The sequence below is a fragment of the Plecotus auritus genome (assembly GCF_963455305.1).
Source record: "Plecotus auritus genome assembly, chromosome: X".
Lineage (NCBI taxonomy): Eukaryota > Metazoa > Chordata > Mammalia > Chiroptera > Vespertilionidae > Plecotus > Plecotus auritus.
In genome coordinates, this window is record NC_137784.1 from 98476656 (window position 1) to 98620834 (window position 144179).

Sequence of the window (144179 nt, forward strand, 5' to 3'; positions counted from 1 at the left end):
CCGAGGCGGGCCGGGGGCCAGGGGGGAGCCCTGAAGTAACCGGCAGCATCGCGGCTGCCCGGTAACGGGGCCCCTGTCGGTTTCTCTAAAGGTTACAGGAGGATCCTCCTGCCGGAGTCAGTGGGGCTCCGTCCGAGAACAACATAATGGTTTGGAACGCGGTCATTTTCGGGTGAGTCTGCTTTCCGGGCGTTGGTGAGAGATGGGGGATGCTAGGCGGCTGTTCCGGCCCTCAGGGACCGGCCCCTGGTGCAGGCAGAGTGGGAAAGGGACAGTGTTGGGGTCTGGCGGGGCCTAGGCGCCTCCCCGGAGCCTGTGCCTCGATTAGCTCGATTAGCTCGGTTCCCGCTGCCAGGGGAACCGTTTGGGGTTCTCAGGGGGGCGGGGCGGGGAGTGGTGGCGGTTATGCGCGGCGGCCTGTACTCGGTTTCTGAGCCTGAAACAGCTATTCGTAGTGGCTTTCGACCCAGGAACCGGGGTTTTACCAGAGGGGGAGTTAGCAATGCTTGGCAGAGCCTGGAATAGCATCTCCTAAAATGAACCAGGGAGTAGGAGACCCCTTAAACAGGAACTGACATGTTTTTCTCTGTATTTCAGGCCCGAAGGGACCCCATTTGAGGATGGTAAGAGTTTCTTTACACACACCTTTCAGGAGCCTGATCATCTGGGGAAAGGGTTCCTAGTCATCCTGGAAGTGCCTCCTACTTAGGAACCTGTTTCTCTCTAGCCTCTGCCTACTAAAGGCTTGAGTGGAATCTAATATGTGGCAGGTTGTTCTGTTGCCTGCTTGACTAGAATTGCACCTTTTTTCTTGCTTGCTTCTTTAAAAAAAAATCTGGGTAAGGCAATCACTTTTTTAAAGGAGCATCGTAGCACTGAGGTTAAAGACTTCTGAGGTCTGGGCTGTGATCTGCAAAATTCAGGCCCCCATCAAGATACTGAGTTAGTATCAACCCAAACACTTGCTGATAGACTCAGAGACCATCTGGTTAGCATTCTACCACAGGGCAGGAACTGTGTACAGCAGGTGCTTAATAATATGGTTCTCAGATGTTGAATGGATGCAAGCATCCCTTGCATACAACTATCTAGTTTCTACAATCTGGCATTGAATGCCTGTCAGCTTCGCTGCTTGCTCTAAAATGGTTTTTAGTGGCCAGTTTGAATATAACATTGTTTGTTATTTTAAATGAGTTTTCAGAGATTTATATTTGACTTTAAAAAAATACATGTATTCATTGTTTTTTAAAGATTTTTTAAACTTCCTATTTTGAGGTAAATATAGATTCATGTGCAGTTGTAATAAATAATAATACAGGCTATGTGTATCCTTTACACACTTCCCCACCCCATTCTTCGGTAACATCTTGAATGACTATATTACAATATCACAAATAGGAAATTGACAATGATATGGTTTTATGTGCACTCAATTGTGTGTGTGTAGTTATTTTTTTGAGAGTTTAATTCATTTAAAAGATGATTAAAAGTATTTGAACTACTGTTTGACATCTTTAATATTTGAGGTATTTTTAAAGAAAAGGATCTGTTATTCTTTCTCAATAACTTACCTTCCTTTAGTCATGTAGCATTATATATATATGCACATAATTCAGTTTGAAGGTAGGAACAAAAACGTTGTTGCAAGCTACTGAGTACATACTTATATTGTCAAGTTGGACCACTCTTTGATGCTACCAGTCCACAAGGTAGGTCAATATCAACCAATTCTATAATTTGTCTCAAATACTCAGATTTCCCTAGGAGGCTGCAGTCATCTAAGTACTTTTAGCTTCCTGTCTACTTTCATTCCATGGGTAAATATCACTGCTCTTCAGTCCTGCAATAAAAAGAAATGACAGCAGAAGAGAGGGGTCCTAAAGGCACACTACTTTGGTGCAATAAATCATTTGAACTGATCCATAACAAGACTTAATTTTGCTGTACAGCATTGGTACTAGTTCTTCCTTACTTAAGCTTTATGTGCAGGTTAACTGTGTATTTGTTTTAGCTTTAGCAGGCTTTGTTTTCATTGGCTTCTTTTTGTTCCCTCCCTATTTTACTGACTTCTTTATCCTGGGCACAGGTTTATTAATAGTACATCACTTTGCCAAGGGGTGACTACTTAAATATTTCAAGGGTGCTTCTCTTGTTTTAAGTGCTAACAATTGAAAAGGTACTTATGGAATCCATTATCTATCTGGACTTTCCCTCTTGACATTAATGACTCTGTTTTTGATGATGTGTATCTCCATGCTGGCATTACTGAAAGGAATTACTCAGGCTAAATGACAGTACTCTTTTCTGATTCATTCTGTTAAGCAGTCTGCTATCCAAGAATGCTTCCTCAGGTGTCTAGAACACTGACTGTGGCTGCAAATATACTTGACCGTCTGTTAATACCCCTCATTTATGGTTAGGGAATTTACTGGAAAAGACTGATTAGGGACAAGTAGCATAGTTGATTTTGCCCTGTTTCTAATGTATTAATATAAATTAACAGCCCCAAAACTATTTTTGCTGCTTCCTTGTAAACAGTTTGTAATGGAAGTTTCTGGAATAGCCAGGCCCTAGTTAAAGAGATGAAATCTTAAGAAAAACAACTCTGATTTAATTTCACACATTTGAAGTAAGAGGACAATGTTTCCAAGAGCTTACATTACCAAACAAAGCACTGGGGGCAGGGGGGCAGTGCATCCTCATCAAAATATTTCGTTATGTATGCTGAATACAAAGGCTATGGAACAAAGCATTCTCTGTCACATATAAAATTTGTTAATAGACACAGTAAGATACTAGTATTTGTTTTTCATAATAGGTGTATGCTTAAGAATTTGGGTGTTAGATTTAAAAAAAAAATGAATCACTTAAAACCCACTGAGGATGTTTTTAAGCTAAATGAGTGTTATCTTAAAAATTAGAATTTTCAATCATCAAAAAATGTTTTAAGTACATGTACTTTGCTTTATTTTTCTCTTTGTTTTATTTTATTTTATCCATCACCATTTATCTCCCCTATACCCTCTTCCATCTCTATCCACTCACCCCCACCCCTCAACATAGACACTGTTGTCTATGTCCATCAGTTTTTACTTTGCTTTCCTTTCAGGGGTCACAATCTAATGGCCAAATGGCAGGAAATGTCTGCGGAGGTGTTTGGCCAACACAATGTTTTTAAAAATTTGAATTTGTGAATATCTGTAGAACATACACTCTTTAACCATATCACTCCCTTATTGCCATACACTCAGTCATTTAACACATTTATATAATTTTCCTGGTTCCTATGTATAAATGGATTAATTGATACTTTCCTTAAAATGTTTTGGCCTCCTCAGGTTCTTGAGCAAAATCAGTACAGATCGTGTGCTATTTTGAGGCTTAAGTTTTCAGTGATTTTAAAGCCTAGCCTCCTAAATATTCAGAGATAAGCTCTAGCCTCAGTTGCATAATATTAATTCTAAGATTTTAAATTTCTTTAATATTTGTTTTGGACTTCAGAAATTGCATTAAGGGTTATACTAAAGAGGTGTTGATTTTTTAATCTGGCTAGCAATATGAAATATACCTTCTTAAATATGTGTTTTGAATAAGATTTGGGTAAGTTCTAATTTATATTCAAGTAGACAAAGCAGATTGTTTCACCTCTCAAGATATTAAATGAGCTGCTTTAAAAGACTTGACTCTTCTTTGGTAGCTAGGTAAGCACCTTGGTGAACTTCTAGGCAAATATTAGGCTGAAAGCTCAAGGGTTTTGAGAACCACCAACATAGGTACTCAACTTGCATTTAACTGAGTGTGTGATATAGATCAGAAATAAAGTACTATTTAATATTTGAATCCATTAATTGTATATTTCTTACTAAAACTAAAGCTTGGATTTTGAGGTTTTGCCTCCTTTAGCTGGGTATCAAGATGTGAAGCTTTAGAGTTATTAATATTTATAGAGCACTTATTTTGTGTCACTGTGCATATTTCCCTCATTTAAACTTCACAACAGTGTTATGTGTTGGGTACTATTATTAACTCCATTTTACAGATGAGGAACTTGAGGTTTAGTCAAGTTAAGTGGCTTCCCCAAGGTTTCACAACTAGTCAGTAGCAAAGCTAGGATTTGAGCCTAGGTCTGTGTGACTTCAAAGTTCCACTTATGCCAGCCTTATGTGTTGTTTTACTACCTTTAGGTATTATATTTAATGGTGGTTTTAATTTAAAGTACCTGAGAGCTCCATCTGCTATGAAATCTGCCCAATTGTAGAGCAATTCCTTAATGATAAATCTCTTCCTATAATTTTATCAGATTTCAGCATTGAGCCAAATGTTACACTCTAGATACATACAGAAGCTCAAAGTTTTGAACTCTCTTAAACACTGATTCCCACTTTTTCTTACATATTATAATATCAATAGTACTGAAAAGGAAGAATATGCTTTCTTCCTCAAAAAAGGAAAGATTTATGACCAGGTGGTGATTAAGGTGAAGTATGTTCTGAAGGATTATAGCATGTTTGTCCATTCTAAAATACTTTACCTTTTGTCCTTAGGGAGATTTAACGATCATTTGGGTACTATTAATGGAAGCAAGAAGGAAATAAATTGCCTACTCTGAAAGAAACAGTACCAAATTATAGTCTTATCTAAAGTGTGATCTATTATATTAGAATAAATGATTTATTTGATATACCAGAGTAATATAGTAGAATATGCATCACCTTATACCAGATAGTAACTGATTTCACAAGTTTACTTGAAGATATTTCAGTCCCAAAAAAATAGTTGCCCAATTGTTTTCTTGAATTTATTAAACCAAATTAAAAATAATATTTTTAAAGGAAATAATCTCCCCAAATCACATCATCCTACAATTCTTGAATGAGATCTAGTTTATCCTTTACTTACAAGTCTATAATCTACTGTGCTTTAGGGCCTTCTGGTACACATATTCAAGAAAAATAAACTCATCATTAGATAAATTTTCTGGAGATATGAATATAATCAAATGCAATTTTTAAATTACTTCTGCCATTAATTCCCTCCATTAGTGTGAATGATTAAGTTGATATTATAGTGAAGTACTTTGTGAGTCATACTTAAGGGTTTTGTGAGGGACTATAAGTTTTTTTTGGTTCACATTCAATTATATTTTCATTATAGAGTTGCTATTATATATGGAAAGGAACTAGTGAACACTTTTATGCCTATTCCCTTCTATTTTAAAAATAATTTGATAATTGATTTGTGTTTCCAGCATTGATTTTTGAACCTTTGTAATCCCATTCTCTCTAGTCCATTTAAAAATCTCTGGAGAGCTTAGGATGGCAGCTGATTCAAATGGGTTTTTAAGATCTTCCAATTTTCTAAAGGAAGGCCACATTTTGGCTTTAGTTTCTTGTCATTTTAAGGCTGTCTTCAATATGCACAGTGGTTAAAGTTATCCTACAGGTAGTAATTTTTAGTTTAAAGTGGCTGTGTTTAAGTTTGGAGGAGAATAATGTCAAAACAAAAAACAAATCACCTTTGGGTGGTGGTTCTTAAAATATCTGTCCATTTTTAGAGCCAATTCCTGGAGATGTATCTCTTAGCCAGTCTCTATCTTGGCATTATTTCATTTAACAATTGGGAAAAAGTCACATAGCATTAAAAATAAAATACTTCTGAACAAAGTGATAACTATGTTTTCTTAAACCTGTCTTTTCTAACTACAGGAACATTTAAGCTTATAATAGAATTCACTGAGGAATATCCAAATAAACCACCTACGGTTAGATTTGTCTCTAAGATGTTTCATCCAAATGGCAAGTATCACTTTTAATACAGTATTTTAAACGACTGCACTGTTTATTAGGGAGGTGTTCCACATTCCTATGGATTTGTCTGTGGTACCTGAGTATTTAGGCATCCTGCTGTTTCCTGAAAACTGAACTTGTTCATGGTGTGCTATTGCGGTCTTTAGCTATAGTCCTAGAACTAAAGCAAGGAAGCTACTTGGCCTTTGCTTGGAGTCTGAGAGCCTCCTGATTTTGATGATCTTTGTGTCATTTACTTATTAAACGAAAGTAAGGATGCTCTTGAGGTTTCCTTTTAATGTTAGGCCAGATTGGGGTAGTCTTATGTTGTAATTTTTAAAAAATATATTTTATTGATATTTTACAGAGAGGAAGGGAGAGGGATAGAGAGCTAGAAACATCGATGAGAGAGAAACATCGATCAGCTGCCTCCTGCACACCTCCCACTGGGGATGTGCCCACAACCAAGGTACATGCCCTTGACCGGAATCGAACCCGGGACCCTTCAGTCCGCAGGCCGATGCTCTATCCACTGAGCCAAACCGGTTTCGGCTTATGTTGTAATTTTTCACTAGTGTTTTTATTTTTAATATTGGGAGGGAGGAAGGGAGAGGGAGAGAGAGATAAAAACATGAGGCCTGGCTGGCATGGCTCAGTGGTTGAACGTCGACCTATAAACCAGGAGGTCACGGTTTGATTTCCGGTCAGGGCACATGCCGGGTTGCAGGCTCGATTCCCAGTGTGGGGTGTACAGGAGGCAGCCAATCAATGATTCTCTCTCATCAGTGTTTCTATCTTTCCCTTTCCCTTCCTTTCTGAAATCAATAAAAATGTGTGTTTTTTTAAAAAGAAACTTTAATAATGAGAGAGAATCATCACTCGGCTGCCTCCTACATGCCCCACACTAGGGATGGAGCTCGCAACCTGGGCATATGCCCTGACAGGGAATTGTACCGTGACCTCCTGGTTCTTAGGTCAACTCTCAGCCACCGAGCCACACCAGCTGGGCTACTAGTATTTAAGATAATAGTTTCCAACTTTGGTTACAGATCAGAATTACCATGGAACATTTAAAAAATACAGATGCTCTAGCCCCAATCCAGACCTACTGAATATTAGATTCTGTGGTTGAGGGCCAAGTATACAGTATTATATTGGAAAAGCACCATTTTCTTTTCCTAGCAGTAAGCCTAGAACAGCTTGCCTTTTATTCAGGTTAATAAAAAGTATTTTCCAGGTTATCAAATATTCATGCCAATATGAAATCTTGTGAGCTATCTTTTGTTATTTCCTATAGGAGATATAGGTTACTAATTTGATGGGATGAATTTCTCACACGTCTCTGGATGGTTGGGGACCCTGTTAGAAAATGTTTATGATTTCCTGGATAATGGGGCACTCTTTTCAGAAGGAACACTAAGTATCTTCCAGTTTTATACTGATTACATTTGACATTCTCCGATCCTGAATATTTCATTAGTCATGATTCTGACTATTTTTAGGAAAATAACTGAGGAGTAGCTGAGAAAATCTTGTTAAACCTCAAAAGCAAAATATTCTTGACAGTGTTTGTCTTGACTAAGCTGTTAAAACCGTAATGGTTTTGTTATGTTTAACATACATATTTCTCTGCTCTTAGTCTATGCAGATGGTAGTATATGTCTGGACATACTTCAGAACCGCTGGAGTCCAACTTATGATGTGTCTTCCATTTTAACATCAATACAGGTGAATTTTTCCTTCATGTGACTAACTGGCCTTTTATGTGTTTATATTAGCAACTGAATTGTTTTGAAAGTCATAACTTAAGGTAAAAGGTTGGTCTTAAGACCTCAGCCACCAGAATGTGTATATTTGCCTAGATACTAGCAAATATATATACTGCATCTAGGAATTGACCTTTTACAAATTGTCTTTGTAGTCTCTATTGGATGAGCCCAATCCCAATAGTCCAGCAAACAGCCAGGCCGCTCAGCTGTATCAGGAGAACAAGCGGGAATATGAGAAACGTGTTTCTGCGATAGTAGAACAGAGCTGGCGTGATTGTTGACTTGGGTGCAGCAAGTGAAAAGGCTGGGCAAATGAAAACTATATATTGATGTGTTTGTCACCTTCTTATTCCTCAGTGTCATCACATTTACTTCCATTAAAAGCAAAATAGTTATTCTGCTGTTTCCATCTTCCCTCGCCAAACTTTTCCTACCCCTTCTATCTTCTCATTGAACATCAAAAACACCCCCTATGAGATCAAATGTACTGTACCTGGGTTACGTGCAAAAATTATTAATGCTTAATTCCTTTTCTGTTGTATCTCATCTCCAGCTGTGGGGCAGTATTTTGTTACCGTACTTTACACTAAGCTCTTTAAACGAATTGTTATACAAGTGGTGCTTCTGCATAGCTTGATAACCGGGATGTTATTTTTAACAAAATGATTTAAGTGTTTCATCCTGGCTGAGACACTTGTGTTGGACTTAGAAGTGAACATTTGGAATATGGCCTATAGAAAACAGGGAAACAAATCCATATAAACATCCATTTTGAAAGAGATGAAAGTTAAAAATGCGTTATTTCTAAGATCTAACCAATATGCATTACAAGGTGGTTTTTATTGGTAGGAAGGAGAGTGTTAAAGGACTCAGCCAAAGGAGTACAGTCACTGTAGTAACTGACACATCCTCTCCTTGCAAGATATTCACTGGACATACCCATGCTAAGTTTCAGACTACAATCGGCCTATCTGCAGGTACCACATCTTTGAATTCAACCAACCCAGATCGAAAATATTCGGGGAGAGGGGGAGTTTTGTTGTCGCTGATGTGTACTAGGTGGTTAAGCCTCTGATGGTTGTGTCTGTTCTGATGAATACTTAGGGACGACTGTACTGGAAATCTTCTGGGTTTTACTTTTTAAAGAGGTGTGGGAGCAGAGGAATGGAAACATATTTTTAAGGTGGGGAAGGTTGGTGATACCTTAATCTTTTTAAAGTAGTGCTACCTTAGATGAACAAATTTATAATCTCCCCTCATTGTTTAGAGTTTTAACCCAATGAAAAGAGCGTATCTGTGGCAAACTATTTTCCACGCAAATCCTGAGTTAATGCTGCATGCTTTCGTTTCTTCTTTCCTTTCAGTATTTTAAGAACCTTAAAGTCAATGTTTGCAATCTTTCTTTGGATATTTATACTTTTAAATAGTACCTTTTAAGTAGCAGTGTGGGACAAGGCTTGTAAATGTTTTGTCTAAATGTTCCATTGTCACCTTGTGTGCATTTATCACTCTTCTAAATCTAACTTTGCACAAGTAACCCATGTAAAAAATGTACATTTTTCAAAACTTGTAAATAAAAATAAACTTAAAATTTTGTAGTCAAGGTATAATTATATTTTAGCTCAGTATGAACTTTTGGTATTATTGAAATCGCATATCTACTCTTTCCCCCCTTTGAAATAAACATGGTAAAAGCAAAAGTACAGATTCTGGGAAAAGAATAGATACTGTTAGAACCTTTTTTCTTTTCAGTCATGAGTAATGCTTTTCAAAAAAAACATTTTAAAAGTATGTAAAACTTAAATAAAACAAAGCTACTTTAGCATTAATATTATGATCAATCAAAGGAATGAAATTGGGATAAAGGGAGAGAATAAAACCCAGATCTTTACCAGCACCCTCAGAGACCAATACCTAACTTCTTGTCCTGACATCCACCTCTTTTGAAAAGCCCTAGCTTAAAAACAAACAGTACCAAACTATTATAAAATGGTATTTTTAGTTCTGTGTGAAGTTTGGGAGTACAAGTATCCTCAAGTTATCTTGCTTAAACAAAACTCTTCTGAGAAACAGCCTATTTCTTTTTAAATAGACAAGAACAGTGACTGTGGAAACTCACCTCTTTACTTGTTTGGGGGAGGGAACTAAATAAAATTAAATCCTTAAGGTATTGTACCCATTCATCCTTTAAGACAATGGCACTTTAAGGAGGCTCAATGTGGGGTGAGTTCATTCGACACTGACCACAAAGTAGAAACACATTAAATTGGGTCTCCACTTGATACATTAGTTTCACATTTACTTTTTTATCCAATTGTGGCTGGGTATCTTATTGACACTGTTAACCACACTTTAAAAAATTAAGGTGAGATCAGGAATGTGAAGATCTATTTTTTCTTTTGTACACCTGAGAAACATATTCCATCTCTCATGGGATAACCCTTTCAAAACCTTACAAGTCAACAAGCTGACCTCCTAAAGCATCATACCCATGGTAAAAGGTACCAGAAACCATTCATTTGACATTTAATGCTAATTTACCTTTTTTCTTTACCATTTTTTTACAAATGCCTCAGGCTGCCTGCATATAACAATTATTTATAAAGTTAAAACAGGTTATGTGAGGTCCCCTTTAAAATGACAGATCTGAACTTGAGTCTTCATTCTGCACCTGCTGATGTGGGGAAAGGGGCATGATAAGGAAGAAAAGTTGTATAATTAGAGTCCTTTATTGAGAACACACCTCTAGCTTCAGGGGCTATTAACAGTCAAGTGATGCATTGTAATAAAAAAGAATCCCAACAGAATGCATAAAATTCCATTCATTTTGCAGTCAAAAGGGAGTGGGGAAATTGTAATATCTGTGAAACTGTGTGTGTGTGTGTGTGTGTGTGTGTAACAAAACAGTTTCTTAGTTTAACATTTAAGTAACTCAAAACTTGAAACTGCTCATATACTGTGCAAGGTTACTGGGTTAAAAATGACTATTTCAAAGGAAGGAAAAATTCAGGAACCAATAGGGGACAAAACAGAATAGCAAGGTTGTCAGCAGCTCATTATTGCCAAACCCATTTCTCAGCATACGTTGTTTTCAGAGTTAAGTGACTTCACTCTATTTCCACATCAATACCAAAGCTGATCTAAGAAGTTGGGAAATCTTGGACCCTCAAATCCAGAACCAAATACATACTTAGCCCAATTACTTGGGAGTCTTAACTTTAAATACATTAATATTCTGCTCTGTTGAACTTATCTAAATAAGCCAGATTTAGATGTAACATTACCTTACTCCTTCCACCAAAAAAACTAATTTGGGGAAGAGGAAAGAAATGTAGAGAGAAATGAATTTTTACATTTCTTAATCCCCAAAGCCACGCTTACTCAAGGGAACTCAAGGATGATTTTTCTAACTCACTAATTGAACCAAAGCTTCTCAAGGTTGGTATGAGCCTTGTAGGGAAAAAAAAACACACAACAAAAACTATAAACATTTTAGCTTAGTTCCCTTTGCCATTAAAACATTAAGTGTCAAATAAAATGCACACCTCACTTCTCTTCCTACCAACATTAGGAAAGGACCACACACTAGGCAGAGACTTGGTGAAAAGCAAGTATCATATACTGTCAATCATTGTAGGTGACTAAAGGTTAAGAGATCCAGGTATAAAACTTAATCCCTTTATATTTTTAAAATATTGATTTAACTACAATGGACAGCATTTTAATGTCAAATATAAAAAAGAGGGAAAAAGAAATTTCTGTTTATTGTGGGGCAGTTAATGTCAAGCACGGTGCTAAATGTTTTAAGATACTGCAAACAACCTAATTGTTCTAAATATAATTTAATTGGAGGTGTTTAACATTAATATTCACTTCTGAACATTAATAGTGTGAATATTAATACTTGATTTATCTGAGATACAAAAACATAGAATTAGCCGAAACCGGTTTGGCTCAGTGAATAGAGCGTCGGCCTGCGGACTGAAGGGTCCCGGGTTCGATTCCGGTCAAGGGCATGTACCTTGGTTGCGGGCACATCCCCAGTGGGAGGTGTGCAGGAGGCAGCTGATCGATGTTTCTAGCTCTCTATCCCTCTTCCTTCCTCTCTATAAAATATATTAAAAAAAAAACAAACATAGAATTAAACAGCCTGAGATTTGGTTGCAGCCAGCATATTGGTCCATAGGAAAAACCTGAGTGACTGATGAGCCATTCCTATCTGTTAAGTCAGTGGTTGGCAAACTCATTAGTCAACAGAGCCAAATATCAACAGTACGATTGAAATTTCTTTTGAGAGCCGAAAACCGACTTCTGCGCATGGGCCACGAAGTTTCAATTGCACTGTAAGTGCACGCCCACATGTGGTATTTTGTGGAAGAGCCACACTCAAGGGGCCAAAGAGCGGCATGTGGCTTGCGAGCCGCAGTTTGCCGACCACTGTCTAAGTCATTAAATTCATCCACATGTGCTCTGGTGTTGAAATACTTTGTGCAAACACCACTTCCCCTCTCCAGATCCCCAAAGTGTCACTATGAGGCTACTGCCCAGAAATAAACACACCACCATTTTGATCAACTTTGGCTCCTTTTTATTCAGGAAGCACACACATTCTTTTTTATATACTTTCTTTTTACATTCCAGAAATAAGCGAAAAATAGCTGTTTTAAATATGTTACAAAGTTGGCTTTTGAGCTTAATAAGCTTTTTGAGAGAGTGACCAGCCAACAGACCTTTTCATCAAAGCACCAATGTATCTTCAGTCTTTTACCAAGTTCTACCACAGCTCTGGCCGCCCTGGATGCGCTGTACATCCAAACCGCATGAAAGCTACAACGGAGAGTTGCTGAGTCTCTGCAAGGCACCAAGAACAAACAGTTCCAGCTTCCTTTCTTCAGGTTAAACCAAAGTCTCTGAAAGTTTTCAAGTGCTCTCTCAAGTAGTGCTCGTTCAGCATGAAGACTAGAATTTGTTAAAATTGATATATCACAAGGTACAATACATACTTCCAATATGCTGAAAACCACATAGTAGAAGTTATAAATAAGCGAACACTAAATTCACTTTAAGAAAGTTTTACATCATTTAGTGGATAAGGACATTTACACATACAGCACAAGTTACTGTTAAACGTTCTGTAACTGGCTTCACACAAAGATGAAAATAGATAATACAAAATGATCTGACATTTTAAGTGTGGAATTAAGTTTTATTGTTGTTAATATCAACTTCACATATTGTTGCGGGTTGCTGTGCTATGCCCTTCAAGATGGGAATTTCTTTCTCAGGGTGAAATTCCATTTGGATATGCGCTCTTGCTTTGTACAAACTACTAAAATCTGAGGGACACAGCAATATCAAAGACACAAACGGTAACTGCACAATATCATCTGCTGGATTAAGCTAATACAAGTAGACATAATTTTTCAGTCCAATATCTAATAAAGCTCTATATGAAATGAACAAGGTGAAACATCTTAAGAATGAATATACTCTGCAACTGGAACATGTAGCATTTCTTTAATTCACAGATATGCCTCATTAGGCATTTATCAAAATAAATTAGTAAGATCTCAATTTGCTTGAGGCATCACAAGCTCATAATGCCCCACTTGGCCTTCCTGTTTGAGCTGATCTAGTAGGTCTTCCTTCCGTCTTTTTCTACCTACCACCAGGTACCTGTCATGGCCTACCCCATGAGACTTACTCTTAAGACCATACTTCTGGGCGATTTGATGTATTTGCTTCCGCTCATCGTTAGTCAGCTCTGTAGAGAAAGTCAAATCGCTGTGGCTCTCGGAGCGGGCGTAGTTTCTGATGATCTGTTCAATATCTCTCTTGGCAATTTTATTTACCCTTTCTACATCAAGACCAAGCCCTTCCCGCTTATGCTGCTCTTTGACAGAGATTGGCTCCCGAATGCCCTCACCAGATTTACCTAAACCACCACCCGTCCAACCCATCTTTCTCAGCAGCTGATTCCCTATGTTATCTTCTTTGATTTGTTGTTTGTAAGCCTCCTCTGCTGAGCGGCCCTGAATTTCATTTCTTGAAATCACATCTTCAATAGCTCCTTTCTTCAAGTTGTTAATGACAGTGGGCTGGGTCTTTTTGAGGATTTTCACAGCTTCCCCAGCAGCTTCATATTTGACAGTTTTCTTCACCCCAACTGCTTCTGCAATGACTTCACTCTCCAGAATCACCTTGCATTTCCATCGGAGGCCTGTCATTCTTTCATAGACGTATTCAACTGTCATTCGGTTAAACTGAGCTGTGTCGTTCAGCGTGCACACAGGATTTGAAGAATTCTCGTAAACTACAAGATCCTTTATATCTTTCTTCTTGCCAGATCCCCTGGGTGAAGAACCTGTTTGGCATTGTGAACTTTTGACAGATGGGTAAGTGGGTTGTGTTTTTTGAAGGATTTTCAAAGCCTCATCAGCAGCTGCATGTTTACTTGTTTTTTTGGTTCCATAACCTTCAGCTAAGCAATGATCTTGCAAAAACACTCGACAACGCCATGTGCGATTTGGCATCATCTCATATTTGTATTCAACTGACATTTTGTTGAATGAGGCGGAATTGTTAAGGATACCAATAGCATCATTTGCATTTTCTGTAAGGACAAAATTGGTCCAGTGTTTGGCAGAAGCATTATAAATTGGCTGCCCAGAGGCATCCTTAGCCAGCACCACCAGCTCTTCTGGCGGCTTCAGAGCTGGAGGAAAGTCATATGAAGGCATGCCAATCTGACACACCACAAGGTCCTCTCCAAATGTGTGTTTGAATTTCCGCCGGATAACCCTAACTTCAATACGCTTCTGCAAGAGTTTTACAGCTAGCTCAGTAGCTCGATCCCTGGACCCATTCTTGCTGCCAGCATACCCTGTAGTTAAGTAGATATTTTGGCATCTAACTTCACAAGCATAACCATCTGTCAGAAGTTTTTTATTTTTGGGGATGTCAGCAGGGGGGATTTCTTTTAAAGGAACATATATATACTCAGGATTTGTCTTACATGCCTGAATACAACGAGTTAACATGTATGTGTAATTAATTTTATCAGATCCGGAAGTCATCTCTGGATTAGAAAGGTTGCTCCAGATGGTCGCTGTTAATTTTTCAATAAAATACTGCTTCTCGGCTACCACTGACTCAGGAAATGTCTGTGATAGTGAAGGCTCAGGAGCTGACTGCATGTTTGCCTGCTGTGATGTGCTGCTTGGGGCAGGGTTCCCACGGTCAAAATACATGTTGGATGTTACAGGCTGGTCTTTTGTGAAAAGAAATCCTGCTGAATCACAATATTGAGAATTCCCATCTTGTACACTGAAAGAGTCTTGAGTATAATCTTGGTAGCTGTTTCTCGGCATTCTGGCAAAATGTGTTTGTTCATTTACCTCTTTTGTTTGAGAGCCATAAGGATCTTCCTGTCTTTCAAAATCTTTTGAACTACTAGCTACAAAATGTACAGGCTCAAAACGAGGTCTCACATGGAATTTGGAACCGGCTTGCTTTTTAGGAGGATTTTGACCTATAGAATGAGTGAAATTTACAATTCATTAAAGAGGGAATATTTCAAAAGAACCAAGCAGGAAAATAGTACCAACTGTATTATTTGCAAGCTGCATTGTTGGTACAAGATACTTCCTATCACAGAAACTTCAGATCATTGAGGTGATGGGATTCAAATATCAATGTAAGGTTCCAGCATAAGGGGGGATGATTCCTGTCCTTTTGTGTGTAAGAAGGGAAGGGACTTGATAGAAAATATGCCATTGAATCAAGTATGCAGGTCACCACCATGCACAATGGCAGTTGCTTTTGTGTCTAATGAGTTAAAGCACAGGAGATGTGTACAGACTAAGAAGTTGTTCCAGTATTAATCTCATACCACCTGTGCTGAAAAGCTCCCTTAAGGACTGCAAATGGAACAGATGGCTCTACTGCAACACAGATGATGACCAGAGGCATTTACAAAGCTTCTCTTTTTTTGTGTCAGTGGTGAGTGACTCTGTGATGGTGCTTTACATAGTTGTGACTAAAACTCAAAAATAATTCTCAAAAGATCCCAAAGGTTTTCAACTTCAAAATCTTAGTTCTGACCTGTTATGCACCAAAGAGTGTTCGCTACATTTTATTTCTAGAACAAGCAACAGATGGAAACTAATGTTTTATGAGGTGTATCAAATTTAAAGCTATGGAAGAACTCTGTTGAGGCTATACCAGACACTAGAGCTTCTTCCCTACAACAGTATTCAGTAGAAAGCTGGTCAATCTTGGACCCATCCAAGAGGATTTAGTTACTTAGATGCTCAAATGATCAGAGTATAAGGTTTTTCTATTTAGAGGGAGGTTCATGGCGTGGAATTTAAGGATAGCATTATAGTGTGACTTCAGTATTCTGAGTCTTCAGTTCTATTTAGCATCCTCAAAAAATACCCAACTGTGCATAAAAGTTAATTTTTTTACATTTGTGTAAGATCCAATGTTATGAAAGTTATACCACTCTCATATTGTTAAAAAAAAAAAAAAAAGGCCATGTCGTTTCTTCAAATCCCATCTTCCAGAAACAAGTATACTCACCATCATATGTTGAGAGGTGACGTTTATGACCCTTAGAAGGTTTGGACAGCATCAGATCATATGAAGGCATCTCCCCAATATCAATACCTTCAGCCATTTGGAGAATTTTTTCCATCAAGCGTGGGCTATACCTATTTAAATTAATATAATCTACCATTAAAACAGATAAGAATGTAGTTTTTTAAAAAGCTTCTAAATGAGCCAATTTTATAATTGTTCCCACAGGACATTTTTAACAGAGTATCTTAGCTATAAAACTGAAGAATCGGCCCTAAAATACTTACCTATCAAATGAGTAATTATGGTACTGTCATTTCAAGCCACATAAACATAAAATCAAGAAATTTAAGCCAATATCATCAATGAATCCACAAACAAGTGCCGGCAAGGATGTGGAGAAAAGGGAACCCTCTTGCACTGTTGGTGGGGATGCAAATTGGTGCAGCCACTATGGGAAACAGTATGGAGGGTCCTCAAAAAACTAAAATGTGCCTGGCCGGTGTGGCTTAGTGTTTGAGCATCAACCTATGAACTGGAGGTCACGATTCAATTCCTGGTCAGGGCACATGCGGGGGGTTGATCCCCAGTGGGGGGCGTGCAGGAGGCATCCGAAAGATGATTCTCTCTCATCATTTATGTTTCTATCTCTCTCTCCCTCACCCTCTCTGAAATTAATAAAAATATATTAAAAACAAACAAAAACCTAAATATGTAAGTGCCTTATGACCCAGCAATTCCACTTCTGAGAATATATCCAAAGAAATCTAAAACACTAATTCAAAAGAATATATGCACCCTTATGTTCATTGTAGCGTTATTTACAATAGCCAAGATATGGAAGCAACCTAAGTGCCCATCAATAGAAAAATGGATAAAAAAGTGGTGGTACATATATATAGGATGTCCTCAAAAATGTATATGCACACTTTGAATAATTATAAAGGCAGTGCTTATTAAAATGCATTTCATTTTCAACATTGAGCTATCAGCTGTTAAAGTATGTATACATTTTTTGGGACACCCTGTATATACAATGAATATCACTCATCCATAAAAAGAATTAAAAACTTACCATTTGTGATAGGATGGATGGACCTAGAGGGTATTATGCTAAGTGAAGTCAGTCAGACAGAGAAAGACAAATACCATAAGATTTCACTTATATATGGAATATAAAAAACAAAATAAATGAACAAACAAAATTGAAACAGACTCACAGACACATTGAGTGGACTGTTGGTTGCCAGAAGGGAGGGGCGTTTGGAAACTGGATGAAAGAGGATGAAGGGATTGAGAAGTACAAATTGTAGTTACAAAATAGTCATGGGAATGTAAAGTACAGCATAGAAAATGTGAAAACTATGTATGGTGCCAGGTGAGTACTAGAAATATTTGGAGGAACACTTTATAAAGTACATGACTGTTTAACCACTATGCTGTACACCTAAAACTAATACAAAATAATGCTGAATGTGCCCAGCCGGCATGGCTCAGTGTTTGAGCGTTGACCTATGAACCAGGAGGTCAAGGTTCAATTCCGAGTCAGGGCACATGACCGGGTTGTAGGCTCCGTCCCCAGGGTGGGGTGTGCAGGAGGCAGCCAATCAATGATTCTCTCTCATCATTGATGTTTCTCTCTCTCTCTCTCTCTCTCTCCTGTCCTCTCTGAAATCAATAAAAAATAATACTGAATATAAACTAGAATTAAAAAATAAAAATTTAAGTTCTTTAAAAAAAAAAGAAATGTAAGCCCAGCTGATGTGGCTCAGTGGTTGAGCGTTGACCTATGAACCAGGAGGTCACGGTTCGATTCCCAGTCAGGACACATGCCCGGGTTGCAGGCTCAATCCCCGGTGTGGGGCGTGCAGGAAGCAACTGGTCAGTGATTCTCTCTCATCACTGATGTTTCTATCGCTCCCTCCCTCTCTGAAATCAATAAAAGAAAAAAGAAATGTAAGCCAAGACCTTATCTTTAAGTTTGAATTGAAAGTATCCATATAAATTCATGATTTATTTTTCCTCTATCATATGTGTATATTATATGCAAATAATTACATTGATATATTTATTAAAGTACTAAGAGTGTTAAGAGCTGCTGGGTTGTTAACATCCAGATTGTGATCTCTATCATTTCCATGAAAAAGAATCAGAGTCCTTAGAGAAATGGCTGATTCTAAGTCTGGGGCAAGAAATGTATAAGATGAACCTGGCAGATATTCTTATGCCTGAAAACAGGGAAGCTGTCAAAGACTTCAGGAATTGGATCAAATGGACTCAGAAGCCAACTTGAATAGCCTCCCACTGGCAAAATAAGCCAACTTGAGTATCAGTAAGAACAATAACAGCCGTGGATTGAGACACATCAAATATGTTAAAAATCCATTACCTCAAAAAGGTACTTACAAACTCATTATTGGTCACCTTTGGAGGATGGTAGGAAATCAAGTCATTATTCCAAAAATCGGTAATATTAAGGTAGAAAGCAAGTATTTATTTGGCAATTTCCATATAAATTATACCTCAGAGCAACTAAAGAGTTGATGAAGAAAATCTGTTTTACAGAAGCAACCCAGCTAATAAGTGTAGGGATGAAAAACTACTACCATTTTGCAACCCATGATGCAATAATAAATGATCATCAATAGCTGCTAAGCCTATTAGGTGAAAAGTTGATGGGGAAAAACCCAGAAGTAGACCTGTACAAACATGTTCAAATGATTGTTAACAACACTGCAAAAGCAATTCAACAGAGGAAGGATAGCCTTTTCAACATATGGTACTGGAGCAAGTGGGCATCTACAGACAACAAACAAAACCTCAACCTACACCTCAAACTTTATGCAAAGATTAATTCAAAGTGCATCACAGACATAATGTAAAATGTAAACCTATAAAATTTGTACAAAAAAAAAAAAAAAACACACACACAGGAGAAAATCTTCAGGATCTGGGCCAGGCAAACAGTTCTTATACTTGACACCAAAAGCATGATCCATAAAAGGAATGCCTGATAAAATGCACTTCCTCAAAATTAAAAACTTTTGCTCTCAAAAAACCTTAAGAGGATGAAAAGCTACAAACTGGGAGAAATATTTGCAAACCACACACTTGACAAAAAAACTAGTATCTAATAGAAATGCCTCTCAAAACACAACAGTAAAAAAATCATATTTAAAAACAAACAAAAGTCATGAACAGAACATTTTACCAAAAAGGAAATACAGATTGCATATAAGCACATTGAAAATATCATTAACCACCAGAGAAATGCAATTTAAAACCACAACAAGATATGACTACACACTTATCACAATGGCTAAAATAAAAAATTGTGGCCCTAGCCGGCTTGGCTCAATGGATAGAGCATCGGCCTGCGGACTGAAGGGTCCCAGGTTCGATTCTGGCCAAGGGCACATGCCTGGGTTGCAGGCTCGGTCCCCAGTAGGGGGCGTGCAGGAGGCAACTAATCAATGATTCTCTCTCATCATTGATGTTTCTATCTCTCTCTCCTTCTCCCTTCCTCTCTGAAATCAATAAAGACATTTAAAAAAAAATTGTGGCAACACCCAATTCTGGCAAGGATGCAGAGAACCTGGATCACTTACACATCGCTGGTGGGAATGTAAAACAGTCTGGTCACTTTGGAAAAGAACTTGCAAGTTTCTTATAAAATTAAGCATGCAATTACATGATCTATCAATTACACTCTTGGGCATTTATCTCAGAGAAATGAAAACATATGTTCATGCAAAAACCTGTACATGAATGTTCACAGCAGCAGTATTTGTAACAGTAAAAAATCGCAAGCCTTAACTGGTTTGGCTCAGTGGATAGAGCGTTGGCCTGCGGACTCAAGGGTCCCAGGTTCGATTCCGGTCAAGGGCATGTACCTTGGCTATGGGCACATCCCCAGTAGGGGGTGTGCAGGAGGCAGCTGATTGATGTTTCTCTCTCATCAATGTTTCTAACTCTTTCTCCCTCTCCCACTTCCTCTCTGTAAAAAAATCAATAAAATGTATTTTAAAAAAAATTGCAATCAGCACAGATCTTATTCAACAGGTAAATGGTTAAACTCTGGTATACACTGAGTGGCGAGATTATTATGATCTCTGAACGCGTAATAATCTGGCCACTCAGTATATATCCTATATAATAAAAGGCTAATATGCAAATTGTCCCCTCAACCACACCCTCCTGCACACCCCACACTGGGGATTGGGCCCTCAACCTGGGCATGTGCCCTGACCGGGAATGGAACCTTGACCTCCTGGTTCAAGATTGATGTTCAACCACTGAGCCATGCAGACTGGGCCCAACTTTTTAATATCACTAAAAATGAAACAAGCAGACTTGTTCCCCTGATGTCCATATCACATAACAAGACAAAGAACTATCTATAAAGGGTACTCACCCACCAAGTAATTAAACCTGAACCTAATCAAGCCCCTAACTCCCAGAAACATGTTAAAAACCATAAGAACCTAGCCAGCCAACCAGCCCTGGCCAAGTGGCTCAGTTGGTTGGAGCGTCATCTCACACACTAAAAGGTTGTGGGTTCGATTTCCGGTCAGGGCACATACCTAGGTTGTAGGTTTGATCCCCCATCGGGGAGCATATGAGAGGCAACTTCAATAGCTGTTTCTCTCTCACACCTCTTTTCTCTCTCTCTAAAAACAACAAAGACATATCCTTGGGTGAGACTTAAAAAACAAGAATCCAGCCAGCCAAATCCAGAATGAAGGAAACACTATGTGACACCCAATTTCTTCATCAAATAAGTAAAATGAAAATACAAGGAAAGGGGAACTGTTTCTAAGTTAAAGGAGACAGATCAACCAAATACTATGTGTGGACTTTGTTTGGATCATGAATCAAACAAGCCAACTGTAAATATAGAGTTTGAAACAAATGGAAAAAACTGAACCTGGACTAGACATTGGATGATTTTAAGAAATTATTGTTAATTTTGTTAAGTGTGAATAAAGGTATTGTGACTCTATTTTTAAAAATTCTTACTCACGGGAAATGCTGTCAAGATTTTCTTTAATATGCTCCAGACTATCTCACACAAAAAACTGGGAGCAAAATAGATGAAATAAGAAGTACAGCATGACAGACTGTTATAATTGCTGAAGCCGAGTGATGGGCACATGGGTGTTCATTAAACTCTTCTACTTTTGAATGTGTTTGATTTTTCCATAATAAATCGCTTTAAAGCACACAATTTTAAAAAGGATTTCTTAAGCAGTGGGTTGGCTACTTGAAAGAATATCATTTCACTGCAGAGAAACAAAAATATGGGCTCAAGTGAAATTTTTGTTATTATGGGAATCTACTCACCCTTCCTACCTTCAGACTTTCCCAGCCTAAGACCAAAAAAGAGACTCCTGGTGGCATTTGGGAAGAAAGTTCTGAAAATAAATAACTATTACACCTTTATATGAATAGATTCTGAACTTGAAGGAGGATAACATTTTCCATTTTTAGCACAATAGTTTCCATACCCATCAGATGTCTTTCCTTGAAAAGCAGAGAAGTCAAGACAGATTACTAGAAGTAGGCCCAGTTGTAACCTACACTTCAAATTGTTAATTGCTACTGCTGCTGCTAACACCAGTATTTAAATGCCAAGAATAATTTTATTTTCATTTACTCTTACCCAAACATAGCCTAAAATGTTCTATATATCACTTCCATTCAGATTTGGGAGTACAATTTCCAAGGTATGAGATGAAAACAAGAGATTATGAAAATGAGATTAACAGTCTACAAATCCTAAACTGGAACGCCAACTTTACTACCAAAATTGGTACTACAACCAAGCCACTCACCTTGAATTGCAGCAAAAATTCTCCAGGCCTTCAATTATAGCCTGATTCCAAATAGGGTATAAAACTGTAAATGGCAAGCATGTCATAATCCAGTGTGCATGAATGATGCATTTGCGGCTCACTCCATTCACACTCAACTTTTCCCTCGGTTTCTTCTAGCATTAGTAATGATTATACCTACTTACTGTTTCCTATTCAGTACACTTGCCACAAAATTCAACATCATCCATAGGCTACAAAAATAAACCTTAATTCTCCAGAGAGTAGCTATCCAGGGATAAAGAAGTGGTTTCACAAATTTGAAATGAACCAAGACAATAAAGCTTTCAGTACTCAGTTTTCTATAGTGTATTTTTTTGTAGTGGATTTAAAAGTAATACCTTTACTACAGAAGTTTTAGAGCATCCACCTAGAAAAACACCTATAAACCCAGCCACTGATAATTTCACCAACATTTTGGGGGTTTATGTTTTATTCCTGTTTCTATATTTTCCATACTCCTCTCTCCGCCCGCCACCTAATCACTATCAGATCATCTATGTTGATTTGCACCCTGGTGAGGGTTTTTTGTTTGTTTGTTCTTTTTTTTCCCCCATTCATTTTTAGGGAGAGTGGAAGAGAGAGAAAGATAGAAACATCGATGTGAGAGAAACACATCGATTGGTTGCCTCCTGCATGAGCTCCGAACAGGGCTCGGGCTAGGGAGGAGCCTGCAACAAAGCAAGGTACGTGCCCTTGACCAGAATCAAACCTGGGACCCTTTGGTCCGCAGGCCAATGCTCTATCCACTGAGCCAAACCAGCTAGGGCTGTTTGTTCTTAATCTACTATATCATAAGCTTTTTCTCCATGTCATTACCATATGAGATTTAATGGCCATACAGAATTGTCTTTGGAGGGATCATGATGAAAAATATCATTAAGGCAAGTATAATACAGTAATTTTAAGATGCATGCCTATTATATATTTAAGTCTGTTAATTTACCTATTTGGTTGTAAATGTTTACAAAAGAAAACCAAAAATTTCCAGCAGGTCTTTAGGGTTTTCAAAGGTAGCTTATTATGTACCAAGCTTTTGGAAATCAGGATGCTATTCAACTGTTCCACCATGCCTACCACATAAAAGATGATTTTTAATGGACAAAACTATCTGAGTTCATGAACTTAACATTCTTGAACAAAAATAGGTACACATAGGTGCATATTTATGATATATAATGGCACCTGAAATTTAATAAATATTCAGTAATAGATGCTTTAAAAAAGTTTTTCAATATATTAAACTGGGTCTACTAAATCCAAGTAAGAAAGCTGAGGTTTGAAAACTCAGCAAAGATTAGGATTGCCAATTACAAAATTACTAGAGGCTCGGTGCATGAAATTCATGCACTGAGGGGGGCGGGTCCCTCAGCCCGGCCTGCACCCTCTCGCAGTCTGGGGAGCCCTGGGGGGATGTCCAACTGATGGCTTAGGGGGAGTGGGCCTAAGCCAGCAGTGAGACATCCTTAGCCCTGCTGCGGAGGCGGGAGAGGCTCCTGCCACTGCTGCTATGCTCGCCAGCTATGAGCCTAGCTTCTGGCTGAGCAGCACTCCCTCTGTGGGAGCACACTGACCAAGGGGCAGCTCCTGCCTTGAGCGTCTGCCCCCTGGTGTTCAGTGCGCGCCATAGTGACTGGTCATTTCATCGTTCCGTCGATTTGCATATTAGCCTTTTATTATATAGGATTTATTCAAAACCATTCATAAGACTCCTAACTTATGTGAATAACAAACAACCAGATTATTGATAAATCTTTTGAATGCTCACAGTCCCACTTCATTAGTGGTAACTGATGCCCTCTACCTACTGTGTGCAAAGTAAGTTTTACAGCATGAGCCCATTGGCATCTGCAAATGCCTCACATCAACAAGGAAAAGAGGAGACGAATAATCAAGGTGGCAAAGCTGGTTGCATTTTAAGATATATTTTCCTGATTAATTAGTACCACATCAAAGATCAATAGTCCAGGATTCTGATTCTAATCCTGTTGATGAAGAATGATTGGAAAACTGAATGCTCCAGTTAACCAAACATTCTGCTTTATTAAATATATATACATTTATCCACAATTTTAAGTACATATTATGCAGATCCCTAGGCATTCATATGAATTATTATTTAAGTGCTAAAGATATAGTTAATTAGAAGACTGTACTAACTTTTCATTAGCCACAAGATTTTTTTTTCTTTTTCTTTCTTTTGGGGGGTGGGTGTCAATCCTCACCTGAGGATATTTTTCCATTGATTTTTAGGAGGACTGGAAGAGAGGAAAGACAGAGAGAAACATCAATGTTTTTGGTTGCCTCCTGCATGTGCCCCAACCAGGACCCAAGCCAGGGAAGAGCCTGCAACCAAGGTACGTGCCCTTGACTGGAATCAAACTCAGGACCCTTTGGTCCCTAGCCACTGAGCCAAACCGGCTAGGGCACAAGATATATTTTAGAAATGGCTTGCAGAAAAAAATTCTTGACACATTGTTTTCTTTTATGAAACAAATGAAAAAAAGTGAAGAGAAATAGTTTCAGCTATTTGAGCTTCCTGGTTGCCTAGACTATGACGAAAGGCAGACTGGAAAACATTGTTTTATTTTATCCTTTATTATAAAGCAGTGGCTCTCATAGTATAATCTCTGGATGGCATCACTTGATCATCAGCATTACCTGGAACTTGTTAGAAATGCAAATTCTGAAATTCTGGGGCCTCACCTCAGACCCACTGAATCAGAAACCCTGAGGATGGGGCCCAGCAATCTGTGTTTTAAGAGGCCTGACTGGTGATTCTGATGCCTGCTTATATTTGAGAACCACCGTTAGAGTTAAAGAGATACAGTATTCAAACTTGTGCCTTGAAAATCCCCATTACCACCACAGAATGAAACATGCTTTGCCTTCCTGCACATTTGAGCCCCTCCTGGCTTTGTCTTATAATTAAGAAATTTTCAAGATATCCTTGTCCTAGGAGTTACTTCAGAACTGAAACAGAACACAAAAAGTTCTGCTAGATGGGAGGAAAAAATGCAACAAGTTCCCTTCTTGCTATTGTTTACAACCTGTTCTAAAAGTCAAGGATGGACTGTAAAGTTTAGAATTGGCGCTTTCACCATGTATTCTGCAGTTCCCTTGAGAGAAAAAAGAGTCTTCTGTCACAAAATAGACCATAAAACAAGAGCTCTGCCAACATCAACATTAACAAGTGCATAGATTTTCCCCCACCTGAAGATGACAGCTAACATAAAGCCTGCCTAAAGTGGAAGACTGCACTTGGTTCCTAGCTTCCAAAATTCTTTACTGCCTCTTCTTTTTCCTATATCTAAACTAGATATAATGCAAACATTACTTTTCTGTTATGGTATATATTTTTGGTGTGTTTTTTTTTCTTTGTTTTTTTTTTTGTTAATCTTCATCTGAGGATATTTTTCCATTGATTTTTAAAGAGAGTGGAAGGAAGGGAGACAGAAACATCAATGTGAGAGACACATTGATGTTTTTTATCTATTGGTTGCCTCCTACACACGGAGAGGCCACGGATGGAGCCTGCAACCAAGGTACATGCCCTTGACCAGAATCGAACCCAGGACCCTTCAGTCCACCTATGCTCTAACAAGCTGCTCTAACCAGCTAGGGGTGTTATGCTATTTGATAATGTTATGGCAACTTGTATTGACTGAACTGACTTAACTACAATGTCACATGGTGACTATAGTATATATACTATACACAGGTGATACGCTTTGGCAAGTGCACATACACACATAAAATGCCCTGGAAGCTTGAGCTCTTAACACTGCCTACCATTGGCCTGGCTTGTGTTTTTAATGCCCTACTTATGTATAAGGCTGCTGTTTTTGGAATGAAATCCTGATGCATAATAATGATGTGGTTTGTGTCAGTTACTTGCTTTCATTCCTGGTCCATCCTTCCCAAATATAGCAGGTGTATCTCAGTGGAAAGAGTATCAGAAGACTGTGGGACCTTGGAAAAGTCACTTAACTTCTTGGCCTCCATTGATTCAGCTGTAAAAAATGAGACACCACCTAATTCCCAAAGCTGTTGTATTAAGTGAGATACATAAATTTTAAAATATTTTGTACATTATAAACCTATATTTATCCATTTATTCCACCCATATTTATTGAGCAGCCATTATGCAGAAGGCACTCTTCTAGGCACTAAGAATAAATGTGTGAACAAGAAAGCATAAATCCTTTCCCCAAAGGAGCTTACATTCTAGTGGGAAGGTAAGATTTATTAACACAAAGGATATTATCCTACCATGTAAGATATTTTTTAGGATTCAGATTCCCCATGGCCTTCTTTAATATTAAGATCTATGATAAAGGTACCTTTTTAACTGCAAAAACAACATTATTAAATGAAGGTCAGTTAGATTTTTCTGACTTAATAACTGAGGCTTCCCCAGTTGTAACCAGCTCCTCAAGTGAAATAATCATTATCTCTGGAGGCAGAAATTACACTAACCTAGAGAAGATAAAAAAAACACATTAATTTTTGTGGTGAGTTCAAAGTATCACACTGAATACCATGTTCAACAATTAAGGGTAAGGGGGACAATCCTATTTTTCTGAATCTGTTAGTCATTTCTGGACCTGAATTGGCTGAATTTGATCTGATAATTTTCCAAAATATCTCATCCTTTCTAATAAAAAATTCACTGTGAGACAAGTGTCAAAAAAAAAGCCTCTCAGTAGATCAAAGGAATGATTAGTCTAATATAAGACAGATTTGGGGGTTCTGAAATACAGAGCTCCTAGTAGTCCTGTTTTTAAAAAAATGTGTTGGAACCATACTGCAGTCTCGTCTCCATGCGAAGAGCTTTCAAAGAGGCCTGTTCAGAATGCGCACTAGGTTTTAGAAAAAGGGGGAGGGGCAAACACACACACATAAACGCACACCTAAAATCTCACCCAATGCTAAATGTTAATCCTTCTGATCGTAATTAAGGTGAAAGGAGGGCAACCCATTTTTATGGTAGATATATCCATTTCTTTGTTTGCTTCCACACATATTATGCGCAAATCTACAAGCAAGGCAGACCCTGCGGCTGAGACACCTCATACAAACCGCCTTCCCAGGAGGAGACAGTAAAACCCAGCTGGGGGGCTGTTGTTTTATTTAATGGGGATGGAAAGACAGTGGTCAGAGGACTAGGATTAGAACCGCAGCGCCCCCACCCCCGCGGACCCTAGAAACCGCGACTGTAGGATGTTCTCTGCGGATACCGCATCCTTGGAAGATCCTACGCAGGTCCGAGGTTCTGCTATTTGTCATTTCCCACGCCCTCCAGAACCATCACCACAATGTTCACCTCTATAATGGTGATGATTCCTCTCCCAAGCACACCTCTATCTCCATTCCTGGTCTTGGAGGGGTTTCTCCCGCGACCCCTCACACCCTTCTAGCCGTTATGTCATCATCCCCTGCCACCTCATTCGGCCAACCCCCTCCCCAAGACAACAGTGTCCTCCAGCATTTCCAAAGCTCCAGCCTCTAAACCCTCGCCTGTATCCTGCCCCAGTCCCTGTCCCAATCCCCATCACCGATCCCCTACCCCTGTTCCTTAACCGGACCCGCGCACCTTCCTCACCTGCAGCCCAGGAAAACGTGGTTGGTCCAGGCGGCGGAGAGCGCTAGGAGCTGGTCGAGGGCAGCCCCAGGATAGCTGTGCAGGTGCCGACAGATGAAGCTGCGTCGCAGAGCCCACTGCCAGTCACTTTCGTGGCTATAGCGCCACTGCTCCAGCACTGGCTCAGGCGGGGGCGGCGGGAGGGGTGGCAGCGGCGGCGGCGGGAGGGGGAGCAGCGGCGGAGGCGACAGGAAGTCGCCCCCCAACAGCAGACGTCCTCCAGCCATCTTCTCCGCCCCCAAGCAGGGCCACCAGGGATGAAGCCAACTATGGACCTGGAGCGAGTTGGATCGGGGGGCCGGTGGGGGGGCCGGGTGAGGAGGGGCGCGCCGTGGCGCGAAGACCAACTCTCAGGGGACTAGGGTGTGTGCATGGAGGGCGAATGCTAAAGAGGAAAAGGAGCTCAGGTCCCGACGCCAGGGCGCGCGCCTGCTGCACTCCAGGAGCAGGAGGGCGCCCACTGCAGTCTACGCGTGCCGGGGACGCCGAGCCAGGCCCCGCGCTCCGCACTTCCAGCCACCCGCAGACCCACGCTCAGCGCGGGGAGGAGGGGGGGAAAGACACCAACACGCTCTGCTCCCCCTCCTCTGAGTTCCTGCCTACCTACCCGCGTGCAGCCCAGCGGTAGCGAGCCAGTGCGCATGCGCTGCGTGTGATCCCTAACTTCCAAATCCCGTGGCCAAATATCGCGCGATGTATATTTCCCCCTTCTATGACGACTATGGGCCTTTGACGCACTACGGTGACTAGCGGAGGGAGGGGACTCTGGGAAGGAAATTTTGGAAGATTCTCAGAGGTTCTGGAACATGTTTCCATTGAATTCCTGGAAGACGACCTCAGGTGATTGTTGCCTGCAATGACTCGTCTGACACTTTCCCCTGCGTATTCTGAGCAGCACGACAAATGCGGTGTTCTTTGGGACAGACTTAGGTTTGTGATGGATTTTACACTTTTTTAAAAAAAATGTCAGCTCTCTGAGGTTCCCTTTCTTTAGCAGGCGTCCTCAAACTACGGCCCGCGGGCCACATGCGGCCTGCCGAGGACATTTATCCGGCCCGCCGGGTGCCGCTGCCTGTCCTGCTTAACAGCCGACTCGTCCTGGGCCCGCAGTGCACATAGGAATTTGTTCATAGTTTTTTTTTTTAAACTATAGTCCGGCCCTCCAATGGTCTGAGGGACAGTGAACTGGCCCCCTGTTTAAAAAGTTGGAGGACCCCTGTCTTAGAGGATAGCTTGAAAAACTCTGTGTGTTATGTATCGTTAGCTTTGCATTTTATTGTGAGAACAAAGGAGAGATTAAATACTTGCAAAGAATCATCCACAATGCCACTTGTCATACATATTCCATTCCAATTGCTGACAAATAGACACCGTGCTTACACAGTTCTGATCATGATTGCAAGTAATTTTGCATTTTCTGTACCAATTTAAAATGTGCAAAATATCACAAAATACAAAAGGGCCCCCAAAAGAGGCTTAAGAGCTGCACAGCAACAAATGGCAAAATCACTGTACAGCTGAACACAACCCTGTAGCAGTGCTCCGGTCAGTTCCCTCAATCCCTGTCTGCCAACCTGTGTTATTTAAGTAGTTCATCAATAGTTTCTGTCAACAGGAATTTACACAGCACTTGTGTGCTCAATACAGGGTGGGGCAAAGTAGGCTTACAGTTGTTTGTATGGAAAAGAATACAATAATTAATAAATAAGTAATAAATAATAAACTGTGTTTCGAGTACTCACAACAGTAAGCCTACTTTTGCCCCACCCCATACAGTAATAAAAGGAAAAAGAAACTGGGTTTTCTCTGTCATCCTAGAACTGATTACAATCTTGGTGGGGAGAAATAGTCCTGTATGAAACTCAATGTTCCATTGGCAGCAGGTCCATTGGATGAGGTGGCTTTGACCCATTGCCCTGTTTCACATTTTAACGACACATTTTTCATTATATGACATATGTGTAGGGTGTATTGGATTGAGAAGAGCAGAAGATAACATCACTTTTCATACCATTTCATAATTATTTATTTCTGTGTCTGTCTTGCCTATTTCCTAGTGAGTGTTTTGTCTTTGACTCTATGGCAGGCATTCATGTTGATTGAAGTAAAGACATTCTTTGAACCACAAAATCAAAACATGAAGTAGGAAGCTTAGAGGTCATAAATTAGTCATTGTTGTATGAGTGAAAAAATTAAGGCTGGAGAGGTGAATGACTTGTTGAAGACTGTAGAGGCCATAGCAAAGCTGAGAGCATAATCTGGGTCACTTGACTCCTCATCCAGTGCTTCTCCAGCCATTTACCATTGCATTGCCCTGTTGTTGTTTTTTAAATGTTTTTCTTCACAGCATGTATCATCTTTTTAACTCTTTAAAAAAGTTTGACTGCACCCTGCCCAGTGTCAGCTCCATGAGAACAAGGAACTCACCTACCTTGCTTTTTGCACCTATGCCTGGCTACTGTGAGTACTCCATAGATATTTCTTGAGTTGAATGAATGAATGAATGAATGAGTGAGTAAAGGCTCTTTCCATTGTCCCAATCTTGTGAAATTCATTTTCTTGGAGTCTATATTTTAAGCTGATTTGTTATTTTACAGTTGTATTAATTTCAGCCTAAGCTGCCAACCTTCATCAGCAACAGCATTGTCATCAATACACATTGTTCCTAGAAAAAGATTTGAGAAAATAAAAGCTACATCCTCTTAGCTTTGATGAAAACATGTTCATCAGGTAGGAACATATAATTGCAATCTGACTTTTGAACTTGGGTTACAAAATGAAACTAATGTTAGAGGCAGGCCATTTACTTTACAACAGCCATAAGTGGACTCCATTTGAAATTCCCACTGTGGAATACAGTTTCCTCTCTAGAAAGCAAAACAAAAATTTGCATGATTATCCATGACCTTATTTCTATAGTAATCCTTCTGATCAAAAAATCCTTCAGCCAACCTATCGCAGCCCATTTCCTTTTCTCAAGTCACATATTTCTCTGTGATCAGGAATTGAAACCCTAAGCTAAAGTAGATTATCTGAAAAATGGTTGAAGATAGATATAGCAAGGAATGATGATAAAGGCATCCATTGCAATCCTAAAACAATCCAGAAATCGGTAATCATCCATCCTACACACACACACACACACACACACACACACACACACACTCTGACAGCTCTGAGCTTCTCTCCATGCCCTATCCTATGGGGGATTCAGTGAGTGATCAAAGGAGGAAAACTTGGAGACTGCTTAAGCATCCCCCATAAACTATCCCAGAAATCAGACCACCAAAAGTTCTTGACCAGTATAGTTCGCACTACAATATTCTCTTGAGGAATGTTTACTAACAGATTAAAAGCAATAGCTAGGAGCTCCCCACTGGTCGAATCTTGGTAATTTGAGTACAAAAATTATTAAGGACAGTAAGGAACCATTAAAACAATAGGAAACTATAAGTCAACAATGACACTAAGTTGACAAATAACAAGGGGAAAGGGAGGACCCTTGCTTACAATAGAATATCATAATTTTTTATAGTTGTCGAGCCCAGAGTATGGACTTTCTAAAGCTCAAGCCAAATAAGCTAAGAGGTAGTGGAGGACTTGGAGGAGGAATACTGATGGAAGGTAGGTCTAGGTGGCAAAACCTCTGTACTATTGTTCAAATGCACAACTCTTTGAAGGGTTACCCACATTTTAAAAGAATGGCCTTGCAAGAAAGCTGTCCTTTCAGTAAGAGATTAATCTCTTGAAGTAGGGGCATTTCAGACAGGAGAGGACACTGCTTAACCTCAGTGCTTAAACAGGAGCCCTAGTTGCTTGGTATTTTTGAGGGTATTAGAGGTCCAGTCCTCTATCTAGAAGTAGTTGGGGTTCTCACCTGCTCAGTACCCCAGGAGCCGGATCTCATCGACACAGCAAGCACCTGCCTCCCACCTATGCTCTAGCAAAACTGTATGCAAATTGTAGTTAATTACTCCCCACTCAACTTGCATTAAAACTTCATCCACTTGTCTTCCTTTCTGATTTATTTTGACCAGCCAGTCGTTTCTAACACCTTTAGTCTGATGATGCATCAACAAGCGCTAAAATGCGTTAGAGGTGGGGTAAGCATACTATGGCCTGCAGACCAAATCTGGTCCCACTGCCTGTATTTGTATGACCAGCATGCTAAGAATGCTTTTTACATTTTTTAATGGTTGTAAAGAATAAAAATAATTTAGGACGCGTGAAAATGAAATGCAGGTGTGAATGTTAAATTTCAGTGCCTGTAAATGAAGTTTCTTTTATATATTTTTTTATTGATTTCAGAGAAGAAGGGAGAGGGAGAGAGAGATAGAAACAGCAATGATGAGAGAGAATCATTGATTGGCTGTTTCATGCACGCCCCTTACTGGGGCTCGAGCCCACAACCTGGGCATGCGCCCTTGACTGGAATCGAACCTGCGACCCTTCAGTCCATAGGCAGACACTCTGAGCCAAACCAGCCAGGGCTGTAAGTGAAGTTTTATTGGCACACAGCCATGCTCATCCTTTTACATACATATTATCTATGACTGCTTTTGAGCCATAGTAACAGTTGAATAGTTGCAGAGACCATCTGGCCTGCAAAGCCTAAAACATTTATCAGAGGGCCTTTTCAGAAAGTTTGCTGACCCCTGGCCTAGAATAATAATTGTCAACATGGGGCTATTTTGTCCTCCAGGAGACACTTGGCATTGATAGGAGACATTTTTGGTTGTCACAATTGGGAGTGGGGTAGGGTGCTACTGACATCTAGTGGGTAGGGATGCTGTTAAACACGCTACAATGAACAGGTCCCTACAGCAAAGAATCATCTGTCCTCAAATGTCAGTAGTGCTAAGGTTTAGAAACGGTGGATTAGAGGGACCCAAGATACTTCTAGTAAAGGGGAAACTCCATCCTTAAATAAAGGGTACCGTTTATGGAACACCTGGGTCTTTAATTTACATGAGCTCATGTAGCCTTCATGATCATCCTGCAAGGGAGTTGCTGATTGTCTCCTTTTACAGGGAAGTTTTTAACACAATTTTCGCACACGCTAGCAAGGCTGTCTGGCTGCAGAGCCTGTATTTTTCCACATCTCAGTGCCTGCAGCTACTCAGTGACATCAGAGGCTAGTGTTGTCTCACTCAGCTGCCCTCTAGTGTGCAAACTATGCAGACACAAGCCAGTGTTGCTTCCTTTAGGCCTGGGCACCAAGAGAATATGGACCACTCTCCTGACCCCAGCATCTGGCCATCCGGGATATGGAGCCAAGGAAAGGAAACCCCATGCTTGCAAGCACTTATGAAAACTGACCACTCTCCCTCTTGCCCACTTTAATGCTAGGAGTGGGGACTGAGGACAGGAGCTTCCCTCCCTGGTGGACCCAAGACACAAAACACTGCTTGCTATCTTTTGAGTCACAAAGAACAGCCATATGCATGAATTTTTGGGATGCTCACATCACAGGATTTAATGAGAGGAGAATCTTGTTTTGTAGGATCTGGCACTCCACTTCCTCTGTTATCCTAGATGATAAGGAGCTCAACCAGTCAGATAAATCTTTGCTAATAAAGGAAAAATAGAGGACTTCCTGTCCACCCCATCCCACTCCACTGTGGGAATTTCAAGCTCAAATAGAGGAAGGAGGGGGCACAGCAGCCCACCTAGGAAGGTTGCATATGGGCTTATGGTGCCTCCCTGAGCCCTTCAAATCATCCACTTGGAAGGCAGCCACCCACTCCCAAGGCAAACCATGATGGGTCGAATCATCTAATGGTTTAAGATCAGATCACAGAGCCAATGAGCATTTCTTTGAATTTTATTGAAAACTGACATGGACATTAGAAAGGTATCAAGCTAAACAGTGCTGGTTTTGGGATGTTTTTCCTGGCGAATGAAAGCCCCAGAGGGGCAGAACGGTCACACTGTTGAGCAAAAAGAACAAAGGAAAAGAAAGGAAAAACAAACACTGATTCTGGAAAACATGCAAAGAGGCTCTCTCAAGAGACACTGGACAGTGGGATGGCAATGATTGTAGGGATATATGGGAAGGAGCACACTTACATGGTATTTTGATGCAAGTTAAACCAACAAATTCAAGGCAGATTTATCAACATCAAAGCTCTCCAGCCAGATCCCAGGTTGAGCAGAAACCTCTCTCAGAACCCCAACTAGCCTTGGAAGGTTGAATGGATTAATTTTGCTCTCACTAAGCTTAAACCCCCTCCCATCTTTCCTTTCTCAACCGGTCAGTTAAATCCATGCTAATAAAGGAAAAGTAGAGGACTTTTCCTCTACTTTTGAGTGTTATTGGATCCATTTACCCCTTGGTGGGGGTCTGCGAATGCTGAAGAAGATACAAATGTCACTTGACTTTCTCTTCCATATTCAGAAATGTTTACTAGTGGCTTCAGACAGTCAACCCACTGAACCAGAGAATTCGTGTTTAAAAAGAAAAACAAACACTCAAACGAAAACTTGTGAACAGCACTTCCACACCCACAGCTGAGGTCTCCTGCCCCAGTCACTTACACTTGGGTGAGTCATCCTGCAGTTGTTTCTCTGAGGTTACACTTGGTCCATTCTCCAGCTCTGACGGTTCTTTGCCTGCCTTGTTAGGCTAGAACAAGACACTTCTATTTAAAATACCATGTAAGTCAGGAGAGAGCTTCTTGCCTGGACACAGGGACACATGAACACTTGCTGAGTGTGTAGTGTGTGTTTGCACACGCGCGTGGGGAGAGAGGGAATTGGTTGGTTTCTGGTTTGAGACAATGTGGAACCCTAACTCTTCTATAATGGCAGTCTTCTCCTTTAGACTTAGTGCAGCTGCTGAAGACAAGATTAAAAAAAGCTGGAGAGGGAGAGAGAAAGAGAAAGAAAACATGAAATTAGCCAAAGAAAAAGGATATTCAAAGTAAGACAGGGCGAGGGGAGGGGGCAGTGTGAGGCAGAACAGATTATACTTGCAGAAGACAGGTTAGAAATGGGGTCACTGACGGACCATCACCATCCGGAAATCTGCTGACAAGGGTTTAAGAACAACACACACCAGTTTAAAGCTTCTTGTTTTAATTAAAAAACAAGCACATATTAACAGCCACGTGGGAATACCATATGATTAAAACGGGAAACAAAAACAAAAACAAAAGTGATCTGCACTGCAGCTAGGAAAAGCAAACTTCTTGGCTTAAGAAATGAGGTGTGTGCGTGTGTGCACACATGGGGATTTTTCAGGAGAGCCATTCCATTCCAGAATGGAAAAATAAAAGCACAGACCATTTCTAATGACTGGTTTTGTATCACCAGAAGTAAACAGAGTAGTTAGGGTATTTTTAAAAAACAGCGACAGCCTGGCCAGTGTGGCCCAGTGGTTGAGCATCAACCTATGAACCAGGTGGTCACAGTTCGATTCCCGGTCAGGGCACATGTCTGGGTTGCTGGCTCGATTCGATTGTGCAGGAGGCAGCCGATCAATGATTGTCTCTCATCATTGATGTTTCTGTCTCTCCCTCTCCCTTCCTCTCTGAAATAAAATATATATATTTTTAAAAAATCATTAAAAAATCAAAAACAGCAACACTTTTACTAATTAGAAAGCCTTTTCACTGAAGGGGAAAAAACCTTTCTGTCTTACAGTGAGAAAACTACCATTAATCAATGTCATCCCAATCAATGCCAAGAAAACTATCCAGTAAAATAACGATTTTAATTCTTTTCAAAGTGTTAACTTCCTAAAGGCTTTATGATCACTCACAGGTTAGATTTTCATTTACTAAACTTTCTTGATTATGAGCATCATCTAAGGCACCAGTTAAACATATGCATGCCTAGGCCCCATTCCAGACTTCTAGGAAAGCTGACCAGCTAACAGGTGCTGGTGACCCCTTCTGCCAGCAGAAGCACTCCCTTCAGGAGCTGCTCTGGGGTCTTCAGCTTTGCCCGCCCCTACCTATCCATCCTTGAATATTTTTCTATGGGGAAAAAAAATCTCAAAGGCCCTCTAAGAGCAACTATGCAGTTTCTCTGAGCATCAAAAGACCTTGTCTCAGCCCTAGCTGGTTTGGCTCAGTGAATAGAGTCATTGGCCCGCAGACTGAAGGGTCCTGGGTTCGATTCCAGTCAAGGGCACATGCCTCCATCCCTGGTGGGGGTGTGTGCAGGAGGCAACCAATCAATGTTTCTCTCTCATCATTGATGTTTCTGTCTCTCTCTCCCTTTACCTTCCTCTCTCAAATCAATAAAAATATCTTTAAAAAAAAAAGACCTCGTCTCCAGCAACATGAACAGATTGAAGCCCTTTGTGAAATGGATCTGGAGTCAGGAGACACTGAGTTTGGCCTGGCTCTACCAAGAAACAGCACTGGGACCTCTGGCAGGTCCATTCACTTCTATGGGTCTCAGTTTTCTTATGAAAAAGTGGGGCCCGACCGGCGTGGCTCAGTGGTTGAGCATTGACCTATGAGCCAGGAGGTCGTGGTTCCATTCCTGGTCAGGGCACATGCCTGGGTTGCAGGCTCGATCCCCAGTGGGGGACGTGCAAGAGGCAGCTGATCAATGATTCTCTTTCATCATTGATGTTTCTATCTCTCTCTCTCCTTCTCCTTCCACTCTGAAATCAATAAAAATATATCTTTAAAAAAAAGAAAAAAGTGGGTCATGTCTGTCTTGTGGACCAAAATTTCTCCCTTAATACAAAATTCCTGCCTAGGCTCTGAAGGTCTTTTAGGCTGCATGGCTCTAAAACTTTTGAAGTTTTCAGAGTTCTTCATGCCTCACATACTTAATCTGTAAACAAATGCAAATGAGGGGGCTCTATTTGTGACACAAATAATTACCCAAAGGGGATAGAAACCAGTTGGTTGTTTTAAGTTTGGGATTTGTGCAGAAACATCTGTGAAACTGGACTGGAAACATCAAAGCTTCAAATAAGAAGCCTTTCTCCAGAAGGCTTGACAGCCCTAACTTAGCATCTCTCTGAGCTACTGGCTGAGTATCCAAGTTCTTTTTTTTTTTTTCAAACTGCTAAGCATAAAGTCTCCTAAAAATGCTCCATGAGACTTGGATTTTTCAAGAAACTAGCTTAAGCTTTGGCAGCAACCCCTTCCTTTTTGCCTATGGCCACTAACAAATCAGTGACTCACCAAACAATACATATCAAAGCTGTACTCTTGCTTAACCAACAAGAAAAGTTAAAGTGTGCATATGTTTGCTTTTCATTTTTTCTACTTTTTGCTTCCTCTTATTATCTAGTATTGAAGATAAAAACCCTCTTCCCACGCTCAACTCTTCAAAATGGCCTATTTGACATAGCTTTGATAGACTGTGTTTCCAAAGAAAGTAACAAAAAAAATACCCTCAAAAATAAAAATAAAAAGAAGTTCGTGGTCAGTGCGGGTGACACTGGAAGGCAGAACTCAAAAAAAAGAGGTGGTGCTTGAAGTGGAAGTACATGGTAGGGGCAGGGGACCCAGCTTCCTGGCACCGCGAAGGAAAGCTGTCAGTTAAAATAGGAATCTTGGCTTAAAAGGCTAAATGGAGTCCAGTCCAGCTGTAGCCGGGAATACTATTCAGTACACAGCCATAGATTACTGCAAAGGAAGGGCAGAGAAAGGGCGTGTTAGCCACAGAGTATTGCCAGCTCACCTCCAGCTCTCACTGTCACACTGGCTAAACACCAAAGGCCACTGTGCCTGACAGTGGAGCACTCTCTACTTTAAAGGGTTTCCCAAAGCCATGACCAGAATTAGGACTGGAATATTTAAAAAATATCAAATCCTTAGACTGCAGATAAAATTAGGGACCTTCTGAGGATTAACACTTCTTTTCTCTTCTCCAGCTGAAAGGTCCACGTCTTCTCATTGGGGGGGTACATGCAAAATACAGATTAAAACTCATCACATTCACCAAACAGACAGGAAGACTCATCAAAGCAGAACTGAAAACATTGATTCTTTGACCACTCAGTTTGACAGTGTATGATAAGGGCTATTGTACCTGCTACTAGCCCTGCTTTTGGTGGATGGTGTGGACCCTAAAGGAGATTACAGAGGAGATGCCCAGACACCTCAGAATTCCTTAAGCCCATCATTTAAGACACTAGGCTGGCAATAATATGCAGGTTTATTTCTCCTTCTGCATCTGTGGGGTACTCGGAGTTATAGGGAGAGGAAATTTATGCTATTTTCTTCAGCAGTCATTTTCAGGGGTGGGGGGCGGGGGACTTGGTGTAAACTTATTCTGGATTTTTAACGCAGCTTGGGTACAGTTACCTTGAGTGAATCAAAACTGGAAAGGGCTGGGCTGGGAGACCAAAAGGAAAAGGCATCAAAGGATCTCCTTCTGGAGCCCTCTGAGAAGGAACTGTGGCTCTGTTGGGAGGTGGTGGGTGCTCAGGGAAGCCCAGTGACTAGGGGCCAACAGGGAAAACCTTGTTGACTGGTGCTTACCCAGCCACGGTGGATGCAAATACCTCGGGGAAGCAAGCAGCCATCAGAGTTTGATCAGGGAAACTGGCGGTGGAGTGTAGCAGATAGGACCCCTGAACAAGTTACACTCTGGCAAAGTTGGAGATGGGGAGTGGCTGGCTGGAAACACTAGGAGGGGAAGTGGGATGCACGATGCATCTCTAAGCCACAGAACTGCCGGCTTCTTAACCAGAGGCCAGACACGATCCTCAGACTCTCAGGCTTCTATAAACTGGCAGGAAGAGAGGAGAGGGCACGGGTTGTGTGCCCCCAGTCGTGGTAAGGGGTAAAGATAGGGAGGCCCAGCTCTGTTGTGCAGGAAAAGAGCATCTACAGGAAGCTCAAACTGAAAATGAAAAGAGAAGTTGGGTTAATGAATGGGTGGATTAATGTACCCCCCAAAAAAGATTAGAAGAAAACTGTTTGTCATGGTGACTAGTAGACAAATTAGAATATATAGCTATGTTAGATGGTCTTAAGGTTCTATATTGCATTGGCTCCTGGGAACATGCTTTCTCACCCGTACACCCACACACACACACCTCTGAGTGGCAGCAGTAGTGGTATTAGCTAGCAAAATAATTGCCAACAGTCTCAAGAAGACATTCTCTCCTTAATTACTAGGTCCTGACTAATGCCCCCCACCCAGACACCTTGTGCAGGAATACCTTCAGCAAATGTCCAGGTGGCCGCAGGCTCCTGCATAGAGCACCGGGCTCTCAGCTATTAATTGCCTTGTCCCATAGGGAAAGCAGAGGAGGTTGAGGTTTCACCTCAGGTAGCCTTTGGAGCAGTCCCAGTCAACTAAGTGGTACCCTGGGACAAGAGCTGTTTGAGAAGTGTCTGGTTCAGACCACAGTTATCTGAAAAACTGAACTATGGAAATCCATTATTGGTTTGTGTTCACATAGCACTTTGACCTTTTTTTTTTCATTTAAACTTCATCCTTGTGACATAAACAGGGCAAGTAGTATCCATCCCCATTTGACATATGAGGAAATTGAGACACAGGGAAATCAACTGTCTTGCCCAGATCACAAAGAAAAAGATGCAGCCAGAATCAGAGCCTGAAACCCTTGGCTGTTTAATCACACCAAGTGTCTCTGAGAATGCCTTGGCTGTGGATCTATGCCCCTGTTTTTTACCTGAAGAATACATTTATTCCATTAAACAAAGACTATTAGATATTTGGGAGGGATAGTTAAAAGCATATGCATACGTGAGTATGTACAGTCACTTTCTCAGAGTGAATACATCCAAACACCTCAACACCACACACACACACACACACACACACACACACACACACACACGAATAGCAATATACACTAAGAATTAGGAGTTCTACATTCTTAAATAGTTTTTTTCCCCATATGTCTTTAAATTGATTTCAGGGAGGAAGGGAGAGGGAGAGAGTGATAGAAACATCAATGATGAGAATCAATGATCGGCCGCCTCCTGCACGCCCCCAACTGGGGGTCGAGCCCACAACCCAGGCATGTGCCTTGACTGGGAATTGAACTATGACCTCCTGGTTCATAGGTCGATGTTCAACCACTGAGCCACACTAGCTGGGCAGGAGTTCTATATTCTTTTTTTTTTTTTAATATATTTTATTGATTTTTTACAGAGAGGAAGGGAGAGGGATAGAGAGTTAGAAACATCGATGAGAGAGAAACATCGATCAGCTGCCTCCTGCACACCCCCTACTGGGGATGTGCCCGCAACCAAGGTACATGTCCTTGACTGGAATCGAACCTGGGACCCTTCAGTCCACAGGCCGACGCTCTATCCACTGAGCCAAACCAGCTAGGGCAGGAGTTCTATATTCTTGTTCCAGTTCTGCCACTAACTCACTGTGTGATCCTTGTTCAAATCTATTAAATTCCCTGCTCCTCTATGTACTCATTTTGTCAACGGAAGATTATTCCTTCCATACCTCGCATGACTGTTGTAAGGCAAAAATGAGATATCATGTGGAAAAACACTTTGAAAAGTATTAGTATGTTATATGACTGCTCCTTTCTTATTTTATTCCTTGCCTAATTCCTAGGGGAAGGGAAACCTAAACTACACAGCAAAAGCTGACATATTTTGATACACATACACTCTTCCCTATACTGTGTACCCCCAAGAGTCAAGGGCCAGTAACCATTCAGATATAGTATCACAACTGTGCACAGGTCACAGGAGTTATTTTCCATTACAGTTTCCGACAGCTACAAGTAGTGCCTCAAGCAATTTCAAGATCAGTGAGGACGAGAAACCAAGATGGCGGCATAGGTAAACACCTAAACTGCTGCCTCGCACAATAATTTCAAAACTACAACTAAAAGACAAAATGGACATCATCCAGAACCACAGGAAGGCTGGCTGAGCAGAAATTCTACAACTTGAAGGAAAGAGAAAAGCACACTGAGACTCAGAGGAGCTGCAGGAGGCAGAGGTATGGAGACACGTGAGCAGAGAGGGCTGGCAACTGAGTGTGCGGCTGGCTTTTTCAACCCGGAGTGAGACAAAAGATCCCGACTGCGCTGAACTCCAGTTCCGGGTGAGACTCTGGGGACTCAGACTCATACGAGGTGAAACTGGACTGTCAGGAAAGAGAAAAGCACACTGAGACTCAGAGGAACTGTGGAAGGCAGAGGTACCAAGGCGCATGCGTGGAGAGGGCGGGCAACTGAGTACGCGGTTGGCTTTCTCAAGCGGGAGGGAGACAAAAGCTCCCAACTGCACTGAACTCCAGTTCCGGGTGAGACTCTCGGGACCCAGACTCATTCGGGGAGAAACTGGACTGTCTGGCAGCGGCAGGAACTCGAGGGCGGCTTTCTCTCAGAGGTGCTTGCAGTGATTACCACGGGACACTGAGACACAGGGGCCTATTAGGGCAGGGCTGACGGGAAACCAATGCTGTCTGCTCAACCCAGAGACTCTGCCCCATCCAAGCTGAGCACAGAGGCTTTTGCAAGTCTTGTCTCATAAGGCTGTCTCCAGCACAGAAGTTCTCCCATTGTAGACATAGCTGATCCTCACAGCCAATTGGCCTGGAGGTCAATTCCTCCCAGTGATACCAACAACAATCAAGGCTTAACTACAACAAGACTGTGCACACATCCCACAAAGGGGTGCACCAAGAGTGTCCACCTCAGGTAACAGGGGAGGCTGAGCCACTGGGCCCTATAGGACACCTAGCACACAAAGCCACTCTATCAACTCATGGAAGCAGCCAAAATGTGGAGACAAAGAAACAGGTCACAAATGAAAGAAATGGAGGAAAGCAAACGACTGGATATAGAGTTCAAAACCATGGTTATAAGGTTTTTCAAGAATTTTCTAGAAAAGGCTGATAAATTTAGCGAAACCCTTGAGGATATGAAAAAGAACCAACTAGAAATTAAGCATACACTGACTGAAATAAAAAATATTATACAGAGATCTAACAGCAGACTAGCTGATCGCAAGAATCAAGTCAAAGATTTGAAATACAAAGAAGCAAAAAGCACTCAGCCGAAAAAGAAAAAAAGAATCCAAAAATATGAAGATAGTGTAAGGAGCCTCTGGGACAACTTCAAGCGTACCAACATCCGAATTATGGGGATGCCAGAAGAAGAGAGAGCAAGATACTGAAAACCTATTTGAAGAAATAATGACAGAAAACTTCCCCTACCTGGTGAAAGAAATAGACTTACAAGTCCAGGAAGTGCAGAGAACCCCAAACAAAAGGAATCTAAAGAGGACCACACCAAGACACATCATAATTAAAATGCCAAGGGCAAAAGACAAAGAGAGAATCTTAAAAGCAGCAAGAGAAAAACAGTTAGTTACCTACAAGGTAGTACCCATACGACTGTCAGCTGATTTCTCAACAGAAACTATGCAGGCCAGAAGGGAGTGGCAAGAAATATTCAAAGTGATGAACAGCAAGAACCTACAACCAAGATTACTCTACCCAGCAAAGCTATCATTCAGAATTGAAAGTCAGATAAAGAGCTTCACAGATAAGAAAAAGCTAAAGGAGTTCATCACCACCAAACCAGTATTATATGAAATGCTGAAAGGTATTCTTTAAGAAGAGGAAGAAGAAGAAAAGGGTAAAGATAAAAATTATGAACAACAAAGTGACAACAAATACATATCTATCAACAAGTGAATCTAAAAATCGAGTGAATAAAAAATCTGATGAACAGAATAAACTGGTGAATATAATAGAATCAGGGGCATAGAAAGGGAGTGGACTGACAATTCTCGGGGAGAAAGGGGTGTGGGGGGTGTGGAAAGAGACTGGACAAAAATCGTACACCTATGGATGAGGACAGTGTGGGGGTAAGGGGGGGGAACCGGGTGGAGGGGAGCTATGGGGGAAAAAGAGGAACAATTGTAATAATCGGAACAATAAAGATTTATTAAAGAAGATCAGTGAGGAACAGTAAGCCTCACTCAGTTAATGAGAGGTAGATTTTGTGATCCACCCCATGAATGAGGACTCTGGGGAGGGGACAGGCTGCCTTTGCTGCTTTCGGATCCCAGGGAGTCAAGGCCTCCCTCCCCTATTTGGTTTGGAACTGCTTTTGTGGTCTTCTGGGGAGAAGCCTGCCAGAAAGAAACAACCTACTTGGGTTGAGGTTGACTGTTCCTGCTGTTTGCTAATTGCCTCTCACCTATAAAGTAAGGCTTTAATTATAGTTTTGCCAGAATTCATTTTAGTAATGGCCACTAACAATGGTTCACTCAGGGAAACCTGAACCAAACTGTGTCAAACCACATTAATTCAGTTTCATTAACTGAAAGCTAACTTACCAGAATACATATTTTCTCCTCTCCTCATTGACAATGGGGAACAAAGAGGATACACGTGAACTGCGCTTCTACAGGTGTCAGACCCTTTGCAAGGCACTGGGACCACAGCAGAGGACAGACACTCTAAGAAGTGATAGTCTTCCTTAATGGAAACCTGCTATTTAATTCCAGTCAACTACCAGGGGCTCTAAAGACTTGCCTTTAAGCCAGACAATAAATCTTTTCATTGTTCTTTTAAGGTTGTTTCCTTTGGCCCAATTTCATGGGGCTTATGTTTCAGAAGCCTCTATGGACTTCCTCTTTGGAACTTGCTTGAAAATAGGATGTTTTGCCAGCTGCCCAAAGTCCCCAGTGCAATAGCTGTAGCACTATTTGGTGATGAACAGCAGGCTCTCCATTTAAATCATAGACTATCCATGGCTGGTTTGGTTCAGTGGACAGAGCGTTGGCCTGCGGGCTGAAGGGTCCCGGGTTCGATTCTGATCAAGGGCACATGCCCCTGTTGTGTGCTCAATCCCCAGTGGGGGGCGTGCAGGAGGCTGCCAATCAATGATTCTCTCTCATTGATGTTTCTATCTCTTCCTCTCCCTTCCTCTCTGAAATCAATAAAAAAGTATTTTTTAAAAATCATAAACTACATTGGTGAGTGGGGAGAAGCCCTCTCAATATTTTATATTCCCTCCCTTATTCAAACAAACCAAATGTAAAGGCATTTATGAGACAACTGGGGTATTCTGAACATGGACTAGGAATTTTATGTTAATGATTTGTTAATTTTGTAGGTATGTTAATGGTGGCATTGTGGTTATGGTGTTTTTTAAAAAGAGTCATTATCTCTTAAAGATACATGCTAATGTATTTGCAGATGAAATAATGTGGGTTTTGCTTTATAATAACCCAGAAGGTTTGAGATAATAGATGAAACGGGATTGACCCTGTGTTGACAGTTGTTTGAGGGCTGGGTTGTGGGTATCTGAGGCTGCACTGTGCTATCTTCCCTCTTCTTTTGTTCCTGTTTGAAGGTTTCTATGGTAAAGTTTAAAAACAGTAATAAGCTTAATATGGTTAAGTTAACCATATTCCTTTTCCCTCCCTATCTACTACTTGAGTCTAATACAGATAGAAGGTGCTTAATCATTGCTATAATCAACCTATAAATTACATGACGCCAGGGACTGCTTTATCCTTTTCTGTAGATACAGCTTGCAGCCCTCAGGAACCCATCTTATCAAAGGTAGGTGTTCATGAAGCTGGTACTTGTAGAATTAAATGTAAGGAACTTTTCTATAACATCTGATAGCTCTTCAGTTTCTTCCACTTTCATTATGATTTTGGGGGGTTACATAACCAAAGGAAATTTGAGAATTTGAACCCTCTGGATAAAAAATAGACACCAGCCTGGCTGGCATTGCTCAGTGGTTAAGCATTGACCTAGGAACCAGGAGGTCACAGTTCGATTTCCAGTCAGGGCACATAACCGGTTGTGGGCTTGATCCCCATTGTAGGGCGTGCAGTAGGCAGCCGATCAATGATTCTCTCTCTCCCCCTCCCTTCCTCTCTGAAGTATATATATATTAGCCACCAGAGGGAAACAGAGAAGCAAGTTTCCGTGAGTTTGGAACATTCCCAACCTGAAGGTCAATGCCACTGTGACAATTGCAGGACAGGGCTGCTGAACCCAGCAGTTTCCCTCCTCACTACAGCCTAGTTAATTTTGAAACTAATAATTAAGGCTCTTTAAGGAAAAAATGGCCAAAACTGAACCTCAAATATTAACCCACTTATGCTACCCAGCTGTTCTGGCAGAAGTCTGAAAATACCCGGCTTTTAATCAGGCAGGCAAGCACTGCACATGTACACTTGAAACCACACCAGACTACTTCTTAATATTCTAACTCACAAGAGGAAACCAGCTATGACAATGAAGCAGCTTCTTTTATGATGAGATACGTGTATTGTGGGGTGGGATTTGGGGAGATGTGTTCTAGGAGCCACTGCCAGTTCTATTTAGAGTTAATAAAGCTTACCAGGACCCTGGGTCTCATGCAGCATGCAGCAAACAGCAGAGTTAACTGTAAAATAGTTAAGAGCTGATGAAGATGGAGTGAGCTTGAAGGAGAAATCAAATATTATGAGTTCACAACAATAATGAAGAGTTAGAGGTCAAAGGAGATTAGGATGAGTAGAAGGGGAGGGTGGGAGGGTGGGAAGGGGGACTGGTACTCTTTCTTAATCTCTTTAAGGGCAGCCAAAGGAAATTCTAAATATGTGACTCTGTTATATCCAACCACCATCTATCCAGAAGAAATGCTTATCATCTCCACTTCTACCCTCATACCCCACCACCGCCATCATCACTATGGACCAGAGGGACACAAGTATTATGATGGGTCTTCCAGAAGTTAGCTGCCTGTAAGGAATTATATGAGAAGCCCAGGCCGGGGGCCACCTACACATCTGGAAGTAAGAAAGAGGGCAGCCTATTTGGTCAGGTTTCCACCCACTCAGAATAGTAAAAGAGTACCTCCACCAACCCCAAATAGTCCTAGAGACTGTAGAGAGGGTCTTCTGCCTGGAGTTGGGGGGATATCAAGTAATTTGACGCAACTGGGGGAAACCTGATCTGGGATAAACTTCTACTAACACCGGAATAGAGAATATTTATAGCTTAGTGTTTGTCAGTGGGGTCTGAACAAATAAATCTTCTAATTCCTACAAGCAAGCTGTTCAACTACCCCAGGGATCGAGTTAACAAATACCAAAGGGCTATGAAGGCAGCAGGTTAGAGATGGAAGACAAATTTAGACCTTTCTGATCTTAAAAATAGAAATCCATGCCTGCTGGCGCAACTGACATACTGTGACTGATCAGTTAATATGCAGTGTTTCCAAAGAGGCTTCTTTTCTGGCTAGCTGAACTTTATCCATTAAGTAATACCAAAAAGAGTTCATTAGTCAGTGAATTTGACATATAGTGTTATGGTTCACTAACAAAAATCTTTAGACTAATTGGTGAAAATGTTCAAATTATATTATGAATAATGAATAATCGAATTGGAAAACTGAGTGTCTTCAAATATATATTAATACTGTACAAAAATCACAGTTTTATTCCTAAGTGATGAGCCAGGCACTGAGGAAAGGAAGATGTTTCATCCTGGCAAATATCCAATAGTTGAGCCCTGGCCAATGTGGCTCAGTTGGTTGGAGCATCGTCCTGTGTACCAAAAGGGTTACAGGTTCGATTCCCAGTCAGGGCACAAACCCAAGTTGTGGGTTCGTTTTCTGGCCCGGGCATGTACAGGAGGCAACTGATTGATGTTTCTCCCTCACATCTATGTTTCTCTCTCCCTCTCCCTCCTTCTCACTCTAAAAAAAAATCCAATAGTTGGATCAGGAACAAGTGGCTAAGAACAGAGGGCAACGACCATGGACATCTTTCAGATCCTCAGGCCTCTTTAATAAGGACATTGCCTAACACTCCATCTGACAGATTCCCTAGTCACACTGCACAAACAACTTCAGAGCCCAAGGGACCACTGGGTTTTTTCCTGCTGTTGTATAGGTCCTGTCAGAAATGCTTTTCTCTTCTCTGGTTCTGGGATGAGGAATGGGTTGGGTCAGGATAATCGGCCCACATGGTAACTAGGAGCCCATGCTATCCTGCCTTACCAAATACCAGGGGAGAGATATAGATTGCAAAATCATTCCCCAGGTTGAGGATGGGGCGCCTAGAATATACCAACATCTAAAGGCTCCCCACCAAGTTCTTAGTTGTACCCCAGGCCAGGAACAGCTAAGCAGTCAACAGAATGGACAGTAAAGGGGTGAGAAATCAGAACTGGGCTACAGCCTTCAGCAGCAGCAGTTAAATTCTGTTGGCTGCAGCTAGTGAGAACTGAGGTAGAGAGAGGGTTGGCCTGCAGGCACGAGAGTTCACCTCAGGTATGGGGAGAGCAAGGGAGTGAGCACGCCTGGGAGCCCAATTGATTCCAACCTCTCAGACTCTCCCACTACCCTCTATCTGCCTCCTTTTTGTTTATCTATTTCTTACAACTTTGTAGTGTTTATTGTTTCCACCCTTCTTCTTTCTACTCTCTCACATTCCTTTTGCTTTTCCTCTCCTTTCCCTCCCTCTCCTCCTACCTGAGTTTGCAGGACTTTCCTAAGCAGGCCAAACAGAGGGGTTTGGGCTTCTGGAACCTACTCTCAATTGCCCAAATTCAGGAAATCTGAAAATTGCGTGGGAACATGGAGACCAGTTACAGGCACCCAAACTGGTCTGACAGCCACAGCTCACCTCTCTCTGCTGCCTATCCTTCAGACCCCTCAGCCTCCAGGTCCTGCCCTGAGGAGCAGAGAGAAGCCAACACCCCAGAGTAACCTCCCACTTACTTTTTCTTCTCTTTGTCCCTTTTCAGAGTCTGTGAGCCTCCAGCCTGGGAGCCCTGGGACTGGAGCAGCTCGGCCGCTGACTTTCTCTGTTTGAAAGCGTTCACTTCATCATCCAGAGATTTCTTCTTATCCTCCAGCTTCTTCTTCTCATCCTGGTGTAGTTTCTTCAAACGGTCAAACTTCTCGTGCAGCTGGCAAGAAATCACAGGGAGTTTGGGGGGAGTCCCCTGTCAGCAGCTCCCAACTGAGTCGAGTCCGGGGCGACAGGGGACTGGCAGGGTTGCAACCCTGCAGGAGCCTGGGACCTTAGGAGACATTTCTGCTAGAGATAGCTATGATGGCACCAAAGGTCTCCATGTTCTGGATAGTCCACTTCTCCTGCCGTTTTACCTCCAAATTTCTGCTCCTGAATATGGTCAGGGAACTGTGCATTCTGCTTAATCAAACATTTTATTTAAAAGAGTCACCACACATGTTTAGTAATAATCCTATCCTATATAATAAAAGTTTAATATACTAAGTGTCCAGCTGTTTGTTCGACTGTTCGGCCAGTTGCTATGATGTGCACTGACCACCAGAGGGCAGACGCTCCGACCTGTAGGTGAGCTTGCTGCTGGGGTCCAGCTGATTGGGACTGGGTGAGACAGGCTGGACACGCCCTGGAGTCCTCCCTTGGTCCCTCCCCAGCCCATTCGTGGACAGGTGGGGTCCCTCAGCCTGGCCTGCGCCCTCTTGCAATCCAGGACACCTCAGGGAATGTTGGGGAGCCGGTTTCAGCCCGATCCCTGCAGGCCAGGCGGAGGGACCCCACTGGTGATCCATGCACCAGGCCTCTAGTATCAGTTATAATAGTATAACATTTATTGATTGCTTATTGTAGGCCAGGCACTGACTTTTTAAAGCACTTTATATGTATTAACTCATTTAATCATCACAACACTCCTATGAGATAGGTTCTGTTATTATCTGCATTTTATGTGGTGACAGAAGTTAAGGAATTTGCCCAACCAAGATCCATCCATTCTATAGAAGATTATAGAGTGAGGTCTCCCAACATGTTATGGGTCCTGCCATTTCTTATCCCCTCCAGTCAGGGAGGATCACCATGGAGCACAGAGCAAACTGAAGCAATGCCAAAGCTGTTCAAAGGAAGTGCTTGGCCCTAGCCGGTTTGGCTCAGTGGATAGAGCATTGGCCTGTGGACTGAAGGGTCCCGGGTTTGATTCCAGTCAAGGGCATGTACCTAGGTTGCAAGCTCAATCCATGGCCCTGGTCGGGGCACTGCGGGGAGGCAACCAATCGATGTGTCTCACATTGATGTTTCTCTCTCTCTGTCTCTCCCCCTCCCTTCTACACTCTCTAAAAATCAATGGAAAAATATACTCAGGTGACGATTAACAAACAAAAAAACAACAACAAAGGAAGTACTTGTTCTTGGACATGAAAGGAGATTTTAAAAAGTTTTATAACATGGCATAAGTGTGGAGACCTCAGCCTTGACCAAAGAGAGGTTTAACTATCCCTGAATAGAGCCAGAGACCAGCAAGAATATTCTGGCGTGCTGTTGTGGTCAGTGGATCAAGAGGTAGAAGTGGGGCCCAGCCAGTGTGCTCAGTGGTTGAGGTCGACCATTAAACCAGGAAGTCATGGTTTGATTCCGGGTCAGGGCACGTGCCTGCATTGCAGGCTCAATCCCTGGTAGAGGGCGTGCAGGAGGCAGCTAATCAATGACTCTCTCTCATCATTAATGTTTCTACCTCTCCCATCCTCTCTGAAATCAATAAAACTATATATTTAAAAAAATAGGTAGAAGTGGTATGTGATAAACTACCCTGAATAGTAGAGCGGACCAAGCATAATTTCACTTTCTTTTGAGGATTCAGCACACCATGAAGAAGGTATTTGGGATTGTCACTTGGTAAGAGATGGTGGATGACAGACTCGCAAGGTAAGCCAGCTTTTATTAGTCATTTGGGGTAGGGGGACGGAAGCTCTGCCAGTCAGTTGCTTTCACTTGGCTTTTGTCCATTGGCTTTTCATTCATTACTCTTTGAGGTTCCCTTACCCCTCCTCCTAAAAGTACTGGGTGATATTTTTCTTTTGAAAAATGAAATTGAAATAAGATCAACAGCCTTGTCCTGGACTTTATTGATAACCCTAGAGCAGTGGTTGGCAAACTGCGGCTTGCGAGCCACATGCGGCTCATGAGCCGCGGTTTGCCACTCTGTTGACTAATGAGTTTGCCGACCACTGCCCTAAAGAGTCACAGCAGATTACAGGGAAAGATACTTGGGCAGTAATTAAGTGCTTCCCTTCATCATGGGCTCTGAGGCCCAGAGAGTGAAGCAATTGTTAAAGTCACCAAAACTGTAGCTGAGGCCACTTTAATCAGGCAACAGTGGGTGCATTGGTAGGGGGACCTGGAATACAAGGCAATAGTTGGAGGACTAACTGCACTCTATTAAGCATGACTTCAGTAATGAAAACCCCAGGGGGACCATCAAACCTTAGTTTATAAACTCTCTAGATGCGCACAGATGTTTCTTTAATGCCACCATGAAATGGAACAGAATATCCAAATGACTCAGGAAGTGGCCAGCTGTTACTGTTTTAGGTTTCAACAAGGTACCCAGGATTGCCTGGGACCATCTTTCCCCATGGCCGTCAGAGAGCAGTTGGGTTGGGGCAGGACAACCAAGAATCAGTTTGCACCTGACCTTAAGGGGCTATGTGAGGTCTTTTGTTGTTGTTGTTAATCCTCACCCGAGGATATTTTTCCCATTGATTTTTTTAGAGAGTGGAAGGGAGGGGGAGAGACACAGAGAGAGAAACATTGATTTGGGAGAGACACATTGATTTGTTGTCTCCCGCACGTGCCTGACCGGGGCGGGGATGGAGCCTGCAACCAAGGTATGTGCCCTTGATGGGAATCGAAACCGAGACCCTTCAGTCCACAGGCCGATGCTCTAACCACTGACCCAAACAAGCTATGGCAAGGTCTTGACTCTTAAGCAGTGCTTCCCAATAGAACTTTCTGTGGCAATGGAAATGTTCTTTATCTGTGCTGTCCAATACAATAGCCACTAGTCACATGAGATTGAGCATTTGAAATGTGGCTAAGGTGACTGAGGAAATGAGTTTTAAACTTGTTTATTTTTAATTAATTTCAGTTTAAATAGCCACATGTGGCTAGTGGCTACCATATGAACAGTGCTGTTCTAGAGGACTAGGTAACACGGAATGAAAAAACATCCCAGTCTTGGAGAATGAGGGATCAAGAAGACAAAGATCCCTCGCAGCTCCCTCTGTGCCAGCCAAGGCAGGGCTACAGATGCTGTGTCCCATTTCTTTCTGGAGGCTGCAAGGCTCTGGCTGGCAGTGCCCTCAAGGCAGAAGCTCCTGCCATGCCTAAGCTCAGCTTCCTTTTCCTTCCCACCTAACACCTAGGCTCCCATTTACCTCTTTCTCTGCCTCTTTGAGTTCAGCTTCTTTCTCTTTGACTCTCTGGACGAACATCTGTCTCATCTCCTCTTCTTTTTTCTGGAGCTCCCCTAGGAACTCATTCCTTTTTGCCTCATATGTCTCCTGCAAACTGGGAACATGGTCAGGTTAATTCTCCTGCCTTTGGAATGGCTCCTATTGGATGAAAACTGACCCAAATGATCCTCCCTGGGTTCCCCCATCCTCCCCTCCCTGATTTTGGGAGGGGTGCAAACACAGAACCACAAAGCTGTGGGCAGCTGGCTTGGCGTGTGACAGCAGAATCACAGGGCAGCTTGAGGGTGATGGAGCAGTCCTGGTGAACTGGAGAGATATTTAGAACTGCGAGTGACTTAGAACATCTGCCTCTATACTCTTATTTTACAGGTGAGGAAATAGGCCCAGAGAGGTGAAGAGACTTGCTCAAGACCACACAGCTAGGTAGAGGTAGAACTGGGACTGGAAGCTGGGTCTTTTGTCTTTTACTCTGGAGCCCTCCTATTCCACTTTGCTGCCAGGTCCTGGCTCTGAAACTGACCACATTAATGAACTATAGCAATACACACTTGATGAGACTCCACTACGTGCTAGACACAGGACTGAGTGACACGAATACTAGTCACTCAACATCTAGAGCCAACAGCCACCATGCCTGCCATCAAAGAGCTTACATTCTAGTGGGAGATGCCTGGGATAAGTCTACCTGCCCCCAGCCTGGGCTTAGTTTAAAAAAAAATAGGAGTTAGCCTGGTGAAAAAGAAGGAAGTGTGCTCTAAATAGAGCAGCATGTGCAAAGGCACATGTGGAGAGAGACTGGCATACTCAGGGAGCCAGGCATAGTTCCACATGGCTGGAGAATCTAGTGTTGGCTGTGGAGTGGTGGAATATGAGGTCCCTGAGTCTGGCAAGAGAGAGCAAGCATTGGATGCCATATTAGACTGGGACATTTATCTATACTGTAAGGTTTTAAGTCAGAGGACTGACTTGAAGCAACTTGAAAATGAGAAAGAACACTCTGGCTGTTGCATAAAGGATAGACTTTCCAACAATCCAAGTAAGAAATGATAGGCTTTTAATGTTAAGAGCTGGTGAGGAATGGGGGACCTGAGGGACCTGGAGGAACAATAAGGGAAGCAGAACTCCCAGGACTTGGGAAGACTCAAAGATTATTCCAGTTTTTGGTTCGGGCAACCAGGTGAATGGTGGTACTGTGAGCTGCAACAGGGAACACTGGAGAAGAAATATGGTTAAGAGGGGAGAAGTTGACTTAAATTTTAGACAGCCCGCGTTTCAAGTATGCCACCTATGGAACGTCTGAGTGAAAATATCCAGTATGCACTTAGCTCAATGTGTTTGGAGCTCAAACATAGGATTTTAGCTTGGGATTCATCTATTTCTGGGTGGTAATTAGGGCTGTGAGAGGAGAAATAATCAGCTACACAGAGAACAGAGGTGAAAGGAGCAGAGACCCTAGGAAAGAATCCTGGGGCACAACATTTAGAGTAAGCTGAAGAAAATGAGCCTGCTGATGAAGCTGAAAAGGAGTAGCAAAAGAGATAGGACTAAAACCAGCCAGACCAGTGATAGAAAAGCCAAAGGCAGAGAGAACTTCGGGAAGGAGGCAACGAAGGAATATCTAACGATGAGATTAAAAAAAGGTGGGACTTAGCCCCAACAGGTGTGGCTCAGTGGTTGAGTGTCAGACCATGCACCAACAGATCACTGGTTCAACTGCCAGTCAGGGCACATGCCCAAGTTTCGAGCTCAATCCCCAGCAGGAAGCATGCAGGAGGCAGCCGATCCATGTTGATGTTTCTCTTTCATGTTGATGTTTCTCTCTCATCCGTGTTTCAATCTCTCTCTCTCTCTTCCTTCCTTTCTCTCTTAAAACAACAACAGCAACAACAACAAAAAACAATAAAAATATATTTAAGCCCAGCCGGCATGGTTCAGTGGTTGAGCATCAACCTATGAACCAGGAGGTCATGGTTTGATTACCGGTCAGGGCACATGCCAGGCTTGCAGGTTTGATCCTCAGTAGGGGGCATGCAGGAGGCAGCCGATCAGTGATTCTCATCATTCTCTCTCTCTCTCTCTCTCTCTCTCTCTCTCTCTCTCTCTCTCTCCCTGTCTGCCCCTCTCCCTTCCTCTCTGAAATCAACAAAAATATATATTTAAAACCATATTTTTTATAAAAAGATGGGACTTAGAGGCCACACTGTACTTGGCCATGAGTGTGTAATTGCTGATCTTGGAGGGAGGCATTTCAGTGGTGTGGTGAGATCAGAAGTCAAAAAATAAGAGCAACTCTTTCTCCTTCCTGTCAGAGCCGAATCTCTTGACAGGGCAGAGGCTGGTGAGGAAGAGCAGTTAAGCGTGAGTTTATTTAGGATAAGAATATTTACATGCAACATAGAAAGGAGAAGGCAGAGGAGTGCAGAGGGTGAAGATGCAGGTAACAGGTGTTCAGAAAGGAGCAAAGGAGGAGGGGAGGGGACTAGAAGAACAGGTGCAGATTAAAGCTGGTGGAGTGGAAGGACAGAGAAAGCTAAGAAAGCACCCACTGGAGAGACAAGCATACCTTCCTCCAACCCCAAGAGCTCCAGTGGCCCTTGTCCATGCTGGGGACTGAGTCTGCCCCTCCAGAACCAAGCAACCCTGAAGGACTGGCTATGCTTTGCCTCCTGGCCGGGTTTCCACTGTGAGCAGGTACTGTGGATCTCTGACAGCCTTCTTAGCCCACAACCCTTCTTATCACTTGCTTATCAAGGCCTGACATTTCCTGAAAGAAGACCGAGCCCTGGTAAGGGCAACACATGGTCATTTAAAATGTGGGGCTTATATCAGACATCGTGCATACAGATCAGTCACTTGGGGGACAGTGGCTCCTATTAGCATAGTAAACTGCTTTCAGAAACATTCCTCTTCTCTGGAAGCATCTTAGATTCTGATTTAAGAAGTATGTCAATGACTATTAGCATCCTTTGGTCAAAACAAAACCTGCACTTGACAGTGAATGAAGAGCCTCAAGTTCATCAGTGCATGTGCAATGACTGCTACCTGAATCTGTCTGGTTTTGATAATGGGCAGGAAGGTAAAGAAGACACTGGACATCTGACAGAGCAGCAGAAGCCTGATGAAGAAAGTGGGGCATAGGACAGGCACAAACTTCTCCAGCTCAGGGCCTCCTCTGGTATAGCTGGCTGCAGCTGCTGTGTGTGCACAGTGAGACCATTGGCCTTGCTGGGCCTCTAGGCATCCTCCATGGCCCACTGTTTACCAAGTCCGCCTGGCCACAACTCCCCCAGGAAGGCAGAGAGGGACTGGCAGGTAAAACTGGCAAATGACTGAGTCCTGATGTTCTTGGTCTCAGCACCTGTGTCTTACTCCCTTGTGGATGCTCTAGGGCAGTGGTTCTCAACCTTTCTAATGCCGCAATCCTTTAATACAGTTCCTCATGTTGTGGTGACCATCAGAAAACACAGATATTTACATTACGACTCATAACAGTAGCAAAATTACAGTTATGAAGTAGCAACGAAAATAATTTTATGGTTGGGGGTCACCACAACATGAGGAGCTGTATTAAAGGGTCGTGGCATTAGGAAGGTTGAGAACCACTGCCTAGGGTAAAGCCTCCACACCCCCTGGGTTGGCTCAGCTGAGTTGGGCAGAGTTGGCGTGAGAGATACCTGAAGGGTTTGCTGTCGGGGTCAGTGTCCTTGAAGCCCATCTCCTCCAGCTTGCAGCGGCGGTATAGCTCATAGTGCCGGCTGTGGGTCTGCTCCCGGAGGTCCTCCATGTTGACCCGAAGCAGCATCTCCCGCAGCTTCACAAAGTCGCAGTGGGCCTCATTTTCAACTGCATAGTAGGGGTTGGGGGTTGAAAGTATATTGAAAGGAAGGCCGGAAGAAGCAGAAATGGTCAAATAAGCCCAGCCGGTGTGGCTCAGTAGTTGAGCGTCGACCTATGAACCAGGAGGTCACAGTTCAATTCCCAGTAAGGGCACATGCCTGGTTGTGGGCTCGACCCCCAGTAGGCGGCAAGCAGGGGGCAGCGATCAATGATTCTATTATTGATGTTTCTATCTCTTCCCCTCCCTTCCTCTCTGAAATCAATTAAATATTAAAAAAAAAGAAATGGTAAAATGAGAAGCAAAATGTCTTACAGCAACACGGCCTTTCAATCTGTATACAGAGTTTTATGAATTTGCCCCCTGATTTCCTTTTCTACTGATAAAACAAATGAAAAGTTACAAGAATGACAGTCATGGAAACTGCAATGCCATAAAAAAAAAACACACCCACCTGCGAAGACATTCAGTAGCACCTCAACCCCAGTTCACCAATCAGACACTCACAAGAGCTTCTGCCCTGCACCATTCTTAAGACAATGACACACACATGTTCAGCCACCTGTCCAGTAAACATTTATGGAATCTCTGTTCCCAGTATTGTATGAAGCACTGCGAATTCCGAAATTAAAGCATGGAGTCTTGCCCTCAGCAGTTTAGTAGAAGAATAGATGCAAATAGACAAATACAACACAATGCAAACATTATGAAAATAATAGTATATAGCCAAGGTGCAATGAAAGCCCAGAAGAGAGGGGCCTAAGAACTCATGGGAGAGTGAAGGCTTTACCAGAGAGGCAACCGCTAAGACGACTCTTGAAAGAAGAATAGTAATTTATCAGGCAGAGGAGGAAATAGTCTTGGCAAGGTCTCAATGAGGTCAGGCAAGGTTAAGTAGCTAATAAGTTGCAGGGTTAGGATTCCAATCCAGGTAATCTAAAGCAGCGGTTGCCAAACTTTCGGACCTCACGGACCACCAGTTGGTGACCGCTGACTAAAGCATAGGTGTCAAAGTCCCCAAAGAATAAGGAGGAAGAAGTAGGACATCAATAGTTGACAGCGATAAGGAGGGGTATGGCCCATCTGGATGGTAGAAGCTTCAAAGGAGGTGTGTTTTAGAGGGTGGAAATGGCCTGACAGCAATAGTAACCAGACAAAGTGGACCCCACTTTCCAGCTTAAGTGGACAAGCCCTCTCCTCAAAAGAGTGTGGCAAAGGTCTGCATTTGGGGCAGTGGCCAAGAAGGACAGAGATGTGGACCAAATAATAGTAATGTGAACTTCTGGTTGGAACACAAGGTTGGGAGCAGTGCTCTGCCACATGTATCCAGGCATGGCTGCGCTGTGTCAGAATGGGCGTGTCTAGTCTGACCATGTGGGGATAGGGGGGCTTGAGATGATGAACAGGCACAGTCACCCCATACCCTGTCTTGCAGGGTGTGGGAGAAGGTAGTGAGGGCAGGGAGAGGGTCTGGGATGACAGCGTGGAGCATAGTTGCAGCCGACTGCTTTGCAGTCAGCAGAGTAATCTTTCCAAAACCCAAACTAGCTCAGATGACCCCTCTGCTTAATGCCCATTCCCTTTGGGATAAAGCCCCTCACTGTCATAGAACATAAACTAATATGAAATATTGCATCTGTCAGGCAACTTTTCAGGACCATCTCCTCCTCTGTCTCCAGACAGTGACCCCTGGTGGTCGGTCAGAAGGAGTGACTCTAAGGCCCCTACATGCTGCCCAGACAACAGCTTCTTCCTCACTCGAATACAACAGTGAACCCTGACTTATAAGAAAAAATGTTCAAAACCCACTTTGTTGGTTAGGTGTGGAGTGGTCTAAGTTGGATGAAGTCACTGGAACCACACCTGCTAGCTTCACCTCAGGTTCCTGTCTCTCAGACCACAAATTCATTCCCTCTGTTGGACTGTTGGTTTAGAAACCATTAGCAAATGTTCCTAATGGACCAGCTCCAGCCCCAACTAGTAGAGAAGACCCAAACCTGACACAGTTCTGACGACCAGTCTTGTCCTAGCCAGGGCAAATTCCACTACCGCGGCAGGGTCTCTGATGCGCCCTAAAGCATGCCGGCCTTTGGGTGGGATATGGACAATTTCCCACCAGCTTTCACTTGTTTGCTCAGCGTCAGGGATGAGTCTGCAGTGAACCAGCCACCCTGTTACACATGGTGTCACTGCAATCCCAGACCCAGATTACAGCTGCAGACTCGGGAGGCCGGGCACCTCTTCCACCTATGGCAGAATCCTAGGCCTAGTTTCATGTACTGAATTGACTAGTCCGAGTGTAACTTCACACACATCAAGCAGACCACAAAAGGAACCTTCCTGATTGTATATGCATTTGTTTTTAAATTGCAAAATAATCAATCACACATACAAAACGGTGCATGAAATGTGCAATTTAAAGAATTTTTATAAATGAATACCAATGAATCCAGGGCCTTGGTGAAATATTACCAGCACCTTAGAAGCTCCCTCCTTCCCCACCATGACATATAACCTGACTTTTGGGTTTATCATTCCTTTGTTTTTCTTTATAGTTTTACCACTTACATATGAATCCCTAAAGATATATATCTTGTTTAGTTCGGTCTACTATTGAAATTCATGTAAATAGAATAATACATGTATTCTTCTATGACCTATTTAGCTCCTATGACCTATTCTTCTATGATCTATTTCTGAGATGCAATCATGTAGATGTAACTATAACCCATTCATTTTCACTACAGTATTATATCCCATTATATGAACATTTCAAAAAAAATTTTATTGATTGATTTTCAGAGAGAGAGGAAGGGAAAGGAAGAGAGAGAAACATCGCTGTGAGAGCAAAACATTGATCAGCTGCCTACTGCATGTCCCCTGTTGGGAACCGAGCCCATAACCAAGGTATGTGCCCTGACTAGAATCAAACCAGCAACCTTTCGGTGCATGGGATGATGCCCAACCAACTAGCCACACTGTCCAGGGCCATCTAATTTATTTTTAATGGATATTGAGCTGTTTCTAATTATTTACTATTATGAACAACTCTGCTTTGGACATTATTGTAAGTCTCCTTTTGTGCTAGGGCAAGTACACATGCTCTCTTGCACACTCCTTCCCACCTTGCTCGAGGTACATTTATTTTTGTTTTAGGAATGCTTTCTCCATTGGAGACAAAGACAGCCTACTCATGGCAGAGAATCCAGAAGCCAGAGTTTGCCTGCTGGCAACTCCTATGGCTGTTTGAGGCCCAAGCTAAAAGAGTAGAGACCTGGAACAAGTTAGGGACTGGTCAACCAATGGCTGGGATCAAGTAAAGAGACAGACAGAAGGAGCTTCCTTCTCCCAGTCGCTTGGAGACTCACCCTGTACTGTGCCCCAAGGATACTGCCGGGCCCTCATCATCTTGTTGCCTATCTTCAGTTCTTCTGTGCTGCCAACAACAGCAAAAGGCAGGTGGGCCTGAAACAGAAGGCAAACAAAAGCTCAGAACTCCAAGAGGAAGGCAGAGCTCCCACAATACAAATGCTGCTCATCTCCTGGGCCTCAAGCCCTCACACTGCAGTGTCCCTCACTGTCATCAACAATCAAGAGGCACTTCTTAAGCTCCAGGGGTGCCTGGGGATAAGAAGCCTAGTCCAAACTTCTGCTGTTCCGAAATTCACAATGAAAGGTAACAATGACATGGCCAAATGCATATGGAACAGACAAAGACAGCAAATCAGCAGAATAATAAGCAGATATACAGATCAGCTAGCTTCTCAGTATTCACAGTTGCTGAGGGAAAGAGTCTTTGGAAGGTGGGTGAGTGGGATGAGGGGGGCTATGGGAACCATGAGGCTAAAGGAGAACAGTTGTACTGGGATCACTGGCCGCCCCCTTCCCTAGAGTGTGAGAGCCCCGAAAATAGGTGTATACTGAAACTACACTGCTGGCTGAGCTATAAGCTCCTTGTTCTTGTCCTTCCCTGGAGTAAGAGCTCACACTGAACTCTTGAGCCTAGAAGTCCATAAGTATTTATCCACATGCCCATGATTGTGTTGGATTCTGTTTTAGGTGCTGTAAGGGAGACAAAGGAAGTAGAAGGCATATTCCCTCACCCTCTAGGAGCTTACAATCTTGTTGAGGAAGCTCAATTTACATACCCCAAATTATATAAGACAGAATATGACCAAGGGCTCAAATGTATGCTCTGGTGTCTGGCACATAGTAGGTGCTTCATCAATACTACTTGAATGGCAGTGGCAAGGCCATGGGAATAGTAGAGAGGAAAGAAAGACCAAGTATGAAGAGGGGTCTGAGCTTGGTGCTTGCAGGGGGTAACAAGGAGCAAGGACTGGCTAATGAAGGCTTTGTGGGTCAGAGAAGAGGCAGCCTGTGTGGGGCCTGGGAAAGCGCCCCTTCTGCAGGGAGCTGGCCAGGTTATAAGTGTTGAGTGACCACTGGCCAAATGGAAGCACTGAATAAATACTGTTTACAGACCAGGTGATTCCAAGCGGGGCTTTACCTAAAAGGACTCTACAAGGACAAGTAAACAGTCCACTGGAGCTTTCTTAGCCTGCTTGGAGAAACAGGCCTTGATTGCAGATATTTTGATCCATGGCTCATTCTTCCATTCTGTAAATATTTACTGAGCTCCTGCTATGTGCTAGGCATTAAAAAAGAATACACAATTTAAAAAGTTCAGAGCCTGCCCTTGGAGAGTGCACAGTCTGGCAGGGGAGAGACATGCCAACAATGATAACACAGTAAGGTCCAGATTATAAACAGAGGTTCAAGGGCTGGAGGGACACAGAGGAGGGAGCAGCTAACTTCGTGGGAAGTCAAAACAGGCTTCACAGTAGGCAGTAGCAATTGTGCTAATAGTATGGTAGCTATAGAACTGATATTAGCAGCAGCAATTCACTCAACTCTATGTACTCCATATCAGCTGCTGTATATTGCATTATCTCATTGAATCTTTACAATGCTTGAGGTGGGTATTTTTTTATCCTGTTTTACAGAAGAGGAAATTGACAGTTTGAAGGGCTAAGTGACTTGCCAGCAATCACACAGTAGTAAGGGGCAGAACAAGTGGTGGAATCCAGGTTTCTCAGACTTCAAAGCCCACCCCTGCTGGTCTGCCACACCCATTTTGAGGTTAAAGCAGCAGATGAGGTGAGCACTTCAAACCCTAGGATGAACTGGTTGTGCAAGGTCAGATTATAAGAGGCGGTTCAATTCTGGGAAACCTACAGCAAATGTTTTTTGTTTATTTAATTTGTGCACTAATCTCAGAGCCAATCCGTTCTCTCCATTCTCTTCTAGCTCTGCACCCCAAGAATGTTCTTGGGAATGGAAAAACACAGGACTTAACCACGAGCTCAGCTCCAGGACATCTGCTAATCCCCCGAGGTGCTTGACCATCCAGCTGAAGTGGCTCACCCCCATCCTCTCTCAACTGCTCTCAGAGTAGCATCTCAGGCCACCTCTTCCCACTCTGCTGACCATCCCTGAAACAGGGACATAGGAAAGAGGGAAAGGGGAGGTTATGGATATGGAAGATGAGCAAGGGATAAAGGTGGGAAATGTTTCATCAGTCCTACTAGGGGAATGAATGATCAAGAGGGTCATTGGGGCCTGGCTGGCGTGGCTCAGTGATTGAGCGTCAACCTATGAACCAGGAGGTCAGGATTCAATTCCTGGTTGGGGCACATGCCCAGGTTATGGGCTTGGTTCTCAGTGTGGGGTGTGCAGGAGGCAGCCTATTGATAATTCTTTCTCATCCTTGATGTTTCTGTCTCTCTCCCTATCTCCCTTCCTCTCTAAAATCAATAAAAATATTGGGGGGGGAGGGTCATTGGGCATGCATGTGACACATGGGGAATTAGGGGGGCAGTGAAATATCAAAAACCCTGACCAAGTGCCAGAGATCTCTGACCTCTTCCAGCTGGCTTTGCCAGGGGGTCATCTGGGTACAATTCATTCTCACTCAGGGACCCAAGACATGTCAGGAGCCTCAAACCCACCCCCAAACACTTTCCAGGAAAATGTTGCCCTTCCTGCAGAGACCCCAAAGCTTTGGCTACATGATACAAAAGAACCAGGGGGCAGTGATAGTGGAGGGCTGGATGGCGGAGGGCTAGACTGAGGGAGGAGGTGAGAAAGAGAAACCATATTGTATCATTTTCACACATCCTGGGCTCTCAAAGGAAGTGATGGAGGAGGAGGCTGTGTGAAGTGGGAGGTATTTCTCTGGACTCAAGAGAAAAGGAGGAAAAAAAAATAACAAGAAGAGAATAAAGGCATAAAAAATGTGAGTATTCCCCTGGGCCTATTATTTTTATCTCCAAAAGACATTGTTAGTTAGAATGACAGAGTCTCTTGCTTCCTCTCTTTCTTAAACTGCTATTATTTTACCTCTCCCCATTCTAAAATGCACAGCCCCAGCCCAGGCAGCTTCAGAGGGCTCGGGAAACCTCCCACGCCCACTCCTTGGCAATTGGCATCAAAGTCTGTTCTGATAAGTATATGCAAGGATATCATGTCTCAGTGCTCCCAGGCAGATTTCATTTGATTCTCCCAACAGTGTTACAGGACAGTTATTATCAACCCCATTCATGATTTGGGAGAACTGCACACAGAAGGGTTAAAAGAGTTGCCTGGATCCCTAACTCTCTGAGCTTTAAATGCCAGTCTCCCCTAGTCACCCAGGGCTGCTTGCACTGTGCCTCCAGGTTAAATGGCATTCGCTAGAAGTCAGCTAACCTGTGAAGGGCAGGAAATCATGGGGCCAGGCTCTGGCTCTCTTTCTGGTGCTCTTGAGAGACTAATGGCTATGACAGCCAGAATAGAGTCAAAAAGCACAGAGAGAAGGTACTCCCTTCATACTCCCAGGGGTGACATTGGGTATGTGTAGGCCCAGGGAGGAGACTCTGATGGATGCAAGACAGTGCTGCGGCTGAAACAGCGACAGACTCCTAAGGGGACTCTGTGGACCTGTGTCACCCAGAAGACCTCTGATGAGGTGCCCCCAGAGGTCAGATACCCCAGTTTCAGAAAACTTCAACAAGAGAGAGCCTCAAGCTTCATCTTGTGAGTCTAGCTCCAGATTCACCAGCTTTCCTGTATCATGTCTACCTTCAATTCCTCTTGGCACATTTTAAAGTGTTTGATGATTCAGTTGGCATGAATGATTCTCTCCTGGTTCCACTACATCCATTATACTTTGGGAGGGTAGATGATCAGTCCCCTCGGCCTGGTGAAATAGAGACTGTTGGGGCCCTTTTCTCCTCGTCTGACAATATCCAGTTAGGCGTGGCTTCCTCCCAGGGCTGACAGTATGTCCCAGTTGTGCTGCTGGTTATGTTTGCCCCCATTTCAGGCTCCTATGGCGACTGAGCAAGAGCATTGCCTGATTCTCAAGTCAGCCCTTGATGATTCCCACAAAAGTGTGTGCAAACGATGGAAAGGGCACTGCGGCCTCCGGAGAAAGGACAGGCTTTGCCTGTGAATAATGACCTGTGAATCTACAGGTCACCCATGTGACCAAATGCCTTTATAGGGGTCAAACCCAGGACCTCACAAGTGGCCACTCAAGTGAGCCAAGTAGAATAATTGGGCCTATTGCTTGGTCCCTGGCCATGGTTTGAGGCATACAAAGAACAACACTGAATTTGAACAACACAGCAATTTTTAGTATTAAAGTCTACAACCTTGAGAGTTATCAGAGCGTGCACTGAAAGTAGCATGCCACGAGATCTCTCACTACTTTGCTCCCTCAATCTGATACCATGGTTTTCAGAGCCACCAAAAGTCAAGGGGGAGGCTGAGACCTCATTACTTTCATGTTGTGCCATGAAATGGTGGGCAAGGGGATGGCTACACAGTCCTCTCCACTTAAGCAAGAGGCTTCTCCACTTTTCCAACCCAGTTCCCATGGTAATTGGTTGGGGTGGCTGAGGCTGTGGGGCTGGAGTCAAATCCAGAATTGAAAGGCCAGCACCCATTCCTCCTCCCACCCAAGCCCAGGTTTCTGATGATGCAGCTTCATATACCACACGTATCTGAAGGCCCTGGGGACTTTTGACACAGTTGTAATGGTGGCAGGCATGCTAAGCAATCCTGTGTATATATTTTATAGCATCCCATGACAACACACATAACACATAGCATTCACATGCATGACCTCACCCACAGGCATGCCCAGTTCCAGGCACACTAGCTGGAGGCCACCCTCTCTTTCCCACTCAGAAAAACATGGTGGATTGCCAGGGAATTAATGCTGAGTGATGTTGTTACAGGGATAACCCTAAACCCACTAAATCTCTAGTTATAAAAAAAATAATGAGTCATGGGAATGTGTACAGCATAAGAAAAACAATCAATATTATTATAACTAGAGGCCCGATGCACACAATTTGTGCAAGAGTAGGCCTTCACAGCCCCAGCTGCTTTGAGGCCCTGTGGCCCCACCCCCCACCCACTGGTCGTTCTGGAAGGTTGTTCCAGAAGGTTGTTCCACCATCTGGTCTAATTAGCATATTAGCTCTTTATTATATAGGATAATTCTGTATAGTGACAGGTGGGGTCTTACGGAGGTGTTCACATCATAAGGAATATAAATATTGAATCACTATGTATGTTATACACCTGAAACTGATATAAATTTCTATGTCAACTATAATTTTTAAAAAGGGAAAATACTTAGTTTTTCAAAGTGAACTACTGGCAAACTTTGGACTATCATAAAAAGGACCCCAACCCCTTCACAGCCCAAACAGTGTGGTTGAGAACTGTTGCTTCATAGCATGGGAAGTTTCCAACCCTAGCCGTGCCTGCCCCAGTTCAAACAGGAGGACAAGGTTGAGCTGGGAGCAGAGGCTAAAATGATTGTCAGTCCTGATCCACAATGTAGTGACATGTAGTTTTGTGTGACACCTTGAAATTTCAGAGAACTCTTAGCCCCTCTCCATTCTTAGTAAAGTAAACCACAAACCTGAAAATTTCCTGGTGACTTAGGGAATCCATGTTTAAAGACGTCTATGAGGTCCTGTGTTCTGAGGTGACAGGTGCTTCCAGATATCAGTGCCAGTGACACCAAGTGACACTTCTCTCTGAGCTCCCATTTTTCTGCAGGCTAGGCACCCTTTCTGGTTTTCTCATTGTGACAGAGCCTAATTTTCATTCAAACATCCTGACTTCTTAAGAAAATAAGTACTAATCTGTTTTTTCTTTTCTTTTCTTTTCTTTTTTTTTTTTAAGTGCTCAAGACTGGTTATAACTTCACCTACCACAATCCACATAGCCATCTTCTTGGGCCAGATTTGTCAAAAGTGATAAGGGACTTCTAATAAACAGCCGTATCTCAGGTGTACTGATAAGCAGGAAGTCAGGCAAGACAATGACTTGCTGCCCCACTATGCTAATTTGTTGGCCAATTCATAGGAGGTGGCAGCTGAAGATATAATGATAACTTACGGGGCAGCAGCAGCAGGAAAGTTTCTAAAAATGGTTTTTATTACAAGGCTTTCCTGAGTTTGGCTATACCCAGGCATTATGTCATTAGGAAAAACTGATGCCTCTCAGTAGAGAAAAAGAAATCTGTTCCCAAAGCAAAGGCTTTCTGCAAGCTATTAGCTGTCTCCTTGAAATCATAACATTGAAGATTTCACAGCAACAGCATCAACACATTGTAAAGAAGCATGAGGCGATGTTTGACTCTCTGCCTTCTTCATTACTCACTCCTCTAGTGAGGTGGGGGGAGAGGGAGGAGAGGCAAGATGGCAAGTTGCTTTTTTAAAAAAAATTCATTGACAATAAACCAAGGCATAACCATGAAACTTTAAAAATAATGTTCTTCTAGTTATCAGAAAAATTGGGGGCCATATAGCATTTTTCCTCCCAGGAGCAGAGGGTTTGATTATATGAGTACAGATTATCCCCAGTCTCCAAAGCCAGCCAACATTTTTAGCCTTGTCTTCTTTCACCGCATCAATTGTCAAGGCATTGTTTTGGTCAGAGACAAAGAATGTTTGCCTTTCCAGCAGTCTCTTGGAGCTGCCTAGCCTAGACCAGAGCCTGCATCAAAGAGGAGGGTGGAAGGGGAGATCTAAATCTCCCGCTCCAGACTCTTTCTGGAGTCAGTCAGCCTTTCCATCCTTCAGTCTCTGACTATTTATCTCTGCATCACTGAGGCTTTGAAGCAGCCACCACTAGGAAAGAGGAGCTATCTCATCCTGGATTCTCTCTCACAAATACTCAGCCCATCCAGTGTGGCTCAGTGGTTGAGCATTGACCTATGAACCAAGAGGTAATGATTAGATTCCCCGTCAGGGGCATATGCCCAGGTTGTGGACTCAATCCCCATTAGGAGTTGTGCAGGAGGCAGCCAATCAATGATTCTCCCTTATCATTGGTGTTTCTATCTCTCTCTCCCTCTCCCTTCCTCTCTGAAATCAATAAAATACATTTTAAAAATTAAATATTTAAAACAAACACCTGAGACTCAGATAACCAAGAATTGACTAAAATGAGTGGTGAAAATATCTGACAGCTATTTGGTGAAATAACAATAATAAAGAAAAGAGCAAATGGCTAGCATGTTGAACCCCTGGGCTCCCACTCACGTTCATGGTTCCGTTGATCTCTGCCACCGACTCATCATCTGTAGGAAACTGGTAGATCTGAACCCCGTTGCTGACAAGCTCGCTGGTGATTTTGATTTTGAACTTTGTTAGCTCACTCTTAGAAATGGCATCTGATTTGGCAATGATGGGGATTATGTTCACCTAGGGAAGGGAGGAGCACAGTGGGAACATTGTTGGTAATTTGCAACTGATAGCAGCATGGCTTCGGACTTCCACCAGTTGCCAGAAGGAGAAGCTCAACCCAATGGTCTAGGACTGGCCAGCTCTGTAGTCAAATAATATAATCAATGACAATGAGTGCTTGCAAAGTGCTGGGTGCTGAAGTAAGTGCTTTACATAGATTAACACAATCCTGATCATAACCCTCCCAGGAGGTATCATTATCACTATTTTACCAATGAGAAACTGAGGCATGGAGAGGTTAAATAACTTGTCCAAGGCCACAGAGCAGGTAAGTAGCAGAACTGGGATCCAAATCCAAGTTTAGCCTTATTCCTAAGTCCACAATCTTAACCATGAGCTGTCTACCAGCCCAGATCCAAATTGATGAACTGTGTGATGTCTTCATATCAAGGTCACTGCTCTGGTGATTTGAAGCAGAAAGATGAAAGGCTGGAAATATGTGGTTGACAAGGGGAGAAATAGCCACTCCTTGCTAATAATAAACTGTCCCAACTGGTCCAGTGCATGCCAGCCCCAGCCAGGGTGATGGAGACCCACATGTGGGATGGTAGGAAGGGGAGGCTCAGTGAAGATGCACACTTGGCCCTCTTTCTGGCAGCAAACACTGATAAACCACCCCAGTTAGGTGAAGAAGACCCTCTCAGTTACCAATATGATCGGACATATTCAAAAATAATGCATATAAAATGCCATCACAGTGTCAGGCACCTATAAAACATTAGGGAAAAATACACTAGCTGCCTGAGGCTCGTGGTTAATTTCTGCATAAAGCAAACAAGCAGAAATACCCAATTTCAAACAGCAGAAGAAAGGCTTAATGCTCCCCCCAAAATTCAAGCCACCTGAACCCCGATCCTTGAAATTCCTCCAAGAAGGGACAAGGCTTTTACTGCCGGAAGGTAAAGAAACTTGAAATGCTCATAGCTTAGTGAAACAGAGTGCCCCAAGCTCAGGTTCACATGAAGAGCAAGTCATTCCTGCCAGCAGCCTCCGATGGGGTAGCATGGATGGTGCTGGGGCCCTGAAAGGAGCTCTGGAAGCAGGGCCTGGGACCTTTAGACTTGGAGGACAAATTCTGCCTCCTTTGCACGTTGCCTCAGGAGCGCCTCAAGACTATTATCACACAGCGGACCTTGGAGGCACCTCCCTTGAAGTCTTTTTTGGGAGGGGAGGGGGCCAAAGCCCTTGCCAAGGTGGAACAGCAGGCAGAGCCAATTCTCTTCATCGCCTTTCCTCACACCTCCATCCGCACACTATAAATATGCCAAAGACTGCTTACTTAACCTGCCCACTCACCAGGCCACCAGCTGGGTGGCTCTCTGCTGCCCTATACAGGGCATGCAGGGTGTGGCGGCATTTCCAGAGCAGCCTCTTACTCATGGGCAGTTAGCTCATTGCTGCAAAAAAATGAAAAATTGCTTCTATTTTTATTATAGCTGATTTTCAGTTTTTATAGTGGACGTGCTACTAAATAACTGCACATAAATTATATTTTTGCTAAAACAACAACAACAACCTTGGAATCAGAGAGAGCTCAGTCTAATTCTCTGTGCCTCCATTTCCTCATGTGTACAATGGGAATAATAATAGTATACACCACATTGAATAATTAGGTGAAATAAAATAATGCCTATAAAATGCCATCACAGTGTCAGGCACCTATAAAACATTAGGGAGAAATGCACTAGTAACTAGGATTTTTTAAAGAATTCCATGGTCAAGTCTTTTGTACAGCAAATAATCCTCTAACATGAAGAATCATTGTCTAATTTATATCTGGAGTGGGATTTGCATTCTTCATTTTCTCTTAAAGTGGGACAAGCCCAGTTCCCGCAGCCATCTGTTTCAGGTACGGAGGCAACAGAACATGGTGCCACAGATCTGAATTCCACTCTAGACTCTGCCAATAGTCAACTAAATGACAATGGGAAGTCATTTAACCTCCCAGAGCCTCGGTTTTCTCCTCTGTAAAATGGGGGATAATGACTGTGTTTGACTCATAGTGTTGTTTTGAGGATTCATTGAGATGCTCCATGAAGTACTTAGCACAATGGTGGCACATGAGAGCTTAACAAATGTTAGCTGCGATTACAAAAATCAGTATGATAATAAGAATAATAACTTTCAACGTCAAGTTTGCATGTTTGATTTTAGTACAGGCCAGTTAACATATGGACAAAGAAAAAACATCTTTCCACTGCCAAAGTCTGAGCCCCAAGACCGGGACAGCCATCTTGCTTACATGTACCTTTATGCCCAAGAGGGATCAGGGCAGAAAGGTGGCTCAGGGCAAACCTGTGCCTCCTGTTGGGAAAACAGAGTATTTGCCACAGGCTATTGATCAACAGCACCATCTTTATGGAGGGACAGGGAATAAAGGAGAGGATGAAGAGGCCATAAAACCTCTCCTGGAACTCACTGCTACTTTGCATGAGAGACCAATAAGAGTGATCCAGCTTGCCCAGCCTCACCGCTGCCCTCGCTCTGCCTCCATACCTTACTATCCAGCTTCTTCATTGTCATTAGGTCCAGAGACTTCAGGGAATGACCCGTGGGGGCGATGAAGTATAAGCAGACATGGATGCGAGAGTCGTGGTAGGTGTGCAGGACCCTGCGGATCTTCAGCTCCTCCTGCAGGTAGGCTTCGAATTGGGCATCGAGGAATTCCACGATGGGCTTGTAGCTAAAGGGGAGAGTAGGGAAATGGCCTGGCCACTTCAAAAATGGGGATTTCGATACAGTCCCTTGTAGAAGTTTAAAATGTCCTCGGTAATTGACTCTCCCCATCAAGCTGGATTTCTCCATCTCCCCTCAGTGCACCTCCAATCCCATCTGGCTGGTCACCTCCTTGATCCTCACATGAACCAATCTTATGCCCATCTGTGCACCTTCTCTCTGGAATGCCCATTTCTCTCTTCTCACCACAATACTGCCCTCCCAGACCCCAGGGCCCAGTTGAATGCCCATCTCCTCCATACAGCCTTCCCCGATTATGCCAAAATCCCTTCTGTGCTGGGTACCCAGTGTGGCCAGGATCTCTCCCTGGCCCTGTTGCTGGGGAATCCCGTCAGAACACTCTGGGTTCCGCTCAGTATTGCAAGGTTCAGTGGCGCTCCCCACTTGGCTCCCCTAAGGTCCAGATTTTTTTTCAGTTCTCATTTCCTCCAAGGTTGTGAATTTAAAATTGAAGTAGCCCTTGCTGGTTTTGCTCAATGGATAGAGTGTCAGCAAACCTGGGACCCCCCCCCCCGCCACCACACACACACACACACACACACACACACACACACACACACACACACGTCCGATTCCGGGAAAGGGCACATGCCCGGGTTGCGGGCTTGATCCCCACTAGGGGGCGTGCAGGAGGCAGCCAATCAATGATTCTCTCTCATCACTGATGTTTCTATCTCGCCCTCTCCCTTCCTTTCTGAAATCAATAAAGAAATATATATAATTTTAAAAAATAAATAAGTAAATAAAATCGAAGTAATTGGGCAAATTTTGATAAAGATACTCCCCCCACCACAGCCTTCATAAGTGCACCCCCTCAAGCTCACTGAGTCTCCTCCATATACAGCCCCCCCCCCCTTTGTGGCCCTCAGGTCCTGCCAGGACTTCTTAAACAACAACTCCCTGTCCTGGGAAGCTTCTCACTTCTCCTTTGGGCCATTCCTGCAGCCCCTGCGGCCTCTTTCTGCTCTACCTAGGTCAGCTTCACTTCAGCCCTGCCTCTGTTCTCATCTCCCTGTCTCTGCTGTCTCTCCATCTGGGGCTAGAAGAGCCCGGGGCAATGAGTCTGCAGATAACACTGCCAGAAGGGAACCTGATTAAAGAAGGAGTGGGCCCAGGCAGCGCCTCCTACCTGCAGCAGCCCCCAACCTGAGCCTTTTTGAAAGATCCCCCTTTTAGAGAAGAGAAAATAGCTTTATAAAAAAGAATCACAGCTCTAGCTGGTTTTGCTCAGTGGATAGAGCATAGGCCTGCAGACTGAAGAGTCCTGGGTTTGATTCCGGCCAAGGGCACATGCCCAGGTTGCGGGCTTGATCCCCAGTAGGGGGTGTGCAAGAGGCAACCAATCAGTGATTCCCATCATTGATCTCTCTCTCTCCCCCTCCCTCTTCCTCTCTGAAATCAATAAAGATAAATTTTTTTTAAAAAAAATCACAGAATCCTAGATTCTAGGAGTTACATACAGAGGAGAGATCCAGGTGCAGGTTACCTCTAGAGCCCCAGAAAAAAAATCTAAAAATAAGAGTCCTTTCTTCCTTTGATCCCTCTGAGCCAAACATTGTTCTGAAGGGTAATAGCATCAAAGAATCTTTTGCTTGCAGAGAACCTTACAAGGTTCCTGAAGAATTAGGAGTGAGGGTGCAGGGTGCATCCCTTAGACTCATCTAATTAAATTTTGGGTGATCGGCTGGTTTGAATGATCTAATCATGGCACTACTTCATTTTTTGGCCCATTACATAACTTTTTTACTTCAGTATTTTACTCTTCAAAAGGGATCAAAGGAGGAAAGAAAAGTGCATTTTTAGCTCTCCTCCCCTGAATCTCTGGTGATACCCTGGGCCTATCTTTCTGCTGCTGCCTCTGGCTCTTAGGGTCTCTGAAGGGGTGTATGAATCAGACCAGCCAAACTAGCCAATCAACCAAGAAGATTTGGTTCAGTCTAATCCTAAATAGGTGATTCATCTTTGTCTCATCAGTGTTCAGCATGGAATCTGGGATAGAGTAATGGCCCTGCCCCCGTTCCCAATAGCTCATCTTCCCATGGTAGTCATCTCTCCCACCCCACTCTGTTGTGCTCACTGGACTTCAAAACACGGTAAACAAGATCCTGTACTCCCATAGGCAACCTCTTCACAAAATGCTTCCTTCCTCTAAGTGATACCTGTCTCCTCTTCAAGCACGTTGTTTCTCTCATATCCTTCTTAACTAGAAATTGCTACTTCTTTTACACCCAAGTTCCTTGGGTGTGAGGGGTAGAGAAGGAGCTTTCTTCTAGCTAGTCATTCCCTGACTTACTATGATTTCTTCCATCTCCTACAAAACCCAGCTCTAACATACTCTACCCCTCCTCATCACTACTGTTTATCTTTTACATTTTAGGGTAGGAATTCTTAAACTGGGGTCCACAGACCTCTAAGGGGTCTATGGGTAGAATTCATAGTGTCCATGAATTTGGATAAGACAAAAACACATCCTTTTCACTAAGCTTTAACTAAAGTTTAGCATTCTCTTTAGGTACAAACATTGGTAGCACTCTACTGTAATTTTAGCACTACCCAAGATTTCATAACCAATAGAAAACACCAATATTTTTGTTTCCTATTAAAGTTCAGCGAATATCTCAAAACAGCATTTATACTCATCAAACTTTTAAGTTATGATAATTAGACCTGCCTATAGGTATTGTTATTTCAGGAATTAATGGAAGTACATGAATTATTAAATCACAATTTTAAAATATTTCAGTATTAACTATATTTTTAGTATAATTGGTGTAGTTTATTATTTTTAAGGTAATTTCTTTTTCTTAATTTAATAAATCTTTATTGTTCAGATTATTACAATTGTTCCTCTTTTTTTCCCCCATAGCTCCCCTCCACCCAGTTCCCACCCCACCACAGCCCTTACCTCACCCCCACTGTCCTCATCCATAGGTGTACAATTTTTGTCCAGTCTCTTCCCGCACCTCCCACACCCCTTTCCACCCGAGAATTGTCCGTCCACTCCCTTTCTATGCCCCTGATTCTATTCACCAGTTTATTCTGTTCATCAGATTTTTTATTCACTTGATTTTTAGATTCACTTGTTGATAGACATGTATTTGTTGTTCATAATTTTTATCTTTACCTTTTTCTTCTTCTTCCTCTTCTTAAAGAATACCTTTCAGCATTTCATATAATACTGGTTTAGTGGTGATGAACTCCTTTAGCTTTTTCTTATCTGTGAAGCTCTTTATCTGCCCTTCAATTCTGAATGATAGCTTTGCTGGGTAGAGTAATCTTGGTTGTAGGTTCTTGCTATTCATCACTTTGAATATTTCTTGCCACTCCCTTCTGGCCTGCATAGTTTCTGTTGAGAAATCAGCTGACAATCCTATGGGTGCTCCCCTGTAGGTAATTAACTGTTTTTCTCTTGCTGCTTTTAATATTCTCTCTTTGTCTTTTGCTCTTGGCATTTTAATTATGATGTGTCTTGGTGTGGTCCTCTTTGGATTCCTTTTGTTTGGGGTTCTCTGTGCTTCCTGGACTTGTAAGTCTATTTCTTTCACCAGGTGGGGGGAGTTTTCATTATTTCTTCAAATAGGTTTTCAGTATCTTGCTCTCTCTCTTCTTCTGGCACCCACATAATTCAGATGTTGGTATGCTTAAGGATGTCCCAGAGACTCCTTACACTATCTTCAAGTTTTTGGATTCTTTTTTCTTTTTGCTTTTCCGGCTGAGTGTTTTATGCTTTTTTATATTTCAACTCTTTGACTTGATTCTTGCGGTCCTCTAGTCTGCTGTTAGGTCTCTGTATAATATTTTTTATTTCAGTCAGTGTATGTTTAATTTCTAGTTGGTCCTTTTTCATATCCTCGAGGGTCTCACTAAATTTATCGGCCTTTTCTAGGAAATTCTTGAAAAACCTTATAACCTTTGAGCTGTAAAGATGAGAATGAGAGAGCCAAGAAGAATCTGGGAGAGGAGCATTTCAGGAAGAGCAATAACAAATGTAATGGTCCTGAGGCAAGTTTGAACAAAAGGAAGAGGACAAGGGAGCTGGAGTTTTGAACTCTATATCCAGTCTTTTGCTTTCCTCCATTTGTGATTTGTTTCTTTGTCTCCACATTTTCGCTGCTTCCCTGAGTTGGTAGAGTAGCTTTGTGTGGTAGGTGTCCTCTAGAGTAGCTTTGTGTGGTAGGCACAGTGGCTCAGTTTCCCAGTTACCTGAGGTGGACACTCTTGGTGCACCCCTTTGTGGGTTGTGTGCTCAGCCTTGTTGTAGTTAAGTCTTGATTGTTGTTGGTATCACTGGGAGGAATTGACCTCCAGGCCAATTGGCTGTGAGGATCAGCTGTGTCTATGCTGGGAGAACTTCTGTGCTGGAGACAGCCTTATGAGACAAGACTTGCAAAATTGCAAAAGCCTCTGTGCTCAGCTTGGATGGGGCAGAGTTTCAGGGTGGAGCAGACAGCCTTGGCTTCCCGTCAGCCCTGCCCTATGAGGCCCCTGGGTCTCAGTGTCCCTCAGTAATGTTGCAAGCACCTCTGAGAGAAAGCTGCCCTCAAGTTTCACCTGCTGCCAGACAGTCCAGTCTCTCCCCAAATGAGTCGGGGTTCCCAGAAACTTGCCTGGAGCTGGAGTTCAGCACGGTCGGGAGCTTCTGTCTCCCTCCCTCTTTAGAAAGTCAGCTGCGCACTCAGCCTCCCGTGCATTCAGCAATCAGTCCTCTGTGCGCGCGCGCAAGTCCAGACCTCTGCCTTCTGCAGCTCCCGAGTCTCAGTGTGCTTTCTCTTTTCCTGACAGTCCAGGTTCCCCCCAAATGAGTCTGGTTTCCCAGCGTCTCACCCGGGACTGGAGTTCAGTGCAGTCGGGAGCTTCCTTCTCCCTCCCACTTTAGAAAGCCAGCCGCACACTCAGCCGCCCGTACACACAGCCGCCCGTCCTTTCCGTGTGCAAGTCTCCGTACCTCAGCCTTTTGCAGCTCCTCTGAGTCTCAATGTGCTTTTCTCTTTTCTTTTAGTTGTAGAATTTCCACTCAGCCAGCGTTCCTGTGGTTCTGCATGGTGTCTATTTTGTCTTTTAGTTTTAATTTTGATATTGTTGTGCGAGGCAGCAGTTTCGGTGTTTACCTATGCCGCCATCTTGGTTTCTCCCTAATTGGTGTAGTTTAGACATTTAAAAACGTTATTTTGAAAATGAGCCCATAGGTCTCACTAAAGTATCCTAAGGCACAAAACAATCCCTGCTTTAGACATTACTTATTCATTTCAGTTAGTGACATGTATTATGAAAACAATAGAATAGGATAATTGGATAAAAGGTGACTCAGGGTTCAGCTGCTTTAAACATAGTGATCAGGCTTCTCTAAGGATGTGACCTTTGAGCTGTAAAGATGAGAATGAGAGAGCCGAGAAGAATCTGGGAGAGGAGCATTTCAGGAAGAGAAATAACAAATGTAATGGTCCTGAGGCAAGTTGGAAAAATAGGAAGAGGACAAGGGAGCTGGAGGTTAGTTAACAGAAGAAGAAGAATAAACTATTCACAATAGCCAAAAGGTGAAAACAGTCCAAATGTTCATTAGCTGATGACTGAATAAACAAAATGTGGCGTATCCATACAATGGACTATTACTCAGCCATTTAAAGAAAGAAGGTTCTGATACAGTTGCCACATGAATGAACCTTGAAAACACCATGATAAGTGAAAGAAGCCAGTCACAAAAGGACAAATATTGTATGAATCCACTTATCTGAGTCCTAGAGTTCTCAAATTCATAGAGACAAAAAATAGAATAGTGGTTACCAGTGGCTGAAGGGGAGTAAAGTGGGGAGTGTTATTTAATGGATTTCCTTTTGGGGTGATAAGAATATTTTGGAACTACGTAAAAATTGGTGGTTGCCCAACATTGTGAATGTATTAAATGCCACTGAATTGTTCACTTTAAAATAGTTAATTTTATATTATGTGAATTTCACCTCAATAAAAACAAGAATAATAAGAGATAAAGCAAGTAAAGCAGCAGGGAACAGGTCACATAGGGTCTTGTGGGTAAGGTATAGTAAGATTTTGTGGGTTTTTTTGCTGTGAATAGGGTCTGTTGTTCCATAATGTTTTCAAATTGGTAATTGTTGGTTGATCAAAAGTCTGTGGCTTGAACTAAAATACAGAGCAACCAACATTCAGAACCACCTGAAATCTGGCTGAATGGAAGTCCTACAACTAGAGAATTAAAGAAGAAAGCACATTGAAACTGGAGACATAGCAGCTCTACCTAACACATAGAAACAAAGACAGGGAAGCAGGCAAAATGAAGAGACAAGGAAACATGTCACAAATAAAAGAACAGAAGAAATCTCTGGAAAAAGAATTAAATGAAATGGAAGCAAGAAAACTACTAGATACAGAGTTCAAAACAATGGTTATAGGGATGCTCAAGGAACTTAAGGGGAGCTTCAAGGGACTTACTGAGATGTTCAAGGAACTTAGTGAGAACATCAAAGACATGAAAAGGGACTAGTCAGCCCTAACTGGTTTGGCTCAGTGGATAGAACGTCGGCCTGCGACTGAGGGGTCCCGGGTTCGATTCCGATCAAGGGCATGTACCTTGGTTGCAGGCACATCCCCAGTAGGGGGTATGCAGGAGGCAGCTGATCGATGTTTCTCTCCCATCGATGTTTCTAACTCTCTATCCCTCTCCCTTCCTCTCTGTAAAAAATCAATAAAATATATTTTTAAAAAAAGAAAAGGGACTAGTCAGAAATGAAGAATACACTAACTCAGTGGTTAGCAAACTGCGGCTCGCGAGCCACATGCGGCTCTGTTGACTAATGGGTTTGCCGACCACTGAACTAGACTCTCGATTCCAGTAATTACAGGCTGTTGTTGTTCTTTGTGATTAAGCCCCTATCCCAGTGGTTGGCAAACTCATTAGTCAACAGAGCGACAAACCGCGTCTTGTGAGCCGCATGTGGCTCGTGAGCCACAGTTTGCCGACCACTGCACTAACTGAAATGAAGGATAATTTACAGGGATCCAATAGTAGAGTAGAGGACACTGAGAATCAAATCTGTTGACTAATGAGTTTGCCAACCACTGGGATAGGGGCTTAATCACAAAGAACAACAACAGCCTGTAATTATTGGAATCGAGAGTCTAGTTCAGTGGTCGGCAAACCCATTAGTCAACAGAGCGGCAAACCTCATCTTGTGAGCCGCATGTGGCTCGTGAGCCACAGTTTGCCAACCACTGCACTAACTGAAATGAAGGATAATTTACAGGGATCCAATAGTAGAGTAGAGGACACTGAGAATCAAATCAGCAATTTGGAATTGAGGAAGCAAAAAACACCCAATCAGAAGAGCAAAAAGAAAAAAGAATAAAAAATATGAAGATAGTGTAAGGAGCCTCTGGGACAACTTCAAGTGTACCAACATTCACATCATGCTGGAAGGAGAAGAAAGGGATCAAAAAATTGAAAACCTATTTGAAGTAATAATGACAGAAAACTTTCCCTACCTGGTGAAAGAAATAGACTTACAAGTCCAGGAAGCACAGAGAGTCCCAAACAAGAGGAACCCAAAGAGGCCCACACCAAGACACATCATAATTAAAATGCCAAAGGTTAAAGACAAAGAGAAAATCTTAAAAGCAGCAAGAGAAAAGCAGTTAGTTACCTACAAGGGAGTGCCCATATGATTGTCAGCTGATTTCACAACAAAAATTTTGCAGGCCAGAAGGGAGTGGCCAGAAATATTCGAAGTGATGAAAAGCAAGGACCTACAAACAAGATTACTCTATCCAGCAAAGCTATCATTTAGAATTGAAGGTCAGATAAAGAGCCTCACAGATAAGAAAAAGCTAAAGGAGTTCATCACCACCAAACCAGTATTACATGAAATGCTGAAGGGTCTTCTTTAAGAATAGAAGAAAACCCTAACCGGTTTGGCTCAGTGGATAGAGCGTCAGCCTGTGGACTGAAGGATCCCAGGTTCGATTCCGGTCAAGGGCATGTACCTTGGTTGTGGGCACATCCCCAGTAAGAGGTGTGCAGGAGGCAGCTGATCGATGTTTCTCTCTCATTGATGTTTCTAACTCTCTATCCCTCTCCCTTCCTCTCTGTAAAAAATCAATAAAATATATATATTTTTAAAAAAGAATAGAAGAAAAAGATTAAAAATATGAACAATAAAATAAAAATAAATACATACCTATCAACAATCAAATCTAAAAATCAAAATAAATGAACAAGAAATCTTATGAACAAAATAAATAGATGAATAAAATAGAGCCTGAAGCATGGAAACATGGAACAGATGAATCTCAGAGGGAAGGGGGGTGGGCAGGAAGAGATTAACCAAAGATCTTATATGCATATGTGCATTACCCATGGACACAGACAATAGGGAAGGGATACCTGGTGAAGGCCTGGGGCAGGGCGGGATCTGGGTGGAGGAGGGCAATGAAAAAGGGAGGACATCTGTCATACTCTCAACAATAAAGATAAAAAATTATAGCAGCACAAAAATAGTCTATGGCTTTCTGCATGTTTATTTTGAAATTGGATACCTTACTGAACAATTTTTCATTAGAATTGTTTTCCAGTTGATTACCTTGGGTTTGCTAAACAGACATATTATAGAAAAATAATAGTTTTATCACTCAGTGAACACTTCAATTTTCATCTTTCTTGATAATGTTGACATCCCTTCTTTTTTAAAAAATATTTCTTTTTTAAAAATATTTTTTATTGATTTCAGAAAGGAAGGGAGAGAGAGAGAGAGAGAGAAAGCGAGCGAGAGAGAGAGAGAAAGCGAGAGAGAGAAACATCAATGATGACAGAGAATCATGGATCGGCTACCTCCTGCACGCCCCCTACTGGGGATCAAGCCCACAACCCAGGCATGTGCCCTTGACCAAATTGAAACCAGGACCCTTCAGTCCGCAGGCTGACGCTCTATCCACTGAGCAAAACCAGCTAGGGCACCAGTCCCTTCTTGAAACACTGTCCTCTGGCTTCACTGCCACCATTGTATCCTACCTCTATAACTCTGCTTTCTCACTTACCCTACCTTGGGCTGCTTCTGAGCTTCCATCCTGGACCCCTTCTGTTGTCCTTCTACACATTACATGTATATTATCCCTGAGTGGTCTCACTTACTCCCATGGTCTCGCTTATCATTGTCTTCCTATTACACTTCCTAGACACTGGGATATCCTCCTAGTATCCTTCTTCCCCCATGTGCCAGTTCTCCACGAACAGAGCCATCAGAGGCTCCCTGCTGGAAACCTGCAAGACCTGGTCACAGACACTGTACTTGAACACCACCATCTTAGGCAAAAAGCCAAGTTACCATAAGGTCATGTCTTCTAGAGCAATGCCAAAAGTGACAACAGCTAATTCACTCTATTACCATCCTCCAGTCACCACTTCTTCCTTTTATACGCATCCCTAGTCTGCTCTATCCTCTATGGGCTCGTCCTTCTGTAGCTCTTTTCTTTCAAAAACATTTCCACTGTGCCCTCTGAAATCCCTGTACTATGATAAACAAAATTGCCTACATTTTTGCCACTCAGAGCACAAGAGTGTGGTTCTTGCACAAGTAGCATTAGTATCATCTGAGGGCTTGTTAAAAATGCAAAATCTCCAGTATCCAACACAGACCTACAAGATCAGAATTTGCATTTTATTAAAAGCCTCCAAGGTTTGCATACAACATTAAAGTCTGAGAAATGCTGGCCTATATCATTCTGCCTCTTTCTAGAATTTGCCTACCTTTTTCCCTTAATGGAAACCTCATTCTTCCCTGGGGACACCACAACCCTGAGGACACCAATACCTGGAAGCCCTCTTCAGTGTAGGCATCCCATTCTCCCACAATTGGTGTACGTTGGGGTCACTAGGATGGGCATTCACAGGGATCCTCAGAGCCACTTTTAAACTGTTACTCCTCTACCTCAGTATAAAGCCCTTTCTTCATTTGAGACCTCTTCCATCTTCTTCTGGTAGCATCTGACCCATAGTCTTTCTCCCCATTCTGGGTGATTGCAATGTGCTTTAGATAACCCATCAACCTTCAACTCTTAATTCATTGATTGCCTCAACTTCACAACCTTTAGCTCCGTCTACTTCAGCCACCTACACACCTTACCACTAGCCATATCAGTTTCACCCAAGACATACTCTCACTAAAACAGTACCCCACTATCTGACCACAACCTCACATTTTTCCAGCTTTCTTTAGCTTTCAATCCTCTTAAACCTAATCTTTCATTCCATAGAGTCCTCTGGTACCTTGACCTCTCCTTTATCTCACAAGATATCAGCCTCTTCCTGGCCTCATTGCTTTCTTGGCCTAGGCTCAACCCCATATTTGATTACCTGAACCAGGTTTTTACCAACAACCTCATTCCCATTGTACCCCGTCTTCTATCCTACTTGCCTAGCAAAACTGCTGTGCTGAACAAATTTTAAGATCTGCTTTCTCTGCTCCTACACCACTGCTGCTGAAGTTGGCTAGAAGCAATCACAAAACTGTAGGTCTTGGCACCACTATAAATTCATGGCCTCCAACCTTGCATGGGCCTTTAGAGCAACATGACAATCCATTTACTCAGCTTTCATTGGCTCCCTTCCCATTGCCTTCATGGACCATTCCAAACTTTTACTACTTTCCTCAAGCTCCAAAACATATTAATAACCGCTTCACTCTCACAAGATGGTCTTATCTCCTGTTTTACCAATAAAATTGAGGTCATCAGGCTCACACTCCCCCAACTTCCTGCCTCACTTACTCCCCTCTAAAAAATGAATCAACTCTTCCTGGTTTCTCTCTAGTCTCTGAAAATAAAGGTACCCTCGTCCTGTCCAAGGCCTATTATCCCTGTGTAGTTGATCTCATTCCTTTCATGCTCTTAGAACCTTGCTTCATCTATAAGCTCCTCACCTCCTACTGACTCCTTCCTCTCAACTTATAAACATACTTGAGTCTTCTCTCATCTCCAAAAAAAAAAATTCCCCCAACCTAATCCTCCTCAACCACACATTTCTCTCCATCTACTCCTCTGTTTTTTCATTTAACAGTCAATTTTGTCTTCTACACCTATCACAGGGCCTGGCCTATAATAGGTGCTCAATAAATATTTAATGGGTGGATGGAAATGTTTTTTTAAAGAATAATCTAGTGGTTTTTTTCTTGATTTGAGAGAGAGGAAGGGGGAGAGAGACAGAGAGAAAGACAGAGAGAAGGACAGAGACATCAATGTGTTGTTCCACTTATTTATGCATTCATTGGTTGATGCTTTTATATGTCCTGACTAGGGTTGAACCCAAAACCCTGGTGTATTAGGATGATGCTCTAACCAACTGAGCTACCTGGCCAGAGCCTAATCTATTCTTTTTAAAAATTTATTTCTCATTCATTGCTGAACACATTATAGACATTTTCTACCCTCATCAGCATTCTACTTAACATATTAATTGAATACTTTGGGTTTTGAATGATGGAAATTTAGAAGTATTGTCTTTAGTGCTTTATTTTCCCCATCAATGTATATATCATCCATTCATCAAATATATACTGAATACTCACTACATGCCAGTTGGCTAACTTGTATTCATTCTACAAAATGTCAAGACTTAATTCAGCCATTCCTGATCACATCCTCTCCCCTCTCAGCAACCTCCACCCTACACTCGACCAGGCTTGGCCAGTTGCTACTCCTCCTATTCCTACAGCCCCCTTCCACATGCCTCTGTTATTATATTTAACGTAGTATGTAGAATTCATATATGTATTTGTCCCCTCCTCTAAAATGCAAGTTCCTTAAAATGCAAGTTCCTAAAGACTGTGCCTTATTTCTTAGTATCCCTGGCACTTGACACTGTACCTGTCACACAGTTGACATTTAGTATTTTATAAAGTGAACCAGATCCCCCACCTCAATTTGGTTACTAAGTCTTGTGAACTCTTTCTCTCACACCTGCCCCCTCCTCTCAATTCTCAAAGCTTCTGCTCCTGTACAAGCCCTCATCATCTCTCCCATCCCGACCTTGTCTTCCCCTAAACATTGTTTTATCTCTTTTTTCCCAGGTCAAAAAAGCTTAAATGAGTAGTCTACACCCACTTTATCTAATTCCTTTTTTAAAACTTCATTCTTTTTTTTTATTTTTTGTTACTTTTCATCTTTTTTATTTTCTTTATTGATTAAGCTATTACATGTGTCCTTATCCCCCATGCCCCCTCACCCCCCGCTCATGCCCTCAGCCCCCTGGTGTCTGTGTCCATTGGTTATGCTTAATGCATGCATACAAGTCATTTGATTGATCTCTCCCTCTTACCCCCTCTTTTTTATTTTTAATGATACAAGCAATACATATACCTATTCTCCCCTCCTCAGAGGTAATACTATTTTCAGTTTGTTGATGAGAGTTGCAGACCTTTTTTATCCATTTATATATATATATATATATATATATAGAGAGAGAGAGAGAGAGAGAGAGAGAGAGAGAGAGAGAGAGGAGAGAGAGAGAGAGAGAGAGAGAGAGAGAGAGAGAGAGAGAGAGAGAGAATATTTGCTGTTGTGTTGGGAAGGGGCAGATTTATACAAATGACATCATTATCATATCATCCTGCAACTTCTTTTTTTTTTTCATTTAACAATATGCCCAACAGCATATAGATCTACCTCCTTTTTTTCAACTGCCAAATACACGTCCATGGTATAGTTGTATCATAATTTATTTAGTTGCTATATTGGTGGAAATTTAGACTGTTTAAATTTTGTAAATTCCATAACAGATGTTATAGTAAACATCCTTTTTGTATGCTTTTCATGAACATGTGCAACTGTTTCTCTAGGCTATACACCTAAAAATGGATCACAAGGTATTCACATTTTACATTTTAATAGATTCTGCCAAACTTGCCCTCCAAAAAGCTGCATCAATTTACACTCCCAGCAAAATTAATGAAATTACCTGGTATTGCCCTAACCGGTTTGGCTCAGTGGATAGAGCATCGGCCTGTGGACTCAAGGGTCCCAGGTTCGATTCTGGTCAAGGACATGTACCTTGGTTGCGGGCACATACCCAGTAGGAGGTGTGCAGGAGGCAGCTGATCGATGTTTCTCTCTCATCAATGTTTCTAACTCTTTATCCCTCTCCCTTCTTCTCTGTAAAAAATCAATAAAATATATATTTTTAAAAATTACCTGGTGTTAGTGGATATATTTTTATCTTTAATTTTTGCAAATCTGATGGTTAAAAAAATGTTCAGTGTTCCATTTTGCATTTCTTTAATCACTGGTGAAGTCAAATGAGCATCATTTCATATGTTGATTGGCCATTTATATTTCCCTTCTGTCAATGATCGGTTTATTTCTCATTGAATTGTAGAAGCTTTTTTACATTTTATTTATTTTTTTAATATTTTTATTGATTTCAGAGAAGAAGGGAGAGGAGAGAGAGAGAGAAACATCAATGGTGAGAGAGAATCATTGATCAGTTGCCTCTTGCACTCCCCACACTGGGGATGGAGCCCATCGAGCCTGCAACCCAGGCATGTGTCCTGACCGAGAATCAAACCGAGACCTCCTCGTTCACAGATAAATGCTCAACCACTGAGTCACACCAACTGGGAGCTTCTTTTACATTTTAGAAAGATCATTTATCTGTTATATAGGCTACAAATATTTTCTCCCCATTTGTACTTTGTTCTTTTGTTTATGGTATCTTTCAATATACAAAAGGTTGGGGTTTTTTTTGTTTTAATGGATTTAAATTTGTCAGTCTTTTCTTCTACAACTTTTGGATTTTGTGTTACCATTAGAAAAGCCGTCTATACTCCCAAAGTTATAAAAATATTCCTTTACATTTTCTTCTTATATTTTTAGAACTTGTTTTTAATCCAACTGGAATCTATTTTTGTGAATGATGTTTGTATGGGAGGGTTCGTCTTATTTTTTCCTAATGGATGGCCTATTTTCCCAGCGCATTTTCTTGAATAGTCAATTCTCTCCCTGATGACTTCCTTATGCTAAATTCCCCTATAAACATGACTTTGATCTTGGAGTCACTTTTCTGTTCTTTTACTCTTTTTGCTATTCTGATGCCTTTACTTCCTTATCTCCCATTCACTCACAGCAATCTAGCTTCTACCCATAATTTCCCTGGAATTATTATTCCTAAATGTGTTAATGACCTTCTTGTTGCCAAACCCAATGGATATTTTTCAGTCCTTATCTTCCTGGACACCATTTATCATTTCCTCCCATATGCTAAATGATATAACTCTCCCTTGATTCTTCTACCAATAACAGTCATGATAATAACAATATATTCTGTTCATTAGTTACTCTGTGCCAGGCACTGTTTAAGCTTTTCATATGCCATACATGTCAACTATGCCTCACCACAACCCTTTAGGGTAGATAGTAGTATTATCATCATCCTCACTTTACAGGTGAGAAAACTGTGGCACAGAGAATTTGTGTCTTATGGTAGTGTAAGCCCTGAGTTTTCTTTTTCTCTTTTGTAATACAAGTGCCTGCCTTAAACTTTGATTGCCAAGGCATCCACTTCAAAGTTGGCTATCTGAAAAAACACATCACCAGCCACTTAAAGATGGAGAGCTAGGATACCCCCACCTCTGCCTTAAGCTCCTTTGTTTTAGGGATCTTGGTTCATTTCCATAACTGAGCTTTTGGACCACTAGTTTTTTCTCTTCCCGCACTTTATTTTTTTATTATTTTTTTTTAAATCTTCACCCGAGGATATTTTTCCATTGATTTTTAGAGAGAGTGGGATATTTTTCCATTGATTTTTTTTTAAATATATTTTATTGATATTTTACAGAGAGGAAGGGAGAGGGATAGAGAGCTAGAAACATCGATGAGAGAGAAACATCGATCAGCTGCCTCTTGCACACCTCCTACTGGGGATGTGCCCGCAACCAAGTTACATGCCCTTGACCGGAATCGAACCTGGGACCTTTCAGTCCGCAGGCTGACGCTCTATCCACTGAGCCAAACCGGTTTTGGCTTCCATTGATTTTTAGAGAGAGTGGAAGGGAGCGGGAGAGACAGAGAGAAACACCAATGTGAGAGAGACACATCAATTGGTTGTCTCCCGCATGCCCCCGACCAGGGCCAGCAGCCTGCAACTGAGGGACATGCCCTTGACGGAATAGAACCCAGGACCCTTCAGTCCGCAGGCTGATGCTCTATCCACTGAGCCAAACTGGCTAGGGCTCTTCCCTCACTTTAAATTCCTACTCCTATGTTTTAAAGTCACCAGTAAAGACTGAGCCCACAAAACCTTAGCCCCAAACCCTCAACCCCAATCAAAGCAGAAACCCAGGCCCATGTGCTCCCTCTCTTTCGCACAGTGTGGCCAGTGAGCCCTGTGCTTTCCAGGACCTGTGAGTAATAAACCTCCCCCCTCCACCAAAAGTTTCCCAGTGGTTAATGCAGAGGGTGTCTTCCAATCATAAGAAGAATCACTAGGGCCTATCCAGCCACAACACCACTGGAGCTGAGACTGGCACAAAACACTTGTCCAAAATCCCCGGGCTAATAAGCGGCAAAATGAGATTTGAACCCAGATCTGTCTGAGACCAAAGCCTAAGTTCCTAAGCCTATGCCCCTCTCCAGCCAGTTCTTCTGTCTCCCTCTTGGGTTCCTTTTGCTCCAGAATCTTTTCAATGGTGACTTTTTCCAGGAAAAGTAAATGATGGCATTCATCACTGCCCCTCTGTTTATCCATGCACTCTGAGTAAAGCAGGCATTCTGATGCTCTGTTTCCATATAGCTGCATTAACATCTCTATGCCCAAATGGCCCTGTCTATATGGAGAAAACATTGGGGTTTTTTAATTACAAATCCCTGGAGTTTACTCCACCTCTGCTCTCCTGCCATTTCAGGGAGGCTTTTCATTTCTACTTATTTTTTAAAATATATTTTTATTGATTTCAGAGAGAGAGAGAGAGAGAGAAGCATCAATTATGAGAGAGAATCATTGATTGGCTGCCTCCTGCATGCCCACACTGGGGATCGAGCCCCCAACCTGGGCATGTGCCCTGATCAGGAATCAAATGGTGACCTCCTATTTTGAAGGTTGATGCTCAATCACTGAGCCATGCCAGCAAGGGTCGTTTCTACTTATTTTAGTTTCTATTGCAGGAGTCCCCCCTTATCCACAGGGAATATGTTCCAAAACCCTCAGTGGATGCCTGAAACCACAGATAGTACTGAACCCTATGTATACTGTGTTTTCTTCTCTACATACATACCTGTGATAAAGTTTAATTTATAAATCAGGCACAGTAAGAGATTAACAACAGTAACTAATAACATAGAACAATTATTACAATATACTGAAATAAAAGTTTTGTGAATGTGATGTCCTCTCTCTCTCTCTCTCTCTCTCTCTCTCAAAATATCTTACTGTACTGTATATACTATACTCACCTTTTCACTTAAAGGAAGCACTTAACAGCTTCTCTTTGGCATATCCAAATTACCAGCATCACTACTCTTGTGTTTTAGGGCCATTATTAAGTAAAATAAGGATTACTTGAACACAAGCCCTGCAATACCAAGAGAGTCCATTTGATCACTGAGATGGCTACTAAGTGACTAATGGGAGGGTAGCATAGACAGCATGGATACCCTGAACAAAGGGATGATGTGATCCTAGGCAGAACAGAGAGGAATGATGCAAGATTCCACCATATTACTCAGACAGTGTACAATTTAAAACGTATGAATTGTTTATTTCTGGAATTTTCTATTTAATATTTTCAAATCATGGTTGACTGCAGGCAGCTGAAACCACAGAAAATGAAGCCACAGATCAGGGGGACCACCGTATTCGATTTTGTATGAGTATGTATCATATTTATAATCAGGAAATACAATTAGGATGATACAAATATAATGGGAGTAGATTAGCCTCTAAGGTGTTGTATCAGTTCAGTCCTCCCAAACCACCATCAAGGCGTTTTCCAATGTTAGATCTGCTGAATGTATGTTACTGAGAACTGAAAGAAATTTAACCAAGAACTTGAGTGATGTGCAGCTGAGATTAAGCACTCGTATTGTGACCTGACTATCCCCTTTCCAAAGAATGTAATTCATTCTCAACCAAATAAGATTAGCACAAAAAACAAGCCTATAAAAAGCAGAGGTGTCCTTTGTTTAGAATTTCAAGTGGAAAACAGAAAGCAGTTCAATTTTTTTTAAACATATTTTATTGATATTTTACAGAGAGGAAGGGAGAGGGATAGAGAGCTAGAAACATCGATGAGAGAGAAACATCGATCAGCTGCCTCCTGCACACCCCCCACTGGGGATGTGCCCGCAACCCAGGTACATGCCCTTGACCGGAATCGAACCCGGGACCCCTCAGTCCGCAGGCTGACGCTCTATCCACTGAGCCAAACCGGTTTTGGCAGCAGTTCAATTTTTAAGAAACTAAATATATTTATTCAGGCCAGCCAGTGTAGCTCAGTGGTTGAGCATCGACCAATGAAACAGGAGGTCACTGTTCGATTCCCGGTCAGGGCACAAGCCTGATTGTGGGCTCGATCCCCAGTGTGGGGCATGCAGGAGGCAGCTGATCAATGATTCTCTCTCATCATTGCTGTTTCTATCTCTCTCTCCCTCTCCCTTCCTCTCTGGAATCAATAAACATATATTTTATATATTTATTCATTGTAAGGAAATGAGTATGGCTGTTGTAACTTGAAGGGAGAAATAGGAGAATTTGGGATTCCGTTCATCTAAGAAGCAATAGAATCCTGAAAGAATGAGCAGACACTGCTCAAAATGATAAATGGCCATGTCTGGGATGAGCACATATGATAACCATGTAACTTCCAGTTAAATGCAGATGGTGCCTGACCCGCACCCTATTCCTGGCCCCAGCCTACATCTCATCCTCATCTCTGAGCTCTCCCCACCCTTCATTCACACACCATTAGCAAATACCACAGACCTCCTCCTATCTCTCTGCTTATTCCTGAACTGTCTCTTTTAGGATGTCTTTTCCTCCATCTGCTGACTTAACAGCATAAGGTTTTCATATTTAGCCTAGTGTTCATCTCGCTCAACTCTGATCTCTAGGTGATCTTACATGCGTCTGCAGTTGGGACATATCACCCATACCTTGTTAACCCAAATCTCTATTTCCAGTCTAGCCCCTTTCCTGACCTCTAACCCTGTACATTCAGCTGCATACCACTGAAGGTCATCAAGCGTCTCTCCATGGTCCACAGACAACTCAAACTCAACACGTCCAAAACAGAAGTGATACCTTTAAAAGCGTATCCGCTCTTACTGAATGCTGTCACCATTTGTCTACTCTTCAAAGCCGGAAATCTGGGCCTCATTCTGAATTCTTTGCCTTCACAACCCCACTCCAAGTCCTGTTGATTTTGCCTACTCAATATTTATCAAATCTGTCCCCTCATCCTATCTCAGCACCTGATATACACTGAGTGGCCAGATTATTATGATCTCTGAACGCATATATATATATATTAGAGGCCCGGTGCATGAATTCTTGCATGGGTGGGGTCCAGCCAGCCTGGCCAAGGGGAGGGGACATGGGTGGTTGGCCAGCCTGCCTGCTGGTCGAACTCCTGGTTGAGGGGACAATTTGCATATTAGCCTTTTATTATATACAATATACACTGAGTGGCCAGATTATTATGCGTTCAGAGATCATAATAATCTGGCCACTCAATATACCTCTGGCCTAGTCCAATTGGGCCAATAGTCTCCTAATTGATCTTCCTACTCTCCAGTCTATCTCAAAGTACTTCTTCAAAGGCCAATCAGATGACATCATTCTGCTTCTAAAAACCTTTCAATGGCTCCACACAGGCATGTTCTATAAATTCCTTAGGACTTGGTTCCTGCTACGTCTTCAGACTCATCTCCTTTACTTTTCCCCAGCTTATCCAAGCACTAGCTCAGGGGCAGACTCAGGTTTGTTTGTTGTTGTTGTTTTTTTTTTTTTTTTTGTGGAGTCTTAAGCTTATATGATTTGAAGGGCCCTCCAAGAAAGATAACAAAATATTATGACTAAAAATTAGTTACATGGCCTAGAAAGAGGACTGTGTAAGTGAGGGCTCCGAAGCTTAAGTTTCATTAGCTTCACAGTATCTCTGCCTCTAGTCTGCAAATAGAGCAAGCTTCAGTTCCCTAGAATATGCCATAATCTTCTACATCTCTTTGCCCTTGTACAAGCAGTTACCCTTGCCTGGAATGCCCTTCCCTCCCTGCCCTTATCCGTCTGGCAAAACAGTTCATTCTTCAAGGGTCAGCACAGGGACACCGCCTATGTGAAGGCTCCCCTGACCTCCCCACATGGAATTGACTGTTCTCTCCTTTGTGTTCTCATTGTAATTTGTCCTTTACCTCCTTGTACCCTGTTCTTTATAGAGCATATCACTCAATTGAACTGATTTGTTTAAAACCAGTCTTCCCCGTGAGTGCCTCAAGGGCAGAGACAAGGTCATTCCTTTTCAGATTGTCAGAGCGCAGAAGTACCTGACACAAGATAGGAGCTCAGTAAACACTTGCCGAAAGGAATGGAGACCTCACCCGTGCATACTAGAAAGACACCCTTCTTTTGGCAAAATGTGTAGAGTAGAAAAGTTGCTGTAGACAGGGACCCTGGGTGGAGGCGGCGCTTATGAGGGATCTGCTGCCTGCCTACACCATTCTGAGAAGAGGTCTAGGCTGGACCATGACATCTGTGGTCTCTCCAAGACCGTTGTGGTGAGCTATTCCCCATGGCCTCCCACCAGCCTTCCCACCCCATTCCCGTCCTTACCTGTCCTCCTTGTTGATCTGGTCCCCAAAGCCCACCGTGCTAACAATTGTGAGCTTTAGCCCCACGTGGCTCTCCTGGAGGTCATAGGAATTGGACCGAAGCTGGACACCTGGCTGTGTGTGGGTGGCTGGCTCCCCCTCGAACTTAGTGTTGAACAGGGTGTCCATGAGGGTGGACTTGCCCAAACCTGTCTCTCCTGAAAAGCAAAAGGATAAATTATGGTCCATTCACATAGTGACCGTGAAGCCATTCCACATCATGTTTTGGATGCATATTCATTGACATGGGAAAGTGTACATGATAAGACACTAAGTGGACTGTTTGATCTCAGTTAAGTGAAAAAAAAACCTGAAAGGAACTGCACTAATGTATTAGCAGTAGTCATCTCAGGGTAGTACAATTGGGGTAATTTTCCTTTATTCCTCATTTTTTTGTTATGTGAAAATTGAGTACACATTGTTTTATAGTTAGAAAAAGAAACTGTTCTAGGCAATGATGGAGAGGTAGAGTTATGCCTAGAAGAAGACTGGAAGGAAATACAATATTTTCTTACCAATGGGTATGTGTGGGTGGTGGGGTTATATGTGGTTTTCATTTCTTTCTTTATGCTTTTCTCTACTTTCCGAACTTTCTGCAAGGAACATGTATAGCTTTAGTAATAAAAAATAAAATCTTATTTTAAATTTTAATAGAAAGGGACAGCAGTCTCTCATCAAATAAATATCCCCTCAGTCCCCATGTCACCTCCCTGCCAGGACCAGAGTGCTCTGCAGATGCCCGAATGAATGTGTGTCCCGGTGGGGAGACTGTGTGGCCTTCGGCTTCTCCTCCTAGGGGGTTAACCAGTCAGTGGGACTATTTTCAGCTAATGGGGAGGGAATTTAGCAGGCCACAAATTATTCTTCCCTTTAAATTTCAAACAAACCAGTCATTTGTTTGTTTAACTAACAAGCTGCATGGGTACTAATAAATTAAGCCATTGAAATTTCAAAAGTCTTGACTTTCACACCAAGGAAACAAGTGGGGGAAGAGCTATGGGGACTGCTGAAGGTTTGGGAGGCTATTTCTGGAAGACTTAAGGGACGACAAGCCTCTGCCATAAGCCAAGGAGTGTTCAGGGAATGAGACATTGGAGGCACGGGAAGCTGGTGGCACGGGAGTTAAGCCAGATGTTAAGCCACAAGCTGGGCTGGGTATCATAGCTGTTTACAGTCTCTTTGAATCCCGACTGTTTTTGGGTCCCTGCCCCAAGCAATTCAGGAATACAAGATTCAGTAATTAATTACCTTGGATTGCCCTTTGACTACCTAGACTACCCTGCCATTCTGCTATCATCACCCCTCTTCTTCCCTCTCTCTCCCAACCCTTGAGATGTGAGCGTTGACTGTCTTTACAGTCAAGAGTGGGTTTGCACTGTACAAATCCTGACCTGGCAAATCCTCCCTGTGACTAACAGCACATATCTGCAAGGCAGTCCAGGACTAGGGTTAGGGCTGCCTAATTGCAAATGGTCCATCTCCCCTCCACCCTTTGGGTGTGTCTAACTTTGGATCTTCCATGCCTCTTTTCTCCCAACTATGAATGCAGGAGGTGCTTTTTAAAATATCTGTTGATGAGAGCTTCTGTATTGTGGAGAGATTGGAGAGAGAGAGAGAGAGCATTCAATTCAGCCTCAGTCAGCTACTGGGCCCCCCAGCCCAATTCCATAGCCAGGTCTGACTAATGGGGTTGATTGTCAGGGTGCAGCAAAATGATTCCTCACACAGATCATATTTCCAGCCAGGGCCTGCTATACCTATTAGCAGCAAAGATTCTCCCAAGAAGAGGCCCCTTTGTTCCTCCCCAAAGAAACAGGAAGCATTTGGGTCCCAAGAAAAATGTGGTGAGGTGAGGCCTTTGCAATGGGAGGTGACAGACTTGGCCAAGCAATGGAATGTATCACCCCCTCCCCACCCAAGGGCGGCGGCGGGGGGGGGGGGGGGAACTAACTACAAATGGGGCCAGCACCTCTGAGGTGGAAACACAGGGTGGCTCCCACACCCTAACTCGTCTTCCCTCTGGGCACTGAGGTTCAAGCTACATTTTAGCCTGTCTTTGTACATTCCCATCTCCACCGCCTCTTCTGTTCCGTGAACTCTTTGCTGAATGCCTGGCAACAACTAGAGAGTGGTGGGTCCTGCCTCCCCAACACCCAGAGCTGGCTCCCTGGCTCTCTGATCCAAAGGATTCTCAGAGAGATGGGAGGGGACAGCTTCCTGTACTCCAGAGAGTGCCTAGCTCGGCTCACACAGGCCTCAGGACCAGTACTACAGGGTGAGGGGTCCACCCTGTTTGCACAGCTGAAGAAATAGAGGCCTGCAGGCAGGGCAGGGCAGCAGGGAGTGGCAGCAGGGAAAATGACCACCGAATGCCTGCCAGCACAAAAGGGCTGTGGAAACTATATGCCCGAGGATGAATGTCTGGAAGAAAAGAACCCATGGGTGTCTAGGGAATCATGATAAACGCAACATGAGAAGAGGACAGAAAATCAAGTGAGCTCGTCCCATGGCTATTGAGTGCCCCCATTCCAGCTTTCCCATCAATGTGGAGCCTGGGGGTGGGTAAGGTAGGCCTCTCTCTCAATGGCTGGCACAGGCTCAGCCTGAGCCTAGGAACATGTCCCCTCCCATGCTGCCCCAGGTCCAGTATTAAGTGGGAGGGAGGGCACATGTGGCTTAATTCTGATCAGGTCAGCAGATTCCACACCCCTGCAGGAAGGTGGGGACTTGGCAGTTAGATTCCAGTGGGAAACCTGAGGAGTCCCTAGGGGTCAATTTCTCTCTCCTCCTCCCTCCTCATAACCAAGCAAGGTTTAACCCTTTTTAAGTCATCACCATCAGCCAGCAGGATTTCAAGTCACTGCAGATAGTATTCTGGAAACACCAGATTTAAGAAAATAAACAAACAAAACCCCACACATACACACACATACTATGAAATATGCTTTTCCAACTATACTCCCTGGGATAGTCCAAGGTTGAGCTCTATACACTGAATTAAAAACCACTGTAACAGCCATGGCCGGTGTGGTTTTGTTGGTTGGAGCGTCATATACACCAATGGGTGGCAGGTTCAATTCCCAGTCAGGGCACATACCCATGTTTCAGGTTTGATCCCAGGTTGGGGCAACAATTGAGGTCTCTTACATCAATGTCTCTCTCTCCCTTCCTTTCCCCAAAATTATTTTTTAATGTAAAAAAACAAACACCTGTAGCCCTTATCTTCATCTGCTGTTAATATTTGTATCCTCTGGCACCTGTGCAATGAAGTCCTTGCCAGTGATGAAATGCAGACCCGCAGCCATGTCGTCACTAAATGACTGTGTGGTCTGAATGGAGCCCATTCCCCTCTCTGGGCCTCAGTCTCCTTCTCCATAAAATGAGCAGGTTAGAGTAGTAATAATAGCTATCATTAATGGAGCACTTACTATGTGCCAGGCACTGCTGTAAATATTTCATATTTTCTTATTTAATCCCCCAAATGAGCCTAAGAAGTAGATATTACTATCTGTCCTTAATTTACAGATGAGTTAACCAAGCCAATTCCTAGCAGTGTGCATTTGCTCCCATTCTCAGCCTCTCTGCACCTGACCTTCCTCATCTGTATAATGTAAATGAAGCAACTGGCTCAGGGTTACAAAGTAGTTAAGTGGCAGAGTCAGCATGTGAATCAAGGCAGTCTGAAGTTGGAGCCCATGCTTATAACCAATATGCTCTAGCGCATTCCATAGGCATGATATGTTGGCTCATTCAGTTATTGAAAAAATATTTACAAAGCCTCTAATAGGAGCCAGGCACCATTTTAGGGGCTGGAGAATACAGCAGTGGACAAGACAGCCCCAATCCCTGTTTACATAGAGCTCAGTAACATGGAGCTAAAGTTTCTTCCAGCTCCAAATGATGGAATAAATCAAGAGAAACATCCCTGAGTTCAAAAGGGAGGAGTCCAAAAGGAAGCTCTCCAGGAACTCCAGTTGGCCAAGGGAGCCTGTGGACAGGGACAAGGTCATGCCTGGCTCGGTGACCTTGATTTTTTTCTACTTCCTAATCTGGCAGAGCAAACTGCTGTGCAGGAGCCAGCTTGCCCAGCTTCCTGCAGCTCTTCCCAAGCCCATGTGCAGTGATGACAGGTTGGCAGCAAAAAAAACAGCTTTGGTGGGAATAATGACACAATGGAAATCGGCAAATGCTGCACACCATGGCAATTTTCTCCTGAGCGCAGATGGTAAAACACTGACCAGCACACAGCTGCTGGCAACCTGTCTTTTCCAATTGACCCCTGACCTTGATAGAATGCTAGCTGCCCTTCCCCTCCTCCTTTAGTGAACCTCAATCCTGCCTCTCTTGTATGCTTTTTTCCAAGTTCGACAGACCCCAGTTGTGTCTGGAATCCTGAGCAGCTTCAAAGTAAATATTATCATTATGACTCTCTGTGCTCCTCACAGGCATTACTGTTGCTGGCACATTCAGAGGGCTGAGTCGTTTTGGGGCTCTTTCCCAGCAGAACATTTGTACTGCTGTCTCTGGCGGCTCCTCTGAGGCCTCCTACACTATATCTAGGATCATGGGATCCTAGCAATTTGCAAAACTAAGGGACCAGTATATTTTTATTAAGAGAGGGGAACTTCACCCTACTCAGTAATTATTATCAACCCTAGAGAATTTATTGAGGAGGAGTCTTTTGTTGTTGTTGTAATCCTCACCTGAGGTTATTTTTCCATTGATTTTTAGGGAGCATGAAAGAGAGAGGGAAAGACACAGAGAAACATCGATGTGAGAGAAACACATCGATTGGTTGCCTCCTGCACAAGCCCCAACCAGGGCCAAGGCCAGAGAGGAGCCTGCAACCAAGGTACGTGTCCTTGACTGGAATCAAACCCAGGACACTTCGGTCTGCAGGCCGACGCTCTATCCACTGAGCCAGTGGTCAGCAAACTTATTAGTCAACAGAGCCAAATATCAACAGTACAATGATTGAAATTTCTTTTGAGAGCCAAATTTTTTAAACTTAAACTTCTTCTAACACCACTTCTTCAAAATAGACTCGCCCAGGCCGTGGTATTTTGTGGAAGAGCCACAATCAAGGGGCCAAAGAGCCGCATGTGGCTCGCGAGCCGCAGTTTGCCGACCACGGCACTGAGCAAAACTGGCCAGGGCTAGGAGGAGTTTTAATATGCTCACACCCATGTGCCTAGCCCTCTAAAAAAATAATCACTGTAGGTGCCATTTATTGGTATTCTGACATATAAATTGGGCTCTGGATTCATAAAAATTCTCTCTCCCAATCTCATTATACACACATGCACACACACACACACGTACATGATGGGCACCCACTCTGCTAGGCTTGGGCCTATAATCTGCTGGGCTTGGGCCTATGTTCAGCAGCCCAGCACCAAGATAAATAATACTGTGCTAAAAATACCCTAGGTCAGTGGTCGGCAAACTCATTGGTCAACAGAGCGGCAAACCACAGCTCACGAGCCGCATGTGGCTCGCGAGCCGCAGTTTGCCGACCACTGACCTAGGTCTCGGTTAATAATAGAAGCTAGTGCTACCATAATTTTACACATAAACTGCCTTATTAGAAAAAAAAAAGAAATCCTTTGTGGGAACATATTCCAAGCCCAAACAGTCATTAAGGGAGTAAACCTGACAGATATGCACAGGCGGTAGGCAGGCGTGAAAGCATGGTCACTGAGTCCTGTGAGAGAAAAGATCAACTTCAGCAGCTAAGCTGCAAACCCTTCACCAAGTCAGCAACAGCACTGAGCCCCAGGGCTGAGCTGAGATTGTAGCCTTGGAGCCACTCTTAGCTGCTTGTGACCTTGGCCCAAATTGTGGGTTCTCTGAGCAATGACAGGGTCGCAAGCACAGTCTGAGAGCAGAATGCATGAGTTGTAGGCTTTTTTGGATCAAGGATGAAGAATAAAATTAACTCAATCCAGGCTGGTGAATTGAATGGTTGTACCTGCAGGGCTAAGAGGGGAGCTACTAGGGCAGCCATTTTCTGAAACTTGACATGAGGGGAAAGAAAGAGACAGGGTGACTGCTTGGGGATGAGGGTCTCCTTCCTACTCCTCCCCTCTTGGAGGGTCTGTCCCAGGCAGTTAAGCAAGGCTAGCCCAGCAGGTGCACGCTGAAGCAGTCACAGCTGTACAATGCCTAGGCTGCAACTCAAGGACAGGGGTTTACTATTTCTCCCACTTGTTTGCCATGACCTTGGCTGCCTCTTCCTCTGGGCCATTGGGGAGCCTGTGACCCACATGTCCAATTACCCCACACATCCACCCTCAGAGAGCTATTCTTGTTTACATGGCCTCCCTCCTGAAGCTTTACTAGCCCACCCAATTGGTTGAAAGGTTGCTTGGTGTGGGTATGTCATCTCACTTCTCATCTCCTCAACTTCAGTACAGGTCATACAGAGCTCTGGGAGGAATGCCAAGAGAATCTAGTATGTTTGTGTGGAAATTTTCGGTAATCAAATATTATGTAAAATAAGTTGGCCATCAGCCAAAGATTGGAGAGATCTGGCAGCCCTCATATTACATGTGATAGCATTTCATCTTGATGTCAATCACCGTGACTTCTATTTATGTTGTATCCTTCTCCTAATAGCAACTAATCATAACCATCAGAGGATTTCTGGCATTTGATGAATTAACAGCCTAGATCTAGACTCTAAGACCCATGATCTGAAATTTGTGAAGCACTTATTTTGTGAAGCTGGTGTGTGGGAGGGAGCCATCAAGCTAGTGAGTGAGCGTAGCTGACTGCCTGCCGTCCATATTTAGAAGTAACTTTGTTGTACTCCACTTGCCTTTGAGTGTGCAATTATTCTCCTATAGAAAGTGATATGGAAGAGTGCTGGGGATGGAGGAGAAGAAAATGAATGACCTTGGTTAGAAAACTTTACATTAAAGAGTAAAATATCCAATTCAAGTGTGGCTCAATATGATCTTCAACATGAATGAGTTCCCCATAAGCTCTATACAAGAATAAGAAAAGGTAATTATCACAGGAATCAAACTCACCACGTTTGGGTATATGGAACGATGCTCCAACTAACTGAGCCACACTGGCTAGGGCTATTGTAATTTCTAACACTATAGTGTCTGTTTTTGAACTTCATATAAATAAAATCATGTAGTGTGTACTCAAAAAAAAAAAAAAAAAGAAAAGGTAATTATCAGAGGTATTCGAGTGTTTCAACCAGCATGAAAACGGACTTTATTATGGTATTATACAATTATTAAGGTTTGGAAGTAGGTCAATGAAAATATGTAGGTATGCTCTACTGCACTGTATAGTGAAAATTATATGCTATGATCGTATTTGCAAATTTGGGATTTTTTAAGGTCTAAGGAGAGATTCTTAAAGAATGTCAAGGAACTTTTGATCCTCATATTTGGTTGGTGCTTGAGTTTTTAAAATGCTTTTGTGTTCTCAAGACATGTAGCTAGCAGCAGTTAGAGAAGTAGAAGGCGGGACAAAGGGTCAGCTAGATGTGGGTCCTTGTCCTGGCTCTGCCACTTATTCTGTGTTGCCTCAAGTAAGTCCTTATCCTCCCCAAGCTTCTGAGTCTCCATCTGTTCAATGAGGATACAAATGCTACTCATTCTGCTCACTTCACAAAGCCCTATTAAGGACCCAAATTGCTAATGTGGGAGTGTTTGAGAAGCATAATAAGTGGTTCCTGTGGGCTTAACTCATTCATTCCTTTAATAAACATTATTGAACGCTCTGTGTGCTGAGATTAGCATATCAGAGGTGACTAAGATGTGGTTTTCCACATTTGAGACTACAGGTCCAGGCAGAGATATACTTAAAAGGAATAAAAGAACTGCACACAGCTATGTGGTCCCTGCACTTGAGTTCCAACTGTAGCAAGCATAGCAGGGCTGCAAAGCAAACAGACAGACCCAACCCACTACCCAGCAGCTGTATGCATCTTTCTGCAGCCATTACCTCCATCCCAATTCTGCCTTGGCTCCCATTTTCTGCAGTCAAAACAAACCTGACAGCAATAGCTGAGCCAGCAAGCTCTCTTGCAAAATTTCCACAGGGTATCACACAGCTCAGTTTCCCTCAAGGTATGACCCCATATTCTGGTCTGACCAGCGGAAAATGTCATTACAGCCAGGTGTTTTTAAAAAAAACAAGCAGAGGATAAAAGAAGAAAGCGGGGGAGGGACACTCTTACAAGTAGATCAGAATGACGTACTATTTAACCTAATTACCTGCAAAGCCACATCCAGCTATTAAGTATCTAAATTCTCTAATAGAATTTTCTGCTGTGGAAATACTCACCCACACACATGATGTTGAAGCAGAAGCCCTGGCTGACTGACTTATTCACCAACTGGTCCGGCAAGCTGTCAAACCCCACATGTCCAGCCAGGGGGAGAGTTCGGCAATCTTCACCCTAATTTGGAAGGGGAGGGAAGGGAGAAAATGAAAATGTGCTTACAAGCAATCTGGGCCTCACTTCTCCATCCAAATAATATGTGTGTTAGGAAGTAACACCAGCCCAGGCTCCTGTCACCATAGCTCCAGGCAAAGCAAACTACAGAGGCACTTATAAGGGGCAGAAGGGCAGGGGCAGGGGATGAGACCGCTGGCGCCAGAGGTTCACAAACTTAGTTAAATTATCAACTCACTTACAAGCTGGATAACCTCTCAGTAACTCCACTTCCTTCTCTGTCATATGAGACAATATTATTTATCTTACAGGTGATTGGGAGACTCAAATGTGCTCACACATGTAACAAACTTAGAACAATGCCTAGTACGTGCATACGTGTTCAGTAAATATTACAAAGGGATTTCAGTTACTCCTCTCTCTAGGGCATTTTGGGGATCTACAATGGCGGCACCATGTAGAGGTTAAGAGACTAAGCTTTGATAAGATATGGAAGCAACCCGAATGCCCATCAATGCCCATCAAGAAACTGTGGTACATATACACAAAGAATACTATTCAGCCATAAAAATGAATGAAGTCATAACTTTTGAGACAGAAAAAAACAAGTATCACGTGATCTCACTTATATGTGAAATCTAATGAACAAAATAAAGTAGAAATAAACTCATAGATACAGAGAACAGACTGACAGCTGGGTGAAAAAGGTGAAGGGATTAAACAGTACAGATTGGTAATTACAAAATAGTCACATAGCCCTAACTGGTTTGGCTCAGTGGATAGAGCGTCGGCCTGCGGACTCAAGGGTCCCCGGTGCGATTCCGGTCAAGGGCATGTACTGTGGTTGCGGGCACATCCCCAGTAGGGAGTGTGCAGGAGGCAGCTGATCGATGTTTCTCTCTCATCGATGTTTCTAACTCTCTATCCCTCTCCCTTCCTCTCTGTAAAAAATCAATAAAATATATTTTAAAAAATAGTCACAGAGATATAGATTACAGCATGGAGAATATAGTCAATAATACTGTGATAACTATGTATGGGGCCAGGTGGATGCTTGAAGCATGGGGGGGGTGCACTCTGTAAAGTACATGATTTTCTAACCACTTTGCTGTACATCTGAAACTAATACAGAATAATATTGAATGTAAACTGTAATTGAAAAATGTTTTAAGTAGAGGGGAAAAGAGACTAAGCTTTGAATTCAGGCAGGAGCCCCACCTCCTCCACCTTCTGAACTTGGACAAGTTACTTAACTTCTCAAAGCGTCCCCATCTGTAAAATCAGGAACTTAGTAGTTACTACCTCATAGGACTGGTGTGAAGATTAGATAGGCTAATACTCCGAAAGCACTGAGTCTGGGGTAAGCATGCAGTAAGCATTCTATCAACTGTAGCTGCTGTTCTAATTTCACTGGGAGGTTATCCTTCCACTCAGACATCCCAAATAACATGTGATACTATGGCACACTGGTGGAGAGAGAGAGAGAGAGAGAGAGAGAGAGAGAGAGAGAGAGAGAGACCTCCTTGCTTCCTCTGGTCCCCTTGCTTGTCTCTATCAGGATCAGCCAAGCCATTTGCAGCTCTGGAAAGCAGAGGGCATTTGCTTCTTACTGTTAAAGGTTTTTACAAAACAAGGAGAACCTCAAACTGGGGCAGGCTTCCAAGGAGCCTGGGGGGAGGACAAAAGGGGCCTGCATGTACTAAAAAAAATATTAGTGGTAACTGCCAATCCGGGCAGCAAGGGAGGGGAAAAGGGAGGAGAAGGAAAGCTGGAGACAGCCAAGCTAGACAAGAGGGGTGGGGAGCTAGGTAAGCAGTTAGAGTTTCTGTTGTGTGGGGCTACACTAAGATTTGCATAACCAGAAGGGTGCCAAGAGTAATCCAAGAAGGACATGGTTAGTGCCAGGAGGCCTGCACCAACATCCCAGGCTTTTAGCAGGCAGCTCTTAGCCTGGACTGGACCTGCTTTAAGACTAGGTCCATAAGGGTACACTTCACACTGAGACAGATAGGCTGCATTGGTGGGGAAGCCTCACAGAGGCTGACATTGTCAGAACTGGTTCCCAGATAGCCCCTTCACCCAGCTTGGGATCCCACTCCCATTGGTGCCCTCAAGAGTGAGAGACAGGGCTAGGTGCCAGTGACTGCCACCTGGCAAGTTCATTACCCTCACACATCTCACCCCACACCCCAGTAGAGTATTCTTGGAACACAACCATCTGCCGTCATTCAATCCAGGCTGGAGTATTCTGGGTCCCAGTGGGGCACCTGAAGACAGCTGGGTTTCCTGAGTGGCCCATATCACTCAGGACCTTGTTCTACATTCACCCCTTTCCACACCCCCTCACCTCTTTCTCATTCTTTTTATTAAAGCAAACAAAAAGATCTAAGTTTCCCACTGTTCATTCTTGGTCCTCAACACTGCAGGGAGACAGGGCTTATGAGCCAATATGCTTTCTCGATGGAGCCTCCTAAGTAGCAGGCATCGGAAATTGGGAGGGACTCGGAGTTGAGATTTCTTGAACCATATTTTATCGCCCCTGGATGCCTCTTCCTGTCTCCAAATGCAGCACCATGCTCCAAGGCCTCTGGTCCAAGTGCCAAAGGCAAGGAAAGAGAATTTTCAAACTGAAGATAGTGGAGGGCAGTAGGGAGAACACCATTCCTTATTCTTTGTGTGTGTGTGTGTGTGTGTGTGTGTGTGTGTGTGTGTGTGTGTGTGTGTGGTTGATTGGTTGGTTAATCCTCACATGAGGATATTTTTTCCATTGCTTTTCAGAGAGAGTGGAGGGTAGGGTAGGAGGGGGAAAGGGAGAGAGAGAGAAACATCATTGTGAGAGAGACGCATTGACTGGTTGCCTCCTGCATGCGCCCCAACCAGGGGTGGGTTCAGGACTCAAACCCACAACCCAGGTATGTGCCCTTGATTGGAAATCGAACCTGTGACTGTTTGGTGTGCAGGCCGATATTCTAACCACTGAATACACCCGCCAGGGCCATACCTTATTCTTTTTTTAAATCTTTATTGTTCAGATTATTACAGTTGTTCCTCTTTTCCCCTCCCCCATAGCTCCCCTCCACCCAGTTCCCACCCCACCCCACCCCATGCCCTTACCCCCCCCCACAGTCCTCATCCATAGGTGTATGATTTTTGTCCAGTCTCTTCCCGCACCCCCCACACCGCTTTCCCCCCAAGGATTGTCCGTCCACTCCCTTCCTATGCCCCTGATTCTATTATATTCACCAGTTTATTCTGTTCATCAAATTTTTTATTCACTTGATTTTTAGATTCACTTGTTAATAGACATGTATTTGTTGTTCATAATTTTTATCTTTACCTTTTTCTTCCTCTTCTTAAAGAATACCTTTCAGCATTTCATATAATACTGGTTTGGCAGTGATGAACTCCTTTAGCTTTTTCTTATCTGTGAAGCTCTTTATCTGACCTTCAATTCTGAATGATAGCTTTGCTGGGTAGAGTAATCTTGGTTGTAGGTTCTTGCTATTCATCACTTTAAATATTTCTTGCCACTCCCTTCTGGCCTGCATAGTTTCTGTTGAGAAATCAGCTGACAGTCGTATGGGTGGTCCCTTGTAGGTAACTAACTGTTTTTCTCTTGCTGCTTTTAATATTCTCTCTTTGTCTTTTGCTCTTGGCATTTTAATTATGATGTGTCTTGGTGTGGCCCTCTTTGGATTCCTTTTGTTTGGGTTTCTCTGCGCTCCCTGGACTTGTAAGTCTATTTCTTTCACCAGGTGGGGGAAGTTTTCTGTCATTATTTCATCAAATAGGTTTTCAGTATCTTGCTCTCTCTCTTCTTCTGGCACCCCCATAATTCGGATGTTGGTACACTTGAGATTGTCCCAGAGGCTCCTTACACTATCTTCAAGTTTTTGGATTCTTTTTTCTTTTTGCTTTTCCGGCTGAGTGTTTTTTGCTTCTTTGTATTTCAACTCTTTGACTTGATTCTTACGATCCTTTAGTCTGCTGTTGGATCTCTATATGTTATTTTTTATTTCAGTCAGTGTATGCTTAATTTCTAGTTGGTCCTTTTTCATATCCTCGAGGGTCTCAATTTATTGGCCTTTTCTAGAAAATTCTTGAAAAACCTTTATAACCGTGGTTTTGAACTCTATATCCAGTAGTTTGCTTTCCTCCATTTCTTTCATTTGTGACCTGTTTCTTCGTCTCCGCATTTTCGCTGCTTCCCTGAGTTGGTAGAGTGGCTTTGTGTGCTAGGTGTCGTCCTATAGGGCCCAGTGGCTCAGCCTCCCCAGTTACCTGAGGTGGATACTCTTGGTGCACCCCTTTGTGGAATGTGTGCACAGTCTCGTTGTAGTTAAGCCTTGATTGTTGTTGGTATCACTGGGAGGAATTGACCTCCAGGCCAATTGGCTGTGAGGATCAGCTGTGTCTACTCTGGGAGAACTTCTGTGCTGGAGACACCCTTATAAGGCCAGACTTGCTTCAGTGGGGCTTTGGTGCTCACTGAGTCTGCCCCCTGAGTGTGTCCCTTATGGATCTGAGGAGTTGTAATCTGGATGGTCCTATTCTGACCCCTGGGTACGCTGGCTCTTGGATCTCCAAGGAGGTGTTAATTTAGCCTCTGCCTGTGGCCACCCAGCAGGAGCTACAGAGAGATCTGCAGATTCCTCGTCTTTGTTTGGAGTTTGGAGGTGCCCATATGAGGCCCAGCTGTGAAGCAATGCAAGCTGCTGTGGGGCCTTGGGCCTTCTTTTGGATGTTTTTGGTCTCTCTGACTCAGCTGCAGTTTGATAGGTAAGTTTAGATTTCAAAGGACCAGGCCATTCATATACAAAAGCCTCTGTGCACAGCTTGGATAGGGCGGAGTTTCAGGGCGGAGCAGACAGCAATGGCTTCCCATCAGCCCTGCCTTAAGAGGACCCCTGTGTCTCAGTCCCAGGGTTAATCACTACAAGCACCTCTGACAGAAAGCCGCCCTCGAGTTCCACCCACTGCCAGACAGTCCAGTTTCTCCCCGTATAAGTCTGGGTCCCCAGAGTCTCGCCCGGAACTGGAGTTCAAAGCAGTCAGGAGATTGTGTCTCCCTCCGGCTTGAAAAAGCCAGCAGCGTACTCAGTTGCCAGCCCTCTCTGCGCGCGTGCGCCTCCGTACCTCTGCCTTCCATACCTCCTCTGAGTCTCAGTGTGCTTTTCTCTTTCCTTCTAGTTGTAGAATTTCCACTCAGCCAGCCTTCCTGTGGTTCTGGATGATGTCCATTTTGTCTTTTAGTTATAGTTTTGAAGTTGTTGTGCGAGGCGGCAAGTTCAGGTGTTTACCTATGCCGCCATCTTGGTTTCTCTCCCATACCTTATTCTTAAAGATTTACTTTATTGTCAGAGACTGACCAAGCACTTCATATGTGCCCCCCTATTACCTGGCACCTAGCACAGTGCTGGAAAATACCCTAAACAGCAAATGGAAGGATATGGGCTTTATTCCCTAGACCAGTGGTCGGCAAACTGCGGCTCACAAGCCACATGTGGCTCATGAGCTGCAGTTTGCCGCTCTGTTGACCAATGAGTTTGCCGACCACTGACCTAGACTCTCGATTCCAATAATTACAGGATGTTGTTGTTCCTTGTGATTAAGCCCCTATCCCAGTGGTCAGCAAATTCATTAGTCAACAGAGCGGCAAACCGCGACTCATGAGCCACATGTGGCTCGCGAGCCGCAGTTTGCCGACCACTGCCCTAGAGTCCATGAGGTTTGGGGGCATACAAGTAGTTTTTCTGAAAAATCATTCCAGTAGCAAAGTGCTTCATTGATTGGAGGAGAGAGAGAGAGTAGGGGCAGAAGATGTATTAGCAGATAACTCCAATAATGTTGATCTGGCACTGAGACAATAAATGCTTGCTGAAATGAACTGATCTGACTTGAGAATCTGGAGGGAAGAACAAATCTGAGAGATGTCCTAAAAGGATGAGCTTCAATGATTGGGCAGAGGGAGTGAGGGAGCAATCAAAGCTCAAAGTATTCCAAGCCTGGAAGCTTGGATTGATTACATTGTCCAACATTCACCCCTTTGGACCATGGTCAGAAAGAGGGAAGCCAGGAAAGGGGGCTTGTTTAGTGGGGAAGTCGATAATCTGGTTTTCAATAAGCCACTACTAAAAGAAATTACATTGATCAGGTATTTTATTTTATAAAAGTAATCAATGTTCACTGCAGATATTTTAGAACATGGGAAATTATAAGGGAGAAAAGCATAATCACCCATATCACTCTCCATAAATAGTCACTGTTAATATTTACATGGATTTCCCTCCAGTTTGTATATGGTGCGGTTTTGGGGGTTTTTGTTGTTGTTGTTGTTGTTTTACAAAATAGGGATAATTTTGTATAATCGTTTTCATAAACTGACTTAATAACCTTATACTTAATATAGTGTGGATGTTTTCTTGAGTAATTACGTATACTTCTTTTTTAATTTTATTTTTCCATTGCAGTTGACATTCAACATTATTTTATATTAGTTTCAGATGTACAGCATAGTGGCCAGACAAGCACATAACATTAAGTATACTTCTAAAACTTTACTTTTATTGGTCACATAGCATTCCACTGTAGGACTCCACAGATTTTATTAACCAGTCTTCCACTGCTAGACATTTAGCATGCTTCCAAGTTTTCAACAACTTAAACAACAATTCTTGTTCTTACAGAATGACATATCTCTAATTATTCCTAGAATTGAAGCCCACTGGGCTCAAGGACTCACACATTTGAAAGACTGTGGTACACACTGAAAATCACTCAACAGAGAATAGCACAAATGTCTACTTCCACCACCAATATATAAGAGTGTCTGTTTACCCATACATAGACCAACACTTTGAGTTTCTGAGGCTTTTTAGCTATTGTGCATTGCATCACTGAAAAATGGCATTAAGTCATTTAATTTGCATTTAATCATTATTTTTATTGTTCAACTATGTATGTATATTGTGCATATGCATACCTACATGTGAGTTGCCTGTGCATGTCTTTGCCCAGTTTTTAAATAATAGGTGTTTGTCTTTCTCTTCTGAATTTGTAAAAGCATTTTATATGTTAAGGAAAATAAGATAGTTTTGATTTTATGAGAGATACCAGGAGAAGAAATTCAATAAGCACTTAGTAACATGGAATTGTAGGCTCCAGGAGAAGTCAGGACTGGGATATAAATTTAAAAGTGAAAGGTATGAAACTGGTGTGTTCACCAAGAGATAGTACAGGGAGAAAAGAGCTAAAGGTTGAATATAGGAAATGCCCACAAGTAAGGAATGGGAAATTGAAGAGGATTCTGCCAAGAGGAGGAACTGATCAGGTAAGAGATGACCCAATAGTTTTCTATCACTGGAGGCCAAGGTTGAAGTCAGGAAGAATTACAGAGACATAACTGTTGATCTGGACTTGGTGAAGGTCACTGATGATGTTTAGAATCCTTGTTTCTTCTGTATCTTTTTACCCACTGTCCAATATACCTAAATTAACTGGAAGGTTAATGTGGATTTTTTTCTTGTGCAGCAAACTTTTTGTCTCAATGCCTATAATTGGGAAAACTTCAAAAATGTAGTATTGTGTATATATATACAGTTCCTGCTTTAAGAACTCCTGTCTAGCAAGCATCATTCACTGTTGCTTTAATGACTCTTATAAAATGTAAAGGTCATCATTATGAATACCAGTCCTCATTGTTCAGAGCTAAATATGCAGAGGTAAAAAGGACAGGACACTGGACTGAATGTACACTGATCCTTGAATAGCCCCTGGAAGTTTCTTCCCCACTCCCTTACTAAAACCTCTGATATATTATCTCTTTCCTCTTTCTCCATAAGGTGGCCTGATTAGTGGAGGTTCTCATTACTTTGATTTTATTTTTTTTATTTTATTTTATTTTATTTTATTTTATTTTATTTTATTTTATTGTTTAAAGTATTACAAATAGTAGTACATATATCTCCTTTTTTTCCCCAGTGACCTTCCCCCAGCCTCCCCTACCGGTCCTCATTACTTTGACTGCAATTACAATTGAACGTTCCCCGGATTACAATGTTCACAAGAGGAGATGGAACTAGCAACTTGGCCCAGCATGTCTGACACTAAAACCTCAAGTTATCATTTTGAGTAGCAGGTGGCACCATGTTCAAGGTTTGAACTGAGATGCTAGAAAGGCAACAGTAACCAAAATGTTAAATGTCCCATCTCCACTAACCCTGCAACCTCCCCTCGGAATCTATTCTACAGAAACTCATACATCTGTACAAAGATCCATGTACTATAAGGAAATTCATCATGACACTGTTCATAATGCTGAAAGATTAAAAAAACACATAAGTGTCTGACAATAGGAAAATATTTAACTAAATTCTGGTACAGGCCTATTCTGGAATATTCTGCAGCCATTAAGAAGAATTCGCCAAAACCGGTTTGGCTCAGTGGATAGAGCGTCGGCCTGCAGACTGAAAGGTCCCAAGTTCGATTCTGGTCAAGGGCACGTACTTTGGTTGCGGGCACATCCCCAGTAGGGGGTGTGCAGGAGGCAGCTGATCGATGTTTCTCTCTCATCGATGTTTCTAACTCTCTATCCCTCTCCCTTCCTCTCCGTAGAATATCAATAAAATATATATATTTTTTTTTTAAAAAAAGAAGAATTCGGTTGGTCTATAGGTACTGATGTGAATATCCCCAAGTCATATTATAAAGTAGATAAAAGAAGTTCTAGAACAATAAGCACAGTCAATCCCATATATGAAAAGAGGCCTGTATATGTGCATTTGCACATAAATGTACTTGAGTGCATAGAAAGGGGACTGGAAAGAATCCACCAAACCAAGAACTGTGGCTACCTCAGGGGAGGGGAATGGAAACAGGGGCTTACTCAGGGGGTAGTCAGTATGCTTCCGTATTGTTTGATTCTGTTACAGCTTGAAATGTATTCACACACTACCTATGTAATTTGAAAACATCTTTAATACAAAGAAAGGGAGTTCTCACTCAGTTTTGCAGCAGGAGCAATTAAGAGGCAGAATCTGAGAGGAGCTAAAAGGAAGGCAAAATGAAAGAGCACTCCTGAGAACTGGGAGAGCCCCACTCCCCTCCCCAATTACATTTCCTGTTTTCTCCTCATCTGAAGTCACTTGTGGTTTTGAAATCCGTTATACCACATTTCATGTCATAGGCAGAAACACCGCTCTCTTTCTCTTCCACCTCCACCCCTGAGGACACACCAATTTCGTTTTTTAATTGAGTAGTCGAAGGTTCATGTTATAAAGAATGACTTATGGTGGTTCCAGTTGTGCATCTTTCTCCCACTGCTGTTATTCTGCAAATAAAGAGTCCCAGCCTGGCTGCGGTGGCTCAGTGGTTGAGCGTCAACCTCTGAACCAGGAGGTCAAGGTTCCATTCCCAGTCAGGGCACGTGCCCAGGTTGCAGGCTGGATTCCCAGTAGGGGACGTGCAGGAGGCAGCCAATCAATGATTCTCTCTCATCATTGATGTTTCTATCTCTCTCTCCCTCTCCCTTCCTCCCTAAAGAATTTTTTAGAGTCCCATAAACACCCAAGTGGGCAAACCCCATGCCCCTCAATCACCTGCCCCTCCTCCCAATTCCTGATCAGGGCATATGCTTAGGTTGCGGGCTTGATCCCCAATAGGGGAGGTAGAGGAGCAACCAATCGATGATGTTTCTTTCTCTTCTCATCAGTGTTTCTATCTCTCTATTCCTCTCCATCCTTCTCTAAAAAGTAATGAAAAACATATTTTTAAAAAAAAACTGCGGTGCCAAAGTTAGTAGCTGTCATTCTGAAGGATGAGACCAAAGCCAAAAGTTTGGAGCTCATTGCTGATGACTGGGCTTTCCTTAAACTTTCCCCTCTAGCCTTTGCATGTAGATATTAGTAAAGGACAGAAACACTGAAATAAGATTCTCCCCATGTGTCATTACTGGTAGGCCTCTCTCACACCTTCCTTTTCTCCATCTCCATTCCCAGCCCTGAAGACCAATCTCTGATAGACCCTGCAAATCTTCAGAACAATCAAAATCAGTGAATAATTCAATGATGCACGATGGGATATGAAGCAGCTGATTAAAATATTTTCTAAGAATATTTAATGACATGGGAAAATGATTACCAAATACTGTCAGGCAAAAAAACAACACACCAACACTGTATATACAGGATCATCCCTATCATGGGGGGAAAGTATATATGCATTTTTAAAGGCTTCAAAGAATACAATAAGATGCTAACAATGGTTACTTTGGGTGAAGGGGCTGTAGGTATTATTGCTTTTCTGTGTTTTCCAAATTTTCTGCAATAGGCATATTTTACTTTTATAATCAGAATTTAAATGTTGGTTGTTTTTAAAGTTCTATGATGATACTTTCCTATGCAGGAAAGTGGCCTCGGATATTATAGCAAAATCTTCAACTACAACCAAAAAGGTGCTTTAAATACAGATAATCAGAAAGTTCATGTGAGTATTCTGCTTTCAGGCAGTTTTACTATAATATTAAACACTAGAGGCCCGGTGCATGAAATTCGTGCACTGTGGGGGGGGGGGCATCCCTCAGCCTAGCCTTCACCCTCTCACAGTCTGGGACCCCTCGGTGGATGTCCGCCTGCCAGCTTAGGCCCGATCCCTGGGACCTGCTCGCTCCTTACCACTTGTCTTGCTACTTCTTAGCGGCAGGCTTACTGCTCAGCTGCTCCTTAGCTGCTCCTTAGCAGCAGGCTCCTTACCACTCAACTGCTCCTTAGCGCTGCCGCGGAGGCAGGAGAGGCTTCTGGCTGAGTGGCACTCCCCCTGTAGGAGCACACTGACCACCAGGGAGCAGCTCCTGTGTTGAGAGTCTGCCCCCCGGTGGTCAGTGTGCATCATAGCAACTGGTCGTTCCACTGTTCTGTCTAGTTGCATATTAGCCTTTTATTATATAGGATTTTACCATTAATACAAAAAACCTACTGCTATTATTATATACATAACATTATTATACAGTGTAACTTATTATTATAAACTAGAGGCCCAGTGCATGAGATTCATGCATGGGGGGGGGTCCCTCAACCCGGCCTGCCCCCTCTCGCAGTCCGGGACCCTTCACTCCTTACTGCCTGCTTGCAGCGGAGGCAGGAGAGGCTCCCGCCACCGCAGCTGGGCTTGCCAGCCGTGAGCCCAGCTTCTGGCTGAGTGGCACTCCCCCTGTAGAAGCACACTGACCACCAGAGGACAGCTCCTGTGTTGAGCGTCTGCCCCTTGGTGGTCAGTGCATGTCATAGCAACTGGTCCTTCCACAGTTCAGTCATTTGCATATTAGGCTTTTATTATATAGGATATTCATGCGAACCAGAAGTAAAATCACATATCCCAAAACATGTAGCAGAAAGTCTTGAAACAATCAAGTAGGTGAAAACCCTATCTGCTGCCCCCACTATTGTCAAGGGTGTGGATGCCACTGTATTATCAGCCATAAGAACCACAAAAACACTGATAAGTTCCCAGAGGTTAAAAAAACAACAACAAAACTCTGATGTGCCTCACACATCAAATGTCAGGATTTCCCCCGTGCTGATTAAGCCAGGCTAAGAGGAAACTGACAGTAGTAGCAATGCCCTGAACTGGGAGAGAGCAATTTGGGGGCTTTGCCAAGGAGAAATAAAGCTGCAAAAGCTGGCAGCAACCCCTTAGGAGCCCCAGAAATGCCCTTCAGTGGGGAACAGCTTAGGGGACCCAGGGGATGCACAAAGGAGACCACCCTCACCAAACAGGGAGAAGACTCGTTTTTTGGCAAATCCAATAGATGAAACTCTGGAGTGGCTTTTCATTCTATAAAAGGATCCACAGCAGGATTCTATTAAAGAACCAGCTTTCCGTGTGCATTTAAAATGGGACTCAATAGACAAAAATTCAGCTGTCATGTATCTTTATAGGAAGACAAAGGCTATATATACATACATGGACAGACAATATCTGAAGGGTTGTTTCTAGTCCACTTATAGGGACCCTGCTGAGCTAAAAGCCCAGACTTGCCTTTTCTCCAACTCTCCCCACCCAGCTCAAGGAGTCTAAGCAATCAGGGGGGTGAAGTAGCATACTGCCACCTCATTCAGAAACAGAAGTGGTCAAGGACCTAACAAAATTAGGCTGGAGAACAAGGAAACATAAGAACCATACAATAGTTGAGCTGGAAACGCCCTTAAAAATCACTTAGTCCAGTGGTCGGCAAACTCATTAGTCAACAGAGCCAAATATCAACAGTACAACGATTGAAATTTCTTTTGAGAGCCAAATTTTTTAAACTTAAACTTCTAACGCCACTTCTTCAAAATAGACTCGCCCAGGCCGTGGTATTTTGTGGAAGAGCCACACTCAAAGAGCCGCATGTGGCTCGGGAGCCGCAGTTTGCCAACCACAGACCTAGTCCAACCCGCTTGGTTTACAAAAGGGGAAACAGAGACTCAGAGAGAGGAAATTACTTGTCTTGAGTCAGAGTGATTTAGTGGCAGAGAGTGCTGCTAGGATCCAGGACTCTGTCAAGCAGACTGCCACTCTCCAATGGAAAAGCTGCCTCAAGAGACAGATATAGATTTTCATGCTGCCAAAATTCTGGGACATTGGGTTTGTGGCTTGATGCTTAGTAGCGGACAGAAGGGTGACAGAACACGACCTCAAAGCCAATGGGCTCACCAAGGTGAATATGGCCCACAGAAGGCAACAGAGACCGTGGATGTCATGGAGAGTCTTTTGCTCCTCTTCTGCCTTCTCTGTCCCATTTCCCTCCTTTCTGACTCCGACTTAAGCCTAGGCCTGGTCAACCACCTAGTTCTGCTCAAGAATCACAGTGCTACCTAACCCACAAGCCAAATTCTTAAGTAAAATATCTCCATCAGTACGGGGACGACCCTTTGCTCAGAGTGCATCAACTTTCCCACAAATACCAGACAGATTCCCTTTAAGCTTGGCTATTTAAACAGAGTTTTCTAGGTGTTCTGGACATTATTATCTCCGATCTACTAAAAAAAAAAAAAAAAAAAAAAAGGTTTACTCACAGGCCTCTGGATGAATGCCCAACTGTCCTCTGGGGAGCCTGAACTGGCCTCTGCCTCCATCTGGTCTCGTTTAAAGGGGATCTGAAAAAACCTAGTTCCTGCCTCAGCGCCAGTGCTCAGAGCTATGGGCCTCTGCTGTGAAAGGAAACTCAAGGCTTACCTCACACCTCATCAAGGGTCATCAAGGGCCCAGAAAGCAGAATTCTGTCCTATTACCCCAGTGTCTTTGTTAGGGGTCAGAGAGGGCCCTGGAAGGAGAAACCTGAGCCCTGAGCCCTGTCCTTGAAAAGGCCTATAAATCTTTTCCCGTCACCTTTAAGTGAGTGGAACGGATGACCCAACTCCAGGGCCAGCTGAGAGCACACTGCATAATTCAGCAGATGGCTGCCTCTAATGAGAAGATACTGAAGGAGAGGATAACATTATGTCTCACCCTCATGAGCATGTGGCCTCCTTCCTCTGTGCAGGCAACAGAGAAACCCACGGTTTCAAATCCCAAATCGCGGCAGCAGAAGGCTCCTCCTGCCAAACCGAGGAGGAAGGGTCTGTGTTTCTAATTTATTCTACCCCCCTCCAGTTGTTACTTAAAATAATCCATCATTACATAGCTGGTGGCTCCAAAATTTTTATTTAAAGCAATATGGGAGAAAAAAGAAAGAAAAATCCATGACTGTGCTATTGGGATTTAAGCTAAGAATCGTTTTAGCATCAAGAGTCTTCAAAGCACCCAAGTATATTCTCCTCTGACCTCCAAGAGTGTGCTGGGGGGCAGGTGCAGCGAAAGAGGGAGAAGAAGGGACATGGCACAATTTTTATTTCTTAGAAACATCATGAGAAGACCAGAGGTTGTGTGTGTGTGTGTGTGTGTGTGTGTGTGTGTGTGTGTGTGTGTTTATGAATCTGTGTCATCTGGTAGGTGTTTCGTTGTTTTATCCACTGACCAGCAATAACACTTTGGACTAAGTCACTTGATCTCCATGTACCCCTAAAATGAAGAGGACAATAATACTTGTCCAGGAAGCTATTGGGGAAAATGAAATCATACAGATGGAAGTATTCTGAGATCGTTGAAAGAAACATGTTACACTTATCCATGGTATTCGTTTGCTTTGCTTTTCTCTCTCGTTCTTGAGTGCAGTTTTAATGTTCATGCAGTAGATACCCTTCTCAATTGTTCATACTAGCATGAAACCCCAGCTCTGATAATCCAGGAGGCCAGGCAAGTCCAGAAATCAGTCCTATTTCACTCTGGAATACCTTTTCCAGGGTACTTAGCTTCCTAATAACTTTTGCTCCAGCTAATACAATGGGTTCACTCCCTTACAGCACACAGAAGGAGGGGCCTGCTGAGTAACAAGGCCAGCAATCAATAAAAACTTCGCAGCAGAAACTACACAAAGTAAATGCTATGCACACGACAGCAGGTCAAAATCTCATTGTATTTTACAGACAAATCACTCAGCTCTAATGCAGTTTTGGAGTAAGAACACTGCTAACACACATTTCCGGGATTTAGGATAGGAAAAGGAAACGGGCTTATTCCTGCCTCTCATCTGGAAGCTTGGAGAGAGCAGCATCCTATTTGCCTTGGCCACACTAGATCCCAGCACCTGGCACAGGGCCTGGCAGAGTCGCTGCCCAATAAATACACACATTGAAGAAATGAATGAAAATAAAAGTGTGTGAATTAACAAAGGAAATGTTCCCAGCCCAGTAGCAGAAGTGAGATCTCACCCATCTTCACACCTACCCTTTTCCTAGTTGAAGCCCTCAGGAAGCCTTTCCTGACACATACCACCACTGCTGGATTAGGACCCCTTATAATGGATTCTCATGGCAGGCAGCAGCTCTCCTGTGCAGAACTTACCACATGGTAATTATATACTTACTGGTGTCTGCCTCTGCTACCAGACTGTAAATTCCCTGGGGGAAGGGGCCATGTGCATTTTGAAGGGGGTGTGCACTGTAATCCCCCCTACTTTTTATTTTGAAAAGTCTTAAACATACAGAAAATTTGGGAAATACCAGGCATATACTCTTGACTTAGATTTAAGAAGTTTGAATATTTGGGGCCATGTAAATTTTTTTCAGTGCTATATCCCCAGTAGAGGTATGGGTGAATATTGAGGTTTGCTGCCCCTGTTTATATTTTTAGTGTGAAGTGGTGGAGATGGTTGAGGCAGGGAGCTTCAAGGGGAAACAAGGGGAAGTGCCATTTGATAGCAAGCCCAGAGTGCAGCCACCTGTAGGCAGTTGCCCTAAGGCACTTGTTCCAGGCCAAACCCAGCTAAGGCAAAGTTCGCCCCTGCAAGCTCTTTCATTGGGAGAAAGACCATTACCTGGCTGCTGCTGGAAGAAAGCATCATTTCCCACATTTTGCATTGTTTCAAGCCAGAATCAAGGTTCTTTCTATGGGCCAGCACTTACAGTCTACAACTCAAAATGCAACACTGAAAGAAACAGCTCAAGAGCCAGGAAATGCAGCCTCTGGGGCCTGCACTGTGCGCGGCTAGGTTACCTTGGACAAGTCATGCATCCTTTCAGAGTATGTATATATTAATAGCAGCCAAGCCACCTCACGGACAGGGATTGGGGGTAGGGACATCCCAAGAATCTACTGTAGTTTCCTAATTATTGTGTCCACAATTTGTCTCCCCAACTAGACTGTTAGCTTAAAAGCCAATAACTTTATGCACTACTTTTTTTTTGTATAGGTGACCAGGGCTAGCCATCATGTGGGACACTTAGCAGTCAATCAAATAAACACTTGTGGTCACAACAGAGAAATCGTTTTGTCATGCACAATCTTTGTAGCGTTCATTCAAATGGGATGGGATTGTACTATGTAGAGGAGAACTGAACTTGCAAGTTGCATGCATGCCCAAATAAGGGCCCTACCCAACAACTCTAGGGCCTGTTTTAGTCTAGCCAGAGTGACCCTCAACTGACTCTAGAAAGAACACACACACACACACACACACACACACACACACACATACCAGAGGACTACTTGCATGGCGCCTTGTCTCAGAGCTCACTAAACAGAACTCTTAAGCCAGGCATACTCAGGTTTATTCTCCAGTCTTCTCTTCCCAACCCCTGGATACATGTTCCCTGGAAGAAACAAACTGCAACCAGAAGGCCAAGGTCTCCTGAGTTAATTCCATCTTCCCCTGGTGAATTACAACTTCTTGCAGACACAAAGGAGAGCAGAGAGACAAATGACACATTAAACAAGAGCTTCACTGGCTGGGGGAGGGGAGACATGGAGAGTGACGTCAGTTTTCCCAGAAACCCATTTATCACGATAACAAGGTCTCAAGTGCTCTGCTGCTCTTTGAGCTTCAGAATCTGACGTACAATACAGTACAGAAAGGATAGCCAGAGCAAACTGTAACCATGCAAAGCAAACTAAGTGGCCTTAAACCACTCCACCCCCATCAGCAGAACAAAAGGATGCCTGGGTTGTTGGAGTTGTGCCTGAGGTGAAACACAACCTTCTAGAACATTCCCCTTTGCAACATCTGCCCTGCAGTCCCAATCCAGGCAAAGGGACTGGTGAAAGCTTACAGACAGGTCAATGCAAATTAATTAGCTGACAAGAAAAATCATTAGCATCCTTTTTGGTCACTAAGGATGGGACAAATATAATCCAGGAGACTAAAATGCAAGTAATGAGAAAAAAAGCACTCTGGGAACTCTCAAAACACTAAATAGATAGCACAGTGCTAATCTTGGGGAGAAGAGAACTCTCTCAATTTCCATTATCCCAGCGCATCCTATCTACATCCTTCCACATCGTGACTATATAAAAAGCTCCATCTGGGGTCTGCGGGAGTTGGGGGAGGTTTCAAAGAAATCACCCTGCCCTTCTAAACAGGGACAGGAGGGTGGAATAAATTTATACATATCCTGTAAACACTTGGATTCTGGATTCAGATTTTGAAAACAACCATACCAAATACCTAGAGGTTTTTTTTATTGCCCTGGATTTGTATTGCACAGACTATTTCCCTTAATAAGTAAGCACAAGGTTTTAAAACGTATGTGTGTGTTTCAAGATTTTCATCAAGTAGAATTTGGTGTCATGGGATTTGAACTACCTCTATTTCACTCTCCTTCCTGGTCTCAGGGTGCTGGTAATTGTGGGCTTCTGAAAATTCCAGAAACCCGTGGATGAATAGAAAGGCTAGGTTGTTCCCCTAAATGGAATCATCCCCTCCCTTTGCAACCAAACTTCTGATCTAAAAACAAACAAACATGGGGCCTCGGGTCACTTCAACATGATTTCTGTGTACACCTCGGGCTAGAAAACTTCAGTTCTTTAAATGAAGATTTTTCTCCCCCGAGTCTGTCGCCAACAAAAAGAGAGAGGGCACCATTTTTGCAAACCTCACAGTTATTTTCCTGAGTTCCCATAGAAAGAAGCCAGCTCCACAGATTTTGGTACTCAAGCCCAGTTACACTGAACACGCGCCACTACAGACCCCCGGAGGCCCGCACAACCTGGGTCAGGTGCTTGGAACCCTGCCAAAATACGCAGCCAGCCACCTACAGGCCAGTGGACTGCACCCCACACAGAGGCACAAATGGGACCCAGAGACACACAGAACAAGTAGAGAGGCGAGGCGTCTGAACACTCACCCTGAAGGTGAGCACACTCAAGAGAAACTGGCGGACTCATCCAGGGTCAGAGAGCAGCGGGGCGCCGCCGCCCGCCGGGGAGGCACGAGTGTGCGCGCGTGCACTCAGACGCACACAGTGCTACACACTCACAGACGCAGTCACATATGTAATGCATATGGAGAATCCCTCCCCCAGCCAGTCACCTCCCCGCCCCCCTCACCACTCACCGACTCCTGCCCCAGGCTAACCCCAGGCCCGGGTCCCTCTTCCCAAGAAGGCCGAGTCGCAACTGGCAGCTGCGCGCAGGGGCGCGGCCCGGCGGTCCAGGAAGCCAGGCCAGGGCGCCAGAGAAGAGGGCTTGACGGCTCTTGCAGCCATTCATTCGGCAACGCCCCATCGGCGGGACCGCTGCTGCAGCGAGGGAAGCGGCGGCGCTTATAACAGATATTGGGCAATTCAAGTTCAGCCGCCGGCCCGCAGCCTTGGCCACCCGCCCGCCACCACTGTGGTTCTCGGGGACTGGCTGGGGGACTGAGCCGCTGATCGCGGGAGCAGAAGTCCCACCTCACCTTGACTCCTGGATGCTGCTCACTGCCCTTCTCGCGAAGGCGGTGGCGGTGGCCAGGTCTCCCCTGCCCAGCCCAGGCCCTTGGCCCGGGTCCTGACACCCAAGCCCCGCACTCACCACCTGGCGAGCTATGTCGGTCGCTGCCATCCCTCCAACTGCTCCTGCCTCCTCCAGGGCTGCCTCCGGCGCCTCCTCAACGGGAGATCCAGCACGGGAAACAGGGGAGCTCCTCCGACAAAGAGAAAGTGTTACACTTTGGGCGCGACCAAGTCCTGTGGGGGGAGGTGCAAGGGAGGAGCCCCCTCGCCGCTGCTCCAACCCCAATCTCCCCTCTATCGCCCACCCCCTCGGAAGTGGGGTCTGGGGAGCGGACGGATTTAACGCGCCGTTTCCCCCTACTAGCGCGCTTCCAGTTCTCCTTACAACCCCAGTCGCTGGCCTTTGCGAAGGGAGGCGGGGGCTCCCCTCGGTGACCACGTCCTGCCCCACCCCCGCCACTGGGTTCCATGGTACGTCCCGACCTCTGCTGAATTGTCACACCCTCACCCCTGCTCTCGCCTTACATCCCTGAGTCTCCAGACCCCCAAAGGCTGGAGGGGAGCCCCTGCCCCTCCCCCTCCCGCGCACAGCTCTGCGGCTGAGCTCCGCAGTCCTTCCCTCCCTCCCCCAGGCCCCCTGGATCCCTTTTCCCTCTCCACCGAGATATCAGGGTGCAGGGGTTCCAGCGCCCGCCACTGGAGTCTCGATGCTCCATCACACCTGACACCCGTCCCCCCAGCCCCCATCATGGCCCGGGAGTGCTGCTGAGGCCAGAGGTGGGCAGCTGCTGCGGCACCTGCAGCTCCGTAGTGGAGCTTAAAAAGGGGATGGTGGGGGGAGCCTCACTGCCGCCCCGCAACTCATCTGTGACCAGCGGAGTCGGAGGCCAGCAGTTCAGAAATGGAGCGCCCCTTTTGCGCTGGGGTTTATAAGCCTCGGGTCCTGTGGGCTGTAATTTCGTGGAGCCAAGCCACCACCGTTGGGTACTTAATACAGATGGGCCCCAGGCCTCCTCTCCACACGCAGCCCCAGACCACCTACCCCCTCCCTCTCTTGCCTGGACCGTTGGGGAGTCAGAGGAGGTGCTTGGGGATGAAGATCCCCAGCTCTGGGGAGCCAGATAGTGGGCAGTGAGGAGGAGCTGCCTCCAGTGGCTGTAAGCCCCCCCCTGATTGTCCCTAAACCTTGGGTGAGCCCAGGAGAACCTCCGAAGGCAGAGGCTATGCCTGTCTGATTTCCTTTTCCTCCTGGCCAGCCACCGCTGCGGGTCCCCTCTCTTGCCCTTGGCACCTCTCCACCACTGCAGCCCTGATGCCCCCTTCCCCTCCCCCCTCACCCCAGGAGTGGCCCCTTGCTAGTTCCCTGGGACTGGGGAATCCTGGAAGATTTGGCTGCCCCAGGCCTGAGGGGTGGGGCACTCAAGTCCTCTAAAGGGCAGGTGCTCTGGTCTCAAAGGGAGACCCAGACCCTAGAGTGGCATCTGGGACCTCCAGGGGAGGCAGGCCTGTGGGCGAAAACTGGGTCCACAGGGGGTCCGGATGGGGAGAGGCCCCTCAGCAGCCAAGCCAAGGCGGAGCCGCTAAAGGGGAGGCTGGAGGGAGGAAAGCAGCAAAACAGGAACCAGGGAGAGAGAGGGAGAAGGGACCCCACCCAGTGGCCCAGGCCTGTGGAGAAGGAAGGAAGGCAGAGAAATGGGGTGGTCACATGAAGCGCTTTTCTGGCATTGGATTCCCCCTGCTGAGACCGTGCTTCTCACTGCTCCTTGGGTGAGGAGTGCACCTGAAGAACTAGGACTCCACACAAAGCATCCCTAGTGCCTAGGGCCTGACACTCAGGAAGCGACCAATTAAGCGTGTCCTAAACAGGAAAGCAGAGGATTTGGATATAGGGGGAGGGAGGTACATAAGAAAGAAGAGACACCAAGAGGCTGTATGTGAGGAACCTCTCTGTAGGGCCGAGCCAGGATCAGATGTGGGGGAGGGGGGGTGAGAGTTGACCTGCAGCTTCCAGGATGGGTGACTGGGAGGGAGACAGGTCTTCCCTGGCAAAGGGTGAGGTATGGTGGACGTGGGGTCTGGGTGGTGGTGAGACCAGAAGCAGGCATTTGGAAGCCAGAGCCGAGAGCTGATACCCAGAGCTGGGTAGAGCTTGCGGAGCTGGGCAGGCGGAGTACTGGGCACCAGGGAACCCTGCCTTTCTCTGGGTGTACTGCCCTCCGGCCTTAGCGCTCACTCTGCACTGACCAAAGCCCTGGACATTTCCCCCCAGCACCTTATTGCAGAATCCTTGGTGGCCTGTCAGTGTGGTCCACTCTGTCCACCTGTCCCTAGGGATCCTTGGAACCTTGTGGAGTCCTCCTCCGAACCACTGGACCTCTCAGGTTAGAACCAAGTGTGTAATTCAAGTCTCCTGCAACCCTTTCATGCCTCCAAGACCTGACCCCTGCATCGCATCTGCAAGTCCCCCTAGGGCCTGGGCCTCCCAGTTTTGGTGGGGTGTGGGTTGGTGTTGATGTTTGAGTAGCTGTGAATTTATGTGTCAGTGTGTGTGTCTGCTGTGTGTCTGTGTTTCAGTATGTGTCAATGTGTGTGTATCGGCATGCATTTAGTTCTATGTTTGTATTTGTTGGTGCATGTTGGCCAGTGTGTGTGTTCCAGTTTGTCTATGTTGATGTGTATGTCAGTGTGTAATTTCAGTGTGTATGTAGGTAAAGATGTGTACCCCAGTATTGTGTGTTGGTGTGTGAGTCAGTATGTACATGTCAATGTGTGTGTTGGTATATGTGTCATTGTGCGTGTGTCAGTGTGTGTATGTCAGTGTGCATGGGCTATGTGTAGAGAGATTTTAGTTCACTATGTTCTGGGCTTCACATACCTTATTTCACTCAATGCAGTGGGCCAATGACTGGGAGGTGTGGATTATAATGTTTATTTCAACAAAGAAGTTTGGAAACTCCTTGGGTTTGCATCTCCCAATCTTTGGCGCTGAGCAGAAAGGAGGGCTCTCATGAGTGGTTAGTTTCTGCCTTGAATGTCTGTCCCCACCTTGATGAGTGTGGCCAAAAGTTCCCGTTCATGCCCTGGCTGATGTGGCTCAGTTCGTTGAGCATCATCCCATGCATGCGAAGGTCACCAGTTCAATTCCTGGTCAGGGCACATGCCCAGGTTTTGGGTTTGGTCCTGTCAGGGTGTGTCCAGGAGGCAACCAATCAATATTTCTTTTTCTTTCCCTCTCCCTTCCTCTTTCTCTCTCTAAAATCACTAAAAACAAACAAACAAACAAACAAAAAAGATCCCCTTCATGAAGAGGCATTGTGGACCCTCAGGCATTACCATGAACATGTGTTCATGTTCTAAGTACCCTGGCAGGGTCCCTTGGGCCCAGCACTGTGTCTGGCAGGTGCTCAATCAAAGTGTGTTGAGTGACTAAATGAAAGGAAGCATGTAAATGTGGTATTTTCAGTGATCCCACTGTCCTTAAGGAAGCTGGAGCAAACAGCAGACTTCCCAGAGCCAGCAGGTGACTGTCATTAACATGCCAATGTTGTTTGTGGAACCAGACTCCCTGAGGAGGGGAAATGGCCACCCTGCTGGAAGGAAGTGGGCCCTAATTGGAGCCAAGCTTTAGAAAGCTCACTGACTGCTTGGGTAGGGGGTACTAAGACTGGATGGGGGGAGCAGCAAGAGGGAAGTGGACAGTGAAATGGAGCCAAGAGATCAGGAAAGGGCTTTGTCCTGAAACCTTGCCTTTATGAAGGAGAAAGAGAAGGGTTAATCAAGTAAAGTGAAGAAACTGAGAACAATAAGAAAAGACCAAAAAGTGGGAGGAAGATGACAAGGTGAAGCAGAGGGAAAATGATCTGGGATTAACCAAATCTAGACAGTGCTGACAGAATCTGAAATTCAGTTAAGGGGCTAAGTCAAGATGAATTAAGGGTACTTTTGTTTGCCCTAGCTGGTTTGGCTCAGTGGATAGAGCGTCAGCCTGCGAACTGAAGGGTCCCAGGTTCGATTCTGGCCAAGGGCACATGCTTGGGGTTGCAGGCTTGATCCCCAGTAGGGGGCGTGCAGGAGGCAGCCAATCAATGATTCTCTTTCATCATTTGATGTTTCTATCTCTCTCTCCCTCTCACTTCCTCTCTAAAATCAATAAAATATATATATATTTTAAAAGGATATCTTTGTTTGCATTCCTCTTGCTTGTCCATTTTTATTCCGGTGGTTCTCAAAATGTGGTCTAGCAGCAGCAGCAGCACCTAGAAAGTTATTATAAATGCAAATCCTCAGCCTCCACCACCACCACCACCACCACCACCACTAACACCACCCATCACCACCAACAACAACAACACAATAACCTACTGAATCAGAACCTCCAGGACTGGGACGCAGCACTCTGTGTTTGAACAAGACCTCCAGGGGATTCTCATTTATGTTAAGGTTTGAGAACCACTAGTTTATCTCAAATCTAGCGTGGAGGGTTGAGACGCGAGACTGGTAAGGTTTGGTAGGCTACTGAGGGAAAAGTTTGAAGCCTGGGCTGTAGCAATAATGGTAGATCCTGGCAGATTTATACAGTGGGCAGCATAAGGGTATGGAGTGCCAAGGGCTGGGGAAAGGGTGAAAACAAAAAAGGTGGAGAGGGGACCCCTGTAGGGAGCTGTGGAGTTCAAAAAGTAAGCTTTGCCTCCTTTGCAATTTTACTCATTTATTTTACAAATATGCACTGAGCCCCCACTGCACATCAGCCACTGTGCTAAGTGCCAGAGAACTCAAGGGGAACAAGAGTGGGTAACAAGGACTCCTAAGGCTGTGACATGACCTGTTGGAGCTCCCAGGCCAGTTGCCAGATAGCTCCACAAACAACCAGTAATGTGATAAGTGATTTAATCAATCAGGGGCAAGACCTTGGGAGGTAGGAACCCAGAGAGGTGAGGGAAGGCACCTCGAAAAGAGTCTTTGGATAGAGTCTTGAAGTATGAGTAGCAGTTTATCTGGCCAGCAAAGGCAGGGCGGTGGGGGGAGACAGTAGAAGATGAGCATGTATAAAATCACAGAAAAAAAAGGACAGAGAACAATTAGGGAATTGCAAGTCTTGGCCTGCCAGAGAGAGTAGTAGAGAGGGGGACAATTGCTGTAAATGAGGCTGGAAGATAAGATGGGGTCAGATCTGGAAGAGTCTCATTGGTCATGCCAAAGAGCTTAGATTTTATGTCATACCAGGGCAAATGGGATGGATACTCAAAGTGAAAAAAAAAATCAGTTAATGGGTAGAAATTTCTTTATTTTAACTTTTTAACCATAAATTTTTTCCTAAATCTTTGACAGATGCTTCTGCGTATGTGCTAGCAAGCAACAAAAAGAACGAATGAATAGCAAATGAATATTAAACAGACAACCCCAGTACTGATCATGCCTAATTCAACAGTTTATTTTTCATGGACATCTGTGCTTATGGCTATGATTTTGTATTGCACACACACATAATACGGACATATTTTCTGCTCGCAGAAGTGTTGTTTTGAAAAGCATTTCATTTCATGTGGTGCGATTTACTAGATCAATTATTTCATGACATCCCAATGTTGTACCACCTGAACCAGTTGGAGAAAGGAACTGTCCCTTACATAGTGAGGAGCCACTGGAGGGTTTTGAGCAGGGGAGTGATAGGAACACATCTGCAATTTTGAAAGGTCACTCCGGCTCCAGCTTGGGGAGAAGATTGGCACAGAGAGTGATTAAAGTAGTTAGAACTCAGGAGTCAGAGCACTGTTGTAGCAGTTCAGGCTAGAAAATGATGTGACAGTGACATGGGAGTGGAGTGGCATAGATGGAACAGAGTCAGCATTAAAAAAGGCCACTATTAAGGACCTTGTGTGCCATGCTAAGGATGCTGAAGACTCAACCTTTAAGGAATAAAGAGCCTTTAAAGCCCTGTTTCTTAACGGATGATACCTGAAGCAACTGCAATGGGCTTGCCTGTAGTACTTCTTATAGATGCAGAGGCCTAGACGCCACCTCGGACCTGCTGAATCAGGCTCTTTCATATGGAAGAAGTATGGGTTTGTAACAAGCTTTCCAGGTGGTTCTGAGGTACATCACAGCTGGAGAACCACTGTATGAATGGTTTTTGAGCAGTGGCATGATGCAGCGAGATCTATGTTTATAGAAATTACTTGAGTCATCACATGAACAGCTTACTGAATGAAGGCAAACTAGAGACACAGAGACCAGTTAGGAAGCTACTGCAATAATCCTTGGCTGGCTTTATACATTAGACAAGAGCCAGAACTCAAAAGAAGGCTGGGCTTATTGCCCACATCATGATATAATAGTTATCCTTATCCCCTGATTCACTCACACTGATGTAGATAAATGATACAATTTTGTGTTTCCTCAAACAATTCTTGTTTGCCAAAATTAGTCTTCAGAGGTCTTCCCAGAGTCATAGAGTTAATTTAAAATGTATAATCATGTAAAATGCACTGCATACTTACTATACCTAGGGCACTGCCCTAGGCACTGTGGGAGGTATAAAGAAATATAAGGCATGGCTTCCATTCTCAAGGTACTTACTGTTTAAGTGGGGTGACTAGATATATATGCACTAAAAGTTAAGTAATTAATGCCAGATGTGTCATAAGGCAGTATCCAACATACAGTATAGACCATAAATACCAATGTTCTATTTCTTTACCTGGTGGTGATCACATGGGTGTTTGCTTTGTAAATATTGGTTTTTGCTATATCTTTATGCTTTAGGAGATCTTCTGGATGTGTTACATTTCACAGGATAAAGTAAGGTTACAGAAAACAGTAAGTCCTGTGAGTTGAAGGACATTAATCAATAGGTCTTAGACATGGTACAGAATCTAGAGAAACAAGGTCTCGATCTTGCAGTCGTCTACAGATGAACCACAAACCCAGTGAAAAGATTGAAATAAAACACAGGTTGATAAAATATAATAGACACCTTGGTGATATATTGGCTTCATCATCACCACCATTAATCGTTGATTAAAATAAGGTCTTCACTTGTATCAATCTCTGAACATTTTGCATCTATACATATGTGTATATGAGCATGAGGGCTTGCACGCATACACACACATAAACACACACAGCATCTTATTCCAAAACAGATTTTATGGGTCAACAAACTAGGAATAGAATATCAGGATCAAAAGAGAATTCAAATATGCTATTTCTAGTGGATTAATATGAAGCTTTAAATATGATTCTTAGCTTCCTGGAAGCCATAACAAAAGGAGAAATACTATCTGGCCTACTTTTATATATTTCCTATACACAAGGATCACTATGTGATTTGTTAATCCCACAAATATTAATTGAGTACCTATTGTATGCCAAATCTTAGACTAGGTACTGAAGACCAATGGTGAGCTTTCATGGAGTTTATGCTCTAGTAGGAAAGACAGACAATAATCAAATAATCACACACATAAATGCAAAAATACATCCGTGATCAGAGCAATTAAGGAGATATTTATTATGCCCTGAGAACCTATAACGGTAGAGGGTGGTGATGAAGATTTGACTCAGTCTAGCATATCAGTATAGGAGGCTTCATGGTGAAAGAGATGTTTGAATTGAGATAGGAAGATTAAATAGGAATCAGCAAAGTGAAGAGAGGGTGGAGTGGAAAGAGCATTTCAGACAAAAGGAGAGCATGTGTAAAGGCTCTGTTCAAGAAACAGTAAGAAAGCTGGTGTTCCTGGAGTACAGAGAGACTGAAGTGGTATAAAATGAAGCTGAAGACGTGGGCATAGAGCCAGATAGTTTAGGGCCCTAGGCCAGTGGTTGGCAAACTGCGGCTCGTGAGCCACATGCGGCTCTTTGGCCCCTTGAGTGTGGCTTTTCCACAAAATACCACGGCCTGGGAGAGTCTATTTTGAAGAAGTGGTGTTAGAAGAAGTTTAAGTTTAAAAAATTTGGCTCTCGAAAGAAATTTCAATCGTTGTACTGTTGATATTTGGCTCTGTTGACTAATGAGTTTGCCGACCACTGCCCTAGGCCATCCTTAGAAGGTTTTTTTTCTCCCTAAGCAATGGGAAGCCACAGAGGGATTTAAAACAGGAGTGTGACGTGATCAGACTCATGTTTTCATGTTTTCAAAAGTTTCCTTGGCTTAAGTATAGAGAGTGTGTTGAAGGGGTAAATGGAGGCAAGAACACCAGTTAGGAGGCTATTGCAGTAGTCCAGCTGAAAGATATACAGGCTATTATACTACAGAGTTATGAAGAGAACAATGAGATGCTCTGAGACCCTAGGAGGGGATAGGTATCTAATTCAGACTCAGGTAATTAAGTAAGGCTTTCCAGAGGTGGTGATAACTAAATTGAGACCTGAATGGCAGTAGAAGTTGGATGGATGAATAAGACAAAAGAAATTATCTTGCCCAGCCTGTGTGACTCAATAGTTGAGTGTCCCAGGAGGTGATAGTTCAATTCCCAGTCAGGGCACATGCCCCCTGGTTTCAGGCTCAATCCCCAATAGGGGGTGTGCAAGAGGCAGTCGATCTCTCTCTCTCTGTGTGTCTCTCCCTTCATCTCTCTGAAATCAATAAAAATATATTTTTTAAAAAGAAATTATCTTATCAGGATGAGACCTGAGAATAAAACCCTAGTAACAAGAAATGAATTAAGAAATGCCAGATGGTCAACAAAGGCTCAGGGTTGGATTCCAATAGCGTGAGTCCATTATGTTGAACTGGAGTCAAAACTGAGGATGAAGCGGGGGCGGAGGGGGGGGGGGGGACTGAGGATGAGCATGGATGGATGTGTATATGGGGGCAGGGGTAGGTTTCAGAATTAAGAACCTTAAGTTATCTGTGCAGAGACATGAAGTACGAGGACTTGGAAGAGAACTCTAAAGTAAGCAAAGCCGAAATAACCATGCTTCAAGTGCAGATAAGATCTTAACACCTTTTATTGAAGCTTGCTTTCATATGGTATTCCCCACTCCCACTACTCGAAGGGAGCCTATATCATCCATGTGGACTTTGCTGAGCTGGAATAGCGTTGAGGTCTTTTTATGATTGTGGCAGGTTATTGGTTAATGCCATGCTCCATAATATGGAACGCAGGGACTCAAAAGAGAGCTTTTTGACATGTTGGCTTCACTGTAAGTAGTTCCCTGGCCTACTACAGAGGTCCTGTGAACTTCCATTTATCTGAGACCAGAGGTCAAGCTTCTCAACTTTCATAACAGAATATCTACCAACCACAACCTCTATTGTTTCCAAAATAAATAGATTAGCCCTCAATAAACAATAGAGAAAAAATACCAGTTCTCTAAACCCTTATCAGAGATTACAGGTTTAAATGACCTTCCATGTAGTTCTCATCACAAATATGGACAAGAAACCTGATATTTTAGGAAAGTTTAAGTTGGGGTATCCACATTTTTTTCCATTGTAGGTCACATAATAAAAGATGTAGATATGTACAGGCCACATAAATGGATAGTAATAATGAAATATGGCATGTTGGCTATTCAACAATATGGATTTTAGGGACAGTAATACAAAAGCATCTAAAAAAACTTTAACTGTACTTACTCAAAAGTTCATATTTATAGGCATATTTTTGGTTATTGGTCAATTTTTATTGATTCAATGAGAGCAGAACACTAATATTTAACAAAATGAACTGCAAAAGTGGGAGCTATTGATCCTGGGCCTGTCTCATGTGGGCTCCAGAGACAGACTCCCAATAGGGCTTCACTTTTGTAGTTTTAAGAAAGAGAATACACTTCAGCTGCATCAGGAAGACCTTAACCTTGTCTAGACCTTGGCCATCCCACCCAAGAGATTGGAATAATGTTTAACCTGAAAATTTTTTGGTGGATCCAGTTAACTGAGCTGAATGTTAATACACAATAGCAGTGGGTTTGATCATTTAGTCGTAGGCAGACTATAAATAAATAAATGACAACCTATTATTTGTACTCCCAAAGCAACCATAAAATGTCTTTTAAGTTATATTTTGTTTGTTTATAAAAATAAAGGACTGTCTTTACTCATCAAAACCTAAGAACCAGATTAATTGCGTGGTATGTGAATTATATCTCAATAAAACTGTTATATTAGAGCCTGGCTGCCATGGTTCAGTGGTTGAGCATTGACCTATGAACCAGGAGGTCACAGTTCAATTCCAGGTTGAGGGTTTGATCCCCGGTGTGGGGCATGCAGGAGGCAGCCAATCAATGATTCTCACTCATCATTGATGTTTCTATCTCTCTTTCCCTCTCCCTTCCTCTCTAAAATCAATAAAATATATTTTAAACTGTTATATTATTTTTAAAAAACTGACTATCCCATTATTTTTCCTTAAATTCAGTTGGGACCCCCGCACCCTACCATGACTGCTATACCAAATACCGGACAATCAACCATGTCTGGCAGGCCTGGAAGCTGGCTCTGACCCTGGTGTTATTACTCTGGTCATTTTTGCTTACAGATTCCTGGCTCTGCATGTCTAAGACTCCCTCCTCCAGTCCTGGGCTCTTAGGATCCTAAACTCTCCTCTGCACCCCTATCCCCACATACAGTGAAGGGAATCCTCACACAACTGTAACTAATTTTCCACCAAGCATAGTGCAGCATTCTTCAAAATCAATGAATGCATCAAAGTCAAGACAGCTCAGCAATGGGAAATGAGTGGTTTCCAGTCAAATCTGCCCAATCTACATGTCCAGTTAGAATCACATTTTCTTGAACAAATCAACAGAGCTTTTGTTTGTCCCCTACAGTTTCAAGTTTAATGTGTTCGGATTTCTCATCACATCCCTAAGAAAACATAATCCTGTGAATCACTGGAGGTCTAACAAATTGGATTTGGGGACACTTTTATTCCAAAAAGTCCTTGATTGGAGATGGCAGCTCAGTAAATCTTCATACTTGGGATCAATCTCCTCTAAATAGCTCATAAACTGCTCATGATTAAAGACATGAGCACAGAGAAAATTCTTTATTGCTTTCTCCATCACATGTGGTGAACTCGACTTGCAAAATTCATGGCATGAGGCATGAGGCAATGACAGCTGGGCTCACCAAATTTCTCTTGGCTTGAATACATTATTTAAATCTTGTTTGTCTTTCAAAGAAGATGCTCCATATATAGCAAGTGAACTTTTCCATATATATATCCTTTTAAAGTCCCTACTTTGAGCTGGTCAGAAGCTCCTAATTCATGTGGGTTGGCATAAAAAAAGCACAGACTCTGGAGCCATACCTCTTAGGTTTTAAATATCAGTATGCCCCTTGCTAGCTATGTGATCTTAGGCCAAACACTTAACCTTTTGTGCCTCAGACTCTTCTTCACATGTAAGATTCAGCTAATGATAATAAGAGTAGCTATGTTATGAGGATGAAATATGTTTAAATTTATAAAATACTTAGAACAGTACTGGCATATAGTGAATGCTGTATTAGTTGTTAGGTGAATTAGGTTAGTTATTTTTGCCAAAAATCTCAGGCAGGCACAAACAGCTCCTGCCCCTTTCCCAAGCCACATTTCGGTCTTAGAGCTTCATGATAGACACCCTGGGTAAAGGATATACAGTTTATACCCTCTCCTAGGTACTCTAAGTTCTATTCTTCAGTCAAATTAGATCACTTAAAACCTGTATATTTGGTAGCTTTTAAAGGATCACCTTCCCTGAGTTTTACTTCAAATGCTATGCCTTAAATTTTTTCAAAGATCACTACAATAGAGTCACATAAAAATGCTTTTCTGATGACTATTTAAAAATGTAAAAATTCAATATAGCACATATTTGCACCACCTGGCCAAAGCCCTTCTCTGAGCTCCAACCTCATGTATCCAACTGCCCATCTGATAACTCTATTTCGATATTTCAAAAGAAACAAATTAAACAAATCTAAAAAAAAAAATCATCTCATCACTCTTAACTTTCACTCTGATTTTCATCCAGTGTCCTCTTCTCAGAGAATGGCACCACCACTTATCCTATCCATATGTCACAATCAAAGAAGTCATCATTGGAGGAGGAAAAAATGGCGGCGGAATAGAAAGACATGTCCCGAGCCTTGTCCCAGAGCAGATAGAAAGAACAGCTGAGGGTCGCATGGGGAGTGTTTTTTGGTGAGGTGAGGGACAGCTATACTCCAGGAGACAGTGGGGGACTGCTGGACGGGGCTCCCCGGACCGGGCAGCCCCCACTGCTGCTGGGTTCCCTCCTTGAGCAACTGGCTCGGACACGGAGACCGCGCCATCTTGAAGGGGAAAGTGGATGTTATTGGAAGCCTGAAAATCTACAACTGTGGCACCCACCGAACAGCTGTGAACACCAGAGCACCGGTCCCCAATTTGTGCAAACACGCAGATTCAGAGGAGCTCTACACTCCACCACGGAAAGGTCAGATTTCGCCTGGGATAAGGTGAGGTCTCTGGTACTGGCAGGACAGAGAAACGTGTGCACTGTGGGAGCTGGAGGACCAGGGGAAGTCTGCGCCTAGAAAAATCCCTGGCTGTTGGGGCTGGCATGATCCGTGAATGTGGAAGGGGGTACTCAGAGCTGCTAACAGAAAGGAAGTCTTAAAAGCAACCCATTTTGATCTGATGCAGAAGGACAGTCTAAAAATTTTTAAAGTGTGCGAGCTGCTTAGACCCAAGGGGGAAAAAAAGACTGCACAGACTTGCGTGCAGCCCCAGAGTTCGCACACTTAACGCTGGCTCTTTTTGTTTGTTTGTTTGTTTGTGTTTTATCTTTTTTCCTTTAAATCCTTGCTTAAGATTATTAAGCCCAATACATAGGATCACCCAATTGGGGACACACTAAGAGACTGCAGGGGAAAGTTGTTTCTCTAGAACCTGGTGATCACAGCAGGGAATAATCATCAGAGAACCAGCTCTGGGGCAACCCACTCCCACAAACTGGTATTGAATGCCACAGGGAAAGCAGAATCTAAACACTGGCTAGAGAGGACCTATAGACCTGGAGGTCAATCCAGAAACACTGCCACCCAGGGGTTGAATCAAAAATTGACCCTTGTGTAAACACAAATAAAGGAATACAAGAAATTAAGACACACTGCCTGCTTAAAAATCAGGACTGGCTTACAAGACTGAGGAACAGTGGAATGCAGGGAACTGCAATACTGTCCTGACTAAGAAACAGGCATGCCAAACAGAACAGTAGAGGAAGTGAATGACCTTCACTACTGCACATTTTTTTTTAATTTTTTTATTTTTTCCCATCTTTTACTTAAGAAACTAATTTTTTCTCTTTTTTCCTCACTTGATTTTACCTTTTTAATTATTACATTTTTATTTTCAATCAGTATTATTACTACTACTATTTTACCTTTTTTTTAAAAAAAGTATTTTATTTTCTCTTTATTTTACTTTGGGATTAGTTATTCTACATTCTATTTTCATCTTCCCTTTAGCATCATTTTACTCTATCTCAAATTTACCTTTATGCCATCACTCTCTTCCTAACTTTTCCCCTTTTGTTGTCCTGTTTCTCTTACCCTTTTCCTGCTTTAGATTTTCCCTATTCTTTCTTATTACCCCCTGTTAAAATTTCACCCTACTTATATATATAATTTCCAATCGCCTGCTCCAAGTCCATACACACCTCTCTCTTCTCTGTCTTCACTATCCAAAAAATTGTTTTTCTCTCTGTCCTTTTGTTGTTGTTTGCTTTATTGTTGATTATATCGATTTTTATGCTCCTTTGTGAGATTGTTTTGCTTATTCTTTTGTTTGTTTGTTTTGTTTTTGTTTGTTTTTTGCTTTTGTTTTCCCTCGCCTTGCTTGATATTAGTTGTTGTTTGTAGTTTGTATTCATCTCCAGGTACTTGTTGTTGGCATTTGTTGGGATTAGTGGCTGTTCTACTGGAGTTTTCTCCCCATATATATAGTTTGTTCCCCTCTTCTTTCATATTGTCTTTCTTCTCTCTCTTACTATTTTTTTCCTTTTCCCAATTTCATTTTTGCACTCCTTTCTTTCGTTTTTTTTCCTCTTCTTCTTTCTCTCCTATCCTCCAATTTGTCTTTCTCTGGTGGTCACCTTTATTTGGGGTTATTAATATCATGAATACATTTCTGTTCAGTGCCTTCCGCATTGTACCTGGTTGTGTTGTATTTTGTGCCTTTAAATAAATGCAGGAGAGAGAGAACTACATAACCAGACACCCAGAGAAGAGAGACCATGGGGAGACAAAGACACAGCCCGCATATGAAAGAAAAGCAGGCATCACCAGAAAAGGAAGTAAACGAAATGGAGGCAAGCAACCTGCCAGAGAAAGAATTCAGAGAAATGGTCATAAGGTGGCTAAAAAGGTTGGAAGACAAATTCGACAATATGTGTAAGAACCAAGAGGAAATGAAGAAGAACCAAGAAGAAATAAAAAATGACATAGCTGCTGTAAAGAACTCAATAGAAAGCATCAAGAGTAGACTAGAAGAAGCAGAGGACCACATCAGTGAGCTAGAAGACAAGGTAGAAAAAATTACCCAAGTAGAGCAGCTTCTAGAAAAAAAATTTAAAAAGCAGGAGGAGAGCCTAAGAGAACTTTGGGACAACATGAAACAAAACAACATCTACATAATAGGGGTTCCAGAAGGAGAGGAAACTGAGCAAAGAATAGAAAACCTCTTTGAAGAAATAATGAGAGAAAACTTCCCTGATATAGGGAAGAAAAAACCCAAGATAATCCAAGATGCTCACAGAGTCCCAAGCAAAATGAACCCCAAAAGAACGATGCCAAGGCACATTATAATTAAATTGGCAAATACCAACAACAAAGTAAGAATCTTAAAAGTGGCCAGAGAGAGACAGAAAGTTACCTGCAAAGGAACCCCCATCAGACTAGCAATTGATTTCTCAACAGAAACTCATTGGGCCAAAAGGGAATGGAATGAAATATACGAAGTCATGCAAAGGAAGGGTCTGAATCCAAGAATACTGTACCCAGCAAGGCTATCAATCAAAATTGAAGGTGAAATCAGGAGCTTCACAGACAAAAAAGGACTAAGGGAATTTATGACCACCAAACCAGCAATGCAAGAAATGCTAAAGGGTCTGCTGTAAAAAAAAGAAATAGGAAGCGAAGAAGGAACACAGGGGTAAAGAATAAAAATGGCGACAAATAAGGACCTATCAATAATAATTTTAAATGTAAATGGATTAAATGCACTAATCAAAAGACATAGGGTAATGGATTGGATAAGAAAACACGACCCATATATCTTCTGTCTACAAGAAACACACCTCAGAAAAAAGCCACACACAGACTGAGGGTGAAGGGATGGAAAAAGGTTTTCCAGGCAAATGGAAATGAAAAAAAGGCTGGGGTAGCAATACTTATATCTGACAAATTAGATCTCAAAGTGAAGGACATAAAAAGAGATAAGGAAGGCTACTTCATAATACTAAAGGGAACAATCTAACAAGAAGAAATAATCTGGTAAACATATACGCACCCAATACAGGAGCACCCAAATACATAAAAAAACTTCTGGAGGATATCAAGGGAGAGATTGACAGCAATACAATCATAGTAGGAGACTTTAATACCCCACTATCACCATTGGACAAATCCTCTAAACAAAAAATCAGCAAAGAAACATCAATCCTGAATGACCCACTACACCAGATGGAATTAATCGACATCTTCAGAACATTTCACCCCAAAGCCACAGAATGTACATTCTTCTCAAGTGTACATGGGTCATTTTCAAAGATAGACCATATTTTGCATCATAGGCAAAGTCTCTTCAAATTCAAGAAGATAGAAATCATATCAAGCATCTTCTCAGATCACAGTGGCATAAAACTGTAAATCAACTACAATAAAAACAATCCAAAAAAAAATCAAACTCATGGAGACTAAACAGCATGCTATTAAACAATGACTGGGTCACCAGGGAGATCAAAGAAGAAATAAAAACATCATGGCAACAAATGACAATGAAAACACAACAATCCAAAATGTATGGGACACAGAGAAAGCAGTCTTGAGAGGAAGTTCATAGCTCTACAAGCCTACTGCAAAAAAAAAAAAAAAAAAGAAAAAGAAAGAAAGAAAGAAACAATGGTAATAAATTACCTAACCCTACAACTCAAAGAGTTAGAAAGAGAGCAACAAGAAAAGCCCAGTGTAAGCAGACGGAAGGAAATAATAAAGAACAGAGCAGAGATAAACGACATTGAGACCAAAAAAATAATATAAAAGATCAACAAAACCAAGAGCTGGTTCTTTGAAAGGATAAACAAGATTGATGAACCTCTAGCCAAGCTCACCAAGAAGCAAAGAGAGAGGACCCAAATAAACAAAATCAGAAATGAAAGAGCTGAAATAACAACAGACCCCACCGAAATATAAAGGATTGTTAAAAAATACTATGAACAGCTCTATTCCAACAAACTAGACAACCTGGACAAAATGAACATATTCCTAGAAAAATATAACCTTCCAAAACTCAATCAGGAAGAATCTAAACATCTCAATAGGCCAATAACTATGGAAGAAATTGAAGCAGTCTTCAAAAAGCTTCCAGCAAACAAAAGCCCGGGGCCAGATAGCTTCACAGGGGAGTTTTACCATACATTAAAGGAAGAACTAAAACCTATCCTCCTCAGACTATTCCAAAAAATTCAAGAGGAAGGAACACTTCCAAGCTCCTTCTATGAAGCCAGCATCACCCTAATACCAAAACCAGATAAAGACAAAACAATGAAAGAGAATTACAGGCCAATGTCCCTCATGAACATACCGTGTTTCCCCGAAAATAAGACAGGGTCTTATATTAATTTTTGCCCCCAAAGACATGCTAGGTGTTATTTTCAGGGGATGTCTTATTTTTCCATGAAGAAGAATACCGTACACATTTATTGTTAAATGAAAATAAAGGAAATTTATTACCTGTATACGGTACGGTAGTACGGTAGTTGTCAACACAAACCAGACAAACTGTGAATCCTACAGTATCAAGACTTTACTCATTTATTCAATGACAATCATGTCATCATCATCTGGAACATCATCATAACAATCCAATTCCTGAATTTCCTGGTGAATTTCTTGTGACTCCATTTCTTTCAGAATCAGTGGACCAAATCTCTCATGTTTAGCAATAGCACTGTCTTTAAATGAGTACTTCTTGTCAAGGTAGCCTGCTCACAGTGCATTTGCAATGCAACTGTCAGTGATTTTCTCCCATGAATTCTTCACCCAAGTCACAACTTCTTGCAGTTTAGGTTTCACAAAGTTTCCACGCTGATTTCTCTCCATTCTATTTTCAATGTAGTCATTAATTTCCATGCGCAAATTGTCTTTGAATGGCTTTTTTATTGCAATATCAAGAGTCTGGAGATAGGCCGTCATTCCTGCGGGAATCATTATCTGATCTATTTTTCTTTCGTGAGGAAATGTCTTCATGTCTTTAGCGCGGTGAGTGCTGGCTGCATCCCAGACTAGCAGACCTCTTTGGCTCCCTCGCATAACAAGCGGCAGCATTAAATCGACCCACTTCCTTATAACTGCTTGTGTGGCCCAGGCTTTTTCAGTTTCAAGAATAAAAACGCCCAAAACACGTTCAATCTTTTCCTTCTTGCCCTTAGAAATGATTAAAGGTGGGATTTTAGTGCCATCCAGACGAATTGCCAAAATACAGGAAACACATGCACTTTCGTAAGCAGTGGAGGGAATGTACGCTAAGGAGGCACCCCGCTGTTCAGTTGTTGTTTGAGATGATTGGCCCATAAACACTGCAGTTTCATCCATAGCAATCATGTTGGAAAGATTGTATTTAGAGAAGTCAGCATCATCAATAAAGGACTTGAATGCAAGTGCTCGCTTAATAACTTGAGTATCTTCCAACCTAAACAATGTTGTAGATCTTCTTAAAGACAGTTCACTTCGCTGAAGGAAATTATCCAGCCAGTGTTGTGATGCTTTGAAGTCTTCGGGGGCTATGTCAAACTGTGGTGCCATTGCAAGGGGAAATTCTTGAATCTGAGCCCTATTCACAACCAAAGCCTTTGCTCTCCTGTCAACAACCCATTCACAGATCAGGTCTTCCAGCTCGGAAAATAATGGTTGCCGACCTGATCCACACTTGCACTTTTTAGCATTTCCCCTGTCCACTTGTTCAATGAGGTTACCATACTCTGCTCACCATTTTCGGACCAATCAGATACTCAACATCTTCTCTTTGCAGAAAGCAGTAAGATTTTGGCCCCAAGAGTCTTCCACGATTCCTTTCTTGTACTCCACGGAGTAGCTTTTTCTTTTTGCGCTGATTTCTAGGGGTAAAAACAAAAGGAATTGGGGTATCAAGGTGGGGGGAGGGGGATCACTCAAAATGACACAGGGGAGATCAGAGGGGGGAATCAAAATGGCACAGGAGAATCAGAGGGGGGATTACCATTTTAGTAACCCCCTTTGATCCTCCTGTGTCATTTTGATTGCCCCCTCTGATCCTCCTGTGTCATTTTAAGTGATCACCCTCCCCCCACCCCTGTGCCACTGAACACCTTCACCAGACATCCCCCCTACCCCTTTATCAGACATTTACCCCCTGGGGCCTGCCTGGGGACTGTCACTGGGCTTGCTGGGGCCTGGCTCTGAGCTGGAGCAGGGTCTACCACTGACTGAGAACCTTCGGTCATCATGAAGGCAGCCGCGAGCATCAGGTAGTGTCACCAGAGACAGACCAGCACTCACCACCTTCACCGCGTCCCGTCCACTCTAATCCTCCTGTTCTTCTACACGCATCTGCGAAAGTCTCCTCCTCTCTCCCGCCCCGCGCTCACCACTCACTCCGACCTCCGCTCCGCCTCCACACAGCAGTGACGTCAGGACTCCGCGTAACGTCACTGGTTGCTAGACGCCAGTCGGGGCGGCCCTAGCGACCAGTTTACGGTAAATTAATTTTCATTCTGAGACAGAGCCTGGGGGCCTTATTTTCGGGGAATGCCTTATATTTCACTCAGAAGGAAACCTGTAAGTAGGTCTTATTTTCGGAGAATGTCTTATTTTTCGGGAAACATGATAGATGCCAAAATCCTCAACAAAATTCTAGCAAATCGGATCCAGCAGTATATCAGAAAGATCATACACCATGACCAAGTAGGATTTATCCCAGGAATGCAAGGATGGTACAATATCCACGAATCAATAAACGTGATACATCACATAAACAAACTGAGAGATAAAAATCACATAGTCATATCAACTGATGCAGAAAAAGCATTTGACAAAATCCAACACCCTTTCTTGATAAAAACTTTCAACAAGGTGGGAATAGAAGGATAATACCTCAACATAATAAAAGCCATATATGATAAACCCACAGCTAACATCATACTCAATGGGCAAAAACTAAAACCATTTCCTCTAAGAACAGGAACAAGACAGGGATGCCCACTCTCACCACTCCTGTTCGACATAGTACTGGAAGTATTAGCCATTGCAATTAGACAAGAAGAAGAAATAAAAGGCATCCAAATTGGAAAAGAAGAAGTAAAGCTGAGAAACCAGGATGGCGGCAAAGGTAAACACCTAAACTGCTGCCTCGCACAACAATATCAAAACTACAACTAAAAGACAAATCAGACACCATCCAGAACCACAGGAAAGCTGGCTGAGTGGAAATTCTACAACTAGAAGAAAAGAGAAAACCACATTGAGACTCAGAGGAGCTGCAAAAGGCTGAGGTACAGAGACTTGCATGCGGAGAGGATGGGGGGCTGTGTGCACGGGCAGCTGAGAGCGCAGCTGGCATTCTAAAGCAGGAGGGAGAAGGAAGCTCCCGACTGCACTGAACTCTAGTCCCGGGCGAGATGCTAGGAAATCAGACTCATTCGGGGGGAAACTGGACTGTCAGAAAAAGAGAAAGCACACTGAGACTCAGGAGCTGCAGAAGGCAGAGGTCTGGAGGCGCGGGCACACAGAGAGGACTGACTGCTGAATGCACGGGAGGCTGAGTGCACGGTTGGCTTTCTAAAGCAGGAGGGAGACGGAAGCTCCCGACTGCACTGAACTCCAGTTCCAGGCAAGTTTCTGGGAACCCCGACTCATTCGGGGAGAAACTGGACTGTCTGGCAGCGGGCGAAACTCGAGGGCGGCTTTCTCTCAGAGGTGCTTGCAGCGATTACCGAGGGACACTGAGACCCAGGGGCCTCATAGGGCAGCGCTGACGGGAAGCCAAGGCTGACTATTCCGCCCTGAAACTCCGCCCCATCCAAGCTGAGCACAGAGGCTTTTGCAATTTTGCAAGTCTTGTCTCATAAGAGTGTCTCCAGCACAGAAGTGTTCCCAGTGTAGACACAGCTGATACTCACAGTGAACTGGCTTGGAGGTCAATTCCTTTCAGTGATACCAACAACAATCAAGACTTAACTACAACAAGGCTGAGCACACAGTCCACAAAGGGGTGCACCAAGAGTGTCCACCTCAGGTAACTGGGGAGACTGAGCCACTGGGCCCAAGAGGACACCTACCACACAAAGCTACTCTACCAACTCAGGGAAGTAGCAAAAATGCGGAGACAAAGAAACAAATCTCAAATGAAAGAAATGGAGGAAAACAAACAACTGGATATAGAGTTCAAAACCACAGTTAAAAGGTTTTTCAAGAATTTCCCAGAAAAGGCTGATAAATTTAGTGAGACCCTCAAGGATATGAAAAAGGACCAACTAGAAATTAAGCATACATTGACTGAAATAAAAAATATTATACAGAGACCTAACAGCAGACTAGAGGACCGCAAGAATCAAGTCAAAGAGTTGAAATACAAAGAAAAAAAAACACTCAGCCAGAAAAGCAAAAAGAAAAAAGAATCCAAAAAGTTGAAGATAGTGTAAGGAGCCTCTGGGACAATCTCAAGTGTACCAACATCCGAATTATGGGGGTGCCAGAAGAAGAGAGAGAGCAAGATACTGAAAACCTATTTGAAGAAATAATGACAGAAAACTTCCCCCACCTGGTGAAAGAAATAGACTTACAAGTCCAGGAAGCACAGAGAACCCCAAACAAAAGGAATCCAAAGAGGACCACACCAAGACACATCATAATTAAAATGCCAAGAGCAAAAGACAAAGAGAGAATATTAAAAGCAGCAAGAGAAAAACAGTTAATTACCTACAAGGGAGCACCCATACGACTGTCAGCTGATTTCTCAACAGAAACTATGCAGGCCAGAAGGGAGTGGCAAGAAATATTCAAAGTGATGAATAGCAAGGACCGACAACCAAGATTACTCTACCCAGCAAAGCTATCATTCAGAATTGAAGGGCAGATAAAGAGCTTCACAGATAAGAAAAAGATAAAGGAGTTCATCACCACCAAACCAGTATTATATGAAATGCTGAAAGGTATTCTTTAAGAAGAGGAAGAAGAAGAAAAAGGTAAAGATAAAAATTATGAAAAACAAATACATGTCTATTAACAAGTGAATCTAAAAATCAAGTGAATAAAAAAATCTGATGAACAGAATAAACTGGTGAATATAACAGAATCAGGGGCATAGAAAGGAAGTGGAGTGACAATTCTCAGGGGGAAGGGGATGTGAGGGGTGCGGGAAGAAACTGGACAAAAATCGTACACCTATGGATGAGGACAGTCGGGGGGAGGTAAGGGCAGAGGGTAGGGGGGAACCGGGTGGAGGGGAGCTATGGGGGGGGGAAAAGAGGAACAACTGTAATAATCTGAACAATAAAGATTTATTAAATTTAAAAAAAGAAGAAGTAAAACTGCCCTTATTTGCAGATGACATGATATTGTACATAAAAAAAAAAAGACTCCATCAAAAAACTAATAGACTTAATAAATGAATTCGGCAATGTAGCAGGATACAAAATTAACGCCAAGAAATCTATGGTATTTTCATACACGAATAGTGAACTTACAGAAAGAGAGACTAAAAAAGCAATTCCATTTACCATCGCACCAAAAAAGTTAAGATACCTAGGAATAAACTTAACTAAGGAGGTAAAAGACGTATACGTGGAAAACTACAAGATGTTGAAAAAAGAGATAGAGTAAGACATAAACAGATGGAAGAACATACCATGTTCATGGATTGGTAGAATCAACATCATTAAATGTCCATACTACCCAAAGCAATCTATAGATTCAATGCACTCCCCATTAAAATACCAACGGCATGATAAAAGCTAAAGAGGAGAAACCAAGATGGCGGCATAGGTAAGCACCTAAACTGCTGCCTCGCACAACAATTTTAAAACTACAACTAAAAGACAGAACGGACACCATCCAGAACCACAGGAAAGCTGGCTGAGTGAAAATTCTACAACTAGAAAGAAAGATAAAAGCTCACAGAGAATTGGAGGTACAGCAAAGGGTCTTTGTGCGCGCAGAGAGGAAGGGCGGCTGAGAGCCTGGCTGACTTTCTCTGGCGGAAGGGGGAAGGAAGCCCCCGACTGCACTGAACCCCAGTTCTGACTGCACTGAACCCCAGTTCCAGGCGAGCCCCTGGGGACCCACGCTCTTACGGGGGGAGTCTGGACTCTCGGGCGGAGACTCCGGAGCCGGGGAAGGCGGAGGACTGAAAGCGCGCACGCGCCAGTGCGCACAAAGGCTGCGGAGGTTGCCACAGGCTTTCCCTAGTGGAAGGGAGTCGGAGATTCCTGACTCCACTGGGCCCCAGTTCTGACTCCACTGAACCCCGGTTCCAGGCGAGCCCCTGGGAACCCACGCTCTTGTGGGGGGAGTCTGGACTCTCGGGCGGAGACTCCAGAGCCGGGGAAGGCGGAGGACTGAAAGCGCGCGCACGCCAGTGCACACAAAGGCTGCGGAGGTTGCCACAGGCTTTCCCTAGTGGAAGGGAGTCGGAGGTTCCTGACTGCACTGAACCCCGGTTCCAGGCCAGCCCCTGGGGACCCACGCTCTTGTGGGGGGAGTCTGGACTCTCGGGCAGAGACTCAGGAGCCAGGGAAGGTGGAGGTCTGAAGGCGCGCACGTGCGCGCAAGGGTAAGGCTGACAGGAAGCCAAGACTGAGACTCCACCCCATCCAAGCTGAGCACAGAGGCTATTGCAATTTGGCAAGTCTAATCCTATAAGGCTGTCTCCAGCACCGAACTTCTCCAAGCATAGACACAGCTGATCCTTACAGCCAACTGGCCTGGAGGTCAATTCTTCCCAGTGATACCAACAACAATCAAGACTTAATTACAACAAGGCTGTACACACAGTCCACAAAGGGGTGCACCAAGAGTGTCCACCTCAGGTTAACTGGGGAGGCAGACCCACTGGGCCATATTGGAAACCTAGCACACAAATCTACCTTACCAACTCAGGGAAGCAGTGAAAATGCGGCGTCCAAGAATCAGATCACAAACGAAAGAAATGGAGGAAAACAAACGACTGGATATAGAATTCAAAACCACGGTTATAAAGCTTTTTAAGAATATCCTAGAAAAGGCCGATAAATATAATGAGACCCTCGAAGATATGAAAAAGGACCAACTAGAAATTAAACATACACTGACTGAAATAAAAAATATTATACAGAGACCCAAAAACAGACAAGAGGAACACAAAAATCAAGTCAAAGAATTGAAACACAAAGAAGCAAAAAACACTCAACCGAAAAAGCAAAAAGAAAAAAAAAAAATCCAAAAAGTTGAAGATAGTGTAAGAAGACTCTGGGACAACTTCAAGCGTACCAACATCAGAATTATGGGGGTGCCAGAAGAAGAGAGAGAGCAAGATACTGAAAACCTATTTGAAGAAATAATGACAGAAAACTTCCCCCACCTGGTGAAAGAAATAGACTTACAAGTCCAGGAAGCCCACAGAACCCAAAACAAAAGGAATCCAAAGAGGACCACACCAAGACACATTATAATTAAAATGCCAAGAGCAAAAGACAAAGAGAATATTAAAAGCAGCAAGAGAAAAACAGTTAGTTACCTACAAGGGAGCACCCATACGACTGTCAGCTGATTTCTCAACAGAAACTATGCAGGCCAGACAGGAGTGGCAAGAAATTTTCAATGTGATGAATAGCAAGAACCTACAACCAAGATTACTCTACCCAGCAAAGCTATCATTCAGAATTGAAGGGAAGATAAAGAGCTTCACAGGTAAGAAAAAGCTAAAGGAGTTCATCACCACCAAACCAGTATTATATGAAATGCTGAAAGGTATTCTTAAAGAAGAGGAAGAAGAAAAAAGTAAAGAGAAAAATTATGAACAACAAATACATGTCTATCAACAAGTGAACCTAAAAATCAAGTGAATTAAAAACATGAGGAACAGAATAATCTGGTGAAGATAATAGAATCAGGGGCATAGAAAGGGAGTGGACTGATAATTCTCAGGGGGAAAGGGGTATGGGGGGTTCATGAAGTGACTGGACAAAAATCATACACCTATGGATGAGGACAGTGGGGGGGAGGTAAGGGCAGAAGGTGGGGTGGGAACTGGGTGGAGGGGAGCTATGGGGGGAAAAAGGAGAAATAATTGTAATCTGAATAAAGATTTATTAAAAAAATAAAATAAATAAAATAAAAAAAATACCAATGGCATATTTCACAGACCTAGAATGAACTCTCCAAAAATTCATCTGGAATAAAAAAAGATCCCGAATAGCCACAGCAATCCTGAGAAAGAAGAACAAAGTATGAGGGATCTCAATACCAGATTTCAAGCTGTACTACAAAGCCACTGTTCTCAAAACAGCCTGGTACTGGCACAAGAACAGACATATAGACCAATGGAATAGAATAGAGAATCCACATATCAACCCAAACCACTATGCTCAATTAATATTTGACAAAGGAGGCATGAACATACAATGGAGTCAAGACAGTCTCTTCAATAAATGGTGTTGGGAAAATTGGACAGATACATGCAAAAAAATGAAACTAGACCACCAACTTACACCATACACAAAAATTAAGTCAAAATGGATACAGGACTTAAACATAAGATGGGAAACCATAAAAATATTTGAGGAATCCACAGGCAGAGAAATCTCAGACATATGCCGAAGCAATTTCTTCACTGATACCGCTCCTAGGACAATGGAAGCTAAAGAGAAAATAAACAAATGGGACTACATCAAAATAAAAAGCTTTTGCACAGCAAAAGAAACCATAAACAAAACAACAAGAAACCCCACTGTATGGGAGAACATATTTGCAAATGTTATCACTGATAAAGGTTTAATCTTCAATATTTACAGGGAACTTATACAACTTAATAAAAGGAAGATAAATGATCCAATAAAAAAATGGGCAACGAACCTAAATAGAATCTTTTCGAAAGAAGACAGAAAGAAGGCCAAGAGACATATGAAAACATGCTCAAAGTCACTAATTATCCGAGAGATGCAAATCAAAACGACAATGCGGTGCCATCTCAGACCTGTCAGAATGGCAACCATCAACAAATCAACAAACGACAAGTGCTGGCGAGGATGCGGAGAAAAAGGAACCCTCGTGCACTGCTGGTGGGAATGCAGACTGGTGCAGCCACTGTGGAGAACAGTATGGAGTTTCCTCAAAAAACTAAAAATGGAGCTCCCATTTGACCCAGTAATCCCACTTCTAGGATTATATACCAACAAACTAGAAACACCAATCAGAAAGGATATATGCACCCCTATGTTCATAGGAGCACAATTCACCATAGCTAAGATTTGGAAACAGCCTAAGTGCCCATCAGCAGATGAGTGGATTAAAAAACTGTGGTAAATCTACACAATGGAATACTATGCTGCTGTAAAAAGGAAGGAATTCTTACCATTTGCATTAGCATGGATGGACCTGGAGAGCATTATGTTAAGTGAAATAAGCCAGGCAATGAAAGATAAATACCACATGATCTCACTCATTTATGGAAAGTAAAGAACATTATAACCTGATGAATAAAAAGATACTTACAGAGGCAGTAAAGCACCGAACAGACTGTCAAATTACAGAGGGAAGGCTGGGGAGTGTTGGGGAGGGAGGGAAATAGATCAACCAAAGGACTTGTATGCATGCATATAAGCACACCAATGGACACAAGACACTGGGGGGTGGGATGAGGGCATGCGACAGGGGGTAGGAGAGGCTGGGCGAAGGTCAATGGGGGGAAAAAGGAGATATATATGTACTAATATATGTAATATTTTAAACAATAAAAAAATGTTCCTTTAAAAAAAAAGAAAAGAAAACATCTCGTTCACAACTTGTAAGTACCTAGCTGAGCACTTTCTTTTGAACAAATTATTCTTGGAGGATGTGCCTTACTGTAGCTATTTCATAGTTTCTTGATAAGTAAATATACTTGTAAAAAAAAAAAGAAGTCATCCTTGACCCATTCCTAAATATATTCCCAAGAGGAATGAAAACATATGTCCACCCAAAGACTTGTACATGAATGCTCATAGCAGCATTAATCATAATAGCCAAAAAGTGGAAACAACCCAAATGTTCATCAATGGATGAATGAATAAAATGTGGTATGTCTATACAATGAAATATTATTCTGCAATAAAAAGGAATGAAGTTCTGATACATGCTACAATATTGATGAACCTGGAAAACATGATGTTAAGTGAAAGAAGCTAGTCACCAGAGACCAGATATTGTATGATTCTAATTTTATGAAGTGCCCAGAATAGGGAAATCTACAGAGAAAGGGAGTAGATTAATATTTGCCTAGAGCTGGGAAGGTTGGAACGGAATGGGTAGTGACTACCAAAAGCTATAGGGTTGTTGGGGTTTTGTTGTTGTTGTTGTTGTTTTTTGGGTTGTTGGTTTTTGAAGTGATGAAATGTTCTAAAATTAGATAGTGATGATGGTTGCACATATCCATGAAATACTAAAAGCCATTGAATTGTACCTTTTAAAAAAGTAAATTGGCCCTGGCTGGTTTTGCTAAGTGGTTAGAACTGTGGCCCAAGCACGAAAGGGTCATGGGTTCAATTCCCAGTCAAGAGCACATACCTAGGTTGCAGGTTTGATCCCTGGTGTACGGGAGGCAACCAATGGGTGTGTCTCACATCCATGTTTCTCTCTCTCTCTCTCTCTCTCTCTCTCTCTCTCTCTCTCTCTCCCCTTTCCCTCTCTCCCTCTCTCCCTCTATCCCTCCCTCCCTCCTTTACACTCTCTATAAACATCAATGGAAAAATATCCTCTGGTGAGGATTAACAACAAAAAAAGTAAAAAGGTAAATTGTAGGGTATTGAAATATATCTCAATAAAGCTGTGATTAAGAAAACTCTCTGTGGTAATAAGTGCAGAAAAGAAATTGGGGGTGGCGGCACTGAAGACTACAGAAATGACTGGTACATGGTCCTGGCAGGAGAGGATGAAGCCTGAGCTGGAACAGGGTTTATGAAATAAATTCAAATTAGATACTAGATGGAGATAGGCCAGAACTTGGTGATTATTCATTTTTGTTTGATTCTTGGTTCCGTAGTATCTGTCCTGATACTACCAGAGTTTGTATCCATGCATGGCTCTCCATCTAAAAGACTATCACACTGCTTCAAGCCACTACCGCTATCACACATCTCAACTACTGCTCTCTTGGATGGTCTACCTGCATCCATTCATGTTCCCTGTCATTCTTTTCTCTACACTGGAGCCACAGTGATCTCTTCATACTACAAATCCGATCATGTCATCCCCCTGCTTTAAACTCCTCAATGATTTCCCTTTGTACTTAGGATAAAGACCAAAGTCCTTAACCTACTTGACCAGCCTGAATCTCCTGGCCCCTTTCTATCACCCTGACCTGTCACTCACTCTTTGTGCTCTGAGTCCACTGGATTGCTTTCAAGTGCCTCATCACACTCCCTCCTACCACTGGGTCTCTGTACATGCTGTTCCCTCTTTGAATGCTTCCTTCCCTGCTTTACCTTATGATTCCAACTCTCCCTTCAGTTACCAGCTTAATCATCACTTCTTCAGGAAAGCCTTCCCTAGTGGCCCAAGTCCCCTATTTTATGCTTTTGGAGCTCTTTGTACTTCTTCTTCATGAACTTTATCACAGTTGCCCTCTTATCCTTATTTATGGTATCATTTGATTCATGTCTCTTCCATTCGATTGTAAGCTCCATAAGATCAGCAGCCATTTTTGTTCACCATTATATCTCTGATGCCTAATACAGTGTTTGGTACATAGTAGGTCTTGAATTATATTTGTTAAGTAAATGAATAAACCTCAAGAACAACTTTAAATGCTAATTAAAGCAACAATTATCTACCTTATTGTGCCCATAGGTTGGCAAAGGCTAAAAAGATTAAAAATATCCAGCGTGGGTAAGGGTTGAGAAAATGAGCACTCCCATATTCTGGGTACTGGGTATATAGATTGCTATGTCCTTCATGGAGGGCAATTGGGCCTTCAAATGTTCACACTGTTGGACCCCACAATTCTACCCTTGAAAATTTATTTCAAGAAAATGATCACTCATGTGCATAATGGCATACACAGGAGGATATTTATTGAAACACTATTTATAATAGAAGGTTGAAAACTAGCTAAATGTTTGACAGTAGGATATTAATTAAGTAAATCATGGTGTGTTCATCCAAACAATCATGTAAATCGTATTTATTGACATGATTAAGATGTTCATAATCGAACCTTTAGTAAAAATAAGAAGTTACTAAAAAGTGTGATGGAAAGATCTTAGATTTTCTATTTTAACAGTATATAATATAGATATCTAAATTCATGGAAGAAGAACTGCAAAGATAAATAAAAGTTATTTACTATGAGTTGCTTCTGGGGTCTTTTACCCTATTATATAGTTCTACATTGTGTTAAAATCTTTTATGAAATGTGCTCATGTATCACTTGCATAACTGAAGGTTTCAAATAAAAAAATAAAAAGAAAGATAGAACATCAAAGATAAATATGTATATATGACCATTTGTATTGTATACTGTATATACACATATATGTACACACATATATATACATATATGTATATATAAAGAATCTGAATTAATAGTCATGGAAGTATTAACAGTAGTTCTGGGTTCTGGGATTATGGGTGACATTAATGATCTCTTTTTGCTTGCTTATATTTTCCATAATTAGCATCTATTATTTTTGTAATAAGAGAACATAAAGTATATTTCTTTTAGGAAAAAACATTACAATGATAGAGGCCAAGAGAGAAGGTTATTCATGCTGGCTAGCCAGTCCATTATCTCCCAGGAGGCAGATCTATGTTGAGAGCCACATCTTCATCAGAAGGTTGCTTAGTGACCACAGAAGCAGAGCAAAGGGCTAAGCTAGATGGCTTTAATGTCCAAAGACAGTAAGAGATGACAGCCTGATACATTCATCTCTACTGCAGTGATAAACTGCATGCTCCAAATAAATTACCTTTAAAACAGCCTGACACACCTAGTGTCCCAAGAATCCATCCCAAGATTGTTTGATCCCATT

The 144179-nt window shown here is 43.0% G+C and overlaps 3 protein-coding genes across 12 annotated transcripts in view; 1 reads left to right on the forward strand and 2 right to left on the reverse strand.

Moving 5' to 3' along the window:
- The window catches only part of UBE2A (ubiquitin conjugating enzyme E2 A), a 9445-nt gene extending 282 nt beyond the window's left edge, over nt 1-9163 (forward strand). The window contains exons 2-6 of the mRNA XM_080652812.1: nt 92-172; nt 598-623; nt 5706-5795; nt 7426-7514; nt 7708-9163. Coding sequence (XP_080508938.1) covers nt 92-172; nt 598-623; nt 5706-5795; nt 7426-7514; nt 7708-7836 — 415 coding nt within the window. The 3' untranslated portion in view covers nt 7837-9163. The remainder of the gene's footprint in view (nt 1-91; nt 173-597; nt 624-5705; nt 5796-7425; nt 7515-7707) is intronic.
- Nucleotides 9164-12123: 2960 nt separating this feature from the next.
- On the reverse strand, nt 12124-28313 carry NKRF (NFKB repressing factor). Of its 7 annotated transcripts, none has more exons than XM_080652815.1 (5): nt 27614-28286; nt 25907-26021; nt 24169-24266; nt 16139-16269; nt 12125-15086 (listed from the first exon to the last, which is right to left on the reverse strand). In XM_080652815.1, exons 3-5 carry the CDS (start codon nt 24249-24251, stop codon nt 13126-13128), a joined length of 2175 nt encoding a protein of 724 aa, XP_080508941.1. In that variant the 5' UTR covers nt 24252-24266; nt 25907-26021; nt 27614-28286; the 3' UTR covers nt 12125-13125. The 7 variants fall into 7 exon arrangements, with proteins under 7 accessions (XP_080508944.1, XP_080508941.1, XP_080508943.1 ...); XM_080652817.1 differs by having other exon boundaries at nt 24234-24266; nt 27614-27761; XM_080652816.1 differs by having other exon boundaries at nt 25903-26021; nt 27614-27749.
- A 5145-nt stretch (nt 28314-33458) lies between these two features.
- On the reverse strand, nt 33459-115539 carry SEPTIN6 (septin 6). 4 transcript variants are annotated; one of them, XM_080651882.1, is made up of 11 exons: nt 115419-115539; nt 114838-114949; nt 96363-96477; nt 88015-88210; nt 67959-68145; nt 65259-65420; nt 58017-58113; nt 54488-54656; nt 50775-50907; nt 47316-47506; nt 33459-34511 (listed from the first exon to the last, which is right to left on the reverse strand). In XM_080651882.1, exons 1-11 carry the CDS (start codon nt 115472-115474, stop codon nt 34502-34504), a joined length of 1428 nt encoding a protein of 475 aa, XP_080508008.1. In that variant the 5' UTR covers nt 115475-115539; the 3' UTR covers nt 33459-34501. The 4 variants fall into 4 exon arrangements, with proteins under 4 accessions (XP_080508008.1, XP_080508009.1, XP_080508010.1 ...); XM_080651883.1 differs by having other exon boundaries at nt 114838-114946; nt 115419-115526; XM_080651884.1 differs by lacking the exon at nt 115419-115539 and adding an exon at nt 115267-115374 and having other exon boundaries at nt 114838-114946.
- Nucleotides 115540-144179: the final 28640 nt, after the last annotated feature.

Bases quoted from the DNA above. Each gene is read 5' to 3' on its own strand.
- NKRF (XM_080652813.1), bottom strand. From the start codon at position 27,879: ATGGCTGGAGGACGTCTGCTGTTGGGGGGCGACTTCCTGTCGCCTCCG. The intron at 24,267-27,613 runs GTGAGGAAGGTG...CCTCTCTTCCAG, and splicing joins CACGTTTTCCTGGGCTGCAG to TCCTCCTAAAAATCAATGGA. The intron at 15,087-16,138 runs GTGAGTATACTT...CTCATTCTATAG, and splicing joins TCACCTCTCAACATATGATG to GTCAAAATCCTCCTAAAAAG.
- SEPTIN6 (XM_080651882.1), bottom strand. From the start codon at position 115,474: ATGGAGCATCGAGACTCCAGTGGCGGGCGCTGGAACCCCTGCACCCTG. The intron at 114,950-115,418 runs GTGGAGAGGGAA...TCTTTGTCGGAG, and splicing joins CCCTGCACCCTGATATCTCG to GAGCTCCCCTGTTTCCCGTG. The intron at 47,507-50,774 runs GTAAATGGGAGC...ATTTCTTGCCAG, and splicing joins TCAAAGAGGCAGAGAAAGAG to CTGCACGAGAAGTTTGACCG.